Below are 140,000 nucleotides of genomic sequence, written 5' to 3'. Positions count from 1 at the left end.
GGAGGTGCTGCTTCAACCTCATCACTTGCAATGAGGTGTCTCTTAACAGACACATGGAGAAGGTTGGTCTCTGAAGGCACAGGGTTCGGGTTAGTCAAGTCAAGTCAGTTTTATTTCTATAGCACCAAACCCCAACCAAAGTTCTGTCCTGACTCTGTCCAAGTAGAGCAGGTCCAGCACCTCCCTCCTTCAATGAACCTCCACCCAACAATTCTCCATCAGCAAGCACATCCTGCAACAGCAGCCACCAGAACCTTCCTTTACCAGCAGGAAGGTGGAGCAGATCCAGGATCAGTGGGGACGGAGAGAGAGCAGGAGAGCAGGACAGAGACAAAGACAGAGAATGGAGGAAGACAGAGAGACAGAAGGAGAGAGAGGGAGAAAAAGGAGGAGAGACTGATGGACAGAGACAAAGATAGAGAATGGAGGAAGACAGAGAGACAGAAGGAGAGGGACAGAGATAAAGAGGGAGAGAAAGGAGGAGAGACTGATGGACAGAGACAAAGACAGAGAATGGAGGAAGGCAGAGAGACAGAAGGAAAGAGAGGGACAGAGATAAAGAGGGAGAGAAAGGAGGAGAGACTGATGGACAGAGACAAAGACAGAGAATGGAGGAAGACAGAGAGACAGAAGGAAAGAGAGGGACAGAGATAAAGAGGGAGAGAAAGGAGGAGAGACTGATGGACAGAGACAAAGACAGAGAATGGAGGAAGACAGAGAGACAGAAGGAAAGAGAGGGACAGAGATAAAGAGAGAGAGAGAAAGGAGGAGAGACTGATGGACAGATGGGGACGTGAGCAGGTGGAGCTACGGGTGGCAGCTGGAGCCTCTTCAGGTCTGCAGCCTCCTCCAGCAGCACCAGGATCTGGGATGAGGGAAGATGAAGAGGAGTTAGCAACACGTACGAGGACAGGAGGAGGAGAGAGAAGCCCAGTGCATCATGGGAGATCCCCAGCAGCCAAAGCCTATAACAGCAGATCTAAGGGCCAGCCTAAGCAGTCCTGACTATAAGCCTGATCAAAAAGGAAGGTCTTAAGTCTGCCCTTAAAGGTCGAGAGGGTGTCTGCATCCCGGACCGAAACTGGGAGACGGTTCCACAGGAGGGGAGCCTGATAGCTGAAGGCTCTGGCTCCATTCTACTGTTAGAACTCTAGGAACCAGCAGGAACCCTGCATCTTGGGAGTGAAGGGTTCTAGCTGGATCATAGGGGACTAGGAGCTCTGTCAGGGATGAAGGAGCCTGACTGTGGAGGACTTTGACGGTACAAGAAGAATTTTAAATTCTGTTCTGAATTTGACAGGGAGCCATGCAGAGAAGCCAGTCCAGGAGAGACCTGGTCTCTGCTACCAGTTCTAGTCAACACGCGTGCAGCAGCGTTCTGGACCAGCTGGAGAGTCTTTAGGGACTTATTAGTCCAGCCTGGTAGGAGGGAGGTGCAGTAATCCAGCCTGGAAGTGACAAAAGCAGGGACTAGTTTTTCTGCATCTTCTTAAGCCAGGATGTGTCTGATCTCAGCAATGTTTCGTAAATGAAAGAAAACAGTCCTAGAAATTTGCTTTATGTGGGTATTAAAGGACAGTTCCTGATCGAAGAGAACTCCTAGGTTCCTTACGGTGGTGCTGGGACCCAAGGTGGTGCCATCCAGGGTACCTGTCTCATTAGATAGGGTGTCTCTAAGATGTTTTGGGCCCAGAAAATGACTTGGGTTTTATCAGAGTTTAATGAAGGAAATTATGGGTCATCCAAGTTTTTATCTCCTTTAGACAGGCCTCCAGTTTAGTCAGCTGGCTTGTTCCATGTGGATCATTGATAAGTACAGCTGTGTGTCGTCTGCATAGCAGTGAACATTAATGGAGTGTTTCCTGAGCATGTGACCTAGAGGAAGCAGGTACAGGGTGAAGAGGACTGGTCCAAGCACAGAGCCTTGTGGAACACCATACGTGACTACAGTGGCTTCAGAGAGTTTATCATTAGTTTGTTAGATCTGCACACCTTGCTGGTGTAGTGTTTGCTCTTTCCCCTAGATGGCACCACCCTCAGGGGATGCCAGCCTGTGCCTCCACACCTGCTTCTCATCACCGCTGTCACACCTGCTCTCCATCATGATCAACAACCTTTATAAGGATGGCATTGTACCTCCCCTGGCTGTCAGATTGTTGGCCTTCATACCCGGTTTTTGGATCCTTGCGTGCTCATTGTTTCTCGTATAGTGGTATTTTGTCTGTTTGGTTTTTTGGACTTTGTCAGAACGGTTATTCAATTACTAACCTTCGTTTCTGTTTTTTTTCCCCGAGGTTTCCCATCCGTCATTCGTTGATGCGCCCTCTGTTCGCCAGCCAGCCATGGAGTTTCTGGCCTTATAGTCTTTGTTCTTGGGTCCTCCCTGTGGAGAGTTTTTCGTTTTTTATCCTCTTCGTGAGCGCTTTTTGTTCGTCCTGTTTTGCCGAATAAATCCTGTGCAACACTTTCCATTGTCTGTCCGCATTCGGGTTCTCCAACACCATATGTAACAGAACAATCTGACCAGTATGGACCCAGCGGACACACAGCAGTCTCTGTCAAACCAGGGAGCTGCGATTAGTAGACACGAGCAGTCGATCCAGATTGCCCACCAGAATCTTGCAGCCACTTTCCATTCTCTGTCCGCGTTTGGGTTCTCCAACACGATACGTAACGTAGTTAGTACGAACTGAGATGGACCTGGTAAATATGACCTGAACCAGTTTAGTGTGGTTCCTTTAATACCAGTGACAGGTTCCAATCTCTGTAGAAGGATATGGTGGTCAATGGTATCAAAGCTGCACTGAGATCTAATCAGACCAACACAGAGACCAGTCCCTCATCAGGTTCCAGTAGGAGGTCACTGGTAACTTTGACTAGTTCTGTTTCTGTGCTAGGATGAACCTGGAACCTGACTGAATCCTCCAATCAGCTGCTGCTGTGGAGAAGTCACAGAGCTGTTTAGCAACTGCTTTCTCCAGAACCTTGGAGAGAAAAGGAAGATGTGATGTTGGTCTGTAGTTGGTAGAACTTCTGGATCCAGGCTTGTTTTTTTGAGGAGGGTCTAATTCCTGCTACTTTAAAGGACTGAGGGACGGAACCAGATACCAGCGCCACATTGATCATATCTAAGAGGGAGGGGCTAACGAGGGGAGAGAGTCTTGGAGCAGCTTAGTTGGGATGGGGTCTAAGAGACAGGTGGAGGTTTAGAGGAGGACATTATTGAACTGAGCTCATGAAGGCTGATGGGAGAAAAACTATCCAAGTGTGTGTCTGGTCCTCCAGCTGCCTCTAAGGTTCTGGGTTCTAGGGGCCATGTTGTCAGCTGATGGCAGCAGGAGAAGAAGTTTCTCTCTCATCAGGAGAATTTTGTCATTAAAGAAGTCCATGAACTCTTTGCTACCCAGGGAAACAGGACTACTTGGTTCAGTAGAGCTGTGGCTCTTTGTCAGTCTGGCTCCAGGACTGAAGAGGAACCTGGGTGTCAGGAAGGCGGGAAAAATGGGACACAGTCGCGGACCCGGAAGTCCTAAAGTTAACCCAGAGGGTTAACCACTAAGGTTACTAGTGGACTACAAAATGGGAAAAATAAACCACCGCTGCCAAGCAGCTGAAACCCAAACTAGACTCCCAAAACAAAGAGGACTGTAGCTTCCCAGCTACAGCTACTTGCCCAAAGACGACAAAACCAAAAAGACCTACAAGGCCACTCCACAAAAGGCAGAACCAAAACAAAACCCCATAAGACAGTGGAATCACACAGAGAGGTTCAATGTGGAGCTCCTGTGGATTCCCCTGTTTCTAACACCTACAGAAGACTGAACAGTGCTTTCTCCTTCACGCTCAGTGAGACAATGAGTCAGCACTGAGCAGAGGAGCCAAGGGCTAGATATAGGTTGGCCACACCTGGGCCACATCAAGGGCAATTATGTCTCACACCTGACACTGCTCAGGTAATCAGCCAGTGGAGCCCAATGTGTGGCCTGTGTGAGGAAACCCTCACAGAACCCCCCCCCCCCCCCCCCCCTACGGGACGACACCTGACGTCCCCGCCAAGCCGCTGGGGCGGCGCTGGCGAAAATCTTGGATAAGCCCTGGGTCCAAGATGTTTCTGGCTGGGACCCAGGTGCGTTCCTCTGGACCGTACCCCTTCCAGTCCACCAGATATTGAGCCCCGCGTCCCACACGACGACTGTTCAGAATCCGCCTAACCGTGTAGGCCGGTTGCCCCCCAATCAGTCGAGGGGGAGGAGGAGGCTTCTCGGCCGGTGCCAGAGGGCTAGAGACCACAGGTTTCAGGCGTGAAATGTGGAACGTAGGGTGAATCCTCATCGAGCGTGGGAGCTGAAGCCTAACCATGACCGGGTTAATCTTTTGGATGATTCTGAAGGGGCCAACGAAGCGTGGGCTTAACTTGCGAGACTCCACCCGCAAGGGGAGATCGCGAGTGGAGAGCCACACCTTCTGACCGATGCGATGGGGGGGGGGCTGGATGTCGACGACGATCTGCATAAATCTTTTGGCGGGCAGAGGCCCGCTGTAGAGATGTCCGCACCCGGTTCCAGGTGGCACGGCATCTCTGGATAAAGCGAGCAGCTGAAGGTACTGTTGCAGCTCCCTCCTGATCAGGAAATAGTGGTGGCTGATACCCGTACTGACACTGAAATGGGGAGAGGCCAGTTGAAGCATTCTGTAAGGTGTTGTAGGCGTACTCTGCCCAGATAAGTTGATCACTCCAGGTGGTAGGGTTGGAGGAGACCAGACACCGGAGGGTTCTTTCCAGAGTCTGGTTAGTACGTTCTGTCTGGCCATTCGTCTCAGGATGGAACCCTGACGACAGGCTGGCCGATGCGCCCACCAGGGTGCAGAACGCCTTCCAGAAACATGAGGAGAACTGAGGCCCACGGTCCGATACTATGTCCTGGGGTAAACCATGGTGGCAAAATACATGCTGGACCACAAGCCGAGCAGTGTCCAGCGCGGAGGGGAGCTTGGGGAGGGGGACGAAGTGAGCTGCCTTAGAAAAGCGATCCACTACCACCATAATAGCAGTGGATCCATTAGATGGAGGCAGCCCTGTAATAAAATCCAGTGCTACGTGTGACCAGGGGCGATGGGGAATAGGCAGAGGCCGAAGGAGCCCGGCGGGGGGGCTTTGAGAAGTTTTGTTCCGGGCGCAAACACTGCAAGCTGCCACATCATTCTCCATCTTGGGCCACCAGAACGGTCTTTTAAGGAAGTCCAGGGTGCGGTGGACCCCAGGGTGACCTACTAGGCGGGATGAGTGCCCCCACTGAAGCACCTGGGAGCGCACTTCAGTGGGGACAAATTGTTTACCTGGTGGTCCCCCCCCCTGGGTCCGGCTCTCGCTGCTGAGCCCCCCGAACTATTGTCTCTATACCCCACGTGATTGGTGCCAAGATCCGAGCAGGGGGAATGATGGTCTCAGGTGGACCCTCCCTGTCCGATCGATCAAACTGACGGGAAAGTGCATCTGGTTTGAGATTCTTAGACCCTGGGCGGTACGAAAGCGTAAAATTGAACCTATTAAAAAAAGAGAGCCCACCGTGCTAGCTGGGGGTTCAGGCGCTTGGCTTCCTGAATGTACGCCAGGTTTTTGTGGTCCGTCCAGACCACAAACGGATGCTCGGACCCCTCCAACCAATGACGCCACTGTTCTAAGGCTAGCTTCACCGCCAGAAGTTCTTTGTCCCCAACGTCATAATTCTTCTCAGCAGGCAGAAGCCGCCGCGAGAAGAAGGCGCAAGGGTGAAGTTTCTGGTCCCGCCTAGGACGTTGGGACAAGACCGCCCCGACTCCCACGTACGAGGCGTCAACTTCGACAATGAAAGGCAGTGAGGGGTCAGGATGAACGAGGATGGGTGCCATGGTGAACCTTCGTTTCAGCTCCGAGAAGGCCTCCTCAGCTTGCTCCGACCAGCTGAAACGAGAGGTGGTGCCTTTAGTTAGAGCAGTGAGGGGAGCGGCAACGGAGCTGAATCCCCTGATGAACCTTCTGTAAAAGTTTGCAAACCCCAAAAATTGCTGAACCTGTTTGACCGAACCCGGTCGAGGCCAGTCAAGTACAGCCTTGACCTTGCTGGGGTCCATCTTCATACTACCCTGTGAGACAATGTACCCTAAGAAGCTCACTGTGGAGGCGTGAAATACACACTTCTCCGGCTTGACATAAAGCTGGTGTTCCAGCAATCTCCGCAGAACTTCCTTGACGTGGATCACATGCTCCTGATAAGTTTTAGAGAAGATCAGGATGTCGTCTAGGTATACGTAGACGAATATTTCGAGCATGTCCCTGAGCACATCATTAACTAGGGCCTGGAAGACCGCAGGGGAGTTTGAAAGCCCCAATGGCATGACCCGATACTCATAGTGACCCCTAGGGGTGATAAATGCGGTCTTCCACTCATCCCCCTCTCGTATGCGGACCAGGTTGTAGGCGTTTCTAAGATCCAGTTTTGTAAAAACGGATGCGCCCTGCAGGTGCTCAAATGTAGTGGACATAAGGGGGAGAGGGTATCGGTTATTGACTGTGATTTTATTTAGGCCCCGATAGTCAATGCAGGGTCTAAGCCCCCCGTCTTTCTTCCCCACAAAGAAAAACCCTGCCCCTGCAGGGGATGTAGAGGGCTGAATAAAACCTGCGGCCAGAGCCTCATCAATATAGCTTTTCATGGCTGCAGTTTCAGGACCCGACAACGAAAACAACCGGCCACGGGGGGGTGTGGTGCCTGGAGGAGGTCTATGGCACAATCATAGGGTCTATGGGGAGGCAGAACGGAAGCCTTGTGTTTGCTGAACACTTCGCTAAGTTCTCTATATTCCGAAGGGACCCCTAGAGGAGTGGTGCGGCCCACAGAACTAAGGGGAGCAGGAGCGGGGACCCTGAGAGCCGAGGAGCTAACATGAACCGCCTTAAGTCTCCGTGCAGCGAGATGTACATTTGGGGCCCCAACGTAGCACCGTCCCCAGACTCCAATTAATGTGAGGGTTGTGTTTTGCCAGCCATGGGCGTCCCAGAATGAGTGGCAGTTCAGGAGAATCAATAAGGAAGAATTGCATCCTTTCCAGGTGTTTGTCAACACAAACTTTGATTTGTTCCATGATTTGTTTGATCTCTCCCGAACCTAGCGGTCGCCCATCCAATGCTGTGATCTCTAGTGGATAGGAGAGGGAAGACAGCCGCAGCCCAAGATTTCTGGCAAAGGTATGGTCAATAAAGCAACCAGCTGCACCCGAATCAACAAAGGCAGGGAGATCGTGTTTATTGTTACCCCAAGAAAGCTCCACTGAAAGGAAGGTGCAGTTGTTGGTTGCTGAGGAGAGATTGTTCAGACTCGGCAGATCCTCCCCATAATCTGACGAGTCTACAAGTTTCCCTGATCCCTCCTTCCCAGCAAGACTGGACATTTACGGACATAGTGTCCTGCCTTCCCACAGTATAGGCAGGCCCCACTGGTTTTGCGCTTATGTTTTTCTGTTGGGGATAACTGGGTGCGCCCCAATTGCATGGGTTCCTCACAGTCCGACATGGCATGAGGTGAATCTGGCCTCATGTGAGGGATGGCGAGCTCCGCCCCCGAACTGAAGTGAGTTTGTGGGTTTGCTCGCTCTCTGTCGCGTTCGCGAATGCGGTTATCAATGCGAATGGCTAACGATATAAGATCCTCCAGTGAGTCGGGAATGTCACGGGAGGCTAATTCATCCTTGACCCTTTCTGACAAAGCGTGGATAAAAGTGGCCGTCAGAGCCTCCTTATTCCACCCCGACTCCGCAGCTAAAGTTTGGAATTGGATGGAGAATTCCGCCACACTAATAGAACCCTGACGTAACCCGATCAGCCGTTTGGCTGCTTCCTGGCCACTGACATTGTGGTCAAAAACCCTCCTCATTTCAGCTATGAAGAGAGCAGAATCAGAGCAAACTAGGGCCTCTTTTTCCCACAAGGCCGTAGCCCAAGAAAGGGCTTTATCAGAGAGGAGGGATATTATGTATGCTACCCGAGCTCGTTCAGAGGAGAACATGGAGGGCTGTAATTCAAAAACCAAGCAGCATTGGGTAATAAACCCTTTGCACTTTCCTGGATGACCATCATAGCGGATAGGGGTTGGCATTTTGGGTTCCCGGTCAGTGAGTGGGGGAACCGGAGGTGCTTGGTGAACTATTGGAGGACTTGTGTCGGGCTTCTGTAAGTGGGTGAGTAATTGTTTTAACATGGCATCGTGTGAGACCTGTTGGTCCACAATGGCACGGAGCATCTGATCGTGAGAACTTAACAGCTCTCCATGTGCAGAGATGGCCTGCCCATGTGCTGCTAACTGGGCACTGAGCACGGGTGGCTGGCCCGGATCAGCGGAGGGGGCCGCTGCGTCCGATGTTGGCTGACTCATTCTGTCAGGAGGGCGGGAAAAATGGGACACAGTCGCGGACCCGCAAGTCCTAAAGTTAACCCAGAGGGTTAACCACTAAGGTTACTAGTGGACTACAAAATGGGAAAAATAAACCACCGCTGCCAAGCAGCTGAAACCCAAACTAGACTCCCAAAACAAAGAGGACTGTAGCTTCCCAGCTACAGCTACTTGCCCAAAGACGACAAAACCAAAAAGACCTACAAGGCCACTCCACAAAAGGCAGAACCAAAACAAAACCCCATAAGACAGTGGAATCACACAGAGAGGTTCAATGTGGAGCTCCTGTGGCTTCCCCTGTTTCTAACACCTACAGAAGCCTGAACAGTGCTTTCTCCTTCACGCTCAGTGAGACAATGAGTCAGCACTGAGCAGAAGAGCCAAGGGCTAGATATAGGTTGGCCACACCTGGGCCACATCAAGGGCAATTATGTCTCACACCTGACACTGCTCAGGTAATCAGCCAGTGGAGCCCAATGTGTGGCCTGTGTGAGGAAACCCTCACACTAGGTTGTTCTTGTGTTCCTCTGTTAGTGCTGAGTAGTCGGCTGCTCTGGTTCTACCAAGGGCTTTCTTCTAGGTTCTAAGGCCATCTTGCCAGACCACATGTGACTCCTCCAATTTGGAGCAGCACCATCTTCTCTCCAGTTTCTGGGTTTCTTGTTGAAGCTGTCAGGTTCCAGAACCGTACCAAGGTGCTTGTTTCCTTGGATTCATAGTTTTCTGTTTTAGTGGGCCAGTAGAGTCCAGAGTTGTTGCTAAGGTGCTGCTGCTCTATCGATAAAATGATCAGTTTGGGAGGGACTAAGGTGGACAACAGCGTCCTCTGTTACAGTGGGACATGACACTGAATTTAGCACCAATGGAACCACTTCCTTAAATCCAGGTGTGGCCTCATCTGACAAACATCTGGAAACTACAGTTTTCCTGAGTGGAGTGTAGTTGATCAGTCCAAATTCCAAAGTGATTGATTGGTGGTCTGATAAAAGCGTTCTGTGGAAACACAACCAGATGTTCAGCTTCAGTTCCACATGTTAGGAGGAGGTGGAGGTGTGGTTGTGACAGTGAGGGGGTTCATGGACAGACTGATGGACACCAGTTGAGTCTAGAATAGAGAGAAATGCAGTACCAGACTGTGGTTGTCAACATCCTCATGAATATTGAAGTCTCCTCCAATCATGACTTGATCTGATTTAGAACTAAACTGATAGAAACTCTGAGGATTCAGATCAGAATCCAGAGTCAGGACCAGGAGGACGGTCCTCAATCATCAATCAGAGAGGCTGGAGAGTTTCCAGGCTGGAGGAGACAAACTGAGAATCAGGCTTTCAGATGAATAGAAACTTCTTCTGGTTTGGGATTTATTACTAAACTGGTGTCAACAATGACAGCAGCGCCACCTCCTGGGCCAAAGTCTGGAGGAATGTGAGTGTTCCTGTGACTGGAGGAGTGGATTCATTCAGACTAGCATCCTCATCGTCACCAGCCAGGTTTCAGTGAGACTCAGCAGGTCAACACAACTGTCAGATATCACTTCATTCATTGGTTCAGTTTTTGGCATCAGAGGTCTGATATTTAATAGTCCACATATAATTTTTCAGATTTTTTCGAGTTAATTTAGTGGATGTGTTAATTCTGATTAGGTTTTTCTGATTGACTCCTCTACAAGTAGAATTAGTAGGGTTAGGGCACAGCAAGGAAGAAGACCTCCTGTGCCACAGCAGAAAAGTGTTGTTCTTTTGTCTTTCCCAGTGCTGCCCAAGCAGGCTCAGCTCAAGGGTTGCTGACATTGGTGAGGTATGGTAAGCGCTACTACATGCTCTCAAAGGCTGAGTTTGCAAAACATTTAGCTTAAGTACAGTTACCACTACTGATCTATGAGCCAGACACCCATAATCAAGAATTTATCTCATCATTTCTTTGTATATCATCATCTTAGTTTGCCCAGCAGACCCCCAATTGCTTGGTATTTTAATACACTGAAAACTTTCCCCAGTCCTTAGCCACAGTCTGAGTCTTAACAACAAAGCAAACTCATGTTTGATAAACCCAATAAAAAAATAAAAATTCCTTTGTGTACGGCTATCAATAAAGCATTTACTTGTAAGGTTATGGAACCCCTGGTCTCCATTACAATCATCTTCATCATCGCCACCAGAATTCCCAGCTCGCTTCAAGCACCTGAGAGCTGTGGTACAAGCTAGGGGGAGGTTTGTGTTGTCAGATCAAGTTATGAACCTCAGAAACCAACATAGCAAAATAAGCTAAATGAAGAAAGAGGTTTTGATCTTTCTGCTATGTCACATCACAAAATATTCTGGTCTTGAAATTGTCTTGAGCATGGAGTAAAAATTTTCATAAACACTGGTCAGCTGGATTAGTGTGCCCCAGTGTCACGAAGAACTGCTCAGCAGGATGCCACTGAGGACAGATGGTGATCGTGGGGGTCCCACAGGTCCAACATGGCAACATGGCCATTACAGACACACGCAATCTGACAGGAAGTGACTTACTACTAGAACGAATGAACGTCACAGACATCCTGAGGCATAAAATCATCACAAAGCCTCACAAAGAGGATCATTATTTTCATCATTTTTGTTGTAACAACAAAAACAACAACGATAATAATTCAATTATTACTACTACTAGGACTATTACTGCTTTACAAAAATGAAGAAGATAATCATGCAGTTGAAAAGAAAATAGATCATAAATGGGTTTCATAAGGTGAAAATTAAAAAATTACAACAAAAAGACAAAAAATGCATAAACAGATAAAATTACAGAATTACTTAAAAAGTGCAGCAAAGAGCAAAACTAAGTTTAGTCAATAGAAATATGCTGCAAGCTGCTCCCCTGGAAACTGTTACTATGGTATTCCTCAGTTTTGGGGCATAATCGACAAAAACTGTGTCACCATTATTGTTGGTATTGCTATTGCAAGTGCTTATTTTTGTTGTTATTAATGTTATTGGTCAAAGGTCAAAGGTCAAGACCCTTCTCATTACGGGAATCCCAGTGATTCACACTAGTTTGAAACGCCTGAGTCCCTTGTGATCATCATGGTGGTGTCAGATTGTGGTGGAAAAGCCACCACTTGTGCTGATGTGTCACCTGTGTTCAGAGGATTTCATTCCAATGTCTCCGTTGCATCAATCTAAGCAGAAGGAGGGATCATTTCCACCTGGAGGTCACAACTACTGCCATCAGCCACTGCTGCATCACTGCATCAGCCACCACTGCCATCAGCCACTGCTGCATCACTGCATCAGCCACCACTGCCATCAGCCACTGCTGCATCACTGCATCAGCCACCACTGCCATCAGCCACTGCTGCATCACTGCATCAGCCACCACTGCAGTCAGCCACTGCTGCATCACTGCATCAGCCACCACTGCCATCAGCCACTGTTGCTACTGCTGCCGTTAGCCACCACTGCCATCAGCCACTGTTGCTACTGCTGACGTTAGCCACCACTGCCATCAGCCACTGTTGCATCACTGCATTAGCCACCACTGCCATCAGCCACTGCTGCATCACTGCATCAGCCACTGCTGCATCACTGCATTAGACACCACTGCCATCAGCCACTGCTGCATCACTGCATCAGCCACCACTGCCATCAGCCACTGCTGCATCACTGCATTAGCCACCAATGCCATCAGCCACTGCTGCATCCCTGCATTAGCCACCACTGCCATCAGCCACTGCTGCATCACTGCATTAGCCACCACTGCCATCAGCCACTGTTGCTACTGCTGCTGTTAGCCACCACTGCCATCAGCCACTGTTGCTACTGCTGCCGTTAGCCACCACTGCCATCAGCCACTGTTGCTACTGCTGCCGTTAGCCACCACTGCCATCAGCCACTGTTGCTACTGCTGACGTTAGCCACCACTGCCATTATCCACTGCTGCATCACTGCATCAGCCACCACTGCCATCAGCCACTGCTGCATCACTGCATCAGCCACCACTGCCATCAGCCACTGCTGCATCACTGCATTAGCCACCACTGCCATCAGCCACTGCTGCATCCCTGCATTAGCCACCACTGCCATCAGCCACTGCTGCATCACTGCATTAGCCACCACTGCCATCAGCCACTGTTGCTACTGCTGCCGTTAGCCACCTCTGCCATCAGCCACTGTTGCATCACTGCATTAGCCACCACTGCCATCAGCCACTGCTGCATCACTGCATCAGCCACCACTGCCATCAGCCACTGCTGCATCACTGCATTAGCCACCACTGCCATCAGCCACTGTTGCTACTGCTGCCGTTAGCCACCACTGCCATCAGCCACTGTTGCTACTGCTGCCGTTAGCCACCACTGCCATCAGCCACTGCTGCATCACTGCATCAGCCACCACTGCCATCACCCACTGCTGCATCACTGCATCAGCCACCACTGCCATCAGCCACTGCTGCATCAATGCATTAGCCACCACTGCCAGCAGCCATGGCTGCTATCAATTGCTAAGCATCAGTGTGGTGCAAAAGCCAAAGTGAGAGAGAAACTGTTAATCTGATAAAAGGGTCAGATTAGAGGAAACGTTGGAGCTGGAAACTCTTTCGATGGTCAATATGGATTAGTCCATTGTTATCTGACAGGCTGTTGATGATGGGGGATTGGAACAGCGCCACCACCAATAAATAAACAAATAGATAAATGAGTATGGGTGTGTGCGTATATGTGTGTCTGTATATTGCTATATATATATATACACACATATATACATATATGTGTGTGTGTACATATATGTATCCATATATATATATATATATATATATATATATGGATACATATATGTACACACACACACATATATATGTATATATGTGTGTATATTTATTTATTTATTTATATAAAATTCTCCTCCATCCTGCTACTATGTGCTGAACAATCAGGGGGGCATTTTGACCCCGACCCTACCCCTACCCCCCTACCCATCTGGTCCTGGTCCTGTGCTGCCATGAGTGGAGGAATCTCAGGGTGCTGGACTTAGAAACATATGGTCATATTGAAACACACCTCATACTACAACAAAACTGACAGCTCAGAGTCGTGGCACAGATGTGACATCAGTGATGTCATAATCGAGGCACAAGGTGACAGGAAGTCAAATCATTTAGGGCCGAAAGGAGGAGAATATTGTGGCTTTTTCTACACCACAGGAAGACATGCAGACAAGGTCATTAAGCCCATCATTCCTATTTTATTAGTATGTAATGGTATCAGACACCTGCAGACTGGTATTGTGCCTCTGTGATGAAATGATGTGAAACTCATTAGGTCTCAGAGATGCTGGTCTCTGATTGGACCAGAGCACAATGACACCATAATGACTTGCCGAAATGATTCACAGATTCACATCAGTTGATTTTCCTGAGGTCAGAGGTCATCGATAATGTTGGTCATCTGTAACATTCATAATCTCGATTTGATGATGTGAACAGCGTCTCATCAAGTGTCTGAATGAAGATTCCTTCATCTACAGATGGTTCATTATCCTCCGTCGTCGCTGTGGCGACCAACTGTCCTGCTTCCAAATGAACTTTTTCAATCTGAAAAAAATCATGAAGGACAGAAACAAACATCAATGAAATGTAAAGCTGGAATTTATTACTATCATTATTATCTTTATAAATTTATGGGCCTTCAGTCCAGTTACAGTTCTTTCAATTCCAGGTGCAGAAAAACTGTAAGGTTTGGCCTCCAGAACACTAAAACTGGACTCAAGTGTAGGATAAGGCAAAAACTAAAGGGCCTTTACTTCAGCCTAAGGCAGCAATTACAAACGCAGGAGCAAAAGCCAGCAGGTGAAGGACACAACAGGGAAGCCAAGCGACCTAACTTATATATACACAAGAAAAGCTGGTCAGGGAAGTGAAAACAGGCAAACAGAAAATGCAGGGACCAGGACCGCTATAATAAACTCGAAGCAGAGCAGGAGGAGCACAACATACACAAAGCTAGCAGTGCATCCAAACAGTCAATTATGACAATTATGAGGAGGAAGGATCCAGCTAACCTATGTGACCCTGAAGTGTTTTTGTGGCGGCCATGATGAGAGCTGCTGGAACTCTAGAACATCAGGAAGGAGCTCCAGCTTCCTCTGCTCCATAGCATCAATAGAAAGGAGACGATGCCGTCCCACAATTCCTTGCTGCAGCGGCTCTGACAGTGAGGCCCCACTCAGCTGTTCACCACAACAACCAATCAACACCACCAGCAGGTACATTTGAGCCTCCAGGGAAGATTTATTCCTCTAGTTTGGTAGAACAGCTCCCACAAACCTCCATGATTGCTGTTCTAGCAAAGAGGAATCTGGGTTCTGTTCATCAGAGATTGGACCAGAATTGAAGCCAGAACCAGAACCACCATGGTTTCCTCTCCAGCAGCTCCAGGTGGAGCAGAGTTTCCTCTGGAGAGTTGACAACTACAGTTGTAGTTCTGCTGCTCGTGTCCAACAACATCTGCTGCTGCTCACATGGACGCGTGTAGAAGGACATCATCACATCAACAAGAACCAGGAACCAATCGGCTGTCAGGAGGACGGCTGCTGGGTGGCAGAATGTTGGAGGTGTCAATCATCATGAATGCTGCGGCTGCCTGGAGCCCCCAGATCCTCCTGCTGCTTCACATGAAGATCTTTCTGGGTGAGTCTCCATGTTCTCACTGTTCCTGCTGGGTTCTCTCTGGTACTCCAGCTTCCTCCACAGTCCAAAGACATCAAGAGGGACCAGGTTAATCCAGACTCTAAATTGACCGTAGGCGTGGCTGGGAGAGCCAATGGTTGTCTGTCTCTATGCGTTGGCCCTGCCATGGACTGGTGACCTGTCCAGGGGGAAGGCTGCTGGGATAGGCTCCACCCCCACCACCCTCAACAGGAGAAGAGGGGGAACATGGAGGGATGGAGGGATGGATGGAGGGATGGATGGATGATGGATGGATAGGTGGGTGGGTGGATGGATGGGTGGATGGAAGGATGGTTGGATGGATGGATGGATGGATGGATGGATGATGGATGGATTGATGAAGATTGCAGACGTGTTGATCCCTTATCACCTGCTAGCATGCTGCTACACTTCAACCCCGTAGTTCTGTGAGGCGGACACACATCAGTAACATGGCTGTCACTCCAGCAAGCTGTTTCGTAAGAATGTTGTCAGATGCGCTCAGCACCGCTGCCATCTTCTCTTGTCCACTTTGACCCCATGACCTTTCCCATCAGGGTCAAGGAAGAGGAGAGAGGAGGGCCTATTTGGATCCAGCCTCTGATGCACAAAGACATATCTGGGAAATCCAAGGCAGGAAGGAGCTGATAGGACAACAGGAATGGGGCACAGTGGGCAGAGATGATGGACAAATAAGACACAGGTGAGAGCACAAAAAAGGAGGGAAACAAAGACAGGAAGTAAAGCAAACCAGACACAGGAGGACAAAAATGAAAACAGGGACTGGCAAGAAAACAAGGAGCAAAAACCAGCACACAACAGTGGAAGTGAACGTACAAACAGCCGTAATACAACTGGACCGTGACACTGAAGGCGTTCGTCTTTGTTTGGATTTTGGTTTCACTTCAGTTTGTTTATAACCAGATGGGAAGAAATGTGTTGATTAATTTATTTGTTTATTTCTTGGCCCAATCATGACCTCTGACCCCTGGAGTCCAGGGTGCCGGTCAGTGTGACATGCATCTTTGTTGTGTTTGAGTAGATTCAGAGTCACATGACTGCTGGTAACCATGACGACACGTCTCAGTAAATAGACAGCATCCTTCCTCTAAAACAAATGGCGCGGCGGCGCGGATCCAGACAGGAGCATAAAAGCAGCGATGGACGTTTCGAGAGCGTCTCAGCGGGACGGTGGCCAGGCGTCCCCCGGCGGCGGAGAAAGAGCCGGCGTGGCGTCGGCTCACCGCCAGCGCACTGCTACCACACAGGTCACTGTTCTTCCTCCGGACAGAGCGGAGGAAACAAAGCGTCCATTGAGGCGGAGCTCCGTCGGAGCAGGTCCGCTGAAGGGGCCCCTCGGTGTTTGGACGCAGCACCAGGAAACGTTGGTGGAAGTGGAGAATGGAGTGTTTGCGGAGCCCTCGGGAGCGTTTGGTTTGAGGTTTGGCTGCAGGGGCGTGAAGCCGGCGGGGAGGAGACGCTTCGGCACACGGACCGCCGTCGCTTAGCAACAGCGTCCGCGCGAGGAGGAAGAACCGGATCGCGTCGTTCTCTGATGAACCTGGAACCCGTTGATGCTTGGAGCTAATCAATAAGGAGTAATCAGTCATTACGATCAAAATCTCTGATCAGGTGAACGTAACAACCTGATGACGATGTTTGAGGACAACATCTGATTTCACACTGAGTTCATGAACCGAATCATAAAACTAGTGTGGTGGGAAGGCCGTGAATGCGTTCAAGTCCCACAAGAGAATGAATATTGAAAACAACGATGACAGAATTAAAAGAATATTTGACGTCACAAAAATAGCAGAAGACCACACCCTCTTAACGCTGCATTACCAGCCATCCTTAAAATGATGTGGTGTTACCAAGGAAACGGCACCAATGTAAATGTATAAGGATTTTAATTGATGACAGGATGTTTTTTGCAGTTGGCCATTTTGGGATTTCTCTAAAAATCGGTGAACTTGTGAATACAAGCTAACGGCCACCTGACAATCAAAGCTGAGGAGGAGGAGCTTCTCCTTGTTCTCCCCCTGAATCCGCGGTTCTCTCTGTTGAGTCTACTTGCTTGTTCGTTGATGTCATCCCCTGTCATTGATGACAACACCATGTTGGGGACCTCTGATTGGCCGCTGGCACAGTGGCAGTGGTTTGATCAGCATTCAGTGTTGATAAGGGCCTATTTGGCCCCCAAGCGGTCAAAGTAGAGGGCTGTCCCCACTGATCCTGGATCTGCTCCACCTTCCTGCTGGTAAAGGAAGGTTCTGGTGGCTGCTGTTGCAGGATGTGCTGCTGATGGAGAACTGTTGGGTGGAGGTTCGTTGAAGGAGGGAGGTGCTGGACCTGCTCTACTTGGACAGAGTCAGGACAGAACTTTGGTTGGGGTTCGGTGACACAGATAAACCTGACTTGACATAAGGGGGCTGTGGAGGTGGGCAGCAGAAACATCTGAAGATGCAGATGTGGCCATGGTGATGGTGGAAGGTTTCTGGACCATCAGGAGATGTTGTTGAGTCCAAGTCTGATGCCAAGATTCTATTCAGAGTAGAACAGCCGCTTTTCATCTTTCCCTTTCATATGTACCTAAGGTCAAAGGTCAGCAATTCCCTGCTGGTTACAAACCCTTCTGATTTTGATTCTGATGTTTTCACTCATCTGGTTACAAATAAAAAGTTATGCTGTAATGGAGGACATGTGATGTCATGGTGCACACACATTCTCAAATGCTAACTCAAATGTCTCCTGCTCCTCTCCTCACCAGGAGACGGACTCGTGCTCAGCGGGGGTCAAGCCTGGATGCAGGACTAGCATCCTCACTGAGGTCAAATAGGCTATTGTTGCTCCTGCTGGGGGGGTCGGGGCCACAAGTAGGTTTATGTTCCTGTTTATTTGTTCATTTCCTGATGTGCCTGTCTTGTTGAGGTCAACAGGCTAAGGGGCAGCGGCTGGCATGCCCCAGATCTCATCTCCTTGACGACGGCTCCCCCTATAGGACACAAGTGGTCTGCACAGTTGGTCACATATATGACACTCAGAAATGAAGGGAGAGGCGGAGGACAGGGACAGAGAAAAAAACAGAGAAGAAACAGGCAGAAATGAGAGAGACAGAGAGAAAGGATCGAGAGAGAGACGCAGGACAGAGATTAAAATCTAATTTAGGTGGACCGTATCCCCACTGGTGAGGTTGTTTCGTGTGGGTAGAGGGGTGTGGGTCAGGACACCAGGACGGTGGGACTTCTGATTCCAGGCTTACTCATTTATTAACTAAACAGTACACACCTGGCCCTTAACATCTTCTTAATTTGTGTGTCTAAAGAAGGAAATAAAATGAAATTAATTAGGCAGACTTTAGACCAGGGGTCCCCAAACTTTTTTCTGTGAGGGCCAAATAACTTTCCCCTTCTCTGATGGGGGGCCGGGTCAGTTTGTAACAGAAAAAGTGTGACGATCATGGGGTGCCTAAACGTAAAAATGCATTGTTTTCCAGAAAGCCACACTACCTAATAACCCTCTCTGGGTTCGGGTCTAGGGTTTTTTTCTGGGGTTGCCAGATCGGGGCACAGACTGCAGGAGGGTGGACTAGGATGTCACGCTCTGTGCGTGTATGGAATAGTGACTCACTGACTGAGTTCACACCAAACAGCAATGTGAATTTTCACGTCGCTTTATTCGCGAATATAAACACATTGATCAAGCGATCAAATTCGCACCAATAAAGTGACGTGAAAATTCGCGTTGCGTTTGGTGAGCATTCGGGCTGCAACTAACCACTCTTTTAACAGTGGACTAGTCACCGACTATTGAAATGATTAGTCGACGAATCGGATAATAATTAATTTTTTCTTAAATTTAGCATGAAGTTGATTTAATTCTGTGGTAAATGATAATAAACAAGAAAGATGGTACAATGAAAAATACATCTTTTATTGAATTCATTAATTTAAAACACGTTTGTCAGGAGAGTCAGACTCCACTTCGTTCAACTGCCCGACGAGCTTCTTTAAATGTTCCTGCATCATCGCCATGACACCAAGGTCTGCTTAGCAACCTTTGCTAGTAGTCTTTTTATTCGCCGTATCCAGGCTAAATTGCCACCAAACTTTTTGGTGCGCGTACGTGATGTTGACACCGCGTTCCTGAATGTTCCGCTCAGAGACAGAGACGCTACTGCGCATGAGCGACTCTCAGCAGAGATTATAATCAAGTGAGGTGCCTCACTGTTGGAAAAACGCGTGTGCCGACAACAGTCGACAATGGAATTCATTGTCGATTATTTCTATTATCGATTTTTGTCGACAGCGTCGACTAATCGTTGCAGCCCAAGTGAACACACCTTCATAGATAATAATGAAAATAGTTCATAGCTAGTCATCAATTTTATTATCAAATACAAATACACATTTGGAAAATAATCAAAATGCCTCTCTGGTATTGTTCAGGTGGCCGGGCCAAATGTGGAGGCCGGCCGTAGTTTGGGGACCACTGCTTTATCCGAAGCCTATCTAACAACTCAAATTCACCTAAAAAGAGTTGAAGAATTCTTCATGTAACATCATAACAATCTAGGAGTAGCTAACCTCAAAATAGTCCGACTATCAATAGCATGAAGGTGCAATAGACAAATACACATTAGCTTCCTCAAAGTACGAGATCTAGACCCACTGGAAACATAGGTACTGCCAAACCAAGTGACTGTTAAAGATCCCTTACTTTATCGAAGCAAAGTAAAATCTGGTCAACTGGACGTAAGTTTATCTTGAAGACGTTTCACCTCTCATCGGAGAGGCTTCTTCAGTTCTAGTGAAGAGTGTGGAAACTCCAGCTTATAAACCTATGTGGGAGTGGTCAGTGCTATTGTGGTGGAAACGACCCTCCCCAGACTCACCTGGCCTCCCCAAACGACAGTCGTTGTGCGGTGTCAGGGAGTTTCAGGGGTGGTCGTTAGGGAGTTTCACCGACCACTCAGATGCTAATGGGCTGTGCTGGCATCAGCCGTTCCACATGGGTCTTTCAGCTGAGCTCTTTGGGGAAGCTTTGGAAGGACTTGGTTGTAAATAGGTGAAAGGAAATGTCGCAGTCCACCTCCTCTGTTCAAAGATGGTTTCTCTATCCTGACGTGGATGGCTTCTTTAACTCCTCTTTCAAACCATCTGTCCTCTCTGTCGAGGATTTGGACATGGTCGTCCTGGAAGGAGTGGCTTTCCTCCTTGAGGTGGAGGAAAACCGCTGAGTCCTGTCCTCCAGAGTTGGCTCTTCTATGTTGGGCCATGCGCTTGTTGAGGGGCTGTTTGGTTTCCCCTATGTAGAGATCCGTGCAGGCCTCACTGCATCTGACAGCGTATACCAGATTGCTTTTCTGGCTGTGAGGGGTGGGATCTTTGGGGTGAACCAGTCTTTGTCTCAGAGTGTTGTCTGGTTTCAAAGACACAGGGATGCGGTGCTTATTATAGATTCTCCTTAATTTCTCAGAAACCCCTGCCACATAGGGGATCTTCTCCTGCCTTCTTCATCTTCCCTCCTCCTGGAGCTCTCCTCCTTTCTGGACCTGGAAGAGGAAAACTCCCTGACACCGCACAACGACTGTCGTTTGGGGAGGCCAGGTGAGTCTCGGGAGGGTCGTTTCCACCACAATAGCACTGACCACTCCCACATAGGTTTATAAGCTGGAGTTTCCACACTCTTCACTAGAACTGAAGAAGCCTCTCGGATGAGAGGTGAAACGTCTTTAAGATAAACTTACGTCCAGTTGACCAGATTTTACTTCACTTCGATCTACGATGACCTGGATGAATGAGAACCTACACAGACATCCTTTACTTTGTTAATTACACAGGCTAACATGAGGAAACAGCCAAGGCTAAGCTAGCTTCACAGTTACCAGATTAAAGCACTTGCCATGAAACTTCTGGGTCAAATATACAAGAAATGCACACTGGTCACAGGAAGGAGGGACCTGCAGCTAATAAGTATGATGATAAAGAATCACTTTGGATGTATAACTTGTAGAACCATCTCTGTTAGTGAAGTTCTGTGGACAGCTTTGCTTGCATATGCGTTTTCACTCTCAATCACATGTCCGTTGCTTAGCAACCTATCAACTAATGAAACGGTAGTGTAGCAAATTAGCGGTCACTCACTGCAGTTAGAACACAAGCAGGACTAAAACAAAATACTGGAAACAAGTCCTCCTCTAACAGAGACAGAGACAAAGACAGATAATGGGGACGGACATATAGAGAAGGAAAGAGGGAAAGAGACAAAGAGGGAGAGAAAGACGTCACATAACAACAACAACAACTAGCTACCAATGATCGCATCTACAGGTTCAAAACAAGCAATCAGTTCCAGCATAACATGAGCAACTTCATGTTAGCAAACCTAATGCTGACGCTAATGCTAGTGCAGTCGTGAGAATACTGGTATGAATACTACTAGTACTGATACTAATACTGATACTAATACTGATACTAAGGGTGGCAGCTGGAGCCTCTTCAGGTCTGGAGCCTCCTCCAGCAGCACCAGGATCTGGGATGAGGGGAGAAGAAGAGGAGATAGTAACCCGTATGAGGACAGGAGGAGGAGAGAGAAGCCCAGTGCATCATGGGAGATCCCAGCAGTCTGAACCTATAGCAGCAGATCTAAGGGCCAGCCTAAGCAGTCTTGACTATAAGCCTGATCAACAAGGAGGTCTTAAGTCTGCTCTTAAACCTAGAGAGGGGGTCTGGGTCCTGGACTGAAAATGGTTCCACAGTGGAGGTGCCTGATAACGAGGCTCCGCCTCCATTCTATTTTTGGAGCCTCAAGTAACCAGCAGGAGCCCAGCTGCACCCTGGGAGTGAAGGGTTCTAGCTGGGTACTTGGGAACCCGGAGCTCTGTCAGATATGAAGGAGCCTGACTGTTGAGGACTTTGTATGTTAGAGGAGGAATCTAGAGTCCTACTGAGGCTTTGACAGGGATCCAGTGCAGAGAAGCCGGTCCAGGAGAGATCTGGTCTTTTCTACCTTGTCAGTAGTGAGTAATAGTACGTTACAGTTAAGATCAGTGTGGAGGACGCCATCCTCTACCTGCTACACCGAGCCCACTCGCATCTGGACAAGGGAAAAGGCACATTGAGGATCCTCTTCCTGGATTTCTCAAGTGCCTTTAATACGATCCAGCCTCCTGCACTACAGGACAAGCTCCTACAAATGCGAGTGGACCCCGGCCTGATTGCTTGGATCTCCAGTGACCTCACCGACAGGCCACAGTTCGTCAGGCTGAAGGACATCACGTCTGACACTGTGGTCAGCAGCATCGGTGCTCCGCAGGGGACTGGAATGTCCCCTATCCTCTCACCCTGTACACCGCGGACTTCTGCTACAACTCTGAACTGTGTCACATCCAGAAGTTCGCAGATGACACAGCCATCGTGGGGTGTATCAGGGACAGTGAAGAGGAGGAGTACAGGTGCCTGGTGAGGAACTTGGTTGCCTGGTGCCACAACAACAGCCTGTAGCTCAACACCTCCAAAACTAAGGAGCTGAAAACAGGGACAGACCCAGACCTAGACCAGTTCTGATATGAACGGAGGAGGTCGAGGTCGTACAGACCTATAAATATCTTGGGCTGTGGCTGGACAACAGGCTGGACTGGACGAGCAACACGAGGCAGCTGTACAAGAAGGCTCAGAGCAGGATGGACTTCCTGAGGAGGCTGAGAGCCTTCAACATCTGCAGGAGGCTCCTGTGTTCTATCAGTCTGTGGTCTTCAGCGTCCTGTCCTACGCTGTGGTGTGCTGGGGAGGGAGTGTGACGAAGGCAGACCTCTCCAGGCTGGAGAAGCTGATCAGGCGGGCCAGCTCAGTGGTTGGGATGAAGCTGGACCCTCTGGCAACAGTAGCAGAGAGAAGAACTCTGGACAAACTGCTGGACATCCTGGACAATGTCAGCCACCCTCTGCACACTGTCACCACCAGCCAGAGAAGCCTGTTCAGCCAGAGGCTGCTCCTCCCCAAGTGCAGGACCAACAGATTGAAGAACTCCTTCATCCCCCGAGCCATCAAACTGTTAAACTCCTCACTGGAGGGGGGGAGGGGCAACAGAAGGACTGGAGGAGAGGGCTGAGCACCAATAACCTGCCCCGATGACAACCGGACACTCATGCAATATAAGAGACTGCATATTATTATTATTATTATTATTATTATTATTATTATTATTATTATTATCATTATTATTATTATTATCATTATTATTATTATTATTATTATTATTATTATTATTATTATTATTATTATTATTATTATTATTATCATTATGGGCTGCATGGTGGTGCAGTGGTTAGCACTGTGGCCTCACAGCAAGAAGGTTCCGGGTTCGAGTCCCGGCTCGGCCACGGGATCTTTCTGTGTGAAGTTTGCATGTTCTCCCCATGTCTGCGTGGGTTCTCTCCGGGTACTCCGGCTTCCTCCCACAGTCCAAAAACATGCACTTGGGGACGAGGCTGATTGATTCTCTAAATTGACCGTAGGTATGACTGTGAGTGTGAATGGTTGTTCGTCTCTCTATGTTGGCCCTGCAATGGACTGACGACCTGTCCAGGGTGAACCCCGCCTCTCGCCCGTTGACGCTGGGATAGGCTCCACCCCCCTGCGACCCTTAATGTGTAGGAATAAGCGGAAGATGACGATGGATGGATGGATTATTATCATTATTATAATTCTTGTTACTACTGCTGCTACTATTATTATTATTATTATTATTATTATAATTATTGTTATATTTTTTATTATATTATATTATCATCATCGTTATTATTGTTATAATTATTATTGTTATTATAAGAACAATTAAGAACAATTAATATTATGATTATTCCTGTCACTATGCACATATACATAACCATCCAGGTACACACAGGCACACGCACATGTATATGTGTATATATATATATATATATATATATATATATATATATATATATATATAGTCTTTGTTTTCTCTTCTTTGCTATTTTTCACTAAGGTTTCATTTATGTCTATTCGATGGTCACAGTGCTGTGAATGAATGTTGAGGAGAGTGCAATTTCCCTGGCGGAATGTCCAAAAGGGATTAATAAAGTAGTCTGTCTGTCTGTTTCTTCAACGTTTATGAATTTACTTCAGTTCTTCCGTCAGTTGTGGGTGGAGCCTTGAGTCGCGGCAGCGGCTCCAACCCGCCTCTCTCTTTTTCTCTCTCTCTCTCTGGCGGGGGGGAATTGAGCTCCGTCCATCACCCTATTGGTCTTTCCTTCTGTCAGTCACACTGTCAGCGTTGTTGTGACAGGTGATCCCGAAAGGATGATCCCGGAGCGGCGGCCATCTTGGTTTCAGGCAGGAGCGAGTGGAGGCGGGGAACCTGGTCCCTGCTTCCTCTTTCTTCGGAAATCTGCAGCTGTCAAACCAGTTACTCCGCCGCCTCAGAGCAAAGCGAAACGGCTAGCCGGGCAGCAGCGGTCGGTCCCGGCGGACTTTGGGCTGGAACTTTATGTTGGGCTTCAGCACCAGAATCTGGGCCGGAGAAGCGAACCGTCTGCGTGTCTTTGCTCTAAATGTTATGAACTCTTGGACGTCACCGGGAATGCGAACGTCCCTGGGGAGCCTGCGGACCGCCGTGAGGTATCGGCTGCAGCTCGCCGGACGGACGGTGTGGTCGACCCCCCCGGTCTGCTGCTCCATGCAGGACTAAACCGGGTCGAACCACCGACCTACTCGCGCTGCTGTGACGCAGCTCGGCAGGATTACGGTAACCCTGTTTTCATCTCCATGGGATTAATTTCAAATCACTGACTTTGTATTTTTTTGCAACATGATGTGACCAAAGTGTTCTTTAGCGTGTTCCTCAACTCCTGCTGCTCAGGTGAGTCTCCAGTCACCTGGAGGGACGGCAATACCGGATATCCACAGCCACGAGGTGGTTGATGGGAGACACATCGATGCTGAGGTTTGATGTTGTCAAATAATCTTGGTCCAAAACCCTCAAATATTCACGCAGTCAATTAAGACCAGCAGCAAGTGGTGTAATTTTGAATTCAGTTACCCAGAGGACTTGGAGGCTTCACTACTTAGTAACCGAGTCCTGAGCAGTTTTCCTTGGTATGAAATCCTGAAGACTTGTGACAGACATTAGTCACAGTCCGGGACGCGGCACCAGCACCGCTGTTTAATGAGATCTTTCCAACGTACTGTGTAGGTTGGACACTCCGACGCTCAGGATCGACTACAACTACAACCCCTCAGCCCCCTGGTCTTTGTCGGACCGTGGTGGGAATCTCAGCGGTGTGGTCAGCTGCACTGGAGAGAAGGACAAGAGGCTGCACTGCTTTGCCACTTGGAAGAACCAGTCAGGTGTTGTCCAGGTGGTCAAGCAGGGCTGGACGACATCAACTGTTATGACAGGCAGGTGAGGCGGGAATGTCACCCTGCATGCGCCAGCGTTACACTCCATCCTGCAGTGTCGCACGTCACAAAGCACGAGCCGGCTTCACGTCACCCTGCACGAGCCAGCGTCAGCCTGCAAGGGTCCACACGCCATCAAGTCATCACACGTTAACCTGCAGGCACCAGCATCATGAGTTATCACATGTGGCCCTGCACAATGTCCCATCACCCTGCACAGCATCACAGGTTACTCTGCACACGCCAGCGTCATCCTACAGCAAGAGTTAGCATTACATGTCACCCTGCACATCGCAAGGTCACACGTCTCCCTCTAGTGTCACGACTCCCTACACAGCATAACATATCAACCTGTGTGTCCCAGCATGATTCGTTTCTACATGCAAGTGTCGCACACATCACTTCACCGTGCACAGCGTCACACGTCACCCTGCACATGCCAGCATCCCACATGGTCGGCCATCTGCAGATGTTGGGACGCCATGCAGCACTCCAGCCACCAGAGTTCTACACCCGATAAGAATCACCGGGTTTCTTTTTGTTTGTAGAAGGTAATGTGCCTGATCATCGGGACCTGCTGGCTGATGGTCAGAGGCTCTCAGGCTCCTCCATTCGCTCTTTGGCTGCCAGCCCCCACAGCGGCTCTGTTTCAGTTACTGGTTTATTTGCAGTAAACTCCAATGTCTTGTTTGGTTATTATATATGTGGCTCTTGTCTGTTGTTGGTTGTAGTTGATGGAGAGTGTTTTTGCTGGTGTGTTCTGGGTCTTCAGTGAAACTGAACTGGCCTCCATCACCCCGGTTAGTTGGGAAGTAATTAGTTCTAGCTTATGTGTTATCGGCCTTTTTATTCTGAGGTACTGGTGGGTGGACAGGGTTCTCTGGCGGGGGTTAGGGTTTCAGGGTCTTGGTTGTATGGTTCATGGTCAATGAGGTTGGAAGATATTTTGGGTTTTAGGAAAGTCACATTGGATGCTGGCAGGGTTGCATGGTAGGTGTCAAGTGATGACTGTTGCTCTACATTGCAACAATGTAGAAATGGCCAGAACAGGCTTGAATGTCAGAGGTCCTTGAAGTAAAAGAATATCTGATGCGCAAACTTGTGTTGAGTTTACTAAAGAAACAGAATGTAGATGATGTGGCGGGAGAAAAAAATGATCAAGCATAGTCTAGTAGGACTAGCAGAGAGACAAGACAAGACAAGACAAGGATAATATTACAGTACCTACATTACAGTCTGGTAATCAGAACAGACCCAGTTTCTTGAATATTCTTTGTAAAGTCTTGATACTGATGATTGTGTGCTGTTGGTATGCCAAAAAAAAAATACCTTATTTGTGAAGCCAGCACTGAAGAACCATCTCACTAAGCACTCCATCGTCCTCATTTCAAGGCAGGACTGCTCTTTTGAAGTTTTGCCTCAAAAGACAAAACACTAAAATTAGAACTCTGGTCTCATAAATTTTCTTGAAGTCTCCTTATTTTTTTTCTCAATGTGACCCAATAGGAATCAAACTCATGGAATTATTAGGGCCTGAGCCTGAAGTACCTTCAGGCTCAGGCCCTAATATGTTTACTCAGCAGATCAACACATCAGCAGCACTAAAAACACTAAAAACAGCCACTAACCAGTGTCCCAGCCCCACCAACACCCATGAGGCAGCTGGGCCAGAGGGCCTGGAGCTGGTTTTCACATACACACCCATTCAAAACCCTGGTGCTAGTTTTTCCTGTTTTTTTAATAAAGAGGGGAGGAAGGGGAGGATAGGATAGGGGAGGAAAAAGAGTTTCTTCCCCACTGCCATTACTCTACTAAACAGCTGATCTGTTAACCTGCTGCACTGCTGAGTGGTCACTCACTCATGCTCAACTGGATACACACTCATGTTCAACTGGTCACTCACTCATGCTCAACTGGATACACACTCAGGTTCAACTGGTCACTCACTCATGCTCAACTGGATACACACTCAGGTTCAACTGGTCACTCACTCATGTTCAACTGGATACACACTCATGTTCAACTGGACACTCACTCATGTTCAACTGGACACTCACTCATGTTCAACTGGACTCTCACTCATGTTCAACTGGTCACTCACTCATGTTCAACTGGTCACACACTCAGGTTCAACTGGACACTCACTCATGTTCAACTGGACACACTCATGTTCAACTGGACACTCACTCATGTTCAAATGGTCACACACTCATGTTCAACTGGTCACTCACTCATGTTCAACTGGTCACACACTCATGTTCAACTGGTCACACACTCATGTTCAACTGGTCACTCACTCATGTTCAACTGGTCACACACTCAGGTTCAACTGGACACACACTCATGTTCAACTGGTCACTCACTCAGGTTCAACTGGACACACACTCATGTTCAAATGGTCACACACTCATGTTCAACTGGACACACTCATGTTCAACTGGACACTCACTCATGTTCAAATTGTCACACACTCATGTTCAACTGGTCACTCACTCATGTTCAACTGGTCACACACTCATGTTCAACTGGTCACACACTCATGTTCAACTGGTCACTCACTCATGTTCAACTGGTCACACACTCAGGTTCAACTGGACACTCACTCATGTTCAACTGGTCACTCACTCATGTTCAACTGTTCACTCACTCATGTTCAACTGGACACACACTCAGGTTCAACTGGACACTCACTCATGTTCAACTGGTCACACACTCATGTTCAACTGGTCACTTACTCATGTTCAACTGGTCACACACTCATGTTCAACTGGTCACTCACTCATGTTCAACTGGACACACACTCAGGTTCAACTGGACACTCACTCATGTTCAACTGGACACTCACTCATGTTCAACTGGTCACTCACTCAGGTTCAACTGGTCACTCACTCATGTTCAACTGGTCACACACTCATGTTCAACTGGTCACTTACTCATGTTCAACTGGTCACACACTCATGTTCAACTGGTCACTCACTCATGTTCAACTGGACACACACTCAGGTTCAACTGGACACTCACTCATGTTCAACTGGACACTCACTCATGTTCAACTGGTCACTCACTCAGGTTCAACTGGATACACACTCATGTTCAACTGGAAACTCACTCATGTTCAACTGGACACACACTCATGTTCAACTGGTCACACACTCATGTTCAACTGGTCACACACTCAGGTTCAACTGGTCACACACTCATGTTCAACTGGACACTCACTCATGTTCAACTGGTCACTCACTCATGTTCAACTGGACACACACTCAGGTTCAACTGGTCACTCACTCATGTTCAACTGGACACTCACTCATGTTCAACTGGTCACTCACTCAGGTTCAACTGGTCACACACATGTTCAACTGGTCACACACTCATGTTCAACTGGTCACTCACTCATGTTCAACTGGTCACTCACTCAGGTTCAACTGGTCACACACTCAGGTTCAACTGGACACACACTCATGTTCAACTGGTCACACACTCATGTTCAACTGGTCACTCACTCAGGTTCAACTGGACACACACTCATGTTCAACTGGTCACACACTCATGTTCAACTGGACACTCACTCATCTTCAACTTGTCACATACATGTTCAACTGGTCACACACTCATGTTCAACTGGTCACTCACTCAGGTTCAACTGGACACACACTCATGTTCAACTGGTCACTCACTCAGGTTCAACTGGACACACACTCATGTTCAACTGGACACTCACTCAGGTTCAACTGGACACACACTCATGTTCAACTGGTCACACACTCATGTTCAACTGGTCACTCACTCAGGTTCAACTGGACACACACTCATGTTCAACTGGTCACTCACTCATGTTCAACTGGTCACTCACTCAGGTTCAACTGGTCACACACTCAAGTCTGCACTACATTGTGGAACTGGCACCAATTGTGTTTTTGAACTGATCATATTTTGTACATATTATCTTATTTGCACAGATGTATATACTTTCTATTATTCATGTTTATGTTATGTTTATGTTTCCTCTGCTCATTCCATGAGTGACACCAACTGCGGTCAGTCAAACTCCTTGAATGTTGTGAACATAATTGGCCAATAAAACTCATTCTGATTCTGATTCTGATTCTGATAGGACAAAGGGGATTTGCAGTGATGGAAATAAAGTACTCTGGGATGCTACAAACATGAGGGCTCATCTTGCCCACCACCATCCAGAGATGGTTTCAAATCTACAATGAAATCAGCTCCACCCAAAACCCCACCTACACTGGACTCCTCACCTTCAGAGCCAGTGAAGAGGATGAGACCTGCATCATTACAAGCTTGACGAGGGCTTTGGTCACATTCTGAAGACACTGCAACCCGGATGTGTGAGACCTTCTCAGACACATGGTCGCCAGGCTCTACGGAGAGCTGCCGCTTGAGGCTGAGGAATGTTTGAGAGGAGCAGAAGGGATTGCATCACCTCGTGGGGCTGGACGTCACAGATTCATACCTGACGATAACAGCCTATAATCTCACAGAACACTAGCGGCTGGTCTCCAAACAACCGCAGTACACATAAGTTATGCTAGGGTGAACATTGCTGGCCTCTCTGGCAATGCGTCTAACCTGACTGTTTCCATTGAGGACGCAGACTGGCGGTGGCAGCCGGGCCCACGGTGGGGGGAAACAGTTACAGCTCCTGACATACACACTCCAGACCTCTGTCAGCATCAGATGGAACAGTGTTTATGAAATGCTCTTGCAGCTCCTTGAACAGCAGCTTGCAGCACCTATAGCCTCACCTTGAAGGAGATGGTACTGTGAAGCCTGAGGGGACCCACTCTCGTCACTCAGACCTCCACTGGCTGCACAACTGCTGCAGGACACACAATGACACAGCGCTAGTCAGAGACACCCACATGGCATCAGACGAGAGCTTGAGAGAGACATCAGACCTCCCAGCAGGACAGACAGAAACCTACACCTCAGGTAAGTAACATTTAAAAAAATCAAGGTAGAATCTGTTCTAACCTACATAAGAAATGTCACTGCTTAATTAATATTGTTGTCATATTGGTAAAGGTTTATTTCCACATAAAAATCAAATTAACTAATTTCCCAAAGAGCAACAACATATTAACTGCATATTTAATTGAAGATGTATTTAACAATAATTTATTCTCTTTTTCTGTCTGTGTCTATGTGTGCTTGAGTAGTTTTACATGTTTAGTTTTACTTGACTTCAATAAAACAATTGAACAACAGTCACTACAGCAGTCCAGACCTGTTGATGTTTGCATCGAATGAATTTGGACTAAACTATAGTAAAAACAGTCCTGCAGCATCTCCCCTGGCTCCCAGTTAAATACTCTACCTCACAGTTTATGAGATCCTGCTCTTCACCTTCAAGGCCTTCAGCGAGGCTCCCCAGCTCCTCTTGAGCTCCTCCACGCTAACATGCTCACTTGTACTCTCTGGTCTTCCTCCACCACCCAACTCATCCTCCCACCTGCTGGCTTGACCACCAGGGGGTCAAGATCCTTCAACCGTTCTACCCCCTTGAATTTCCTGAAAATTGCCTATAAATGAAATGTATTATTATGATGATAATTATTAATAATAAACAGTTCAGGTGCAACAACTGATGTTGACAAAGTTTTCTTTTAGGGACATAGTTTGCAGCTGAAGAAAACTAATGAAAAACAGTAAATTACAGAATATTACGACATTAAAAATCGCAAAAGTATCTTGACACAATATTGTGATAGTGTTGTATCACAAAGCCTCTGGTGATTTGCACCCCTACTTGATAAGGAATTTTAGCTGGTGTCCACTGTTTTAGCTCTCTTTTTCCTTGTTGGTGAAGGTTCTCATTCATCCAGGTCACAGTAGTCTGTCAGTTAGACAAAGGCAGGTCATGGTAGTCCAAGAGGTGAAATGTCTTTTTCACCTAAAGTAGTCCAGTTGCCTACGCCGAACTCTTAAGACTATCTTGTGCAGCTTCCAGATTCGTTTCTAAGGTTAACAGCTGGTCTGACCGCAGGGCCTCGGCCTGAATCGGGGTGAACCTTTGGTGCCTTTCCAATTCGTAAATCAGTAGTCGGAACACTCAGATAGTGAAGCTGACACTCACGGCGCCAGCGTTGTCATTATGAATAGCTGTGTTTAGACCATGCGAAGGTCGCATCTGTGCAGAAGTTCTAGTTCAGTATTACTGGGTCTTGCCTGACATTACCAGTATAACTGTTTATGGGGGTTGGACTCATGCTCTGGGAGAGCTGACTCAACCTCATCTCACAGTGAACCTTGCACATCTGTTATGGACGTCCAGTAAAGTGTCCCGCAGAAGCATGTCTGAGTCTCCAGCCTGGTTCTGGTGTCTTGACAAATTCCTTCATCTACAAAATTTCTCTACTCTGATAAATGAGTGACAGTTGACACAGTGCTGGTTTGTTTTTTTGTTTATTTTGGGATGAGGGGTCACTTCATGCGATTTCTGTTAAATGTAATGGCTCGTCATCTGACGGCAGCTTTACTGGCCTGTATAGACGCTGATGTCAGCTGCTGGTGTGTTCCCGTAGCAACCAACAAACCAGTGACACCAAATCCTGCAGTGCTGACCATTCTGATGTACTAACTGGTTCCCATCGTGGCGGTCACCACAATTCTTCTGTTCTGCCTCTGGATGTACCGACACCACCAACAGGCTAACCCAGCCCTGCTGGTTCCCACACAGGTGAGACGTGCACAGTCACACACATTTCACTCCAATGGAACTTCTCCTTGCACAGAGGAAGAACCAGCTGTGATTGAGCCAGGGATCATTTGTGTTGCTCTGTGGGTACAGAGCTCTGTGCTTCAACCATTCAGGATTCAAGTTTAGAAATGTCATTGTGTAGATGTATGTAGCTTGATGTTCTTAACAACTTAACCCGTCAGTCACACAGGAGTCCAGTTCTGGCAGACTGGGATTCCTTCATGCTCAACTGTTTGTGACGTCTCACAGCGGCAGCACTCAATGTTGGGAAGCAGCTCCCTGCTGATTGGCTTACTGGTGCCAATACTGAAAGATGTCATTGGTGTCTGATCCAGCTTAGTCCGAGCTTCTTCACACTTCCTTGCAGTTCTTCATTTGCATGGTTCTTCCTCCAGGACCTGGGTCCTGTGCCCTTCTTCCCTGTCCTGGGCCAGAAACCCCTGCAGCTACTTGAGGTCAAAGCTAGGGGGCGCTTTGGTTGTGTGTGGAAAGCTCAGCTGCTCAGTGAACGTGTGGCTGTCAAAATCTTCACCCTCCAGGCTTGTCCCGTCACTGTGACATTGGCTGATTTCCCAGAGAGTTGAACCTTGACCCCTGCCATTAGACAAGACCTTTGACCTCTGTCTGTAGGACTACCTGGCATGGTATGAGATCTACAGCCTTAATGGAATGAGACAAGACAACCTGCTGAGGTTCATTGCTGCAGAGAAGAGAGGAAGCAGCATGGATGTGGAGCTGTGGCTCATCACTGCCTACCATGAGAAGATAGAGTGCCTCCGCTGGGTACTCAACGAACTGCAACACATTCAATCACAAGATGTATCCAACAGAGGAAGCTGTCCTTACCCGTGTCCAGCAGGATGAGCACAATGTTATTGCTATTAGGGCCTGAGCCTGAAGGTACTTCAGGCGAAGACCCTATTATGTTTGCTCGGCAGAGCAACACATCAGCAGCACTAAAAACACTACAAATACAAACTAAACAGTGTCCCAGCCCCCCCAACACCCATGAGGCAACTGGGCCAGACGGCCCGGAGCCGGTTTTCACATACACACCCATTCAAAACCTGGTACTAGACTGTTCTTGCTGTTAATGAGCGCGCGCATCATGGGCATAACGCGCATAATGTAATTTCACCAGCTTCCCTGAGGAGGAAACTCAATTCGGCCGCTTGTATTCGCAATCTTGTTCTTTTGGTCATTACCCAAAGCTCATGACCACAGGTGAGGGTTGGAACGTAGATTGACCAGTAAATCGAGAGCCTCGCCTTTTGGCTGAGCTCCCTCTTTACCACAACGGACTGGTTTAGCACCCGCAGCACTGCGGATGCCGCCCCAATCCGCCTGTCAATCTCCCACTCCATCCTACCCTCACTCGTGAACAAGACCCTGAGATACTTAAAGACGATGCTTGAAGACGATACACGAAAGAGAGAGAGACAAAATCCTCCCACCACCAACTCGACCCCCTCCACCACCCAGCTGCGCCTAGAAATTTTGTCCATAAAGGTTATGAATAGAACCGGTGACAAAGAGCAGCCTTGGCGGAGTCCAACCCTCACCGGGAACAAGTCCGACTTACTGCCGGCAACGTGGACCACACTCTCACTCCTCCAGTGGAAAGACTGAACGGACCTCAGTAAGGGGCCATCCACCTCATACTCCTGGAGTACCCCCCCACAAGGTGCCCCTAGGAACACGGTCAAAAGCCTTCTCCAGATCCACAAAACACATGTGGACTGGTTCGGCAAACTCCCATGCCCCCTCCAGCACCCCAACAACGTTGAAGCGCTGATCCACGATTCCACGGCTGGGATGAAAACCACACTGCTCCTCCTCAATCAGAGGTTCGACTATCGCCCTGACCCTCCTCTACAGTACCCTGGCATAGATCTTCCCAGGGAGGCTGAGGAGTGTGATCCCCGGTAGTTGGAACACACCCTCTGGTCCCCTTTCTTAAAGATGGGGACCACCACCCCGGTCTGCCACTCCAAAGGCACTGCCCCCGATGTCCACGCAATGTTGCAGAGACGTGTCAGCCAAGACAGCCCCACAACATCCAGAGCCTTGAGATACCCAGGGTGGATCTCATCCACCCCTGAGCTCTGCCACCGCAGAGTTGCTTAACTGCCTCTGTGACTTCTGCCCCGGAGATTGGACGACCCCCCCCCCCCCTCCCCCAAGCACTCCCCAAACTCTGTGTAGAACAAATACACCATAAAATGTGATGGAACAAACTCGACCCCTCAAAACACGTTGACTGGTTGGGCAAACTCCTATTTCCCTGCGGATCTCATCCACCCCCAGAGCTCTGCCACTGCAGAGTTGCTCAACTGCCTCAGGTGACTTCTGCCCCAGAGATTGGATGACCCCCCCCCCCAAGCACTCCCCAAACTCTGTCTCCTCCGTGGAGTACGTGTTGGTGGGATTGAGGAGTTCCTCAAAGTATTCCTTCCACCGCCCAATCATCTCCCCAGTTGACGTCAGCAGCCTCCCGTCCCCACTGTAAACAGTGTGGGCAAGTTGTCGCCTTCCACCCTGAGGCGACGGACGGTTTGCCAGAACCTTTTTGGAGCCGACCGATAGTCATTCTCCATGGCCTCACCGAACTCCTCCCACGCCCAAGTCTTTGCCTTGGCGACCGCCATGGCTGCACAGCGCTTGGCCTGCCGGTCGGCTGCCTCTGGAGACCCACAGGCCAACCATGCCCTGTAAGCCTCCTTCTTCAGCCTGACGGCTCCCCTCACCTCTGGTGTCCACCAGTGGGTTCAGGATTACCGCTGGGACCAGCCCCAGAAGCCTTACAGCCACAGCACACAACAGCCACCTTGACAATGGCAGAGCAGAACATGATCCACTCTGACTCAATGTCCCCCACTGCCCCCGGGATGTGGTCAAAGCTCTGCCGGAGGTGGAAGTTGAAGATCATTCTGACTGGTTCTTCCACCAGGCGTTCCCTACAAACCCTCACTACTCGTTTGGGCCTGCCAGGTCTGCGTGGCGTCTACCCCTCCCATCCCCATGGTCACGGGGATGGGGGCGTGGCATCAGTTATGCGACTTCCTTCCCTTTCCAGGTTGGAGCTTTACGGGGCGGAGCTGCTAACTAATTAAGCTGGTTGTGAGAGATCCAACTCATCACCAGATGGTGATCAGTTGACAGCTCAGCTCCTCTCTTTACCCGAGTGTCCAGAACATACGGCTGCAGGTCAGATGATACGACTATAAAATTGATTATAGACCTGCAACCTAGGATGCCCTGGTGCCACGTGCACCTTCATCATTTTCAACAAGCTCGTCCCTCTTTAAAATGAGGAGAGGAGGCTTGTGGTGTTCTGTAGGTAGTGAGGTGGGGATTCGTGGGAGTGAGCTGCCCGCCTCCATTTCCTGGTTCAAACCAGCATGTTTTGCTGCTTCAGTACTGAATGACTAAAGAAAATACATGAACATAGACTGTTCACAAATACACACTAATGAGCCAACTACAAACTTGACCTGCAGTTCTAGTCCAAACAAGGCTCTGGATCTCAGATGGTTCCCGGTTCTGACCTGCGGCTCTGGTTTTTAGTTGGGGTCACTGTCTGAGGCAAACTTTTGCTGAAAGAGGAAGAAATGCTGAAGTGTGTACATGACCACTGGCAGAGGAAGAGGCGGAGCTGGCCTGGTCTGAAGCTGGTTCCTCAGATCAAGCAGGAGAGCAGAGACGAGGCCAACAGTCACGCCTATGTGGTGTTAAGATGCAGACCAGGAAGGTGAGACCTGAATCACTCGACTTTGTCTTGTTCACCACCAGCATTTTTTTTCAACAATATGTTTATTAGTTTTATATAAACATAGACATAACAACACATAACAAACAAAACAAGGTGATCAGGGGTTTTCAACAAAGGCAATAGTTCACGAGAGTCCATTTAAATGTTCCAGATGTTGCAGTACAGTCCAAAATTGAAGAGACTGAGAGTTAGTGGCCGCGGCCATGCAGAGGGCAATTCTTCTGATCCAGGTTCGTTCATCAGATGAGATAAGTCATTGTTCTCTGTGTAGTGAATAAACTGTCCCCACACTTTCTGAAACAACTCCTGTTTGTCCTTAAGAATGTATGTGATCTTTTCTAATGGCAGACATGCAGACAATTCTCCAAACCATCGACCAATCCCAGGCCTGCCCATCGTTTTCCATGTTAAAGCAATCACTCTTTTTGCTTGTAGTAGACACAGGTCAACGAAAATTTGTTGGTAGGGTTTTAAATTGTGCCTAGCTGGATATAGACCCAGCAACACAAATTTAGGCTCTAATTGTAATCTGATTGAGAGAATATCCTGCACAACCTTAATAACTTGCTCCCACAATTCCTTTATTCTTGGGCAGAGCCATATACAGTGAAATAATGTACCCTTATCTTCACCGCATCTAAAGCAAGTGTCTGGTATGTTTGGGTTGAATTTATTTAGTTTTTCTGGTGTGACATACACTCATTAGCCAATTATATTGTAGGAATTTTGATCTTGTATTACTCGTTCTAGATTGGGCTATTTTACACGCCTTGTTCCACTGTTCTACTGTTAGTTCCTCCTGTAAATCTGTTTTCCATGCATTCATTTTAGATAAAGATGAATCAGGGGAAAAGTCCACCAACAAATTATAAAATTCAGAGATTATCCCCTTTCCCAAAGGGTTTTTGTTAAGAACTTTCTCCAGTGGAAATAGGGGAGGGCAAGATAGACAATCGTGTTTTTTCTTAAGAAAACTTTTTAGTTGTAAATATTTAAAGAAATATTTACGAGGAATGTTGTGTATTCTTATTAATTCTTCAAATGTTAGAATATTCCCATCATTTCCAAAAATGTCTTTTATTTGTTTAATCCCTCTATCTGCCCACAGTTTAAAACCAGCATCTGCCCTGCCTGGGACAAAGTAGTTATTACCCCAAAATGGGGCAAGGCTGGAAAGAGGGGGTGAATCCTTCAAATGTCTCCTAACTTCTTGCAATACTCCGATCATGTACTTCAGAATGGGTTTGTCAGAAAGCTTTTTTAGGTTTTTAGGTTCATTTGAATATAGATAAGAGGGCAGAGTAACTTTTAGTGAGTGTGACTCAATATCTCTCCATGATAGGGGTGCGTCAGAAGTGTAGTAAAACATTAGCGTTCTCAATTGGGATGCCCAGTAATACCAGCGCAGATTTGGGCATTGTAGCCCTCCCCTATCGTAAGGCAAATATAGGAGGGACAAACGTAGCCTGGGGCGCTTGTTGTTCCATAAAAAATTATTAAATACTTTTTTCATTCTGGGGAAGAAATAAGGTGGAGGTGGCAGGGGGATGCTTTGAAAAAGATATAGGAGTTTCGGGAGAATGCTCATTTTAAGTATATTATTCCTACCTATCAAAGAAATTCATAGATTCGACCATCTGTCAATTGTCTCATTAATATCTGAGATAATTGGAGTATAATTGACCTCTGCAATATTTTGTAAATCAGGGACAATATGAATGCCCAAATATGTGAAATTATCAGCAATTCTGAAATGACTAGTGGATGTTGGTGGAGTTACCCTCTCATTCATGTTGAGTAGCATTATGGAGGATTTTGTATTGTTGACTTTATAACCAGAAATATTACCAAATTTATCAATTAATTCCAAAAGAGTTGGGATAGAATTTTCTAATTTTTTGAGGAAAAGGATGATATCATCAGCGTAAAGAGCTATTTTGTGGTCTATGCCCCCTATGCTTATACCTGTGATTGAGTCATGCTCTCTCACAGCAATGGCAAATGGTTCAATAGCTATAATGAACAAGAGGGGAGATAGTGGGCATCCCTGTCTACAGCCTCGACTAATTTTTATCGGTTTGGAGATGTTATTATTTGTGATTATTTCAGCATATGGATCATTGTATAGAAGATTAACCCAGTTGCAAAACCCCTCACCTAGTCCGAAATGGCTAAGAACCTCAAATAAGTAGACCCATTCCCCCCTGTCAAAGGCCTTTTCCGCATCTAAAGCTAAGAAAGCTGTGTCCGAAGCATTGCGCTGGTCGTGTAGAATGTTCAAGACTCTTCTCACATTATGGAAGCCCTGTAGGCCCATCATAAATCCATTTTGATCATTTTTTATTATTTTAGGAAGTAGAGGTTCAAGTCTTTTTGCCAGTATTTTACTAAGTATCTTCAAGTCAGAATTTAGCAGACTAATTGGCCTTAAGTTTTCACATTTATCATTTGATTTACCAGGTTTAGGGAGTAATGTTATTAGAGCCCCTCTAAGGGAGGGGGGGGGGGGGGAGAATTCCATTTTGAATTGATTCAGTGAACATATTCAGAAGGGGTGTCCTTAGTTTTGATTCCAATTTTTTATAAAGATCAATGGGCAGGCCATCTGGCCCTGCTGCTTTACCAGATTTCATACATTTTATTGCTTCAGAAATCTCTTCTATAGTCAAGTTTGCTCCCAGCATAGAGCTCTCAGTATCTAATATTTTGGGGATAATAAGATTGTTTAGGAATGTGTGGCTTAGTCTCCCATCAGCTTCAGAACTATATAACCTTTCATAGTAGTCTCTAAAATTTCTTTTGATTATAACTGGGTCAGTGATAGATTCTCCTTTGTGATTTTTTAAGTACTGTAATAGATCTTTCAATTTGGAGTTGCTTTATGCGCCATGCAAGGATTTTACCTGGCTTTTCCCCTTGGTCGAAAAAACATTGTTTGAGTTTTAAGAGGTTAGCTGCAGCTTTCCCTGCTGATATTTCATTGTATTGTGCTCTAAGTAGTAACAGATTTCGATGAATCCTAGGACATGGGCTCTTAAAATATACATTTTCAATGTTTTTAATTCTTGTCTCCAATAAAAGTGTTTTTTGCTTGATTTTTCTTGTTTTGGAACTTCAAAATGAGACGTTCGGTCCTTTGTAGGGTCAAGAGTACAATTAAAATCACCAGCAATAATGTATTTGCCATTGAGTATTGACAGGGTGAGAAATAAGTTACTAAAAAAGATTGGATCATCATTATTGGGTGCATATATGTTGACCAGATTTAGGCATTCATCGTACAGGATGCCTTGAATAATAAGGTATCTACCCCATTTGTCTGCTATTACTTTTATGACATTTAGCGGGATGGAGCTGTGAATAAGTGTCATAACCCCTCTTGCCTGAGTAGTGAAAGGCGCTGAGAGAACCTGCCCCCGCCACCTCCTCCTGATCTTAGAGTCCTCATCTATAGCTAAGTGTGTTTCTTGTAGGAAAATGATTTGAGAGTGAATATCTTTTAACCTTCCCATTACTTGTTTTACTTTTTTAAGTTTTTGCAGCCCTCTGCAGTTCCAAGATGTAAATTTAATTTCTAATCCGTTGGCCATAGAGTCTGATTTCTAATGAAGTACTCATGAAAACGTTTGGAGTGGTACCCTTACATCGCACAAACAACAACGCACATAAACGGTGCAAACCTGAACAAAACACCGTGTTCTAAAACCCCTGGTATCCCATTCCCTCCCACTTCTATACTCCAGTTGACCGAAGGGCCATTCCACACCTAGTGAGGAGAGGCCCTGTATTTCTAATCCTCCTATCTCTAACATGATCTTACCTCCTTAAATTAAATTAAACTAAACTCTTACATTTCTGCAAGCCTTCATATAAGGTAAATTAAGAATTCAAGAAAAAGAAAGAGAGAGAAAAAAAAACAGTAAAATAAATAAATTTACAGAAAAACTGGCAGAACAGAAAAAATGTTAGCTGAGCTTGGAAGCAAGTGATAAGGCTAAATAAAACAGGGCGTGATTCCAACCCACTGTAAATTACTTTTTTCTTTCTTTAGTTCAGCAGTGACCACATGTAAAAAATAAACAGAAAAAGCCTTCAGCTACCTGCTGGGAAGTTAGCAGTTAGTTATAATCAAGCCCTGCTCCTCAGCCCGTCTGGCTGTCAGCTTTGAGGGTTCATCACTGCCCTTTTTTCAACAAGACCTCTCAAGCGACTTTTAACTCTAACACAAATAAAGGTATGTGTTTTCCATTTACAGATTAAGGCATGTTGCGTGGTACACATTGTTAATACTGCAGATTATTAGCTCATAGACGTTACTCATCTCTCCCTTCCCCCTCCTGGATTCGCTGAATGAAAGCCTCCACGTCCGCCGGCTTATCAAAGGAGCGTACTCTATCCTTGTGGGTCACCATCAGTTTGGCAGGGAACCGTATGCCGATTCTTATCCCCATGTTGCGCAGTTGCGCCCTCACGGAGTCGAAAGCCTTTTGCTTCTTATGTATTCCTGCTGCCAGGTCGGGGTAGAACCGCACCGCTCTTTCTTTGTAGAAAACCTGTTTTTTAATCTTAATCGCTGCCAACACCGCCGACTTGTCTCGGTCACTCAGGAACTTCATAATTAGTGTTCTTGGAGTTGAACTTGAATCGCCTCTCGGCCCGACCCGGTGCGCTCTCTCCAGCGTCTGCTTTGGGTGCGAGGATGGCCAGCTCAGCGCCTCTGGGATCCAAGCCTCCAGAAAGGCGCACACGTCGTCTCCCTCCACTCCCTCCGGGAGGTTTACCAGCCTCAGGTTGGATCTTCTGGATCTTGCTTGGAGGTCGACGATCTTATTTTTCATTTCCTTATTTTTATTTTCGAGCCACGTCACTTTAGCTTCTAAAGTAGCAACAGTGTCTTCAGCGGCGGAGATCCGCGTCTCAGAACTTTCCAAACGTTCAATGCATTCACCAGTCTCCCTTCTCATCCCTTCAATTGCTGCCAAAACGCCGTCGAATCTGCCTGAGGAGCCGTCGAGTCTGCCCGAGAAGTTGTTTTTAAGCTCTATGATGGCTTGGAGAATTGGCTGGGAGTTTGTAGTTGCAGCCGCGGTCTCCTCTGACATTACGCTAGCATTGGCTTTAGCCTCTCCGCTCGGTTTGGCCGGAGTAAATTCTGTTTTAGACTGTGAAGCTTTGCTGCGGCTCTTACTCTGTTGTGTTGACGGCATTAGCGAACTTCGGACGCACCGACGTCTCTTTTTGAGTCACAGAGTTTAGTTTTTTATAGTTATTTCGATAGAGTTTTACGGAGGAGCGATAAACACGTCTGCCTAGTTTGCCGTCATACCGGAAGTCACTACCAGCATTTTTAAGGGTTATGAAGATGAACTGGGACTTTAATCTGCTTCTCTTCTGGTGGGTTTTTGTTTTTGTTTTATTTTTTGAATGTCGACATGTTGATTTTCCTCAAGAGAAACCTGAAAATGCCAAGCTGCACAGGCAAGCCTTAGTTTATTTGAAGAGATTTTATGTTTTTGTATGTAATTAGTTTGATGAGGCTGGGATTCGTTTTTAAAGATCCAGATATTCTTTATCATTAAAATGGATAACTATTTCAGTCCCACCTTTTTTAAGAGGACCCAAAGAATGTGTATTACAGTGTTTCTGTAAAGATAGGACTTTTTGGGGTTAAGATGTATATTTGTCATTTCAGATGTTCACAGTTAACAAGGTAAATAATTTACTCCTAATAAGAAAAGATAAATGGTGATTTGCAGTGTTTCTGTAAACAAAGAATCTTCAGATTTTATGTAGGGTTATGTTTTTAAAAATCCACTCATTCTTTAAGTGGATAACTATTTCAGTTGCACTTTTTTAAGAGGACACAAATAGTGTTTTAGAGTGTTTCTGTGAAGAAAGGACCTTTTTTGAGTTTTTGTTATTTCAGATGTTGAATGACATCAGTTAAATAATTTTCCTGTGATGAAAGGAGATAAATGATGATGTGCAGTATTTCTGTAAAGAAAATAGACCTTTATTTAAGATGATCATTTCAATTGCACTATTTCCTATGAATAAAATTTCATTTTATTTGTTCAAAATTTGTCTGTATCTCATTTTGATTGAAAAAAAATCGTGAGTGAATTGTTTCGTGAACAAAATAATCGTGAAGCGTACCGTATCGTGAGTTGAGCGAATCGTTACATCCCTAATTGAGATAGTGGACTCATTCAAGTACCTGGGTGTTCACATGAACAATAAACTGGACTGGACTGACAACACCAATGCCCTCGACCAGAAGGACCAGAGTCGCCGCCACCTGCTGAGGAGACTGAGGTCCTTCAGGGTTAGCAGGGCCCTACTACAGACTTTCTATGATGCTGTGGGGGCCTCTGCAGTGCTACAGCTTCGTGTACTGGGGTAGTGTTTATGAAAATATTTTGTTCATTGTATAAATACTTTTTACTTAGAAATATAAATGTGTGGAATGTAGAAAAACATAGAAATAATAACTAAAGTGAATCAGCTGAGTTCGTCCTGATGCTTTGTGTGTCAGACTTTGTTCCGTCTCTGGCAACAGAGACGAGTGTCTCTAAATGGCTTGGATCCATCAGATCCGCTGTCAGCTTCATCGTCTCCTCAGTCTCAGCACAGGAGACACTTACATGTATGTTGGGCTCTGCTGGCTTCCTACATGTGGTGGGCCTTTGTTTATGAGATGATGTTTGGGGAGCCAGGACTGTAGCTGTCAAAACATAGAATCTGCTTGTTTTATGCTAACTGCCTCTGCTAACAATGCTTCCCATCTCCAAAACATCTTGTGTTTTAATCTCTTTGCCCTAGCTAGCATGTAGATGTGACTTCCAGATTGCCCGGTAAACCACACATAATCACAACGGAGGTGCACATCTGCTGCAGCTTTAACTGAACAGCTGAACAGTGTGTTGCTCTCCATGTGAACAGTTGAGAATTGTGTGTATCTACCAGCAGGGGGCATCACTGAGGAGCAGTACCACAGGCATCAGCAGTAGCTGTTGCAGATGCAGAAGTTGCGGCTGGAACAGCTTCATACCATAGCACTTCTATCCACACAGACAGTACCTCCCATGTCTGCTGGAACACAGGTAACCCATGTAACCCCTGGAAGACGTCGGTATGCAGAGCACATTTGCCCTATACTGATCTGGTCTATCCAGGTCTCATCTGATCTGTGCACACAACTTGCTCTCACAGCTCTCAATGGCTTCCTTTTTTTAAAAATCCCAGAATAAAGACAACACAATGACACAGAGATGTCACTGATGTGCAACTGCAAGCATTCGGGTCTCCAGCTCAGAAGTTCCTTTTGTTCTATACATGTCAAAACAAAACAAATGTGATAGTGTAGTGGAAACATTTTCTGTACGGCACTGGTGTGAGAGCTATTTTCTGTCACATTTCAACAATACATAAAACCAACATTTAATGAAGCCCACCTGGTATAAAGACAAGCATTCAGGTCTGTGTAACAGAGTATAAAAGTTATCCCCCAAATAATAACTAGAAATCATCGTAGTTGGGGATGAGCTAACTAGCTAGCTTATATTAGCTTGGCATGCCACCAGGCACACCCTCATAAAGTGACATTGTCTGAACAGAAACATCTGCAACTTTCTACATGCATGCCAGAAATGCTTACTGTCAAAATGCACGCCACTGATAGTTTCTACATCAACCAAGAAGCATTAAACATAGAAATAAGGTTCGCAACGTGGCTCCTGTGGACTCACCACCAGCTCAATGATGATGTATGGTGTGCCAAAAGGAACTCTAAACTGGCAGTTGCACTATTATCCCACCAGGTGGCTCTAAAACTGTATACATTTAGACCAGCACATAAATTTTGCAGGAATTCTTAATAGAGGTTCTTTCTAACCCTGTTACGTGTACACACCGTAGAAGGCGAACACCACCCTACACGAACTGTGGGATTTATAGAAAACAGCTTGACAGTTAAATGTTGCTCCTCCACAGAAGCTCTGAGTCACACGCACCAACTTGATGGCGATGAGAGGAACTGACAGTGAACTGACGACGTGTAATCAGCCTCACACTTTCAACGTCATGCTGTATCTTATGTTTCCAGACGTGTCAGATGCGCTCTTCATCACACACTTACAGTCACACAGTCTTTCCCACAAACTCTTCATCACACACACGTCACGCAGGTATTGTCACCTTTGAAGTTTTGCAGCTCTTCATCATCATCTTATCACGGTGCAGCAAATTTCACCACATGAAGCTTCAGTTTAAAAATCAATCACCTTCAAACTTCCATGCTGAAATATCAGCATTGATGACTTCATGTTGTTACAGTGTGATGTCATCAGTCATTTTGTTATCACAAAAAAAAAATCCTGAATGTGGGCGTGTCCAGGGCAGGATGTGTGGGGGATTTCTGGTGCGCACCTTTCCAGGTCAACTGATTTATCAAGGCAATCAGGTGTAGGATGTGAGTGCACACGGTTTTATTCATCAGGATGTTTTTGTGCTTCTGCAACTTCTGTGTTTCACCATCTGTAATCAGTTCCCCTTGGACCAGTTTTTTAAATGAGCCCCTGATCTATCCTGCTCTGACCTCTAGGCCGTGATGCCCAGGGAGTCCGTGTTGAAGGCTCTTGACTTGGAGAGCGCTCACTTTGCAGCCTGGGCTGTGATTAGTGGTCACACACACACCATCAACTCAACAGTGAGAACAAACCCCACAGCAGTGCCATTGGAGTTGTCAACCATACAGGTCAGTCCTTCATCTGTCTCCACCCGTTAGCCCCTCCCACTGGGATATGGCGGTGTTGTAGCACATACAACTAAGCGTCCAAAGCAATAGGCAAGTAATCCTGTACACTGAAGGATACTAGAACTACGGCCGTACTGTAAAAATGAAAAATGTTATATGTTGCACTCACACCAAACAGGAAGTGACATCACAGCAAAGACGATGCAAAATTGTGACATAAATACATGCCACTCACATGTTGAAAATGTTTACATCTGGTGAGAAAGGATCTTGCATGGAGGGAAGCTCGTCCCTCTTTCCTAGTTGAGAGAACCAACTTGCCACAGGCTTATTTTGTATCCTGCAAGTAAGGAACTGTTTTATTGGTTTCTAGGGACTGAACAGGACATGTGACTCTGCCCAGGTTGGAGTCTTCTGGTGCCAACAGGTAAACCAGCATTCCTGATGACACTAACACACACTTGGCTGTAATTGGCTGCTTCCAAACCTTGTGTCAGATATCCACTAATGCTTAATTTTCTCCTCAAAGTTCAATATTTTCAACATGCGTGAACATGCCAAGAGGTCAGTACACGCCCTCTTGCTGCAATGTGAGAGGCAGTTGTTTTGTGTGGAGGAGGAGCAGAGCCTAAAGGACCCTTGTGTACTGTAAAGTTGTAGCTGTAATTTTTCTGACTAAATATTCTTTTTCCCTGAAGTTGGGCTGTCAGGTTTTGATTTGAATATGCCAGTTGTCACGTGACCTTCGGTAAAGAACTCGTCTTCCTCAGATCCCTTCAGGCCTCCAAACTCTTCCTTGTCTGCCAGCAAGTTGTGTCTTTCAGCTCGAGGGTCTTTTTCAGAGCCTGGAGACCCATCACTGCCTAGCCAGTGGACCCATGTAGGAGCAGCGTCCCCCACCCACCCCCTCATGGGTCGTCCCTCTGCCCCCCAAAATCTGCCTCAAAACTGGCTGTTGGTCTCGAGCAAGGAGCGGCTGACCCAGGTAAAGGTTCACCTGTCAAACTCATCTGGAGGAGGAAGTGATGTCACCACTGATGATTCCTGTTTCCTTAAAAATACTCGTGAGCCGGAGAGGCTGCTGCATGGATTGTCAGAGACCACGGTGGCCATGGAGGTCACGTAGCAGCATATCCATCACCCCCTGCTTCCTCTGCTGGACGTGATGTGCCAAAACCTCTGGAAGATTATTTTTTTATCAGATAATGATGATTGCACAGTTTGAAATATAGTTGGTTTGATCATGTTTTTGAGGAATCCACTCTGATCGGTGCAGGGTGTGGCCTGTGTCCTCCCTGCGATTGGTTATTTATTTCTCATTCAAATTTCGTAGTTTCTCTCCAAAGATGGCAGAGTGTAAAGTGAAACATGGACAGTTTTCATGGTTTTTCCTCTTGTATTTTTTTTTCAAGAAAAACTGTAAAGTCCAAAAGCGCTATATTTTTTAGAGTGTTACATCAGCTGATGAGATGCTTTGGATTAAATGCTGACAGGTAAAATCCAGGGTCCGGGGCACCGCTTATCTGTATTTGGTGTCTGCAGCGCCACCATCAGGGCAACAGTGACAGATGGCTGAAAACAGGCTGCTGTCTGAAGAACCTCAGAAATTATCAATAGCTTTTGGTTCCAGTCTTGTTACTGTAGCTTCTGTACACTCCTTAGAGTGTAGTGTAAAGACTACAGAGACCATAGGTGCTGAACTGGGGCATGTCAGACCCACGCTGCCTCTGGCTGGAACGCACTCAACATCCCCAAACTAGGGAGCAAAAAGGAGCCAACAGGAAGCAGAAGAGGGCTGTCAGCAATTGTAGTTGGCACCACCTACCCCATCTGCTGCAAGACTGCCAGAGCTAGCATGAGGGTGAGCAGTGCTAATGGCAACAGATGGGCTTCATGTCAGCTTTTGAGGAAATATGAGAATGAATAAAGAAACAGTGTGTTCATTCTTAATGCTTGTTACTTCCTGTTTGCTGCAGCTTAGAAAGCTGTGAGGGAGACCACAGCAGAGGTTTTCAGGGACTACTGGTTTAAACCAGTGTGGAACCACAGTTCTACAGTAATTGTCCTGTAAACATTCCTACCACATGCTGAATGTTCCCTCGTTGCTTCACCAAATAATATCTCTAACCTACGTAGAACTCTGGATCTTGGAAATTGTACATTCTGGAAATGCATTTGCATCTGTGGAGCAATTTTGTCTGACTTGTAAGGAACCCTAAGGGAACCTTCCTCACCTTGAGAGAATGTTTCTAGTGGTCCCCATTTTGTCACTTCATCACAAGCACCAAGTCATAGACTGGCCCTGAAATCCTAAAGGTAGCTGATTAACGAGCTTCAGTCACTCTGATGAGTAAGAATGACATCAGTCTTATCCACGATCATTCGTCCAGAGTAGTGACATCAGCATGAAATGCATTTTTGTCCTGTTACCTGTTGACGTATGTTACCAAGCAAATTTTCTCCCAGATACTGGAATACTTTCTTGTTTCCCCTGAAAAAACAAGTTAGAAAAGAGAAACTCCTCATCGGCTCATTTCAGTTCCACAAATATTCATAGCCAACAGACAGAATTCAACTTTAGTACACCCTATTGATAAAGAGAATTGTTTTTAAAATTAATTTTTCATTAAATTAATTTCTGCAAAGGAAATTGTAGAAAGATTAACTCTACGGAAGCGTCTTGACTTGGAGACTCCATATCCCAGAGTTCCTTGCGGTTCCCTTGAGGCTTCCAGGTGGGCGTGTCCCGCCAACATCCTCCGAGGTTCCGCGTCCTGAGCATCAGTCGGAGCAGAGAAGCTTGTGTTTTCGCCCTTCTGTCGTAACTGACGTCGGTGCCGGACGTTGTCGGGATGGCGGCGGCGGCGGAGAGCGGCCTCTGCGGGGTGAAGGTGATGTGCCGCTTCAGGCCGCTGAACGACTCCGAGCGGAGCCGTGGAGACAAATTCATCCCCAAATTCAACGGCGAGGACACGGTGGTGGTATCGGTGAGTCCATCTGTGTTCCAGTCTGAAACAGTAGACGCGGTCACACCCTCCGCCTGGAACAAAGGATCAACTGGGTTCCTGTTTATCACCTGTAGAAGATCAGGTGGGACGATTGCTCTTCGCTGATTGGTCGTTTTGATCCGGTCAGATTGATGTCCGGTTGATCCGCCCACGCTAGCAGCTCCCTCCTGCCGCTGCGAGTGTTTTGAATGGACGGTGAGGTGCGTGGGCACCTGCTGCTCTCCTGAGGAAGCAGTAAACGGAGTCAACCAGCGTGACGTGTCCGTCGCACACTTATTTGTTTCATGTAAATGTTTGTCTGACTGTTGTTGAAGAAGATCCTGTACCTGGAGACGTAGTAGTGGTGGTAGTAGTTCGTGTAAATCAGCTCATTCAATGACAGTGTCAGAAAAGTTCAGTGTTGGGATGAAGACTCCTGCAGACGCCCTGCCCCCTCACATGTGACTGGACTTTACTCCTGTGGGGATGCAGTCTTTGTTCTGGTCATGTGACCATCATTTAAATGAAGTCCTCCATCGTGTTTGTCCTGAGACTTACTCGAGGTCCCGTCCTCACGGAGGTTACGTGGCTCTGGCTCAGTTTCCTTGAGGCAGATCAATAATTGACATAATGAGACAGACGGTTGGGTTTGGAGAAGTCGTTAGTAAGTCTCTTTCTTTAACGAGCAGAAACAAAGAACCTCTAGAATCCACATTGGATTTATCCTGAAACCATGACAACCACAGACCCTTTGGCCAAGTTTGCAGCAGATTCCCCTCCAACAAATTGCTGCCATAATCGTCTCTCCCTTTCTGGCTTTAAATTGAGATCTGGGTGTGGCAGTAGTGTGATCACGGTGACCTCTGACCTGGCGCAGATGCTGAAGAGGAGGGGCAGCTGCCACCAGGCCTCTGTTTCTATGGCAACAGGGGCTGCAGGCCTGTGACAATTATATAATGTGATTGACAGCCTCAGACATCTGGTTCATCATCCCCCCATCCATCATTCATCAATCATCCATCCATCCACCCATCCAGCCATCATCCCTCCATCCATCATCCATCCATCCACCCATCCAGCCATCATCCCTCCATCCATCATCCATCCATCCACCCATCCAGCCATCATCCCTCCATCCATCATCCACCCATCCAGCCATCATCCCTCCATCATCCCTCCATCCATCCATCCACCCACCCACCCATCCATCCATCCATCATCTATCATCCATCCATCCACCCATCCAGCCATCATCCCTCCATCCATCCATCCACCCATCCATCCATCCATCCATCCATCATCTATCATCCATCCATCCCTCCATCCATCCATCCACCCATCCATCCATCCATCATCTATCATCCATCCATCCAGCCATCATCCCTCCATCCATCCATCCATCCACCCACCCATCCATCCATCCATCCATCCATCCATCCACCCACCCATCCATGCATCCATCATCCTTGCATCCATCCCTCCATCCATCCATCCATCCACCCACCCATCCATCCATCATCCTTGCATCCATCCTTCCATCCACCCATCCATCCACCCACCCACCTATCCATCCATCATCCATCATCCACCCCTCCATCATCCCTCCATCATCCATCCATGTTCCCCCTCTTCTCCTGTTCAGGGTGGTGGGGGTGGAGCCTATCCCAGCAGCCTTCCCCCTGGACAGGTCACCAGTCCATGGCAGGGCCAACACATAGAGACAGACAACCATTGGCTCTCCCAGCCACGCCTACGGTCAATTTAGAGTCTGGATTAACCTGGTCCCTCTTGATGTCTTTGGACTGTGGAGGAAGCTGGAGTACCAGAGAGAACCCAGCAGGAACAGGGAGAACATGGAGACTCACCCAGAAAGACCCCGTGCTGCAGCCGGGGCTCCACCCACAACCTTCTTGCTGGGGGCCACAGGTTCATTAAATTTACAATATAATACTTCTAAGTTAGTTTTCAGTTGATTATTCACTTTTTAAATGTTTTCCCTTTCAGATATTTTCAGACAATTTCTTCATTCCAGCAGATCAAACTTTCAAGAATTAATATGAGAAGGAAATTTTCTTAGCGTGTGTGTATTCTTTGTGTGTGTGAGTGCGTGTATTTGTTGTGTGAGTGTGTGCCAATTTGTTGTGTGTGTGTGTATTTGTTGTGTGTGTGTGTATGTTCGTTGTGTGTGAGTGTGTATCCGTTGTGTGTGTGAGTGTGTATGTATTTGTTGTGTGTGAGCGTGTGTATTCGTTGTGTGTGAGCATGTCTATCCGTTGTGTGTGTGTGAGTGTATGTGTGTGTGTATTTGTTGTGTGTGTGAGTATGTGTGTATTAGTTGTGTGTGTGTGTATTCATTGTGTGTGAGCGTGTGTGTATTCGTTGTGTGTGAGCATGTCTATCCGTTGTGTGTATGTGAGTGTATGTGTGTGTGTATTTGTTGTGTGTGTGAGTATGTGTGTATTGGTTGTGAGTGTGTGTGTATTCATTGTGTGTGAGCGTGTGTGTATCTGTTGTGTGTGAGCGTGTGTATCCGTTGTGTGTGAGCGTGTGTGTATCCGTTGTGTGTGTGAGTGTGTGTTTATGGGTGTCCGCTGGTCATCAGCAATCATTCTTTTTCCATCTTATTAATTCAGTGCAGACTCCCATTGGGATGTGGTTGCTATGGCAACAATGTGAGACGGTCTCAGTTTTCTCTGAATGTCTGTCAGACCTGAAACTGATAATGAGAACGGGAACAAACACGGAACGTTTCAGAACAAAATCCTCATCGAACCTTACAAAGATGTTCCTTGATCATCCTTCTTCTCACCCCCGTCCTCACCCTAGGTCCTCCTTGCCCTCCTCCTCACCCTCATCCTCCTCGTTCTCATCCTCACCCTCTTTCTTGTCCTTACCCTATTCCTCGCCCTTGTCCTCCCCCTCGTCCTTCTCCTTGTTCATGTCCTCACCCTCCCTCTCATCCTCCCCCTCGTCCTTCTTCTTGTCCTCCTTCTTAACCTTGTCCTTGCCCTCCCTCGGCCTTACCCTCCTCCTTTTTTTCAGTCTTGTCCTCGTCCTCACCCTTGTCTTCGCCATCTTCATTGTTCTCATCCTTTTCCTTGTCCTCATCCTCCTCATCCTCGTCCTCATCCTCCTTCATCATAGCCCTTCTTCTTGCCCTCGTTATTGCCCTCTCCCTCCTCCTTGCCCTCCTCCTCCTCCTTCTCCACCTCTCCCTTGTTCTCACCCTCCTCCAGATGTTCATCCTCCTCCTCGCCCTTGTCCTCCTTGTCCTTGCCCTTGTCCTCCTCTGCTGACCCAGAGCTGCAGCAGGCAGTCAAATGGTGTTCAATAGCGCCCCTCTACTGCATGGCAGTGACAACACTGGTGACTATAAGATTTCGTCAGTGGCAGGGAAAGAGTTAATCAGCGCAGAAGATAACAATGTGTTTGTGCTCGAGTGAAGACTTGAAGTTGGGGTGTCACCTTGACCAAGATGGCTGTGAAAGTTAGTGGGAGTGTGCATTCGGCCTGAGCTCCCTCAGGTGTTGTCAGGAGACAATGAAGTCACATGATGCTTACAGTTGTGAGATTATCTGTGGAGTTAAGAGAACCTTTTCAGAGCCATTGTTTGTGCTCCACCAGACTCACACTGGGATCCAACTGCATCTCTGGATTATGGATGAAAGGGTTGTGAATGTATGCTCAAGTCTCCTGCTGTCAGTCACAGCTTTGACTTCACACACGTGTGTTTGCTAGTTTCCTGGAACATTTTTTGATTGACATGCGGATATTCAGTGATTCTCTGTCTATCTGTGTGGACACTGATAAAACCATCAAACAGACCTCAGATCAGTTTGATGTCAAATTTCCTCTCTGACAGTCATAGTCATCCATCCACTGAGGAACACTACCGCTCAAACAAAATGCTCTTAGCCACTGCTGACGTCACCTAGAGGAAGTATATTTTAACTTTAGTTATTTAATCCTTGTTCTATTCTGCCATGCTCTCAAGCAGAATTATAAAACAGAACAATAAAATAAAGATCTGTTCTTCCCTGTGGCACAAAAGCTGAAAACAATTTACAAATAAGACGATAGAAACTATAAGAAAAGATTTTTCTCAAAAATGATCAAACTAGGCAACTGGACTTTAGTAAGTTGAGTTAGTTTGATCATTTTTGAGAATTACGATGACATGGATGACTGAGAATATTCACAAGTACATAAAAAAAGATTCAATTCCACATACAGTATAAAGAGTATACCACCCTGTTGTAAATATTTAGCTGCATGTGATATTGTATTGCTTCCTTTTTGCGAATGATGAGGTCCTGACAACATCACCGATCTGCGACCTTCAGTTCTCACTGGATCAGTTTGCGGTCAAGTGTGATAGAGCTGGGATGAGGATCAGCTCCTCTGTATCTCAGGTTGTGTCCACTTCAGGAAGGGAACAAGTCCTGACCCAGAGTGGAGAAGTTTAGGCATCTTGGCGTTCTGTTCTCCAGTGAGGGAACTATGGAGCGTGAAGTTGGCTGAAGAGTCAGAGCAGCCAAGCGTTCACTTCATCGCACCGCTGTTATGAAAAGAGATCTGGGTTTGTGGATGCAAGCAGCAGAAATGTGTATCCCTAGAAGGGGGCTGGTGTCTCCTTCAGGGAAAAAGTGACAAGTTCATCGATCCATGAGGGGATCAGACCAGAGACACTGCTCCTTTGCATTGAAAGGAGCCAGTTGAGGTGGTCTGGCCATCTGATCAGGATGCCAGCTGGATGCCCCCCTTGGGAGGGGATCCAGGCATGTCCAGTTAGGAAGAGACTGACCAAGCACCAGGTGGAGGGGCCACATCTCCACGCTGGCCTGGGAACACCTCGGGATCCCCCGGTCAAATCTCGTCCATGTGGCCAGGGAAAAGGCGGTTTGGGGTTAACTGCTGAAGCTGCTACCTCCACGACCTGATCTGGAGAAGCATTTGAAGATGGATGGAGAATATTGCACTTGAATATCAACGGGCACGATGCTGCGTAACCTCGGGGTCGGGTGCCATTAAATGAGTTGTAGATCACCACGTCATTGCCACGTAGGCTCCATCCAGCTCAGCCATGCCTTGGTGCTGGAAATGGTTCAGCCTGAGCAGCTGCCGCAGGCAGAACTGCGAGACAACAATGAACTCAACTTCATCATGGTTAAATCCCAACCACACCAAGGAGACATGAGCAAAGTCATCGTGTAGAAAGCTGTTACTTCGCAGGGTTAAGAAGGCAGCACCAACTACTGATATTCGAATGATGATATTTTAGTTTTTGACATTTTTTAAAGTAAGACAAATTGACAAGTTCACTTAAGGAGACATTTAATTTAATGTCCATCATTAAGTCACTTCCATTATTGACTGTATTAAACATTCTGCTATTTAATTCTCTTAAATGTGAATGATCTATTTTTTTTGGCTGAATTTATGCAAAAAAAAATATCTTTCAGAATATAAATAGATTTTTGACAACCACCACAAATATGTCTGACTGAAAACGGCCCACAGGAAAAATCTTTCAAAAAAAACTACCTGATATTCACTGTTTCCTTTTGCAGGGGAAGCCATATGTGTTTGACAGAGTTCTGCCACCAAACACAGAGCAGCTTCAGGTGTACGATACCTGTGCCAAACAGATCGTCAAAGGTGAGTTCACCTGCTGGATGACCCTCGATACTCATCCACAGCAAGCAGGTAGAGGGGAGCAGTTCGAGGGATGTAGGAGGAGGGAGCGGGGGAGCCAGTGACATCTCAGATGAAATTTGTGGAGACGAGGCTTCAGTCTATGTGTTGTGCTCTCCAGATGTGTTAGGAGGGTACAACGGCACCATCTTCGCTTACGGTCAGACGTCATCAGGGAAGACGCACACAATGGAGGTCAGTAACTCAAGTTCAGAATTTGATGGCTTTCGCTTCAGTGGAATTAAAAGTTTTCCATTTAACAGTTTAATACTGCAAAAAATAGTTCTCAAATCAAAGTGTATCATGTCTCACGAGATTGTTCTCTTTCATCAGCTCCTCCCAAACAGACTTGAGGTCACGGCATCGCCATACACAACGACCCTTGACCCCAGTGCATCTGGCGCGTAGACCTGGAATATTTGGATTATTTTTCATGTAAATACTGTTGCTTATGTTTTTATTTTAGGGGAAGCTCCATGATTCTCAGCTGATGGGAATCATTCCTCGCATTGCCAGCGATATCTTTGACCACATCTACTCCATGGACGAGAACCTGGAGTTTCATATCAAGGTGCTGATGTCATTTTATGAGTGACATTTCTGCCTAAGATTTCTGTCAAGTGGAAATTAGCTCATCTAAGTTTGTCTTCATCTTTACTGCCTGTCATTTCATTTGAGATGGAGGCAGGGCCAAGTTATGGAGCTTATCAGTAACCTCCTTTTAGTTACTGGTGTTTGTGCGACTCTGAATAAGTGCTTCTCAAATATTTAAACTAAAACACAGAAATCTGGTGTCATAAGATTTCCAGGATGAACTGGTGTGTTGATATATTTGATCTGGTTTTTCTGCAGGTGTCTTATTTTGAAATCTATCTGGATAAAATTAGAGATTTGCTGGATGGTAAGAAAATATATGCTGTTACATTTTTTCATGAAATACATCAGTGACAGATATCATCAGTTGTAAAGCAGAAGACAAAAGTACTTGTGGTGTGATTCATGTTTTAAGTGTCCAAGACCAACCTAGCAGTTCACGAGGACAAAAACAGGGTTCCCTTTGTGAAGGTATTTATTCACTTCACATAGCAGCTATAAAAAGTATCAATGCAGCAGTTTTGGTATTGTTACCTTGCAAACACTCTGTTTTGGCCAGGGATGTACGGAGAGATTTGTTTCCAGTCCTGAGGAAGTTATGGATGTTATCGATGAGGGAAAAGCAAACCGCCATGTGGCTGTTACGAGTGAGTCTGTCTGTACTACAATTACTACCTAAAACACCAGTGCCCATCATAAAAATACTGACATTATTGAGATCTTTGTGACTGATTCTTCACCACACTTGAAGTGTTGTAATAGTCGAGTGAACTTTGGATCAATTTTGTGGTTCTGCAACTGAGATATTTTCTCTCTGAAGATGAAATACATCTTTGCAGCTTTAAGGGTACCATGGCTGGGTGCTGGGGCAGAACCCTAAGGAACAGCTTTAATACCATCAGTTCCTTTTAAAGTTTAAAAAAGATACATATATGTACCTTAAATAATCGGCCCTTGGCAGTACAGGAGATAAAAATCATACCTGCTACCCTCTTCTCATCAGATAATACTTCAGATCAAAGTGGCAGCAGTGTCTTTGACAGTTAGACATGAAGGACACGCATGTGTCCACAAACCCAGCGCAGCCGGACGCCTGGTTTCCCCGGCACAAATACACACCGCATCAGGGTAGGCAGGCGTTTCCCCTGCTGGTGCACACGGGCATACTACTGACTACTGCTACCACTACTACTGATACCACTGACACTACAACTGACGACTATTACTACTACTCAGTCTATTACTATTACTGATACCACTGACACTACTATCACTACTACTACAAAACTAATACTACTGACAGTACTACTGATACAACTTACAGTACTACTACTGGCAGTGTAAATACTACCATTACGACTACTACAGATGATACCACTAACTACTATTGACTGGCTACTACTAATAGTACTGACACTACTTCTACCAACACTAATACCACTAACACTGCTGCTACTACTGACAGTACTGCTTCTAATACCTTTACCACTGACACAGCTACTACTGTTTCAACCAACACTACCACTACTAATACTACAGACACCACTAATGGCACTAGTTAAGCTTGTACCCTGTGTTAAATATGTTTAGCATATTTTGATGAACAAACTAAACATGTTTGGACTTGAGTGCTGATAAAAGTGAGACATCGGGACGCCCTTGTGCTTCCTGTGGTGACTCTCCACGTTAACGTGTGTTATACCTCCCACAGACATGAACGAGCACAGTTCTCGCAGCCACAGTATTTTCCTGATCAACATTAAGCAGGAGAACATGGAGACAGAGATGAAACTGTCGGGGAAACTGTACCTGGTCGACCTGGCGGGTAGCGAGAAGGTCATATTGCTGCTCCTCACTCGCTTTGTTATCCTATTTTTCACCTGTCAAATGTCTGTGTCCTGATGATGTCGATATGGCTCCTCAGGTGAGTAAGACTGGAGCGGAGGGTGCCGTTTTAGATGAAGCCAAGAACATCAACAAGTCACTGTCTGCTCTTGGCAATGTCATCGCTGCTCTGAGTGAAGGAACGGTGAGTCTTCGCATCACTTCTCCAAGTGATTCTGTTTGTTCTGTGTGGTAAGTAGTGAAACTAACAAGTTCATGTGATGTCAGATCTTTCCAATGTCCATCGACGGGCCTCTCACATTTATTCAGATTTTAGGATTTTTTTTTCCAGACAGAAATGAACTTATATTGCTAATGAAATACATACTCCAAAGCTGCCTGCATGTTTTAAGGTTCTGATTGGAGTCAGATGGGTTAATAAGTTGGTCATATGGTGTTATGACATCTCATTTTGTAGAAGAGTCACGTTCCCTACCGGGACAGTAAGATGACCCGAATCCTGCAGGACTCACTTGGAGGAAACTGTCGCACCACCATTATAATCTGCTGCTCACCGTCTATTTACAATGAGGCTGAAACCAAGTCCACACTCATGTTTGGACAGAGGTACTGTACAGGAAACCTGGCAACTTCATAAAAAAAGACGTTAATCACAGATACTTACCAAAATAAAACACATGACTCACTTCCTGTGTTTCAGGGCAAAGACCATTAAGAACACGGTATGTGTGAACCTGGAGCTGACTGCCGAGGAGTGGAAGAAAAAGTATGAGAAGGAGAAGGAGAGGAACAGGAGTCTGAACATTGTGATCCAGAAGCTGGAGAATGAGCTGAAACGCTGGAGGAAAGGTGAGGGAAGGGTTAATGATTATTTCCATCCATGTTCTCCCTCTCCTCCTGTTGAGGGTGGTGGGGGTGGAGCCTATCCCAGCAGCCTTCCCCCTGGACAGGTCACCAGTCCATAGCAGGGCCAACACATAGAGACAGACAACCATTGGCTCTCCCAGCCACGCCTACGGTCAATTTAGAGTCTGGATTAACCTGGTCCCTCTTGATGTCTTTGGACTGTGGAGGAAGCTGGAGTACCAGAGAGAACCCAGCAGGAACAGGGAGAACATGGAGACTCACCCAGAAAGACCCCGTGCTGCAGCCGGGGCTCCACCCACAACCTTCTTGCTGGGGGGGCCACGGTGATGACCACTGCTCCACCCACAACCTTCTTGCTGGGGGGGCCACGGTGATGACCACTACTCCACCGTGTCGCCGGTTAATGATTATTATTTAAGTTAAATTACCTTTTAAATGTGAGTTAATGTACCATCAGTCTATTGAATAGCAATTTATGTCAGGACTTTTGATGAAATGGTTGTGAAATGAATTCAAGAGAAAAGTTTCTTCCGGAGTCATGGCACCTGAGCTTTTAGCAACCAACCGAAAGGGTTGCGTGAAAGGCAAAAGCCAGGCCTTAAAAAGCCCAAATAAGCCTAAAGGTTCTGTAGGTGATGAAGAGGCAATTTCATCCAGACTCAGGTGAGTTGAAGAAAGGAGGATTAACACAAGTGTTCCTGTTGGAAGGAGGTATGCGCTTTCTATCCGATAGAGCGATGGCTGCTTGACCCCCTGATTCATCCGATCCACATTAATATTTTCATCTCTACTGGGGAGCCGACGTCTTGGCAGGTCCTGCTTTATTTCCAGGCCTTTGTGAAAACACTTTGTTTTTAATATGTTTATCTCAGAGTTACACTGACTCGCTTGCGTGTGGGGGTGCGGTGCAGTGGAAGGGCTTCTGTTCCAGGCATGTAGAGGTTTTCAGACTTGGGCTGACAGTTCTGACTTCACCCCCCCCCCCCTTCCCTCCTTGCCCTGTCAGTTTGATGAGTATTTCAGAGTACTCTTCTTGTGAAATAGCCTCATAAATCCCATAACTTTGGCCAAATCTTACATTAGAATTCTCATTTTAGTTGAAAAATTTGTTCCAAATCCAGTGATGCAGGTTGGAAAGTGGTCAGATTTATAATTTAGATGTCAGAAGCCTCAGTTTGACACAAAGTCTCCGTCCAGAGATTTCCTCCCCATTGGTTTACATTGTAAGGTGCAACTTTTAGGGCTTACAGAATCTAAATTGTTTGACTTATTACAAAGTTTTAACAACTTTTGTTCAACACAATGTTTCAAGTCATGTATTAAAGTTTGAAGGTGATACATTTATGCCCAAGGAGGAGATAGCGTTGGTTTGGGGTGCAAAATTGACACAAAGTCGTACTTTCATGTCCATATTGTGGACTTCCTGTTGGATTTAGGTCAGAGGTGTTAGCATATGACTTGTTGGTCTTGATGAGACAAATAATTGAGGTTGAGTTCCATGGCTCTATAACATTCCTATGGGCCGTGGCGGCCCTTTTTAGATACCTAGGTGGTGCTGCGGAGCACATTTTATCACATTTTTCACCAGACCTGATGTGCGTACCAAATTGGTGAGTTTTTGAGCAGATTTAGGGGGTCAAATTGAGGTCTTAAGTGGTGGAATAATAAAGAAAGAAAGAAACAGAACAGATACAACAGGGTCTTCACACCCTTTGGGACTCAGGCCTACTCAGTACCCACCCCCCATCACTGTGCTCTCCTTAACATGGTCTCTTATTTATTTATATCATTGTAATTGCTGCAGCTTGACACATTCAGTGTATGATTATAGCAAAGAGGGGTTTTAATACCTCTGATCTTGTTATTGAGACCATGACTCCATGGAAACATGTTGCCATTTTTACTTGATATGCAGCCACCTTCTAAGGAGGGCTGTTTGTCTTATTTGTCCTTTTCCTGATTTTGTTGGGCCTGCATAAGATTATCTTAAGCCCAAGAACACAACTTTATTACTCAGTATTTTTTTCATGTATCACCTTGTCCAGGTGAGTCTGTACCTGTGGAGGAACAGCTTAGCAATCGAGGCAAAAAAAGCAGCTATGAAATGACGGCCGGAATTGACACCTTGATCCCGCCCCCCATCCCTCTGTCCGATGAGGAGAAGATGCAATACGAGACACTCATCACTGACTTGTACCATCAGCTGGATGACAAAGTCAGTCTCACCTGTAGTAACAGCTGCAGACCAGGTCAGTCTCACCTGTACCATCAGCTGTGAAACATGAACTGGCTCGGACTTGTGTTTCAGGATGACGAGATCAACCAGCACAGTCAAATGGCAGAGACACTGAAGCAGCAGCTCCTCGATCAGGACGATGTGAGTCTCACCTGGTTTGAATTTGCAGTCTCCACAGACACCTGCCAGCCCCTTAAATTCAGCTGTGTTTTCCATTTGTTCCTACAGCTGTTGTCATCCAACCGACAGGACTACGAGCGCCTGCAGGAAGAGCTTTTGCGGCTGCAGGGGGATAATGACTCAGCCAAAGAGGAGGTGAAGGAGGTTCTGCAGGCATTGGAGGAGCTTGCTGTCAATTATGACCACAAAAGCCAAGAGGTGGAGAACAAGAGCCGCTGCAATGAGCAGCTGAATGAGGAGCTGGCACACAAAACTGTGAGTCCAGCACCAAAAGTGCAGGCATTGATGCATTTTCATTCCTGGACCCTAATTACCAAAACCTTTTACAGATCAAAACGAATAAAAGTCAAAAATCTAGTTGCATGTCCTCTGAATAGATGTCCTATCTTCAGAACTGGGTTCAGACCCTCAGAGAGCAGACCTGCTACCGTATGGACAAAACAGACTCAGCTTGACTTGACTTTTTTAAGCTCCTTATGGTCTTGTCCTCATAGTTGTTGTAATTCTGGTGTCTGTAAAACTCTATGGTCAACACTGGTTGCTGGTAAATAAATACTGCTTTATTCAGGTGAGTCTGGAAGCACTGCAGAGAGAACTGTCCTCCCTCCAGGAGCTCAGCTCTCATCTTAAGAGAAGGTCAGCAGAGATCCTCAGCCTTCTGCTCCGAGATCTCAGTGACATCGGCAGTGTCCTTGGAACCACTGAGCTCAAAGCGGTAAGACTCAAACGCCTCAATTACTGCTGCATTTCAAAACATGTAAGAAGCACAAGATGTGAGGTGTAGCTGTCACTCATATGTGTTATCAGTGGGCTGTGTGGGGCTTTCATCCCTCTACTTTGTCAATCAGGCTGGTTTTTCAGATCCCTTCTTATTCTTTGCAGGCAGTGGTGGTTTCTTCATGAAGTTGCATTTTCTCTGCCTTGTGACCATAGGGGATTACCACTGAAAGAATGGGCCTCGTGCAAGAACGTGTTTGGTATTTCCGTAAATTTCCTGAATGCAAGAATCACCCGACATTTGTATCACCTGGGAATTCTCAGAAATGAGTTGTGTAAACGTTATTAATCCCACCTGTCCTAAAGGAATGCTCCTTCACCAAGAGAGCATATTAGCATCTTCGTGGTCACAGTTAGAGAGAAGCTCCATTTATTCATTGGCTCAGAAAAGAACTGAAACTGAGATCCTGCTCTCAGAAATAGATACCAACAACATATATTATTTAGAAACCATTGATTGAGGAATGAGACCTGAACTGCCACCACATGTGTGGGACTGCTGTGAGGACACACATAGAGAAGATACATCTTTATCCTCTCTGCTGTAATGCAGCTGTAAGCTGGTAGAATTGCACTTGTTCTACACACACACACACAGACACACACACACACACACACATATATATATATATATATATATATATATATATATATATATATGTGTATATATATATATACACACACACACACACACACATATATACACATACACACATATATATACACACACATACATTATATATACAAACACACACATATATATGTGAGAGAATATATATACCGTAAATTCTGGACTATAAGCCGCGACTTTTTTTCGACGCTTCATGCCCCGCGGCTTATACTCCGCGTCTACTCTGCGTCTTATACAAGGATTTTACCTTCACCCTGGGGTGTGGCGGGCAGCGGCAGCGGGCAGTAATTCCCTATTGTTCCTGATGGCAGCTCCAAGTACCGTATTTAGGGAAATTCCTAGTCAAATGTTATGGTAATTTCTCTAAGTACTGTACTTGGAGCGTCCAGTCCATGCCGCAGTGCAGTGTAAAAAGAGCATCACACGATATTTTCAGTCATTTGTACTCACCCTCAAGATGGAGAGCAGAAGAAGGAATGCTTATGATGCAGCTTTCAAGTTAAAGGCAATCAATCTGGCGGTTAAAGATGGAAATAGAGCTGCAGCACGTAAGTTTGGCATAAACGAATCGATGGTGAGACGCTGGAGGCGGCAACATGACGAACTGACCCAATGCAAAAAGACGACAAAAGCTTTCAGAGGTCATAATAGCAGATGGCCCGGACTTGAAAACGCTCTGGAAGACTGGGTCAAAACACGAGAACGGGCGGCCGAGGTGTTTCCACCGTGCACCGCGGCTTATTTACCGGTGCGGCTTATACGTGTACAAAGTTGATTTTTTCCCTAAAATAAGCATCTACGGCTTACATAACGGTGCGCTCTATCGTCAATTTGGCAATTTACGGTATCCACTATATTGCCAAAAGTATTTGCTCACCCATCCTAATTATCAGAATCAGGTGTTCCAATCACTTCCATGGCCACAGGTGTATAAATGAAGCACCAAGGCCTGCAGACTGTCTTTACAAACATTTGTGAAAGGATGGTCGCTCTCAGGAGCTCAGTGAATTCCAGCGTGGAACTGTGATAGGATGCCACCTGTGCAACAAATCCAGTCGTGACATTTCCTCGCTCCTAAATATTCCACAGTCAACTGTCGGCTGTATTATGATGAAATGGAAGTGTTTGGGAATGACAGCAACTCAGCCACGAAGTGGTAGGCCACCTAAACTGACGGAGCGGGGTCAGCGGATGCTGAAGCGCATAGTGCGAAGAGGTCGCCAACTTTCTGCAGAGTCCATCACTGCAGACCTCCAAACTCCATGTGGCCTTCAGATTAGCTCAACAGCAGTGCGCAGAGAGCTTCATGGAATGGGTTTCCATGGTAGAGCAGCTGCATCCAAGCCATACATCACCAGGTGCAATGCAAAGCGTCAGATGCAGTGGTGTAAAGCACGCCGCCACTGGACTCGAGAGCAGTGAAGGCGCGTTCTCTGGAGTGACGAATCACACCTCTCCATCTGGCAATCTGATGGAAGAGTCTGGGTTTGGCGGTTGCCAGGAGAACGGTACTTGTCTGACTGCATTGTGCCAAGTGCAAAGTTTGGTGGAGGGGGGATTATGGTGTGGGGTTGTTTTTCAGGAGCTGGGCTTGGCCCCTTGGTTCCAGTGGAAGGAACTCTGAATGCTTCAGCATACCAAGACATTTTGGACAATTCCATGCTCCCAACTTTGTGGGAACAGTTTGGAGCCGGCCCCTTCCTCTTCCAACATGACTGTGCACCAGTGCACAAAGCAAGGTCCATAAAGACGTGGATGGCAGATTCTGGTGTGGATGACCTTGACTGGCCTGCACAGAGTCCTGACCTCAACCCGGTAGAACACCTTTGGGATGAATTAGAGCGGAGACTGAGAGCCAGGCCTTGTCGGCCAACATCAGTGTGTGACCTCACAAATGCGCTTCTGGAAGAGTGTTCAAAAATCCCCACAAACACACTCCTAAACCTTGTGGACAGCCTTCCCAGAAGAGTTGAAGCTGTTCTAGCTGCCAAGGGTGGACCCACGTCATATTGACTAGGAATGGGACGTCACTAAAGCTCATATGTGAGTCAAGGCAGGTGAGCGAATACTTTTGGCAATATAGTGTATATACAGAATATTCTCTGTAACACTCACTGACCTGCTGTGCATTCATACAACATAGGTGACTTACGCTGAGTGCGAGTGGTGTGTGATACCCCAAAATAGACTGGTATCAATCAATAATACAGGGCAGTATCACTGATAAGGTTGCTTTTTACTAATTAAAGCAGTGTATGTACTTTAATGTGGGGTGGAGCAATATGTCATGATTTATGAGGTGAAATATACTAAATCTCCATACAGATTTGCGTGCAGCCTGTTGCAGTCACTCCTGCTTCACCTTCTAAACTTTCTGTTTGTTTAGTTTAATGTTATATTTCTCTTCTCTTTTTCTTCACATCTTTATTTTGCCTATTTATTTTCCCACCAAACACGTTAGTTTGGAGAATTTATGCCATTTTGTTCCCTGTGGGACTGCTGTTTTCTGAAACCACAACACAACTATTCCACATTACTATTACTATTACTATTACTCCAGAGATCAGCTGATTGGCCTGAGGCCGGCCAGCTTTGAGGTAAAAAAAATGATATCCCAGCAGAAATCTGGAGGAAAACACACCGGGGATACCGAGGGGTTAAAAATCAATGGAGGAAGAAGGAAGGGATGAGACAGAAGAGACTTGCGGAGAAGAGGAGGTTTAAGCCATGTCTCCCCTCTATCATCACGGGGAACGTGAGGTCCCTGGCGAATAAGATGGACGAGCTAACAGCACTAGCCCAGGCTGCACCAGGATGTTCCCAACGCCAACGTCTCCGTCAAGGGCTTCCAAACGGTACGGGCTAACTGAGATTGCACCAAGAGCAGTAAGCACAAAGGTGGGGTGCTTGCTGTTCTAGTTAACAACAGATGCTGCAATCCTGCTCACATCACTATTAAGGAGCTTATTTGTGGCCCGGATGTTGAACTGTGCGCTGTTGGACTCCGTCCGTATCATCTGCCCAGGGAGTTCTCGCACGTTGAAATTGTGGCAGTTTATGTTCCCCCCTCGGCCAACCCGACATCGGCGACCGACATCATTCACTCTGCAATAGCCCAGATTCAGACTCAACACCCGAGTGCATTCATTGTCATCTCGGGGTGACTTCAACCACATCACCATGGACACAGCATTCCCCACATTTACAGTTTGTGAGCTGCCCCACCAGAGAGGAGAGAACCATTGACTCTCCTCTCCCCTCCCCTCACTTGGAAGGTCAGATCAGAACTTGTTCGCCTCGGCCCCTGTTATGTGCCCTTGGTGAAGAGGCATTCTGTGATCACGAGGACCCTAAGGAGATGGTCCACTGAAGCTAGCGAAGCACTGCAGGGCTTCTTTGAGGTGTCAGACTGGCAGACACTCTGTGAGGCGCATGGTGAGGACACTGATGGGCTCACAGAGCAGATCACTCACTACATCAACTTCTGCGTTGACACCATCGTCCAACCAGGGACCGTCCTTTGCTACCCAAACAACAGGCCGTGGGTAACAAGTGACATCAAGGACACACTGAATAAAAAGAATTGGGCTTTCAGAGCTGGCAACAGACAGGAGGTGCAAAAGAAACAGAGGGAGCTGAAAACGAGGAGGCCAAAGAGAGGTAGAGGAAGAAGCTGGAGTGGAAACTCCAGGCAAGGCAAGGCAAGGCAATTTTATTTGTAAAGCCCGTTTTCACAAACAGTTTGTCTCAAAGGGCTCCAGCAGAACAACATGAGAGAGGTCTGGAGAGGCATGAGGACCGTCACTGGTTTCAGACCAACCAGCCGAGGAGTTGAAGGCAGTGTGGACTGGGCGAATGAACTGAATCTGTTTTTTGACATATGATACGGTGACCCAGGCTCACCCCCCCCCCCCACAGACTCCTCTACCGCTGGCCTGCAACAAGCACCCACTCCACTCTCTCTCCCTTACCCCTCTCACAGTTCCTCATCTGCCTCATCTGCCTGTGATGACCCTCCTCCCACCTCCTCCCTGTGCCCCCATACTGACTGCTCCCTCCAAAATCACACCTCCACCCCTCCCCACCTATCACCTCCACACTCAGCATCACGCCTGATCATGTAAGAAGACAGGTGAAGAAACTCCACTCCGGCAAGTCTGCAGGTCCGGATGGGGTGGCCCCCATGGTCTTCAAAGCCTGTGCCCCCTAGCTATGTGGAGTGCTTCACCATGTCTTAAGCCTGAGCCTTAGTCTTCAGGGGGTCCCCGTGCTGTGGACAACGTCATGCCTCGTTCCTGTGCCGAAGACGCTGCATCCCAGTGGCTCCAAGGATTACAGACCTGTGGCACTGACATCGTACATCATGAAGACTCTGGAGAGACTCATTCTAGATCAGCTCTGGCCCATGGTCAGACAGCAATTGGACCCCCTACAGTTCACAGAGCAGCCCAGACTTGGAGTTGAGGATACCATCATCCATCTGCTCCACCATGTCTATGCACACCTGGACAAGCCTGCGAGCACTGTGAGATCATGTTTTTTTATTTCTCCAGTGCGTTCAACACCATCAGGCCGGCTCTACTGGGTGGGAAACTGACAGCGATGCAGATGGATACCCTCCCCCCCCCCCCCCATGTCCTGGATTGTGTATTACCTGACAGGCAGACCTCAGCATGTGCGCCTGCAGCACTGTAGGTCAGACAGGCTAATCTGCAACACTGAGGCTCCCCAGGAGACCATCCTCTGTCCCTTCCTCTTCACCTTGTACACCACGGACTTCAGGCACTGCACCGAGACGTGCCACCTTCAGAAATTTTCTGATGACTGCAGTAGTTGGATGTATCAACAAGGGCGAAGAGACTGAGTACAGGGCTGTGGTGGACAACTTGGTCAGTTGGTGCGAGCAGAACCATCTGCAGCTCAGCGTGGCAAAGACCAAGGAGCTGGTGGTGGACATGAGGAGAACTAGGGCTCCGGTGTCCCGTTTCCATTGTAGAGATGGTGGAGGATTACAAGCACTTAAGGGTGTACTTGGACAATAAACTGGACTAAAAACACTTACGGCCTCTATAGGAAGGGCCAAAGTCGCCTCTGTTTTCTGAGGCAGCTGAGGTCCTACAACATCTGTCAGACAATGCTGCAGGTACTTTCTGAGTCTGTGGCGGCCAGCGCCATCCTCTATGCTGTTGTGTGCTGGGGCAGCAGACGAAAGGTGATGGATGCTGTGGTGGAAATTTTATGCTCACTGCTGGTGAATGAGGAAATAGAGACCTCTGCCGGCCAACAAGGTTTTATTTTCTTTGCAAAGAAAAGGTCTGATCAACACATGAGCGGTTAAGGTGAAGAAAAGACCCCGAGTATGGGGAGACATGAACATTTATACTTGAGGAACACCCCCAGGTGAGTTTCACATCCTTGCTGCGGAGGTCGGCACCTCCACAGTTTTTTCTCACCATTCTGTCTGCAGTAGTGTTGATACCGACCCCCTGGATGTGTCTCACACCTGGAGTAAACAGTGGGAATTTGCATTTATTGTAAAGACAAAGGGACTTGGTAGCTGGGTGAAACTGTGATTGGCATGAAAATGTAATTACAAGGTCTGGGTCTTTGCATTTTTAACACATACACAGAGGCTTGATATATTTAAAAGCATGAGTTGAGGTATTTCAAGTGTTTGAACACAAGGAAAATGAAACAGTTACAGACACTGACAGGCTTAATAAACTTATCCACAAAGCAGCAATGTTGTAGGAGGGGAGCTGGACTCAGGACGGGAGCAGTGTCAGAGAGGAGAATGTTGTCCAGGATTAGAACCATTTTGGACAACACTTCACATCCTCTCTATTACATGCTAGGTAGGAGGAAAAGTATTTTCAGCCAGAGATTCAAACTCCCATGTTCCACCACTGAGCGCCACAGGAAATCATTCCTGCCAGTGGCTATCAAACTGTTAACTCCTCCCTCTAAGATGCAGCCCATCTTATGGAGTTGTTTTCTCTGTTAAAATTGTGCAATAAAACAAATATCCCATTCATGAGTGTAAAAATGTAAATATGTACAAAGATACCTCCTTATCTTCTTGATTTTCTATTCTTTCTTTCTTATACATTGTTTGTATTAGTATTTTTAAGATTGTGTTTCATTTCTATTGATCTTATTTTATCTGTATCTTCGATAGGTTACTTCCTCCTTGTTTATCTTTACTGTGAAATGGAACCCTGCAATCCAACAATTTCCGGAAGGGATTAATAAAGGATTTCTGATATCTGACTTTCATGACCACTAAACAATTTTGTGGTTTCCACTGTTTAACAGTTAATTGCCATCATGATTATGTCATGTCCATGCATGTAGTGGTGGTTTTTGTTTGCCTTGTGTCTACCTTGTCTCGTGGCTTCCTTTTTTATTTTGAAATTTAAATCTCCTCTCATTTCAGGTAACTTCCCTTCCCCGCTCTGATTGTATCCACCTGTTTCCCATCACTTTGTGTGTGTTTGTGTAGTCTGCGTTTCCCTTTTGTCCAACTGTACCACACCGTTGATCCTTGCCACGTCATGTTTGTATTTTGTCTATGCTTGTCTGAGTTTGTATTCCTTTGATGCTTTGTCTTAGTTTGTTTTGTTTTGATACTTTGTCTAGCCAGGTTTAGATCAGTGTTTTTGAGTTTAGTAGTTTAGCCTTTTTCCTCTCCGTGAGTGACTTTTATTTGTACTTTTTATATAAACTTTGTCAATATTGCTCCTTGCCTCGGGTCTTGTGTTTGGGTTCTTGCCCTTGCTCAAGTCATACTTCTAAAGTGGATTGCAAACTCTTCACATATGGAGATGGATGCAATGTTCATGGAATTGTTAAACTGGGTTAATTAAATGGTCCATAGTTAAAAACTGGAGTTTGGGATTATTAAGGGTGTCAGTACTTAGTTTTGAGCAACATTGTTGTTGACAATAACAACATGCAGAGTGGACATGTGCTTGTGGATTTCAGGAAAAACAGCACTGAGCCCACAGAGCTGAAGGGCATTGGCCAATGTTCCACAGTGTTAGTGAGCTGCAGCAGTCTGAAATCAAACTCATACTTTCCAAGGATTTGTTATGACATACAAAGGCAAGAAGGAAGAGCTTTTGCTCAAACATCGCTTCAGTGTGTTTTTTGTGGATATCACATCATGTGACTTTTTCATCTGGTCTTTGGTTTTATTCCTAACAATAATGTTGGTAGGTCCAGTCCTACTTATAAGCCCATTTGCTTCATGTTTCCAGATGACAGAGGCAAGTGGTGCAATGGAGGATGAGTTCACCACAGCTCGTCTCTACATCACCAAGATGAAGTCGGAGGTAAAATCTCTGGTGAGCCGCAGCAAACAGCTGGAGACTGACCTGACGGAGAACCTGTGCAAGATGGAGGCCAACGAGAATGAGCTGGTTTCCTGTCAACTCCTCATCTCACAGGTAAAACTTTGAAGTAGGAATTTCAAAGTTCAATTGTATGCAAGATGAAGCTGCTGATATATTTATTTTAAATCACAAAGCCTATATCAAACTGGCCATTGTTCGATCGCAGCAGGCCTCCTCTGTTGTTCCAGCATGGATGAGTGTGGGTGGGGTTACAGCAGCATGTCCACAACCCCTATCAATTTCAGCATCCATTTTCTCACCAGTGGTTGCTCATCTTCATTGGAGGGGGCCAGCAGAAAGAGGTTAAGCACATGTGTTGTCACACTTTATTTCCTTTCACTTTCCCAGGGACTGCAGACGGAAATGAGCAACTAGCTGAATGTGGTTTAAGGAGATTAATGTATTTTGTTTTTGGTCCCTGATGTAAAAAACTTATTAAACTGAACATGAATTGGAACGCCTCTCCCCATGAAACCTCCTCGGCCAACATTACAATCGCCGTAACCAACAGTTTTCTTTGGCATGCAGGTGGATTGTTGTCAGCTCTTAGTATGGTTGGTAGGGACAGCTCAGCTGGATGCCATTTCAAAGAAACAGCCCAAATGAACATGTGGCTGCTCAGCTGGTCATGACAGTTGAACTTCCTTGGTAGCTCATAGTGCCTCCCTTCTATCCCTGGGGATTTTCCTCATTGCACAGACTATATCTCGCGCAAGCTTCCCCATCTTCTGCAACATCCAAACAGTTAGCAAACCATCATTTGAGCAGCCCATTGCTCCACTTAGGATGCCCTAGATTATTTTTTTGTTTACCCCACGTCTTGATCGTGATCTGCTTGTCCAGACTGTTCATGAGAGGCTTCCTGATCTCGTACTTTTATTTCAGGCTTTCTCTTCCTCTTTAGGCTTGCCAAGTCATTGAGCATCCTTTGACAGAGCCGCAGGTTTAAATTTCATATGGTGGTTTGGTTCTTGTTCGAACGGACTGTGAAATCCATTCTAACAAAATGAAAATGACACAATTATGGTAAAAATCTTAAGTGGGCAGCATGGTGGAGCAGTGGTCAGCATTGTCACCTCGCAGCAAGAAGGTTCCGGGTTTTAGTCCTGGCTCGGGCACGGGATCTTTCTTCCCACCGTCCAAAGACATGCAATTTGGGACTAGGCTAATTGATACTCTTAATTGACCATAGGTATGACTGTGAGAGCCAGTGGCTGTCTGTCTATATGTGTTGGCCCTGCCATGGACTGGTGATCCATCCAGGGTGAACCCTGCCTTTCGCCCGAAAGCTGTTGGGATAGGCTGTAGCCCCCCGCGACCCTTAAGAAGAATAAGCTGAAGAAAATGGATGGGTGGATGGATCTTTCTTAAGTGTCATCTTGACTTGTTTTACAACAGAATATCCACCTGTTAACCAATGCCACTGCTAACAGCTAAGACATTTCATCCTGTTACCCGCTCAAGTACATCAAGGCCACCAGTGCTTCTCACCCCCCACCTGTAGAGGCAAATATTCACCAAGCCTCAGTCTGCTTTTTTGGGGGGTTAACTTTTCCTTGCCCTTGCCAGCAAGGAGAAATAGATTGAAACCTATGAGAAATGTATTGATCTAGATGTGCTGTCTGGGAAAAGAGGCCAGGATATGAACTGCTTTTCTTGTGTGTAGCACCAGGTGAGGATCGCCTCTTTGACTGATGACCTGCAGAAGATGGAGCAGAACAAGAGGCAGCTGGAGGAGAGTCAGGATGCTCTGATGGAGGAAGTTGCTAAACTACATGCTCAAGGTCAGCAGGATCACCAGGTTATCATACACTAATACTTTGGGAATGCTTGGTAACTCTGTTAACAGTTCTGTTTGTGTCTAGGTCAAATGCATGAGGTCACAGTGATGGACAAAGAGAAAGAACACATGAGCAGGCTGAAGGACGCTGTGGAGATGAAGGTACCCTCCATTCAAAAAATCAATGCCTCCTATTGAAGATGTACTTTCAAACCTTATAAGCAAATGTTCCTCAGATGGGAGGAACTTATGTGTTTTGGGAGAAAAATTGAGGAAATGTTGACCCTCATTCATGAAATGCTTAATAACATTCAATTTTAGTTTTGCTGACAAGAAGCAAGACAGGCTTTGTAACTCCTTGGTGAAACTCCATTTATGGTCTAATGTTGCCAGGGGCTCACAATAGATGTGCGGGGGGGGGGGGGGGGGAGGAGAAGAGGTGAATCAGTTGTGTTGCAGTCAATATGACCAGTGATTATTTTTTTGGAGAAAAGTTGCCAGCACTGTGTGAAATATATGGCCTTTGCAGTATTTATGAACTCTGGTTTATATCAGAGTGGCACATGACAAAATAAGTGACTCATGTGCACCTGGATGCTGTAGCACCACACCTGAAATCTATGGAAGCTGAAAGCACTTGTGTCAAGCAGTTAGATAGAAATTGACTGCAACATCAGATAAACGCTTCAAATTGAGTTCTTGTTGTGTTGTAAGCATGAAAAGAAAGCCAGCCAGCAAGCAACTTCAGAGGAACAGTCTTTACTTTGCTTGAATCAGAACAACAACTACAGAGTATATGCAGAATGCATGAGTTGCATGGATGACACTGCTACCTACTGGCATGATTTATGTGTGCAGGCACAAACATCTATATCATATATCTCTCTTTTCTTTAAGAATTATTCCTCTCATGAAAATACAACACACAGTGAACGTTTAGCTGTGTCAACACCTCTATAGTAAACAACCCTGCATAGTAAGTAATTATGAAATAAAAGAAACTGAAATTAGCTTCTGAAGATCTCAGTATTCCTTAGAATCTGTAAGCTACTTTTCAGTGAAAAAATAATACATCAACAGTGACACATTTGTACCGTGATAAATTTTCAATTTTCTGTAATCTTGTGCTGATTGGAAAGAGCTTTATGTGGAAAAATGTTAATTGGAATTTTCCATAACATCATAAATTGTGGGGCAGCCCGGTGGAGCAGTGGTCCTCACCGTGGCCCCCCAGCAAGAAGGTTGTGGGTGGAGCCCCGGCTGGAGCACGGGGTCTTTCTGGGTGAGTCTCCATGTTCTCCCTGTGCCTGCGTGGGTTCTCTGTGGTACTCCAGCTTCCTCCACAGTCCAAAGACATCAAGAGGGGACCAGGTTAATCCAGACTCTAAATTGACCGTAGGCGTGGCTGGGAGAGCCAATGGTTGTCTGTCTCTATGTGTTGGCCCTGCCATGGACTGGTGACCTGTCCAGGGTGAACCCCGTCTCTCACCTGAAGGCTGCTGGGATAGGCTCCAGCCCCCCGCAACCTTTGACAGGATAAGAGGTAGAAAATGGATGGATAGATGGATGGATGGATGGATCATAAATTGTGAACGTGTAACAGTCCATAAATCACACCACATTCTGCCTCTTTTTTAAAAAGATAGCAGTCAGGTGGCAAAATCTCCCAGCCATGCAGCTGGCTGAATCTGCCTGCAACCCCATTGGGGCCTAAGAGGTGGGTCAGCAGGTGGGGCTGTCTGAGAAGGCACATAAACATATTCTGGCTGTACACAGGTACTGGTTGTGTACACCTCAGGGGAGGGGAACTTGCAGGGGACAGGTGTATGGTGTTCCATACTTCATCAGAAAGTTCGTAGGTTGCCTGGCCTTTCTGAGCAACAACCCAGAGGGGCTTGGTGTCCTTTCTGTATGATTCCTGGCTTCCTGATCCGAACACAGAAACCACACTGAAACTTTGGAGACTGTGCACCTCAATGTTCATCCACATAGTGCTTTACTTTGGCTTGTTTCAGAGTCACAGTATGTCTCACCCAGTGAGGATACCACTGAATACCACCCAGTGAGGCCCAGGAAGGATTGTAGGGCCGTGGTATCACGAGGGGGAGGAGCCTCTGTTATAGCAGTAACATGGTCTGGGTTGGGACGGATGCCTGAAGCAGAAATAACGTGGCCCAAAAATGGAAGTTCATTTTTCCTGAATAGGCACTTCTCCACATTTAATTTCTGTCCACTGTTGTTCAGTCGATACATTACAGCTTTGAGTCGTGTCTCATGCAGCATAGGAGAATCGGCACACACAATATCATCTAAGTAACACTGTACACCATTCAAACCTGCCAGAATCTGTGATGTCATCCTTTGTAATGCACTCACGGCTGACACGAGACCGAAGGGGACCTTAATGAACCAAAAAAATCCATCATGAGTGATAAAACCAGTAAGGTCTGGGCTCTCAGGGTGCAGAGGTACCTGATGATATGCATTTTTGCAGGTCAATAGAGGAGAATACCTGTGCCCTTGTAGCTCATGAAACTCCTTCTCAGTGTATGGCAGTGGATGGCTGTCAACAACCACAGCCTTGTTGGGTTCACGTAGATCTGGATATAGCCTGAGCTGACCCAACTTGTGGTACTCCTATGGGAGAAACCCATGTGAGGAGTCAATGCGTTCAATGACACCATCCTTTTCTAGTCTCGGGAGCTCCTGGGACACTGCGTAACGGATGGCAAAAGGCAGATGATGTAGCTTTTGCTGCACAGGCTTTTGTCATGTATGTCGCCGTCAGTTCCAGACAACCTAGCATGGGCACAGGTTTCTTTGTGTACATGGTCAGTGTTTGTCTGGGCTTCAGGAGAGGGGTGTGGTTGAAGTGGCTCTTTTACATGTGCTCTGGGAGAATAGATACACCAGACCCTGTATCCATCATCAGATCAGCAGTAATTGTATTGCCACGTGAAGCCCTCATTGACATGAATTTACTGCTCAGTGTAGTATATACTCAGTGTGGTAGCATCATCTTCTTCAACTAATAGCACTGTGACAGAGCCACTGGAAACTTCTCCCACATTGCATGAACCAGTTCTGTTCCTGCACAATCTGGCAAAATGTCCAGGCTTATTTTTATGTCGGCATGAGACTGATTTGGCTGGGCACTTGTAGTAATTTGCCACGTGTGTTGAAGAGCCACATCAGTAGTGTGTCTTACCAGCAACCGTTGAGGCGATCAAGACAGCAGTCTTTGGGGGTGGTCTGGGAAAGTTGGAGGGTTTTTTATTTTTGCTTCCCACCACAAAAAGTAGTCCCATTGTCAAAGTCTTTGAGTGTAAGTTTATCCTCAAGCAGCAAGTGCTCTCTTATCTGTGCATGGGATGTTTTCTCCACAATTTGGTCCCTTATCATGTCCTCAGATAATGTTCCAAACTCACATGTAACAGTTAGGTCCCGCAGGGGAGCTGCATACTGAGCTGTGGACTCACCAGCTTGTTGAGCTCTCTGGTGAAACTTATTTCTCTCCGCGACGACATTCAATTTGGTTACAAATAATGTCTTTAAAGCCTTTAGTGCATCTTATTTGAAATCACAAATCGCTGGCAGTGTGTAGAAGATCCACTGGGCCTCCATGCCGACCGCATGTATTAGCAAAGCACGCTTACAATTATCCTCCACTTTTTCGGCCAGAGCAAGCATGTAGCTATCAAACATGCGAAATCCATGCTTCGAAAGGCACCATAGGCTCACCTGGGCTTGGAAAAAATGCAGGAGGTCCCAAGCAGAGCCATCCTTGTCACCAATATGTTGTGTTGTAAGCATGAAAAGGAAGCCAGACAGTGAGCAAATTCAGAGGAACTGTCTTTACTTCGCAGGAGTCAGAAGAACAACTACAGCGTATATGCAGAATGCATGCAATACATGGATGAAACTGCCATCTACTGGCATGATTTATGTATGCAGGCACACGTATATACCGCAGTTCTTTGTCGAACCAAATCTGAGCTGTGACTACTCTTTTGAGAGCCATGGCAATCAAACACAATAAAGCCCGGTCTCAGACTGCAACTCTATACTCACTCATCATCCTCGAGGACGGCAGAGAAGACTAGAAGACAGTTATGATGTGCAAATATCATGCAAGGTAGGCCTTAAACACTTTCACACAGTTCACTGGCAACTTGGTAAGTACTTGGTTCAGTTGAGGCAGCTGGAACAATGTCCAGCATTCTCCAACTACCCTTGACAACCTAGAACTTATGGTGGGATTACTACTGATTGATATAGCAGGCTTTTGAGACACTTGCAATATTTCTACATCAAATTTAATGTAAATTAGTTTAAGATTTCTAGACACACACTGAAGATCACAAGGCCTCCTTGGCAGGGGTAATGACATTTATATTTGACTCCTGTCTACTGGGTGTGGAAATAGGCAGCTGGTCACTAAAATTTTAGCTATATGTCTTGAGGAAAGTTAAGTTAAATGAAGCAGTATAGAAATGGATGTGTTGTGTGTTCTATAGAGAACTCTAGAGGAACAGATGGAGAACCACAGAGAGGTTCATCACAAACAGCTGTCCCGCCTCCGAGATGAGATTGAGCAGAAGCAGAGGATCAACGACCAACTCAGAGAGTACGTGAACATTTACTGAGTCTAAATTCATTAATTTGGTGTATGGTATGGTTCTCTGGATGCGTGTTGCTTTGTATCCTGAGTCATACTTGTCAGGCAAATAATATCTATGGCCAGCACGATCTCCTCAAACTTGGAGTTTGCCACCAGCAGCGGACTGTTACAGCGAGTTCATCCACCTAAACAAAATACCGGAGGACATTGCACAGTGCCCGGGCACCCCATGGATTACTATCAACACTGGGTGGAGATGAAGGCGGCGCAGGGAGAGGAAGCAAAAGCAGGGTTGCAGGGCTGGCGCACTGATGAAGCTACGGAGGCAGCCATTCAAACCTCCGCTTCCCAGTCTGTTCCTCACAAACGCCAGATCCCTCGTCAACAAGATGGATGAGCTGAGGTTACTAATCACAGCGAACAACACCGTGAAGAACAGCTGCATTCTCCTGATCACGGAAACCTGGCTTCACCCACGATACCGGACATCGCCATTGAGCTAACTGGCTACACAGCACAGTGACACAACAGGATGGAGAACTCCGGTAAGAGCAGAGGAGGGGGGCTGTGTGTGTACATGAATAACAGCTGGTGCACTAACACAGTGAGTGTAGATAGCCACTGCTCCCTGAACCTGGAGTTTGTGACTGTTAAATGCCGGCCACACTACCTCCCCAAGAGTTCACTTTTGTCATGGTAACGGCTGTTTACATACGGCCCGACGCAGATGCTAAAGCAGCTAACAGCCAACTGCACAGCAGCATTAGCAATAAACAGAGCAAAAATCCTGAGGCAGTACACATCATTGCTGGGGACTTCAATCATGCAGACCTCAAAGCAGTATTCCCCAAATTTCACCAGCACGTTAAGTGTGCCACGAGAAGAGATAACACACTGGACAAGGTGGACTCCAACATTAAGCTGGGTAACAGGGCTAAACAATCACCCCACCTGGCTCTGTCTGACCAAATGTCCCTGCTATTGGTCCCTGCATATACCCCCCTCCGGAAAACTGCTCCCACAACCATTAAAACTGTACGGACTTGGCCTGACAGAGCCTCTCAGCAGCTGCAGGACTGCTTCGACAAAACAAACTGGGAAGTTTTTGCACAGCAAGACATTGAGGTGTTCACTGACAGTGTACTGTGTTACATCAAACACTGCACAGACACTTTGACTGTGGACAAACAATTCCGTGTCCACCCAAACAGGAAGCCCTGGATGACGGGTGAGGTCTGGCGACTGCCAAAACAGAGGAACTCCGCGTTCAAGTCTGGGGATCAGGCCCTGTACTGCGCGGCACAGGCCAACCTCAGGAAAGGCATCCGGGTAGCCAAGACAGCATACAGGAAGAGGATCGAGCAACATCTGGAGAGTCACAATGGCAGGCAGGTGTGGCATGGAGTTAAACAACTTGCCAACTACAGTGCCAACTTGGGTGTTGCTGAGGGTGATGCCTTGCTGGCAGAGGAGCTCAACATTTTCTTTGCCCGCTTCGAGATGGAACCACCTGAGGCAACCACACCACAAACCACAGTCCACAGCAGCTTCTCCCCCACAGAGCATGAGGTGAGAAACACACTGCGGGCTGTGAACCCAAGGAAGGCAGTGGGGTTTGATGGCGTCTCTGGATGTGTGCTGAGGGAATGCGCGGACCAGCTGCCTGGAATCTTCACAAGGATTTTCAACCAGTCCCTGGCCCAGTCAGCTGTCCCACCCTGCCTAAAGGCCTCCATCAACATCCCCCTGCCCAAGAAACCTCACATCTCGAGCATCAATGACGACCGGCTAGTTGCTCTCACCCAGGTGATGATGAAATGCTTTGAAAAGCTGGTCTGTGGTCACATCTAAGCACTCCTGCCAAAAAGCTTGGACCCCCACCAGTTTGCTTACAGGGCTAATAGATCAACAGAGGATGTTGTGACCATAGTCCTACATGCTGCACTTTCCCACCTGGAGCAGCAGGGAAGCTATGCGCGCATGCTCTTTGTTGACTATAGCTCTGCCTTGAATGCCATCCTCCCCCACAAACTGTTCAACAAACTGCTGGTCCTGGGCATTCCACATCCCACCTGCATGTGGATTAACAGCTTTCTGACTGGTCGCTCACAGAGGGTGAGAGTGGGCCATCATACATCTACGGCCATCAGCATCAACACCGGCTCCCCCCTCAGGGATGCGTGCTGAGTCCCCTGCTCTACACCCTCTATACACACGACTGCACCCCTGTTCAACACAGCAACATCTATGTGAAGTTTGCAGATGACACCACGATGGTGGGGCTCATCTCCGGGGGGGATGAGTCTTCCTACAGAGAAGAGGTGGAACATCTAGCAGCGTGGTGCAGTCAGAACAACCTGCTCCTCAACACGTCCAAGACCAAAGAACTAGTGGTCGACTGCAGGAGAAAGGAAACTGACGTTCCTCCACTCATCATCAATGGGGGCAGAGTGGAGCGGGTGTCACACTTCCATTTCCTGGGGGTCCACACTGAGGAGGGGCTAACCTGGAGCATGAACAGCAAAGAGGTGTCAAAAAAGGCGCAGCAAAGACTTCACTTCCTGAAAGGACCCAGGAAGAATAACACTGGACAGAAACTGCTCGTGTCCTTTTTACAGGTGCTGCATCGAATCAGTACTGACATACTGTGTGTGTGCGGTTCACCAACTGCACAGCAGCCCAGAGAACTGCTCTCCAGAGGGTGATTGACACAGCCCAGAAAATCCTGGGCTGCCCCCTCCCCTCACTGGACAAACTGCACAGTGCTCACTATTTTAATAGAGCTCAGAAAATTGTAAAGGACACTTTTCACCCAGGCCACTCCATGTTTGAACTGCTGCCATCAGGCAGACAGTAAAGGACAATCAAAACAAGAACACACAGATTAAAAAAAAGTTTTTATCCAACAGCAATAACCACCCTCAATGCCGAAAACCCTAACGTTAACAGCACTTTACACAATCACGGGGTCATGCAATGGCAGAATGTATGAATGACTTTTGTATTATTGTTTTATATTTATCACTGCAGGGTTGCGTTGCTCTTGTTTTACTGTTGTGCTTGTGTTTATGTTGTAGTTTTAATGTCGCACCAACTGTATGGCACTTTTTAATTTCGTTGTGCATTTTACGTGTCACAATGACAATAAATTCTATCTATCCATCTCTCTATCTACTTTCACAATTAAACAGAGCCCTGAGTTCTACCGTTGTTTTTCTTCGATTTGATTTCACCAAACATTTAAGTGATTGTCGATCATGATCAATCAAGATTTTTTTCCGGCCACATTTCTTCCACAAAGACGATGGGTCCCCACTATCCTTCCAGTTTTTAATAATGCGCTGGACAGTTCTTAACCATATTTTAGTACTTTCTGCAATCTCCTTAGATGTTTTCTCTGCTTGATGCTTGCCAATTATTTGACCCTCCTCAAACAGACTAATACCTTTCACACAACCACAGGATGTGTCTTTCGACATGGTTGTCTGTGTAGGTTCTCATTCATCCAGGTCATCGTAGATCGAAGCGAAGTAAAATCTGGTCAACTGGACGTAAGTTTATCTTGAAGACGTTTCACCTCTCATCCGAGAGGCTTCTTCAGTTCTCGTGAAGAGTGTGGAAACTCCAGCTTATAAACCTATGTGGGAGTGGTCAGTGCTATTGTGGTGGAAACGGCCCAAGCAGTAATTATCAAATAGGAGGCTCGTACCTATTTAGTTAGTTTAATCCAGGTGGCGACTTTTTTGTGGCCAGGCTGTGTATAACGACTGTTCTCTAATGTTCTTATGTTATCTGCAAATCAACTGTAATCTCTTCTTTGATCTGCGTGATGGACAAAAGTGCTGATCAAATATTTAGGTGACTTCTTATTAGGTTATATATTGATGTTGTACTCCTATCATTTCAAATTCAAAGGTGTTTATGGGGCAATTTTGACTCACGTCAAACACAAACACATTTGTATTGGATGCTAATCAAAACATTAAGAAAATCTGGAGTTAATTGTCCATGTTTATGTGACGGTATCCACATTCTCCTGTCAGACCTGTTTTGATAAATCACAACTGTTACTTGGCAAGTGGCATGTGCCAGTTCCAAGCACCATTTTGTGTGGAGTCACCCTTTGTAGATAATAAGCTGGGAGTTACACTCAAGAACCACATATAGACAAAAATTTAAGCTGCAAGCAGCGTTGTGAGGGCCTGAGCCCCCGTCGTTGACGCCGGCCCCAATCCAAGGGTGTCTTGGTCCAGTGTGGAGGCCTTGTAGTTGAGGAGTTAGAAGCCTGAGTCTGATCAGAGAGTTAGAGCAGAGCTGAGAGCTGGCCCTTTAAGAACCCCCTCCCCCACTGCTCTGTCTCTGATCTGTGCTAGAGTGAGAGCAGAGCTGAGAGCTGGCCCTTTAAGAACCCCTCCCCACTGCTCTGTCTCTGATCTGTGCTAGAGTGAGAGCAGAGCTGAGAGCTGGCCCTTTAAGAACCCCTCCCCCACTGCTCTGTCTCTGATCTGTGCTAGAGTGAGAGCAGAGCTGAGAGCTGGCCCTTTAAGAACCCCTCCCCCACTGCTCTGTCTTTGATCTGTGCTAGAGTGAGAGCAGAGCTGAGAGCTGGCCCTTTAAGAACCCCTCCCCCACTGCTCTGTCTCTGATCTGTGCTAGAGTGAGAGCAGAGCTGAGAGCTGGCCCTTTAAGAACCCCTCCCCACTGCTCTGTCTCTGATCAGAGAGAGAGAGCAGAGCTGAGAGCTGGCCCTTTAAGAACCCCTCCCTCACTGCTCTGTCTCTGATCTGTGCTAGAGTGGAGAGAGAGGAGGAGCACCAGGACTGGAGTGAGGACAAGAGGAAGAAGTCGGCATACGCTGGTCAAGAGGGACACAGAACACCATGTTTTTGGAGGGGTTTTTGTCAGGAATGCAGTGGTGTGGTTGTTAAAGCTATGGGATGGATGGTGTAGACGTGAGAAGGGTTTGTTTGACAGTATGTACCTGAGAGGACACCGTCTCCCCATAGGCTTCCATTGTAAGGTGAAACGTGTCTCCCCCACTTTGAAGGCTTGTAAAATGGACACCGAGTGAGTTATTACAAAGTTTTTAAAGATTTTTGAAGAGCACAGTTGGGAGATTGATGTGTGAAAGTTTGGAAGTGATACCATTAATGCCCTAGGAGGAGATAGATTTTGTTGGGGGAGTAAAAAAAGGCCTGATTTTGACAGTTTTGTCCAATTTGTGGACATTCTGGTGTAGATAGGTGAGAGGTCAGAGTGTAGGAATTTTGCGTCTTGATGAGACAAGTCCAACAGCGTTGGTCCCATGTCTGTGGAACATTCGTGGGAGGAGTTATAGTGCTCCAAATTATAAAAAAATTATCTTTTAGTTGCGTGGCTCCTTAGGTGGCGCTAAAGACTTTTGTGGTGTTTTTTTTTTTATAAGTTCATGTTTAGCCAGACCGGAAAAGTGTGCAGAATTTCAGCGAATATCATGCATGTTCAGGGGGTGAAATTAGATTATGCTCATATTGCGCGCGCTCATTGACAGCAAGAACAGTCCAGTACCAGGTTTTGAATGGGTGTGTATGTGAAAACCGGCTCCAGGCTGTCTGGCCCAGCTGCCTCATGGGTGTTGGTGGGGGGGGGGGGCTGGTACACTGTTTAGTGTGTGTTTTTAGTGCTGCTAAGAGGCCCAGAGGGTGACGGCAGCCCCGCCCTGGAGCCAGGCCCAGGGTAGGGGCTTGATGGTGAGTGCCTGGTATCTGAGCCTTGATTCATGGGGTCCAGTTGGGCCTAACCCGAAAAGGTTACATGAACACATCCTCCCGTGGACCCACCATCTGTAGGAGGAACTGGAAGGGTCCGATGCATTGTGGTTTGGGCAGCAGTCAAAGTTGGGGGCCTTGGCTGATCCCCAGGTGTGGAAGCTGGCTTTTGGGACATGGAATGTTACCTCTCTGGTGGGGAAGGAGCTGGAGCTGGTGGAAGAGGTTGAGCGTTATCAGCTAGATATAGTCAGCCTCACCTTTTTGATAGCCCCCAGACTCTCTGCCTGAATGTTGGGGTTTACCCCAGTGGATGAAAGGGTTGCTTTCCTGCGCCTTCGGATTGGGGAGTGAGTCCTGACTGTTGTCTGTGCTCATGTGCCAAACACCAGTTCAGAGTACCCACCCTTTTTGGAGTGTTTGGGAAGGATGCTGGATGGTGCCCCGACTGGGAATTCCATTGTCCTACTGGGGGACTTCAGTGCTCACGTGGGCAATGACAACATGACCTGGAAGGGTGTGATTGGGAGGAACGGCAGGCCTTACCTGAACCAGAGTGGTGTGCAGTTATTGGACTTCTGTGCAAGTCGCAGTTTGTCCATAAATAACACCATGTTCGAACATAAGGATGCCCAGTGATGCATGTGGCACCAGGACATCTTAGGTTCCAGGTCTATGATCAGTTTTATAGACGTATCATTTGACCTGCGGCCATATGTTCTGGACACTTGGGTGAAGAGAGGAGCTGAGCTGTCAACTGATCACCATCTGGTGATTAGTTGGATCAGGTGGTAGGGGAAGACGCCACGCAGACCTGGCAGGCCCAAACGAGTAGAACCTGTCAGAATGATCTTCAACTTCCAGAGCTTTGACCACATCCAGTGGGGGACATTGAGTCCGAGTGGATCATGTTCTGCTCTGCCATTGTTGAGGCGGCTGTTGTGAGCTGTGGCTGTAAGGCTGCTGGGGCCGGTCCCAGCAGTAATCCCTGAACCCACTGGTGGACACCAGAGGTGAGGGGAGCCGTCAGGCTGAAGAAGGAGGCTTACAGGGCATGGTTGGCCTGTGGGTCTCCAGAGGCAGCCGACCGGTGTGCAGCCATGGCAGTCGCCAAGGCAAAGACTTGGGCATAGGAGGAGCTCGGTGAGGCCATGGAGAATGACCATTGGTCGGCTCCAGAAAGGCTCTGGCAAACCATCCGTCGCCTCAGGGTGGAAGGCGACAACTTGCCCACACTGTTTACAGTGGGGATAGTAGGCTGCTGATGTCAACTGGGGAGATAATTGGGCGGTGGAAGGAATACTTTGAGGAACTCCTCAATCCCACCAACACATACTCCATGGAGGAGAAAGAGTTAGGGGAGTGCTTGGGGGGGGGGGGTGTCGTTCAATCTCTGGGGCAGAAGTCGCCTGAGGCAGTTAAGTAACTGTGCAGTGGCAGAGCTCTGGGGGTGGATGAGATCCGCAGGGGACATAGAAGTTTGCCCTACCAGTCCACATGTGTTTTGTGGATCTGGAGAAGGCTTATGACCGTGTTCCCAGGAGAACCCTGTGGGGGGTACTCCTGGAGTATGGGGTGGATGGCCCCTTACAAAGGGCCGTTTAGTCTTTGTACCGGAGGAGTGAGAGTCTGGTCCGTGTTGCAGACAGTAAGTCAGACTTGTTCCCGGTGAGGGTTGGACTCCGCCAAGGCTGCACTTTGTCACCAGTTCTGTTCATAACTTTTATGGACAGAATTTCTAGGTGCAGCTGGGTGGTGGAGGGGGTCGAGGTTGGTGGCAGGAGGATGTCATCCCTGCTTTTTGAGGATGACGTGGTCCTCTTAGCTCCATCAGGCCACGACCTCCAGCTCTTGCTGGGACAGTTTGCAGCGGATTGTGAAGCGGCTGGGATCCTGGCATGGTCTTCAGGCAGAAAAGGGTTGTTTGCCCAATTCAGGTCGGGGGGGAGATCCTACCTCAGGTGGAGGAGGTTAAGTATCTCAGGGTCTTGTTCATGAGTGAGGGTAGGATGGAGCAGGAGATCGACAGGCGGATTTGGGTGGCATCCGCAGTGATGCGGGTGCTAAACCAGTCTGTTTTGGTGAAGAGGGAGCTCAGCCAAAAGGCGAGGCTCTCGATTTACCTGTCAATCTACGTTCCAACCCTCACCTGTGGTCATGAGCTCTGGGTAATGACTGAAAGAACAAGATCCTGAATACAAGCGGCCAAAATGAGTTTCCTCCTCAGGGAGGCTGGGCTCTCCCTTAGAGACAGGGGGAGAAGCTCAGTCATTCGGGAGGTGCTCAGAGTAGAGCTGCTGCTCCTCCAGGTAGAGGAGTCAGTGGAGGTGGTTCAGGCATCTGGTTAGGATGCTTCCTGGACGCCTCCCTCGGGAGGAGGCCTTGGGGCCGACCCAGGATGGTCGGCTGGCCTGGGAACGCTTGGGGATTCCCCCAGAAGAGCTGGTGGATGTGACTGGGGAAAGGACCGTCTGGGCTTCCTTGCTGAGGCTGCTGCCCCCACGACCTGGATCAACAGGATAAAGCGGAGGACAACGAGGACAACTACAAGTTACACTCAAGAACCAAATATACATAAAAACTATGTAATTTTACAAAAAAATAGGAGAATGAAATATGGTTAATTGGACCACCACCATTTAAAGCAGTTTTTTGGAGGGAACATTTTCACTCAGCTCTGAAGACTTATGGAATATTTTGTGCTGTGATTAGGAAAAATTAAACATATTAGAAGAGAGATGACGGTCTATATCATCATTTAAAAGAACCTTTCCAGTGAAGTTCATCTGTTCAGCTATCAGTTTTTTATAAACACTTGAATGGGAGCTGATTTCATCAAAAAGTAATTATGAGGTAAAAAAGCAGAGAAAAAAACATTTTTTTTTTAAAAGTTGACTTTAAAGCATAAGTTTGTTTTGATATTTGACTCCATTTATTTCGTTTTTTTGTTCATTCTGATAGAGTTTAGTTTGATTGTATGATTATAAGAATAACCAACAGTAATACTGCTGGTCCCTAGACTGCCAGAGCATCCATCCATCCTCCTCTGGCACACTAAAGTGCTCCTCAGTATACCTGTTGCAGCACCACAGGCCCCCTGGAGAACCACAACATGATCCATCTGCTGTGTATTCGCTTCTTGTCGGACCTAGACATGCAGTATTTTGTCACACGATGCTTAATATTGTCCTGTACCACATGGTAGTGATGACATGGATTAACTCAAAATCTTGTCAATGGCAGGGAAATGTCAAATAATACAAAAGCCTTGAGTGCTGAAAGTTGGTCACCACCATGAAAATATTAGCCTACATAAATCTGGCTAGTCAGGTCTGCAGTGTTCTTCCTAGGGTTTGGGGGCGAGGATCTCTCCCTTCTACTCTGACACGCACTAACAGGCTCCTAGAGGTTGTTTCAAACCATGTGGGTCCTTTAAGGGTCTTGATAGATTGAGTTATTGTGGGTGTTTAATCTGGAGTATAACTGAACTCAGGAGGGTTACAATGGTGACGTCTGGCAGATGATCAATATTAAAGGCTCTGGTTCATTTCAGTGTGAATGAGACTCTGCACCTGGATGTGAGGAAGCTTCAGGCCGACTTTGACAAGCTGAAAGCTGAAGAGCAGAAGAAGGAACAGAAGCTCCAGAAGCTGCAGTAAGTTTTATCCCTCCTTGCTTGCTGGATTTGGGGTTAGTATTAGGAGATTCAGGGTTTAGGGGTATGAGTACACTGTAGATGCAACATTTTGTCCTTATTGACATGTTCATGCTGACCAACTTTTGTGCATTTCAGGTTCCTGAATGAGAGGAGAGAACAAGCCCGAGATGACCTGAAAGGTCTGGAGGAAACAGTGGTGAGGAGATCATTTTCGTCATTATTATTTGACCCTCTGACCCCTTACAATGTGACCTCTGACATTTACTGTACTTCCATGAGATGACTGACTGTTGTTATCAACAGGCCAAAGAGTTGCAGATGCTGAACAACCTGCGTAAACTCTTCATCCAGGATATCAGCACTCGAGTCAACAATGTGAGTCAGAAATGATCAATAACTACTCAATCAATTGAACGATTGATCAATCACCGCGTGCACACTTGACTGAAAAGTTGGGTAATGGTATTAAATGGCTTTCTTCCCTCAAAACAGAACCTAGTTTACACATTACTGAGACAATAGTGGATCTTCCTCTGGTTGCCAAGGTCGAATGAATTGAAAATGATAGGCGACTGGCTGTTTGGCTCTGATTTTTATTCAGCTGTCCATGGGTAAAGGCCTGCCCACCAGGCGCTCACCCACAGGCCCCTGCCCTGAGCCTGGCTCCTGGGCGGGGCACTGGTAAATCTCTGGGCTGGGTACACAGTCTCTTAGTCTTGCTTTCCATAAAGGGTCTTTTGAGCCATTCTTTGTCTGGCCCTTCACCTAGGACCACTCTTTCTTGGGTGACCCTACCAGGGGCAAAATGTCCCCGACAGCATAGCTCCTAGGGTCATTAGGGCACTCAAACTCCTCCATCACGACAAGGTGACGGTTCCAGGAGGAGAGTTGGCAAAATGGTACTTGAAAATATGTATGGAATTTAAATGTATGAATCCAATGACCTCACCTCATAACAGGAGTTTAGCTGGAATTGCTCTTTAGATATTGCCATGTTTCAGTTTCAGTTTTAGTTAACCCGATGGAAAACATGGTGTGCATTCAGAGATAGTTGTTGTGATTGTGTGCATCAAGTTTTGTTTTGTTACGACCATTAAATCAAAAGACGCTGGATGAAGAATGGTTAGGAGCCTCAAGTGTGAAGCTTTGTTGGCATGGACAGGCAAATTCAGCCAGCCTCAAACACTTTGTTTTACTAAGATTTTTTGGGGGGTTTAAAAAATGGCATCAAAAGTAGCAGGAAGAATTTTGGGGAATGAGTGAGTTAGATTTGGGAGAAATTTTTCATGTAACCTTAAGAGTTTCATATGCATCTTCATAGTTTCCCCCCTAAAGTTTTCTTTTTATTAAGTATTTTCAAGAGTTGGTGCCTGTATGAGTCACATTGGTAATGTAATGTGTAATCTAATGTTCCCACTTTATTTTTCATCGTTTTTTTGCTTAAGAAGAAAATAGGAAAAATTACTGCAGCAGGCTTGGTTGTTGAGAGCACGATGGATGCTGAAGGTATCCAGGCTGAAGACCAGCATCAGCAGGAGAGAGGAGGCCAGTGCATGATGGGTTATCCTCAGCAGTCTAGTTCAGTCAAGCCTGAGCCAGTTCTAACTAAACTCCTCAAAGATTCGGAAACATTATCTTGTCTGTTATTTAACCCCTTAAATATTACCAGTTGGCATTGTATTTTAGATCACTGGAAAGCCTGATTAGTCTTCTTTACAACGATGTAAAACTTGTAAGGATTGTGCATTTGTGGAATGGGCAACCCAGCTAAATGTGTGGGTAGTACTTCCAAAACATTTGCTAAAATCCCCTTCAGTTTCCCTTATTCACCCAAAGGCCATTTCAAGAACCCAAACGAGGCTCAAAAGTACAATTCTGGGAGGAGCTCCCTCACTGGTGGCTTTATTTCTTCTCCGACATGTACTGACTGAAGCCCAGCTCTATAACCCACCCTACTCTGCCTCTGATTGGCTAACAATAAGAGGGAATAATCCTTCGATACTCCAAGCCATGTTTTTGTTTCAGTTTGTGATGAGGTGAAAAAGGCAAATTGCAGGGAACTTTGACAAATTTTTGGGGGGCACTACCCACACATTTAGCTGGGTTGCTCATTGCACGAATGCACGATCCTAACAAGTTGTACCTTGTTGTAAAGGTGATGAATCAGGCTTTCCACTATTATAATAAACAATACCAATTGGTATCATTGAAGGGGAAAACTAATCAACTGAAATAATGTTTCTGAACTTTCTTTGAGGAGTATAGAAGCTCTATCAAAAAGTAAAGCCCAGTCTTAACTTAGAAAGGACCTTGTCCACTCAGAACCCAATTAAAGCAGGTGTGTGTGTGTGTGTGTGTGTGTGTGTGTGTGTGTGTGTGTGTGTGCACTTAGATTTCAGACAGCGATGGTGATGAGGCTGGTGGCAGTCTGGCTCAGAGGCAAAGGATTGTCTTCTTAGAAAACAACTTGGAGCAGCTCGGTAAAGTCCACAAACAGGTGATTAATTCACCCTTTACACCTGCTCATGCAGCCTCACAACCTCATTCTGACATGATTACACTTGATTTTCCCTGAAACAACAGATGAATGAGGTGAAAGTCATACTGTGTCTCAAATCGCTTACTGGTGGGGTGGGTGGAGCCTATCCCAGCAGCCTTCCCCCTGGACAGGTCACCAGTCCATGGCAGGGCCAACACATAGAGACAGACAACCATTGGCTCTCCCAGCCACGCCTACTGTCAGTTTAGAGTCTGGATTAACCTGGTCCCCTCTTGATGTCTTTGGACTGTGGAGGAAGCTGGAGTACCAGAGAGAACCCAGCAGGAACAGGGAGAACATGGAGACTCACACAGAAAGACCCCGTGCTGCAGCCGGGGCTCCACCCTCAACCTTCTTGCTGGGGGCCACAGTGATGACCACTGCACCACCATGTCATCTATATCAGAATTCATACTACAGAATGTGATCAGCAGACTGAAACCAGCTCATAGGATTTTACAGGACGGTTCCTATTTCCTGTTCAGGATGTGGACTTCACTGTCCAGGCTGCACGACACAGACAGAAGATTACCATCCACAAGATGTCTGTGTAGGTTCTCATTCATCCAGGTCATCGTAGATCGAAGCGAAGTAAAATCTGGTCAACTGGACGTAAGTTTATCTTGAAAAGATAAGAGATAAACTTACGTCCATCCACAAGGCGATCCAGCTCTGAAATGCACTTCACACTGACTCACTTATAGGCACAGAAGCAGCCACACAAATTTACAAATTTTAACAATTGTAAGATTTAAATTTAAAAAAAAAAAACACTTTATAAAGTATTTACAAATTATTTGTTTCATTTGGGAATATTGTATGTTGTGTGCTGATTTTAAATCTTGTTTTGTCAATAGATGGTGATTTAACGTATTTTAACAACCCGGTCAGTCTTTCTTTTCAACACTACAACACAGCATTAATCTGGGTTTGGTAACTGTAGCAGAAATTAGCTGCAAACTGAAAGTAGTTATATGTCTAGAAATTAAACCTGCTTAATAATTGAACACCAGGATAATTTCTTGATCTGTAGCTCTGACCCAGGGCTGTCTAGACTACAGTATGTCTCCGCCTGTCCTCCCTGGTCTCTCTTTTTCTGTTCCTCAGCCATTGTTTGTTAATAGGGTGTTCTTAATGTTCTCCAGCTGGTGCGTGACAATGCAGACCTTCGCTGTGAGCTGCCTAAACTTGAGAAGCGCCTGAGAGCCACAGCTGAGAGAGTGAAAGCCCTGGAAGCTGCCTTGAGGGATGCCAGGGAGTCAGCAGTGAGAGACCGCAAACGCTACCAACAGGAAGTGGACCGCATTAAACAGGCTGTGCGTTCCAAGAATGTGGTGAGAAGAGGATACTCAGCACAAATTGGTGAGGACATCACATTTCTTTGTATAGATTCAATATATATTTCCAGTTAACTGCAAGTATTACATTTGGCCTGATGGTGGCACTAGAGGAGAATCTGCAGCTTACATGTCAACTGTATCCATGTAGCTAAACCCATCAGAGCTGGACATCAGCATCAGCAGCATCCATCCTCCACTGCTTCCATCAGAGCCACCATCCGTGGAGGCGGAGCTGCATTAAGTCCACGTCACCAGTCCCTGCAACCCAAAGCCCCCCAAGTCCTGCAGACCCGCAGCAAGTAGACTCCAGGTGGGTCCTCAGGTAGCCTCCCAGGTCCATTTACTTAATTTGGAAACTTTTTTTTAACCAGTGATTTCTCTTTCTGTGTGTATGAAGAGGTTATCTGTCTTTCAAGGCGGCAGATTATCTCTGGTTCTGGTTGTCTCCCTCATCTTCATTCGGTTGTTGTAGAAGAAGGCTGTAGCATTTTGCTAGGTCAATCATAGTTTTTGAGAATGGTGCTAAGCCCAAGATTTAGCAAAGGTGTCCCTGCAAATTCTGTCTGCGCTCTAGACTAACTTTTCTTCTGGTAGCACAGATCCCACTAACTTTTTAAGTTGTTCACACAAGCACATGATTTGGTTGCACCCTTTTTTGGCTAACAGCAGCATGATATTGATCAATGACCTTGATAATAAACTGTTGTCTTAATTTACGTTCCTCTGTGAAACATTGACAGTGCCTCGAAACTTGATATTTACAAAATATTTTACTGTATGACCATATGTGCCCTGCACACTGTATGATGCACATGACGTAGAGGTGGTGGTGTAGCATATGTGCGCGCACAGAGGTGTCGCTTATTGGCTGCACCACGGCAGCCAGATCTGACCACCACCATTCTAGTCAAAGCCGCAGGTTTCACCCAAAATGGTTTGGTGCACCACTTCACAGGGAATACGTGGCAAGTCAATTTTTGGTGGACGGCGGCTTATTCTGTGCAGTACAGATTGAACTGCACAGGAAGTGACCACATGAATGGCGTAGTGAATCCAATCAATTTTCAAAGTAGAACACATGTGCAAACTCCCAACTGCAAAAAACAGACAGAAAAAGGACACAATATGACTCTAATTCTCTTTGTACACATAATACAAACACATAAACCAAGAGACAATGACCAAATCAGCAGAATCTGAGCAAGTCAAAACAAACTAAAGCAAAACACAAATTATGCTATGTCTGAAATTCTGCCTGTGGAAACTGCAGCTGGGAGGAGGATGGACATAATTGGCATTGCAGCTGTGTCTGGTTACACAGGTTATGAGGTGGAGGAGTGGGAGAGAGGCTGAGCTAGAGAAAGAAATAAGGACTGCTTTTATTTGAAATGTGTAATGTTCTTCTCATGTTACTAAAGGGTTGATGGTTATTCCCTTGCATGAATGTGACTGAGTAAAAATTTAACGTGCACCTTCCCAAAAAAAGGTCACATAGGCACCATTTGAGTCACAGTCTAGATGCCTGGTCAGGGTATTAACCACATTCACTGCAGGTAACTTGCCTCAGTATGAGCTGTTACACAATAAGCAAGAAATTTGTCTGGTTTACTTGTTGGGATATGTGCCCTGGCTGGCCCTCTTTACCACATGATCTAAATCCTCAATAAAACTTGCCTGTAGGGTGCTCTCTGCTTGCTAGTTTAGAGGTTGTTGTTGTTGTTTTCATGTAGCTTAAGGTGTGGAGAATGCTGACTGGTAACCCTGCCGTGCTGTTCAGGAAAGCGGGACTATTTTCATGGTGACAGTGTCTTCACCACTACACAAAAACCCCTTCACAGAGTGGCTTCATTTACAGCGTCAGGCTGAAGGACGCTTTGACATGTCTCTTGGCGTCAAACCAGTAACCTTCAGATTATTAGATGAATCAACCATATTCCACTTCGGTGTCCGGCAAACAGTGAGTTTATGAAAGACAATTAATATGTAATTATGACAACAAAGGAGTAAAAACCATACATCCTCCATTTTATCACTAACATGTTGTAATTTTAACCTCCAGCCTCATTTAAAACTTTACATAGAAACATGACAGTGTCAAATTGTTACCAAGTCTTGTAATATCACAAATAAATAATATTATGTCTGAGTTTTCAGATGCACAGAAACAGATTTTCTTTGGGAAAATCAACATTGTTGTAAGGAAATTACAATTTTGAGGTTTTCAGCATCATTTCTAGAAAAGTTGAACCATTTAAATCCATTGAAGTAAAGCAGTTGTGATGCTATGCTGTAATTATACAAGAACAGACTTAAATTCAGAAAATTGAAGTTTTTCACAGAAATAAGTTAGGACAAAAAAAATGTAATTCCATCAATGACTACAATAAAAAGATGCATTCAAAATTAACTTAATGTAACGATTAGGTCATTATCTATTTTGGATAAAAATTAGTCAAAAACTTTAAATAGCTTTGTAATTGACTTCATTCTCAAAATATAACACCGCTACCAAATTACTTCTTTGTTGTGATGTGTATTAAGTGTAATCGTGTTGCTGTTAAATGTAATGTGACAGGTGTTAAGTTTTACCTTATAAACCATACTTCTGATCAGGGGTTCTTGAAATTCCCTATATTATTGTAAAGTATGTATGTATTATTATTTGCTAAGTGAAACTAAATCAAAGTCATTAACTTGACTTGATGAGGTGATTAATAATTTGATGGAAAAAATGTACCAGTTCATGTTTTCATGTGGAACTAATCATTCATTTTTAATGACTTCTCATGAATTTTTCTCCTGTAGGAAATATTCATTCATACTGAGATGAATGTTTTTTTCCGTTTTGTTTTTTTTAGAAACCAAATGTATTTTTTTTAACAGATTTTATATCTTTAACACACAAAGTATTTTTTACTTTGTTATACCTGGACCAGTATTTATTTATTTATTTATTGATTGATTTACCAGCTCTGGAAGTGTTTTGCCTTGTTCAGTGTTATAAGTGATGTTAAAAAGTGACATGCAGTGAATGTCAGAGAGCAGAGACCTCATTTATCAATGCAAAAGTTTCTCAGTTCATGTTTTGTACACCTTTATTTAAATGAAATTTGAGTCCTAAAACATCATTAATCATAATGTAATCCCTACAGATTGTAAGGGACAAACATTTTCCTGAATCAATGGAAAACCTGATTGTTCAGCACTTTGATTATGGAACGCAGTGATGTCAGGGTTTTAGCACCAAGCCAATGGCAAAATCACAAATTCAATAAATCTACCATCAGCAACCCTTATGGTCTGGGACAAGAAAGTAAGGGTAATAATACTAGAGGACACTTGGAAATCGAAGCGAAGTAAAATCTGGTCAACTGGACGTAAGTTTATCTTGAAGACGTTTCACCTCTCATCCGAGAGGCTTCTTCAGTTCTAGTGAAGAGTGTGGAAACTCCAGCTTATAAAACTATGTGGGAGTGGTCAGTGCTATTGTGGTGGAAACGACCCTCCCGAGACTCACCTGGCCTCTCCAAACGACAGTCGTTGTGAGGTGTCAGGGAGTTTCAGGGGTGGTCGTTAGGGAGTTTCACCGACCACTCAGATGCTAATGGGCTGTGCTGGCAGCAGCCGTTCCACATGGGTCTTTCAGCTGAACTCTTTGGGGAAGCTTTGAAAGGACTTGGTTGTAAATAGGAGAAAGGAAATGTCGCAGTCCACCTCCTCTGTTCAAAGATGGTTTCTCTATCCTGACGTGGATGGCTTCTTTAACTCCTCTTTCAAACCATCCGTCCTCTCTGTCCAGGATTTGGACATGGTCGTCCTGGAAGGAGTGGCTTTCCTCCTTGAGGTGGAGGAAAACCGCTGAGTCCTGTCCTCCAGAGTTGGCTCTTCTATGGTGGCTCTTCTATGTTGGGCCATGCGCTTGTTGAGGGGCTGTTTGGTTTCCCCTATGTAGAGATCCGTGCAGGTTTCCCCTATGTAGAGATCCGTGCAGGCCTCACTATGTTTCAGAATGTTAGCATTACGGATCTCTACATAGGGGAAACCTGCACGGATCTCTACATAGGGGAAACCAAACAGCCCCTCAACAAGCGCATGGCCCAACATAGAAGAGCCAACTCTGGAGGACAGGACTCAGCGGTTTTCCTCCACCTCAAGGAGGAAAGCCACTCCTTCCAGGACGACCATGTCCAAATCCTGGACAGAGAGGACGGATGGTTTGAAAGAGGAGTTAAAGAAGCCATCCACGTCAGGATAGAGAAACCATCTTTGAACAGAGGAGGTGGACTGCGACATTTCCTTTCTCCTATTTACAACCAAGTCCTTTCAAAGCTTCCCCAAAGAGTTCAGCTGAAAGACCCATGTGGAACGGCTGCTGCCAGCACAGCCCATTAGCATCTGAGTGGTCGGTGAAACTCCCTAACGACCACCCCTGAAACTCCCTGACACCTCACAACGACTGTCGTTTGGGGAGGCCAGGTGAGTCTCGGGAGGGTCGTTTCCACCACAATAGCACTGACCACTCCCACATAGGTTTATAAGCTGGAGTTTCCACACTCTTCACTAGAACTGAAGAAGCCTCTCGGATGAGAGGTGAAACGTCTTCAAGATAAACTTACGTCCAGTTGACCAGATTTTACTTCGCTTCGATCTACGATGACCTGGATGAATGAGAACCTACACAGACACTTGGAAAATACATTCCTCCACCAAGGCATCAGATCTGGATCAATTCCAAAATCGAATTGATTGTTCTTCATCCTTCACTAAAATCTATCCACGACTTTTGAGTTAACCTGCAAACAAAATCTGCTGCCAGTATCACAAACTGAATAACTCAGTGGTAACTGCTTGCAACACAGCATCCTCCAAAGATGACTGGTAAGTAGCTCATAAATGAGGCCTCTGGTTTGAGAATTCTTGTTGAACCGTGTTTTCATTTGTTATGTACATGAGAAGCAGTTTTGGGGTTTTGTGCAGTTTGTTATGTGTGACATTCTGAATAGCAAGATGTCACCTGGCTCAATGAAAAAGATCAAGTTGAATAAAACAGAACCTCTGAGTTCAGATGTCTCTTTCTTCACTGACCTTCACCACACACATTTGTGATGTTCAACCACTCCGGGATGCACATGGATCCGAGCAAATTGTATCAGCTTTCTTTAGTGTTCTCGTTATTATCACATAAGAAATGCTTTTGTACAGAATGTTACTGGAGATCGTTAAAGGATCATGTGAAAAAATGTTTGGCAGGTGACATCTGCAATAAATATATTTTTTCTGTTAATCACAACATAGAAACTTTTGGTTGGATATCTTCAGCACGAGATGAAATGTCTGTCTTTTTGATTTGCCTTATTTCCTGAGCTTACAGACAAGATTGCACACTTACTTAAGAATTTAACCTTGAGTGAGGTAACGCAGCTCATTCATTTACTATTGCACATTAATTTAGTGTAATGTCTTGTAAAGTTATTTATATGGTGTTTGTACAGAGACACACCTGTCAGCTAGTAAGTAATATTAACAAATAAACTATTTGCATATGACATTTTTGTAGTGTAATATTAATGTTAGATACATTTTTTGATTTTGATTGTGTTTGTGTGCTTGTGTGTGTGTGTTTAACTCTTAGGGGTGTGCATAGGTATGTGAGCTAGCTCTATTTAGGGAAGTGTTTACCAAATATGTTGTTCTCTGACCTTTTCTCGATTTTTGATGGTCCTGTCTGGACTGTGAGGACTTTCAGTTTTGGCTAGTTATTTCCTATTTTTGTGTACTTAGCTGTGATATTTTTAGTGATCAGTGTATTCTGTAGTTCTCCCATCTTGTAGTTAGTTCTTTTTTTATTTTGTAATTCACTCCCTTCTGTGCCTAGTTTGCTGTATATCCCATCTTTATCTGTTTTCTTACAATTTTGTGTGATCCCTGAGTCCGGTTAGTTATCTGTCCTTATTAGCTATGTGTGTGTGTGTTCAAGTAGATCATTTTATCAGTCACACAACGCAGACACACCTTCTCATTTAATGTTTTTTTCTTTATTTTCATGACTGTTTACATTGTAGATTCTCACTGAAGGCATCAAAACTAAGAATGAACACCTTTGGAATTATGTAGTTAACAAATGTGTGAAATAACTTGAAAAGTTTTGTATTTTAGGTTCTTCTAAACAGCCTCCCTCTGACTCCTGCTCTGCTCACTCTTGGCGTTCTCTCCTTGAGCTTCATGAGGTCATCACCTGAAACGGTTCTCCAACAGTCTTGAAGGAGTTCCAGAGAAGCTGAGCACTTGTTGGTCCTTTGGCCTTCAGTTTGTGCCCCATCTCATCCCAAACTTCTGGATTGGGTTCAGGTCCGGTGACTGTGAATATACAATGGGGGGAATAAGTATTGAATGCATTAACTTTTTTGTCATTACATTTATTTCCAAAGATGCAATTCATGTGACATTTCTTGCAGACACTGGTATTAACTCAAATAATCCACACATGAAAAGAAATCACAACATTCAAATCCATAAATAATTATGTGCAATAACACAGGAAAAAACTATTGAACACACCATCTGAGACTGGTTTAAGACTTTGTGGAGAAGCCTTTGTTTGCAATGACAGCTTCCAGACGCTTCTTGTATGTATTAACTAATCTCCCACACTGCTCAGGTGTGATTTTTGCCCATTCCTCCGCACAGATTGTCTTTAAATCTTGAATATTCTTTGGTGCCCTCTGGTGAACCTTTTTCTTGAGTTCTTTCCACAAATGTTCAATCGGATTTAAGTCAGGTGATCGACTGGGCCATTCTAACACATTGATTTTCTTATTTTTAAACCATTCGAGAGTCAACTTTGCCATGTGCTTCAGATCGTTGTCCTGTTGAAAGGTCCAGCCACGTCTCATCTTCATCATCCTGGTGGATGGCAGCAGGTTCATCTCAAGAATTTGCCGATAGAGGTTTCCATTCATTGCTCCTTCAATTATATGAAGTCTGCCAGTACCAGGAGATGAGAAACAACCCCATGCCATGATGTTTCCACCACCAAACTTCACTGTTGGTATAGTGTTATTTGGGGGATGTGCAGTGCCATCTCTCCTCCAAACATGGTGTGTAGTATGACAGCCAAAAAGTTCAATGTTGGTCTGGTCTGACCAGACAACGTTCTCCCAGTATTCCACAGGCTTATCCAGATGCTGTTTAGCAAACTTTAAACGAGCTTCAACATGCCTTTTTTTGAGGAATGGAGTCTTGCGGGCTGAGCGTCCATAGAGGCCATGGCGGTGGAGTGCATTGCCTATCGTTTTCTCTGTAACACTTGTACCTGCTGCCTCCATGTCTTTCTGGAGCGCTTTCCGGGTGGTCCTTGGCTCTTTGAGAACTCTTCTGACCATCTTTCTGACCCCCTGGTCAGAAATCTTGCGAGGAGCTCCTGTGCGTGGCCTGTTGATGATAAGGTGATGCTTCTTCCGCTTGCGGATAATAGCCCCAACGGTGCTTACTGGAATACTCAGATGCTTGGAGATAAGTCTGGAACCAGTTCCATTCTGATGCTGAGCAACAATCAGGTTGCGAAGGTCTTGAGAGAGCTCCTTGCTTTTACCCATCATGAGATGTGTCTTGTTTGACTACTTGGAGAAAAAACAACCTGTTTATAGGGCCATCAATTAGCACTCACCCAGCTGATGTTGGTCTGCACTTATAGGAAGTACAAAGACTAATTACTTTCAGATTTGAGATGGTACGGTGCCTTTCCTTGCCAAACTATGCAGCTTTCCCATGGTGTGTTCAATACTTTTTTCCTGTGTTATTGCACATGATTCCACATAATCATTCTTTATGGATTTGAATGTTGTGATTTCTTTTCATGTGTTGATTATTTGAGTTAATACCAGTGTCTGGAAGAAATGTCACATGAATTGCATCTTTGGAAATAAATGTAATGACAAAAAGTTAATGTGTTCAATACTTATTTCCCCCATTGTATGTGTGATGAATATATCAATGCGTCCATTAACCTAAACTTCTTCCCCGTAGGTGTCTGTGCTCTCTCGCCCTACAGGTCACCTGGAGCTGTAGATGTTGGGTCTGTGTTTCTCTTTTTTTCTACTCCTCCATGTCTCTCTCCTCTTATCCCCCTGCCCCCTGTCTCTTCTCCACCCCCAGCCCCATCTCTCTCCTCTCCCTCTCAACTCCAACCAATTGAGGAAGATGGCTGCCCACTCAGCCCAGTTCTGCCTGAGGTTTCTTCCTGATAAGGGAGTTTTTTCTTGCCACCATTGCAGAGTGTTTGCTCATGTGGGAATATTGGGTCTCTTTCATTTGAATTTAAGAGTGAGGTTCTAGACCTGCTCTTTGTGTAAAGCGCCTTGAGATGGCTGTTGTGATTTGGCGCAATATGAATAAAGGCTGACTGATCGATTGTAGAGGCCAGGTCACCTGGCGAAGCCCTTCATCACTCTCCTTTTTGGTCAAATAGCTCAGAGGTGTGTTTGATCAACAGGACAAGGACCCCAATCAATGATGGTCCAACTAAACACAAACCGGATGGGATGGTGTGTCGCTGCAGGATGCTGTGGTAGCCATGCTGGTTCAGTGTGCCTTCAATTTGGAATAAATTCCCACCATTGTGGGCAAAACACCTCCACACAATCACACCTCGTCCTCCATGCTTCACGGTGGGAACCATGCATGTGGAGACCATCCCTGGGTATCTGCACATGCTGTCTGCGCATGCTTTAATGACATCATAAAACATCCCACGTGTGGAGGCACTTACGTGATTGGCTGTAAAGAAGTGAGACATCTGATTGACCACAGACGATCTCCTTTTAGAAAAAAACACATCTGTGGATCAGAGTCACGTCAGGGGAGTCTCAAAGGTCTCACACAAATGCAGCGAGGTTTACAGATTAAAAGCCATTTGTAAATGCAGGTCCAACAGTTTTCATATGAATGTCACAAGCTACAAATATGTATCTAATGAAGATTGCAAATACTTTGAATTTTTTTCTATTTGTGTGTGCATCAGAAATGTTTATGAATCTCATTTTTTTGTATGTGAATATTTTTTACTTATATATGGAATGACACATATTTGTGTGTATTGAAAATACATTTGTGAGTCTTTTTTGTCCATTTATTCCTTTCTGTATGCATTTATTACTTAGGAGACTCTTGATCTTTCTTTCGTGAGCCGGTTTTGTCGTAGCGCTTGATGGTTTGTGCGACTTCATTTGGGGACACATTTAAAGTTTTTGCAGTTTTTTTGGACTGATTGACGTTTAGTCTTTAAAGTAATTATGGACTGTCGTTGGCGGATGGTGCTATACGTTCAGGGCATGTTCAGCTTCATCTAGTATTTAGAAGCATGGAATCAGAGCACAAACTAGGGCACTAAGGGGGTGTCATGAGACACCTGAGTATTCACAGGTGCATTCTAGGTGTGACATTGCTTCGACCGATCAGAGAGCCTTGTGTCGTTCCCTTGAAAGTCTGGGTTGTTCCAGGACTTGGAGCGTTGCTCACACTTCACTGTAGGAGAAGAGCGTGCTCTTCACCTGGAGAACCAGACCTCCTCCTGCTCCAGGTGAGGGAGCACTTGTATGTCTAATGGTTAGATACACAAGCAGCGAAAGGTGGAGAAGGTCCAGGAGGACATGTAGCAGGTCTGGGAGAAGGTGGCACAGGGAGGAAGAGTGGCAGGTCTGGAGGAGGTGGAGCAGGTCCGGAGAAGGTGGGGCTCCATGTCTTCAGGTTCTCAGGGTTAGTCTCCAATATCATGTCCTTCATAACCCCACTGACCAATGAGCAACCTCTTGTACGTCTATGGAGCAAACATCTTCTGTTGCTCCTCTAAATCAAGGCACCATAGAGGGACCAGACCAGCCTCAGTAACATGCTGGAGCACCTGGTGCAGGTGAAGCAGGTTCATTAGCTAGTTAAGGGCAGTGACTCTTGGCATGGAGACACTATTTGTGCAAGCTTGAAACTAGCAATGAGTCTTGACGTTGACGGTGCACCAGCTTGCCTCGTGCTCATGAATTGTTAAAATAGGGCCCGTTATCGAAAAACTAATCACTAAAGTGAAAATACAAATTTTGTCTGATGAATGGTAGAGACAAGCTTTTCAGGGGGCTGCATGTCTTACAGTATATGTTGAGACCTATGTTTGTGAAGGGCTTTGAGACAACATCTGTCACATACAACTAAGCTGACCTTTAACCCTAACAGGAAAAATGTTTATCCTTGCAAACTGAATTGAATAATTTGCCATCTTTGTTTTGGTAGGTGAAAATTTATTTTTAGCAATCCTTTTTGATCTTCAAACAATAACATCTTTGTCATCTGTGTCAGGATCCAGGCTGTATGCCCATGTTACTTCCTGTCAAGGTTGAAGATATCTTGGCACTTGATGAGGATGAACTCCACGATGTGGTTCTGGTAGAGCATGTTGATAGCCATGTTTCCTGTGTCCAGCTCAGGCCACATCAGCGTGGGGCCAAAAATGATTCCGATGCTCTGAGTGGACATTAGGTTCTTCTTGGAACACGCTAGAACTCTGAAACATGCCAGAAAAAACAGATGATCATATCGTTGCTTATAGTCCATTAAAGCCCAGTAGTTCAAATTTGGACATGTGCTAATCCTGGTTGATATCAGAGGTAAATATACTCTAAAAATGTAACAAATTTTTTTTGGAAAGAGAGCTTATATAATGGTGACACTCCCTGCAAATCCCTATAAATCATCAATCTGGAAAAACCTACAAAACTAAATGTATAACGCGATTTGATTGAGATCCATTCAGAGTAATAGCTTTGTGTGTCAGTCATGTCATCTGCAATATAACTGGTGTAGGTTGAAAGCTGTGTTCGCTTACAATATTGGGTTGTGAGGAACTCATGGGATGTTGTCCCCTGTCAAATCTTGACCAATTAAGGGGAAAGAATGCCAGTGACAGAAAGTCTGAGTTTTGTATCTAACCTCTAAGGACCCCCCTACACACACACACACAATATTTAAATAGAGGAAAACAAGGAACTTGTAACCATGTTAAGTGATGTAAATGTATATTGTCACCACTTCAGTATGTGCCACATGTTTGTGATTAGGAAAGTATTAAATGTGTTGTTAATATACTGGAGGTAGATTATCTGCAAGCTGCCTTCAGTTTTTGTGATTCACAGGATCATATTTCCTTGATAATATCCCATGTTTTTTTTTTACTCCAAAGGCATTTAAGCAGGCTGTGATCCTCAGCTTCATTCACCCACATATGTAACTGACAAGTGGCAAGTACAGCTAGCATGGCAAGTAGCCAAGTGCATGTGCATGAGTATGTTGGTTGAAGCTTTACATAGGTTTACTCTGAACTACTTCATGATGGACACAACTCTGTGTTATGTGTGTTGAGTTGATTGGATCAGATCTGTCAGTCATACCTTTGCAGGTGACTGAAGAGCAGCTTCATGGTGTCCTGATTGGCTTTGGGCAGCTGCTCGATCAGCTTCTTCATTGCTTGAACTTTCAGTTTGGGATCTTTGATCTCTGCTTAGACAAACAAAGGTAGTGACTATGTTATTAAGCTGATACTCACGAGTTTTTACCCTCAAAACATCTGGATGGGTTATGTAATAACAGATGCTGTACCAATGTATTTATGGAACATTAATTTTAACTTAGCACTAACCACTACTACTACTTTTAATGGATGGTGTAGACGTGAGAAGCGTTTGTTTGACAGTATGTACCCTGAGAGGACACCGTCTCCCCATAGACTTCCATTGGAAGGTGAAACGTGTCTCCCCCACTTTGACGGCTTATAAAATCCAAACCGAGTAATTCATTTAAAAACCTTTTGCATCTTTTAATCAGCAGAGTTGGGAGCGTAATGTGTGAAAGTTTGGAAGCGATAGCATTAATGCCCCAGGAGGAGATAGATTTTGTTGGGGGAGTAAAAAAAGGCCTGATTTTGACAGTTTTGTCCAATTTGTGGACATTCTGTTGTAGATAGGTGAGGGGTCAGAGTGTAGGAATTCTGCGTCTTCATGAGACGAGTCCAACAGTGTTGGTCCCATGTTTGTGGGACATTCGTGGGAGGAGTTATAGCGCTCCAAATTATCCCCAATGATCTTTTAGTTGTGTGGCTCCCTAGGTGGCGCTATAGACTTTTGTGTTGTTGTTTTTTTTGTGATTAGTGAATGTTTAGCCAGACTGGACAAGTGTGCCAAATTTCAGTGAATTTCATGCATGTTCAGGGGGTGAAATTAGATGATGCTCATATTGGGCGCTCATTGACAGCAAGAACAGTCCAGGACCAGGTTTTGAATGGTGTGGATGTGAAAACCGGCTCCAGGCCGTCTGGCCCAGCTGCCTCATGGGTGTTGGGGGGCTGGGACACTGGTTAGTGTGTGTCTGTAGTGTTTTTAGTGCTGCTAATGTGTTGCTCTGCCTAGCAAACAGAATAGGGTCTTCGCCTGAAGTACCTTCAGGCTCAGGCCCTAATAATATATGGCAATATGAAGTTATTCAGCTTGTACTAACTGATTGCGTCCACAAACTGCTGGAAGAAGCGGAAAGGGAACAGTGGTTCTGGCAGCTCACGAAAAAACATCTTCAAGGCCCCAGTGATGACATGGATGTCCTCCCACTGAGGATGGTCCAGGTCCAGGTCTTCCTCTGAGATGACACATAACATAACAGGATGATCAGCAGCATTATCATCTCTGATTATAATATATTTAATGGTAGAAAGATTATTAGTGTGTTATGTTTATTGAAATTGTTAGGAAATTATTTCTGTAAGATAAAGACTGTATTTTCGTTGTTAGTTCGTACCACAAAATTTCCCAACACACAAGATAAAATTCTCAGACATCTCAATTAAAGTTTTACTTGCAGCAAGGAGTCCAGGCAAAGTTCTACATCTGCACTGAACTGTCTCAGTGTCTTCCAAACATATATGCAAGGTTCCTCCTCTCAGTAGCTTCCCACCATGCCTTGTTCTTCTTCTTTCAAGGACAGTTCCGGGGGGAGCGTGTGGACGCTGGCTCCTCACTGTCCAAGGCCTTTCCCAAACTCTCCTTATCTCAGGAGTGAAAGCACAGCCTGATACATCCTGCACACACTTCATTTCTTGGTCTCTATAAGGGTCACAACACTATCATACAGTTCTACATCAGGCTAGAACTTCATGATAATAGAAACATAAATGTGTCTACATATTTTCGAACAGAAATCCATTCATGTCATTCCTACATTCTGTGTTATAAACTGTTTTCTTCTCTGTAGCAACATCTCCTGCACGTCTGTCCCTCCTGGTGAGGGATCCTCCTCCCCTCCTCACCCTGAGGTTTCTCCCATTTCTCCCTGTTAAAGGTTTTCTATGGAGTTTCTCCTCAGTCGATGTGAGGCTCTGAGGCCAGAGGATGTTGTTATGATGCCATGAAGCCTGGAGACAAACTAGTGGGGAAAACGGGCTCTACAAATAAAATTGCCTTGCCTTCATATCATTGAGTCAACTTTAATTTGTCTCATGGATATAAATGTCTGTTGCTTTATGACATGGGACTTGAGGACATACATGGATCTTTTATTGATGAGTGATGCTTTACTCAGTACAGAAACTGCTATCAGATACATGGTTGTCTTTCTAGCAAAGAGGGTGAGAAGCAAGTGTCACAATATGACCATTGGATTTCTCTCAACCACCAACATGAAACTTCCAACATTTAGTTTCACCTATCCCTTAAATTCCACCATTACAAAACCCATCAGGACAAGGTCAAGTTTAGATACTGACTTCATGTTTTGGACTCTTTGTATTATTGACTGTTTAGGATTGTAGTTCACATGTGTTACTTGTTTTTCACGTTCTAGTTTGTGTCTCTAATTATGTTTTAGTTCACTCTCTTCATTTCCTGTTTAATGTTGGATTCTCTTACTTCCTGTCTTTGTCAGTTGTCCACCTTTTATGAGTGTTTCACTTGGATCTTGTAAGCTGATCAGTCTTTGTCTGTCTCTGTCCTGCTCCAGGTGTCTCTCACCCTATCAGCTCCTTCTTCCCCTCTAATTTTCGTCAGCTGCTTCTTGTTAGGTCATCAAATGAGTGTATTTTAGTTTGGTTGTCAGAGTTGTTGTTTTTTTTGTCAGATATACATGGCACTCCACATGTGTCACCTTGTTCCAAATGTTGCTTTTTTTTTTAGCCTTCCATGTATTTTTCTTAGTTAAGGAAGTTTATTTTGGTTTACTAAAGTTTTTCTTTTTAGTTCTATATATGCTGCTTCATGTCCATTCTCTGCATTTGGGTCTTCCCATCACTGTCACCACAATTCTGTTGATCAAACTAGCAGCCCTGCAGCAATTCCCAGCTGACCTTGATTTAATAGGTATTTTAACAATGTCGCCTTTTAGTTATTACCTGAACAATGCTGACAGCTTGTAGGTGCCAACCACTGATTTTTCTTGTACTGGACTCACAAAATGTCTGAGAAAGTTACTGGAATAGAATTAAAGGAACCCTGCATCCCTATCGGTACACCTTCATCTTTATTGATCAAGTTCAAGCACCTTATTCTTATTGTGTAGCAAAACAAAATCACAGTGTGTCAACCTTGTTAAAAAAAAAGCATTGACCTCAGAAATGATAGCCATCCGTGTGACATGTGCTAGAAACAGAACCAGCATTTCCTTGACTGTAGACATAATGACAGTCACATTTACCTTTCCACAAAGCATTACATAATCTTGCTCTTTCTTCAACCCTATGAAGAATTCTGAGGTCTTTGCATGCTGGTCTCTTATGTCCCCAAACTGTCCTATAACAAATCTGGTAAAGCTGCTTTCTGTTACTCAAGCCCCTAAATAGAATAACAGCCTTCCATGGATGAACAGCATTATACTCTGCTCAAATATTATGAGTCTGCTTTGGTTGATAATATCACAATGGCATCAGCTAATTTAATGAGCCTCAGAGAGGAGAGCTGCTTGTGTGAGTGATCTGAGGGTCATCACCATTATTTATAGAATATTATTGAAGTCTTTCCTTTAACCATGTCAAGTAGAAAAGCATGCTTTTTGTATGATTGAAGAAAATAGATCAACACAACACATTACCACTGACAGTTTAATTCTTGATGACTGACCTTGATCTACAATGTAGCGAAGTTTCTGGACTGTGGCTAGATTTCCACTGACTCTGTAAATCCCGTCAACCTCCAAACCTGAAACACACAGCAAATCTAAACAAATTTCAAGTATACTGAAAGGCTTTCAATGACACGTGAGTTGCAGAAAGTGCGTTTAGAACGTTAGCGAGTTAACTTCACTTAATCATTCAGTGGAATAAATCACTTCAGTAATAGATGCTACAGACCTAACAGGCCCTGGAGCAGGCTCCAAGGTCAGATACAAGACCAGCACACAGGCCAGTCTCATCTCATGGACAATGTCATCCTCAGTCATCCACTAGTTATTTGACATTGATGGAAGGGTCTCTCAAGAGTTTGGTCTCATCTGATGAGGACCTCTATGAAGAGCCACGGGGAATGATTGACAGCCATCAGGAAGTGGAACCAGACATTACCAGAGAGCTGAACCACCATCTCAGACCTCCAGACTCTGTCTCCACTTTGTAAATAAATGTTCCAGTAGCGGAGACAAAGAGGCCACTGCAGCTGAATGAATGGTGCCAATTTTGATTTTAATGCTGTCATTGACCCGTGACCTGGCAATCTTTAATATTGTTTTTCATTTTTAACAGTGAGATTAAAGTGTGTTGATTATTGTTGCAGCTCTTCTATCTGCTTTAGTGGAAGCAACTGTGGATTATGAATTTTATATTTCTAATTTGTGAAGGATTAGTTTGCTCCCCTTGAGTAAAAACACACAACTCTCCTCCATGTTAGTGATTGGTCCTCCTGTGATCGCTCCACCTCTTTCATGTGAATGTGCTGACTAATGGGTGGAAAATCTGGTTAGAAGTCATAGGTTATAAACCACCATCATGGTACTGCTCTTTCCTGATTGCAGTAGTTAGGCTTCGTCAACTTCATCTGGATCTAGATAAGTTATCTGACTGCCAGTATTGAAATGTGACATCTAGTGGGCGTCTGACTTCCATTGCAATAGGACCTTACGTGAGTAAACACAATTAATACAACATACTCACATCTGCACCATTAACAGTTTCATTCCATACTGTAATGATGCACAGATCACCTCTGAATGACATTGACCCAATGTGTATGTTCAGAGGAAATCATTTTCTCAGATCTGTAATATCTTAAGAAAAGATATTGAAGACAAAGGACAGTTCAAGATTTCTTCGATCATTTTTCAGCATCTTTGATTCCCATGCTCAGATCTGCTCTGGATTAATAAATTGGGCCAAAATTTCAGGTCAGTTTACAGCCAGACACACCACACCAGTCACAGCATATGACTGCTGATAAATGTGGCAGTTTAAAACAATTGTCATTTAAATGTCACACCCCTATATAGTTTAGTTTTTGATACTCTGCCATGAAGAAGAACTCCTCCAACCTGGAGATAAAGAATCAGACTACTTTATACATCCCTGAGGGAAATTCCGTAAAGCAAGAATATGTGGCTGCATGTTCATAGATGATCACAATGGTCCTTGAGATTGTGCATATATGATCTTAGACTTGATGTGAGATTTGAGCACAGTCTAACCTCATGTCCATGTCAATAAATGTGGCAATTTGTGTGGAAATGATTCAGTGGCCACCATTTGCCCATTTCCTGTGGTACTTTTGATAAAATAAATCAGCTTTGCTTTACAGCAGTAGCTAGTGTCTGACTGCTTCATCAGATGCTGTAAAAGTACCTCGCTTGTTGACTGTGTTGACACAGATCTGAATGAATCTTGGCACTGTGGTTCTTTCACGCTGGCAGAGAGTCAACAGATGGCAGCCGAACACTCGATCTAGAGCACAAGAATTAATTATGACTCAAGAGGTTTGAAGTTGTAATAATGTGAGGTGTGAGTTAAAATTGGAACTACATCAGTATTGTAATTTCAGTAACATCCAATTCAGTGATGCAAAACAATGTACAAATATTTAGGCACACTTTGCAACAAGTCTCAATAGCAAGAATAAAGGGTCAAATCAATCAGCTTCCCCAAGATAAAGATAAATCATTGAGGGTTAGGCAACATGAAGACACATCCCTTCTGTGGAATTGTTAACTATCTTTAAAACTTGAATGCTGGTATGGGTAAGAGCCCCAACCCCCCCCCCCCCCCCCCGAAATTTTCCAAAGTCAACAACTGTTGGATCTATCATCACCAAACGTGACGCATATATGCATAAATACTGTTTATCCAAATAAGCACCTGAACACAATCTGAATGTTTCAATTAAATTAATCTCATTAATGGTCCCATCATTACAAAACTCTGTCTTGATAGTCACATCAAGTCAGTTTTATTTCTATAGCGCCAAATCACAACAAAAGTTATCTCATGACACTTTACAGGTAGAGCAGGTCTAGAACCAGGTTCCTTCAATGAATTTACACCCAACAATTCTCCATCAGCAACACATCCTGCAACAGCGGCGACGAAAACCTTCCTTTTTACAGGCAGGAACGTCGAGCAGACCCAGGCTCAATGGGGACGGCGAGAGAGCAGGAGAGCAGGACAGAGACAAAGACAGAGAATGGAGGAAGATAGAGAGACAGAAGGAAAGAGAGGGACAGAGATAAAGAGAGAGAGACAGGAAGAGACTGATGGACAGAGACAAACAGATAATGATTGATACATGTGTGTAAAGCTAGTTGGAAATCAATAATTAGAGGCCACCATCCCAAACATGTGCATGGGCCAATGTCCATCCATCCATTTTCTTCCACTTATCTTGTTAAGGGTGGCGGAGCCTATTCCAGCTTCCTTCGGGTGAGAGGCAGGGTTCACCCCGGACGGGTCACCAGTCCATGGCAGGGCCAACACATAGAGACAGACAACCATTGGCTCTCCCAGCCACGCCTACGGTCAATTTAGAGTCTGGATTAACCTGGTCCCTCTTGATGTCTTTGGACTGTGGGAGGAAGCTGGAGTACCACAGAGAACCCAGCAGGAACAGGGAGAACATGGAGACTCACCCAAAAAGACCCCGTGCTGCAGCTGGGGCTCCACCCACAACCTTCTTGCTGGGCTCTGGACTGCACCACTCTGCTATCCATGGGCCTATGTGTCCACTGAAATCATTGATGGCCTTTGCAAGTTATTATCAATATTAGTGGATAATTGGAGTTGATGTACGCCCTCAACCTTCTTCAGAAATGAACAAATAGGGGATTAGTCCAATTGATTCCTGCTAATTATATAGATATTGATATTAATGAGGACAATAATAATAAAAGTGCCATATTTCCTCCAATTTTCTATGATTCCCAACTTCTCCCAGCTGCTATAGCGATGCTATTTGTCAAAGCCTCTGTCAAAAAACTTAATTTTTACTGGCCATCTCAACGTACATTTCAAATCTGTCAAATTAGTTGTGGTAAAGTGTGTGTAATTGATGAAAACTTACAGAAAACGTGGGGTCTGCAACCGAAGGGTCAGTGGTTTGATCCCCACTTCCCCTGGTGACCATGTTGAAGTATCCTTGAACAAGATACTGAGCCCCTTAATTGCTCCTGATGGCCCTGCAATGGACTGGTGACTCTGCCTCTCGTCCAATGTCAGCTGGGATAGGCTACAGCACCCCCCCCCCCCCCCCCGTGACCCTTAACAAATAAGTAGTACAGAAAACAAATGGATGGATGGAACATGGAGTCTTTTAAATAATGTTGCTAAACCTTTAATAAGGCCTTTATCCTGCAGCGTCTGCATAGATGGACGTCTGCTGATGAATTTCCTCAGTCGGTCCTTCACACTGCTCTTGTCAGAACCATCTGAAGTGCTGTGTTTCAGCTTTGAGCTGCCAAACATGTCTGCAAGCAAAGATTCATTTTGATGGTGATCTTTGTCCATAAATTAACAAATCTCAACAATTTCAAAAGGAACTAGTCATTTGAATCCCCATGAAGGAAGGAGCTACTGCTGTACAATTGTTGAAATAGCTACTGTATTCATTGGGTCTCATAAACCAGGCCCTCCTCTTAGATAAAGTTTGCAATACCCCCCCCCCCCCTTACTGACAGAAGATCTCCCATAATGCACTTGGCTCCTTAGCATCTCTCATGAATTCTACAACCTGTGAGAATGTTTTTTCCTATCAACTCTGTTACTCACTCATGGAGCGTCTGTGGAGTGGGTTGCGTTGCTTGGTAATAGGTGATGCAGAGGTATATCCAGGTAGGGAGCTGTGTCTGGGCAGGTTCTCCGTACTGTTGGCCCTTCGCAGAACCAGACCTTCTCCTGCTTTAGTCTGAAAAATAAAGAGTTAACAGCCATTAAATGGGAATTTCGCTTTCCCTTCAGGGTGGCATGGTGGAGCAGCGGTCAGCACTGTGGCCCCCCAGCAAGAAGGTTGTGGGTGGAGCCCCGGCTGCAGCACGGGGTCTTTCTGGGTGAGTCTCCATGTTCTCCCTGTTCCTGCTGGGTTCTCTCCGGTACTCCAGCTTCCTCCCACAGTCCAAAGACATCAAGAGGGGACCAGGTTAATCCAGACTCTAAATTGACCGTAGGCGTGGCTGGGAGAGCCAATGGTTGTCTGTCTCTATGTGTTGGCCCTGCCATGGACTGGTGACCTGTCCAGGGGGAAGGCTGCTGGGATAGGCTCCACCCCCACCCCCACCCTTAACAGGAGAAGAGGGAGAAAATGGAGGGATAGATGGACTTTCCCTTCATTTCCTTTTATTTTTACACACGGCATCTTTCTGTCTATGTGTGTGTTAATTTGCGAATATTCTTTTTTGACTGACTAATGGTTAGGAAATGCCATCATTCACAATTTGAATAGATTTGTGGTATCCAATGAAGAAAAAAAATGTTATTCTCCCAGGGGTTTTAACAGATGTTTAAGATACACATTTTATTTTACTGTGACTTTATTCTAGTCCTTGTCATTCTTTATAAAATGGTTGCTCTTGAGGGGAAGTAGATGCCATGTCAATGGGGTCTATCAATTTTTGACCTGAGTGTATGTTGATCAATTCCCAGCCCACTGGGGAGTCCTGACCCCAATTTGGGAATTCCTGGATTAAAGATATGTTGGAATTAAAACCAGAACTCAATAATAAAGTTTGTTCTTACCAAAGAGTCAATGGTCTGTCTGATGGCGTTATACCATAAACTGGCGGTGGAGTAACTGTCAGCCTGGAAGAGGTACTGATTTCCTGTGTATGTTGTAATCTTGAAGAAGCAAAACAGAAGACTCTGGTAAGTTACCATTTCATGCATTACTACTTACAAGAGATCTCAGCTGCCACAGAAACATTTTTACCCTTGCTTGAGGTGTTTTCAGACCTTTCTGAAACAGATTTAATGGTAACAGCTTTTATGAATATGTTGTCATGTAGCAAACATAACTAACTTTCCAGTCATAAACACAATGAGAATTCTAAACATCAGAACACAATAGTACTTCAGTAATTAAAGAAATGACCTTTGTTTATCTCAGTGATAACTTAAGATAGCCCTAACATTTTAAACCCAATCAGGATTTTGATTTTGGCATTAAAACCCTGAGGATTGATTTACTTAAAATCTTTATGAACCGAATGAATGATACATGAACCAGAGAGACACATGAACCTTGAATATATAATTTTCTGAAAACGTAGTGAGAACATAGTCTAGATTATAAGCAAGGTAGCAGCAAGGGGGCTTGCCCGGGGTCCTTGTGGGGACATTTGGAGTCAGTCACAAATTCATTTTGAGGCCTCAGACTGTGTTTGAAATTGCATTTAGTTGTCATGTTCCAAGTGTGGCAATGGCCATTTCATGTAATCAAAAAGACAAAAGTATAAAGGTGTGTCTTTTAATTTAAAAAAAAAAAGAGATCTACACGACGCGTCTTTCGACTGAACCATAAACAGAGCATGAACAGGTGACTGTGTTACCTGAAAGACATTTTTCCTGCTGGATTTCTCTGTCGTCCACTCAATGATGGCACCACACAGCTGTACTACATCTGCTTTACCTCCTGCTTTCTGAGTGGGATGGGCACAAGGTCAGGGGTCACATAGGCCAAAACAGTGACAAGATATACAAACTGAAGGTTTACATGCCAAAGTCAAAGAATAACATGCACATAAATGAGAGCAGAAACTCAGCAGATGCTTTCATACGCTAAGGCATTCAGTCACCATGTCTTGATGAACATCTCAACAACCTCATGAGATGTGTAGTGATGTGTTGGGTTCTGCTCAAGAGCTAAACATTGACTAATTTCATGAAAGAACCTCTTGCTCTGTATGCCCTGTACCTGCTAATCATGCTTAAAACTAAAGGCAACCTTTGGATTTATGTTGGACTTTCATCAGGTCAATTGAAGTGATGTGTTGCCTGTGTTGGAGGAAAAGGAGTCCTTGTGGAACATTGGTGAGGGTCTGAAAGTGAAGAATATCCCCAAACTTTAAACAACATAGGGAGCCTTTTTGTTTGTTGAATAAATCAGACACTGCTGGCGCAGGGTTGTGTTTGACCATGAGAGTGGCTGGCTGAAAAATGTTTAAATGGGGCAAAATTGTTGGGAAAGGTTTGATAACTGCTGCATCCAAGTGTAGGGGCGTGAACAGGACAACACATAGGATGTTCTAAGAATGTTTAGGGTAACAATGTGGACATGGTTTATAGAACTTTACACCATGTTTCATTAAACTGTGGAGTTCTGTTAAGTTTAGAAAAACCTTCTTTCAAATGTTTAGGGAGGATGAAGGATACTCTGGTATGGTTTAGGGAATAGGTGTCATGGTTTGCAATTTGCACCACTGGGTTCTCCATGTCACCCGGAACGCACCACCACTCACTCCCTCCCTCCCTCCCTCAGCCAACCTCTTCTGCCATTCAACCTCAATCACCTGCACCTGTCCCCACACTATATAGGTCTCCCTCTCCCTTTGTTCTGTGCCAGATTGTGACGTATTCATTCTAAACTCTCCAGTGATATCTCTCGGACAGACTTCCTGGCTTTGACCCTGCTTGATTTGACCATTCCCCTTTGCCTCAGCTCTGGTAACCACTTCGGCCTTTGTAAACCGCAAGTCTACCTCTGTTTTTCCCCAATTTATTTGCCAGTTCTGTTTCTTTGGAAGACGTCTTCAGTTATCTGTTGGCCCTGGAGCTTTTCCCATACTCCTCTTGCCATCTTAATGACTCCAAATTACCTATTTATTCTTCACCCCCAACGCTCACCAATTAGTTATTCAGAGAAGGAACACTGCTTACGATTACCTGTTTTTTCAGTTGAGCTGCATTTCTGGCACAATCATAAAAAAGGTCATTTCCAATTCCACTCCTATTTCAAGTGTGTTTGCATTTGGGTCCATACTCTCCTCCGTTTCAATTTTTTTTGCAAAACATATATAGATGTTCCTTAGATGTACAGGTCTAAACATTGGTTCCCAGAATGTCTGAACCTACTGTGACAAACACCAAACAAAAGGAATATCTTTTGGAAGAATGGTTGTTATCCTTCCAGTACATTTCAGAAATTTGTAGAACAGACTGTCCCTTATTTTCATATATATATATATATATATATATATATATATATATATATATATATATATATATATATATATATATATATATATATATTTGTGCAGCTCAACTGAAAAAAAAAAAACAGGTCATCATAAGCAGTGTTCCTTCTCCGAATAACTAATCAGTTGGGGAATGAACAGGCAGTTTGGAGTTGTTAAGATGCCAAGAGGAGTATGGGAAAAGTTATGTGTGTGTGTGTGTGTGTGTATATAACATTGTGATCTAAAAAAATCAGTATCAAATAGAGAGAATAGATGCAGAGATGAGGCTTCTGCTTTACCGAACCAGTTTCTCTGGGTTTCTCTTTATAAAATTGCAGCTGTTCTGATGTCAGCACGGTCCAGATGAGAGTCCAGTTCTTCCGTTGCTTTTTCCCTCCTTCTGAGATTTTAGCCATGTTCAGGTATTCACTTTTCAAATCCAACTGAAAACACCCACACACACACCATGGATTGATTCATTACACAGTGGCTAGTTGTCAACCATGTTAATTCATCCGTGTCTGTCTGTAATACTGCGGTGCAAATCTAACCCTAATCCAAACACTGGGTATTACCTGAGATATTATAGAACACGTTGATTCAGATACTCACCGATAACTCAAATGCAGAGGCTCCTCCTCCACTGACAGAGTGCTGAGACTGATTCCTTCGGTGCCGCAATATCTGACGGAGAAGCAAAAAAAGTTACAATAAAACTTTGTTCCACTCGCAGATTCTGGTTGATCAGTCATCCAGAAATATCAAGATTCAAGACAAACCCTAAGCAACTGTTTCACTGTTGAACACACCTGATGAAAGATTTCATGTTTTTTATTCTCTTGATGTACCATCTTGTTCAACATTTACATTTTTTTCAATTGCTTACATGCAGTGGTCATAACGTTGACATCTGTTCTGTTACGTGTGGAGGGACGGGGAAGTACACCCATGAGCAGACAGAGAGGAACGGTGCACAAAAGAGGTTTATTGATAACAGAGGCTTGAGATGGGGACACTGGAGGCTAGAGGCAGGGAAACTTGAGACGGGGAGGCTCTGGTGACTTGAGGCTGATGACTGGAGACTGACGGCTTGAGAGCGTAGGACGGAGACTGACGACTGGTGACTTGAGACTCGTGGAATACAGTTAGTGACATACACTTGCCCAACAACATGTATGACGACAACGCATATAAAACATGTAATGGACCAGCACCGAACAGGGGAAACACAGAGGTTAAACACATGAGGGAAAACAAGACACAGGTGGTGCAATCACCCAGGTGAGACACAAGGTAATCACAGGAGGGAAGTCAGGAAGACAAGACATGACTACAAAATAAAAAAGGAAACATGAGACAGGGATCGGGACAGTCCCCCTCCCCCCCCCCCCCCCCTAAAAGGGCTGGCTCCCAGACAGCCCAACAAAAAAACAAGCCACCCTCCACCCACCAGGGTGGGTGGAGGGTGGCCAGGAGGTTGGAAAGGGTGAGAAAAACCAATAAATGAAGCAACAAAAAACACTCACTCGTCATGCCCGGGAGCTGAGCCATGAAACAGAGTCAGGGGGGCGGCCAAGGGGCCACGCAGACCATGGAAAGTCAGGGGTTTGGCCAGGGGGCCACACCAAGAGGCACAGAGAACCCGGGGGGAGGCCCAGGGTGCTGTGAAGAGCCGCAGGAGTGAGAGAGGCGTCCGCCGGGACCCCCTGAGCGGGAACGAGAGAGGCGTCCGCCGGGACCCTCTGAGCGGGAACGAGAGAGGCGTCCGCCGGGACCCTCTGAGCGGGGACGAGAGAGGTGTCCGCCTGGACCCTTTGCGGCGGAGCCAGAGTGGCATCTGCTGGGACAGGGATGGTGCCCGCCAGAACCCTCTGCGCCGGGACAGGAGTGGTGCCTGTAAGGACCCTCGGCGAAGCAGGAGTTGCGCCAGCCAGAACCCCCGATGCCGAGACAGGAGTGGCGTTTGTGGGTGGCAGTTGTGTGGCTTGGGTGAGGGCTGGATCTGACCACCTAGGAGCACGAAGGCGGCCAGCCTTTTTATTGCCCTTAGGCTGGGAGCTCCTTGGTTTCCCGGATGGGGGCCGAGCTGACCCGAGGGCTCGCTTCACAGAGTGGGGACCCCCCAAGACCAGCTGGGTGCCCGAAAAGTCCTCCTCCCTTTGTGACTCTCTCTCTTCCGTCAATCGAGCCATGTAGGCAAAGTATTGAAGGAAGTTCATCTTATGTGGGAGGGGAGCAGTCCGCTGGGTCCTTTCTGGCTGGTCCATTCTGTTACATGTGGAGGGGGGAAGTAGCAGACCCACGAACATACAGAGAGGGACGGTGCACAAAAGAGGTTTATTGATAACAGAGGCTTGAGATGTGGACACTGGAGGCTTGAGACGGGGAGGCTCTGGTGACTTGAGGCTGATGACTGGAGACTGTAGACTTGAGACTGTGGAGTGTAGACTTGAGGCCGTAGGACGGAGACTGACGACTGGTGACTTGAGAACCGTGGAATACAGTTAGTGACATACACTTGCCCAACAACATGTATGACGACAACGCATACAAAACGCATAAAACACGTAATGGACCAGCACCGAACAGGGGAAACACAGAGGTTAAACACATGAGGGAAAACAAGACACAGGTGGTGCAATCACCCAGGTGAGACACATAAGGTAATCACAGGAGGGAAGTCAGGAAGACAAGACATGACTACAAAATAAAACAGGAAATGCGAGACAGGGATCGTGACATTTTCAAAACCCTTCATGAAGTCTGCACTACAAAAATGTGTCTGAGCCAAACAATAAGTCTCCCCTCCAAAACATATCATCTACATATGTGTCACAAACTAACCTCAGTGGACCATAAAACTCACAAAAATTATCAGCCCGAAAGCAGATATCATCTATTTTATTTTAGCATTCTGATTTTAACAAAAGACATGGAGCATTACATAAATGATGAAATTGTATTTTTGAAAATCATCTGATTTTTCAGATAGACCCAGATTTAATTATGCACTTTTTCATCACATTGATTGCACTACATGTAACATGAATGAAGATGCTGCAATGATCCTCAACTACAATTTACAGCACTGAACTTATGAACAGGAGCAGGAGCATCGTCTGCGGTTTGATGCCTGACACAGCTGATATTTAGGGCCTGAGCCTGATTATGTTTGCTAGGCAGAGCAACACATCAGCAGCACTAAAAACACTACAAACACACACTAACCAGTGTCCCAGCCCCCCCCCCCCCAAACCCATGAGGCAACTGGGCCAGACGGCCTGGAGCCGGTTTTCACATCCACACCATTCAAAACCTGGTCCTGGACTGTTCTTGCTGTCAATGAGCGCCCAATATGAGCATTATGAGCATTACGTGCATAATCTAATTTCACCCCCCGAACATGCATGAAATTCGCTGAAATTCGGCACAATTGTCCGGTCTGGCTAAACATTCACTAATCAAAAAGAAAAACACCACAAAAGTCTATAGCGCCACCTAGGGAGCCACACAACTACAAGATAATTTTTAATAATTTAGAGCGCTATAACTCCTCCCACGAATGTCCCACAAACATGGGACCAACACCGTTGGACTCGTCTCATCAAGACGAACAATTCATACACACTGACCCCTCACCTGTCTACAACAGAATGTCCACAAATTGGACAAAACTGTCAAAATCAGGACTTTTTTTACTCCCCCAACAAAATCTATCTCCTCCTAGGGCATTAATGCTATCGCTTCCAAACTTTCACACGTTAATCTCCCAACTGTGCTCTTCAAAAATCTTTAAAAACTTTGTAATAACTCACTCGGTGTCCATTTTATAAGCCGCCAAAGTGGGGGAGACACGTTTCAGCTTCCAATGGAAGCCTATGGGGAGACGGTGTCCTCTCAGGTTCATACTGTCAAACAAACGCTTCTCACGTCTACACCATCCATCCCACAGCTCTACCAACCACACCACTGCATTCCTGACAAAAACCCCTCCAAGAACATGGTGTTCTGTGTCCCTCTGGACCAGCGTATGCAGACTTCTTCCTCTTGTCCCACTCCAGTCCTGGTGCTCCTCCTCTCTCTCCACTCTAGCACAGATCAGAGACAGAGCAGTGGGGGAGGGGTTCTTAAAGGGCCAGCTCTCAGCTCTGCTCTCACTCTAGCACAGATCAGAGACAGAGCAGTGAGGGAGGGGTTCTTAAAGGGCCAGCTCTCAGCTCTGCTCTCACTCTAGCACAGATCAGAGACAGAGCAGTGAGGGAGGGGTTCTTAAAGGGCCAGCTCTCAGCTCTGCTCTCCACTCTAGCACAGATCAAAGACAGAGCAGTGGAGGAGGGGTTCTTAAAGGGCCAGCTCTCAGCTCTGCTCTCACTCTAGCACAGATCAAAGACAGAGCAGTGGGGGAGGGGTTCTTAAAGGGCCAGCTCTCAGCTCTGCTCTCACTCTAGCACAGATCAAAGACAGAGCAGTGGGGGAGGGGTTCTTAAAGGGCCAGCTCTCAGCTCTGCTCTCACTCTAGCACAGATCAGAGACAGAGCAGTGGGGAGGGGTTCTTAAAGGGCCAGCTCTCAGCTCTGCTCTCACTCTAGCACAGATCAAAGACAGAGCAGTGGGGGAGGGGTTCTTAAAGGGCCAGCTCTCAGCTCTGCTCTCACTCTAGCACAGATCAGAGACAGAGCAGTGGGGGAGGGGTTCTTAAAGGGCCAGCTCTCAGCTCTGCTCTCACTCTAGCACAGATCAGAGACAGAGCAGTGAGGGAGGGGTTCTTAAAGGGCCAGCTCTCAGCTCTGCTCTCACTCTAGCACAGATCAAAGACAGAGCAGTGGGGGAGGGGTTCTTAAAGGGCCAGCTCTCAGCTCTGCTCTCACTCTAGCACAGATCAAAGACAGAGCAGTGGGGAGGGGTTCTTAAAGGGCCAGCTCTCAGCTCTGCTCTCACTCTAGCACAGATCAGAGACAGAGCAGTGAGGGAGGGGTTCTTAAAGGGCCAGCTCTCAGCTCTGCTCTCACTCTAGCACAGATCAAAGACAGAGCAGTGGGGAGGGGTTCTTAAAGGGCCAGCTCTCAGCTCTGCTCTCACTCTAGCACAGATCAGAGACAGAGCAGTGGGGGAGGGGTTCTTAAAGGGCCAGCTCTCAGCTCTGCTCTCCACTCTAGCACAGATCAGAGACAGAGCAGTGGGGGAGGGGTTCTTAAAGGGCCAGCTCTCAGCTCTGCTCTCACTCTAGCACAGAGCAGTGGGGGAGGGGGTTCTTAAAGGGCCAGCTCTCAGCTCTGCTCTCACTCTAGCACAGATCAGAGACAGAGCAGTGGGGGAGGGGTTCTTAAAGGGCCAGCTCTCAGCTCTGCTCTCTCTCTCTGATCAGAGACAGAGCAGTGGGGGAGGGGTTCTTAAAGGGCCAGCTCTCAGCTCTGCTCTCACTCTAGCACAGATCAAAGACAGAGCAGTGGGGAGGGGTTCTTAAAGGGCCAGCTCTCAGCTCTGCTCTCACTCTAGCACAGATCAGAGACAGAGCAGTGAGGGAGGGGTTCTTAAAGGGCCAGCTCTCAGCTCTGCTCTCACTCTAGCACAGATCAGAGACAGAGCAGTGAGGGAGGGGTTCTTAAAGGGCCAGCTCTCAGCTCTGCTCTCACTCTAGCACAGATCAAAGACAGAGCAGTGGGGGAGGGGTTCTTAAAGGGCCAGCTCTCAGCTCTGCTCTCACTCTAGCACAGATCAGAGACAGAGCAGTGGGGGAGGGGTTCTTAAAGGGCCAGCTCTCAGCTCTGCTCTCACTCTAGCACAGATCAGAGACAGAGCAGTGAGGGAGGGGTTCTTAAAGGGCCAGCTCTCAGCTCTGCTCTCACTCTAGCACAGATCAAAGACAGAGCAGTGGGGGAGGGGTTCTTAAAGGGCCAGCTCTCAGCTCTGCTCTCACTCTAGCACAGATCAAAGACAGAGCAGTGGGGAGGGGTTCTTAAAGGGCCAGCTCTCAGCTCTGCTCTCACTCTAGCACAGATCAGAGACAGAGCAGTGAGGGAGGGGTTCTTAAAGGGCCAGCTCTCAGCTCTGCTCTCACTCTAGCACAGATCAAAGACAGAGCAGTGGGGAGGGGTTCTTAAAGGGCCAGCTCTCAGCTCTGCTCTCACTCTAGCACAGATCAGAGACAGAGCAGTGGGGGAGGGGTTCTTAAAGGGCCAGCTCTCAGCTCTGCTCTCCACTCTAGCACAGATCAGAGACAGAGCAGTGGGGGAGGGGTTCTTAAAGGGCCAGCTCTCAGCTCTGCTCTCACTCTAGCACAGAGCAGTGGGGGAGGGGGTTCTTAAAGGGCCAGCTCTCAGCTCTGCTCTCACTCTAGCACAGATCAGAGACAGAGCAGTGGGGGAGGGGTTCTTAAAGGGCCAGCTCTCAGCTCTGCTCTCTCTCTCTGATCAGAGACAGAGCAGTGGGGGAGGGGTTCTTAAAGGGCCAGCTCTCAGCTCTGCTCTCACTCTAGCACAGATCAAAGACAGAGCAGTGGGGAGGGGTTCTTAAAGGGCCAGCTCTCAGCTCTGCTCTCACTCTAGCACAGATCAGAGACAGAGCAGTGAGGGAGGGGTTCTTAAAGGGCCAGCTCTCAGCTCTGCTCTCACTCTAGCACAGATCAGAGACAGAGCAGTGAGGGAGGGGTTCTTAAAGGGCCAGCTCTCAGCTCTGCTCTCACTCTAGCACAGATCAAAGACAGAGCAGTGGGGGAGGGGTTCTTAAAGGGCCAGCTCTCAGCTCTGCTCTCACTCTAGCACAGATCAAAGACAGAGCAGTGGGGAGGGGTTCTTAAAGGGCCAGCTCTCAGCTCTGCTCTCACTCTAGCACAGATCAGAGACAGAGCAGTGAGGGAGGGGTTCTTAAAGGGCCAGCTCTCAGCTCTGCTCTCACTCTAGCACAGATCAAAGACAGAGCAGTGGGGAGGGGTTCTTAAAGGGCCAGCTCTCAGCTCTGCTCTCACTCTAGCACAGATCAGAGACAGAGCAGTGGGGGAGGGGTTCTTAAAGGGCCAGCTCTCAGCTCTGCTCTCCACTCTAGCACAGATCAGAGACAGAGCAGTGGGGGAGGGGTTCTTAAAGGGCCAGCTCTCAGCTCTGCTCTCACTCTAGCACAGAGCAGTGGGGGAGGGGGTTCTTAAAGGGCCAGCTCTCAGCTCTGCTCTCACTCTAGCACAGATCAGAGACAGAGCAGTGGGGGAGGGGTTCTTAAAGGGCCAGCTCTCAGCTCTGCTCTCTCTCTCTGATCAGAGACAGAGCAGTGGGGGAGGGGTTCTTAAAGGGCCAGCTCTCAGCTCTGCTCTCACTCTCTGATCAGACTCAGGCTTCTAACTCCTCAACTACAAGGCCTCCACACTGGCCCAGGACACCCTTGGATTCAGGCCAGGGCTCAGGCCCTCACAACGCTGCTTGCAGCTTTAATTTGTAATTATTGTTGCTGCTATGTTTCTTAGTCTGCAGCTGTTTGATGTCACATGAGATTTTATTTCGACGGTGATGTATTGACCTGGTCCTTTCTGGTGGGAGTATCCTCAGGTGTGACTACAGACCAGAGTGAGATTGAAGTCTGCTGTGGTGAACTTACAGGTATCTGAAAGAAATCCGACTCCTGGAGCACCATGGACTTGGACTGGCTGTGACGGTCTCCTGAGCTTTGTGAGTTCTTGACACGCATCATCACCACACTGTTCTGCTGAGAGGGAATCAGTGGTTGCTGTTTTACTGCATCTGCAACATTTGTGATTCTGTGGATTAAGAAAATAAAAGGATGGTATGTCAACTGTTTTACATCATTTATTCTTTCACTTCATTAATTTGTAAGTCACAAACATATAAATCCTTCAAAGAGTATTAGTATATCCTCTATAAACTACATTGTTGTTTAATTGTGGACAGTAACATCAACGGCTTAGGTTGAAAATGTTTTCAATCCAGTCAATCCAACTAGAAGGACTTTGTTCCGGTCTAAATTCCTGTTTGCAGATCTGCTCGCTCTACTTTGATTTCACAACATTTCTCTCTTTCTTACTCTGTCTGCCCAATGTGAGAAAATTCCTTGTTAAGACTATTAAACCTGAGCTGCCAAATAATCATATAAGTATTCAGATCAGAGGGCCAACAAACATTAATCTAAAAAGTGCTGTTGTTTTATATTATTGGAAATATTGAACAGTAATTTACACACGATGACACCAATCCTATTTATTTATTTATTTATTTTGTCATGAGCAGCTATGGTGGTGTTGTTTGTTTATGATTGTTGGTCTTTTTGTGTTGGGAGTATATAAAAAAGAGACACAGGAAGTAAGAAAAGCTAGTACTGGTACTACGGTACTGAGTAGAAAAGATGTAGGAATTATTAAGCCGATGCTTCTTCCTACTCCTTTTCAAATGTGCAAAATATCAACTTAAGTGCTAAAGTGTGATTTATATCATTCACGTGTCTGAAAAAACCCTTCATTCATTCATCCATCCATCCTATCCAGATGCAAGTTTGAATTAAACTTTAATGTTGTAAGAGAACTGATCTCTGTCAAACTAAACCTTGAAACTACCAACACTATCAGAGATTTATATTTGGTTGCCCTGTGAGCAGCCTTCAATGTCAGGACAGTGTCCAACACTGAACACAATTGATGGATGCAGCTGACTGTGATGCATTAAGTTTAAATATGACACTCATAGTACTACAGACATTCTATCCATCAATCTTTTAATGGCTGTGTACCTGATGAATAATTATACTCAGCAGGTGCTCCTTTAATCAAGGAATCTAAACATTTGACAGAGATATGACGATTACACCTGCTGCAGAGTTGAGAGTGACATTTGCTTGAGCCTCAAGGTTCCAAAGTGCATTAAATGTGTTAATGTGGCACTTCTGCATTTGAATATGAAACCACATTCTTAACCAGAGCAGCGTCAGCTGCTTCCTTTTGTGCAGACAGCAAGTGAAACAATGACAGTTTATGGAAACAAAATTTAAGAAAACTACAACCGAAAACAGTCATGGACATGTAGATTGTATTTTAGTAACCACTGAAAACTGTGAAACTATAAAATATTAGGTCCTTAACTTTAACTGCACAACTAGTCGGCAGCTGAATTAAATTCAGCTTGTGAATTTTAAGAAATTTATGATTCATGTACTCAATTTCCTCCATGAGCAACTCAACAGTTTGTCTGTCCTTCACAACCACAACTAAATGTGTTCTGGTTTGTAATGATAAACTGATGCGTACAAACATGCAGATTCACTAGCACAAAGACATGATTAAGAGTGAGGGCTGAGTAAATGGGAACTCACCTCATACCCGCCATTATCACAAGAGGAGTCGAGGCTGACTGATAGAGGAAGTAGGATTTGTCATGTGGTGTTTTCATGCCTCACTCTGCTGCGACCATTTCCTGCCACTTCCGCCAGTTGATGTACAAATGTCTGCAGGCAGCAACTTTTTTTGTTATTGACAGACCCACTGATGGAAGTAAAAGTTGACACTGTATTGCACATTATGCCATTACTATTATAAGAGTCAGTTATTTTACTGTCATGACATGCCAAATTTAAAATACATTATCTTAGGCTTGTCTCAAGAGACCATTTCTTTTCAGTTTGAGTGGTTTGCTGTTGATGACTATACATGCATTTTCAGATTCCTTACTGACCAGTATATTGATAATCAAGGCAACTTTTAAATAATTAAGTAAATTGAAATTGAATTTAAAACATAACGTTTCCTCGCATGTCAAGTTATGAGTTTTTAGGTATCCTATGTGACAACCATGTACAGTCATCTTCGACAGTGCTTTGTTAAATTTAGGGCAAGTGAGACAGAAATAAAGGCAGGAGAGTGAGAGGGCCAAACCAAAAACATTCTTCTTATAAATAAGCTAACCTATGCTGGACTGTGATAGTGGGCTGTTCAGTTGTGTGCGTACATACCACATTATTTTCAGACACAATGTACTTCAAATTTTAAAAACCCAAACATATATTTTAAAGTTGTTAAACATCATTAAGTAATTTTCCCATGTTTTTTTTTTAAAGAAAGTTCCCAGCCATCACTTGCATTTTGGAACTTTTTCACCTGTTTTTTTTTTTCTTTTAATTTGTGCTTTTATGATGTGATTTAAATAAATGTGTAACGAATATTCATTAGTGTAGGTTTAGTGCTTTGTTTTTTAGAATAGGTTTTGAAAGTAGACTATAAAAATGGATAAAATGTGCAAGCATTATGTAATGGCAGTTACATTGTGTGAAAGGAGACATTTTTTCCCATTTTAGCACAAAACAATGTATTTAGTGTCAAATTTGTTGCTATGAAGAAACGTTGATTTTAACACCCTTTCCTACTATGGATGGGGCAACACACAGTCTTACCAAAACAGTCCAACAGTTCAACTCCCAATCTCACGATGTCAGAGTGTCAAAAACATAATCTATTTTAATTTATTCATTTATTTATTTTTTTATGTTTAATTTTATTAGGAATGGTATTGGTTAATTGATAAAGCTACCGGACTGAGGCTCAGGAGTGTATAGAAAGAGAGAACAGGGACAGGATAGGGAAGACAAGGGGGAGGGGGGAGACAAAAACAACAACAGCAATAGCAGAAAAACAAACAAACAAAGAAAAAGTAACAACAACAGAGAGGAGAAAAGAAAAAAAAAAGGAAAAAACATTGGTTACAGAATTTCCGGTGCAGGCTTACCATTTGGTTTAATATAATTTTTAGATAAATGTCTTGAGTGTGTGTTTATGGGTCAGTTGTGCACCGCATGCGTGTTTGTGTGTGTGTGTGTGTGTGCTACGGTTTGTCTTGGATGGTGTGTGTAGCTGGCTGTAGCTGATGTGGGGGGGCCAGGACATCACACCCCCAGTCCAGGATAGCAGGTAGGTCAGGACCAGGCCACCAGAGCACCCAGAAACCCCCAGGACATGGGGAGCCCCAGGCCACCCCTCCCCCAAGGAAACAGCCACAGGCCCAACCCATGCCAGGACCCATAGGTGCTCATGCTCACAGCATGAGCAGAGCCCAGGGGCATAGAGCCCCGTCTGGCCTGAGATCTGACCAGAGCCCCCCAAGAGGTCCGCCAGCGGTTAGGGGTTAGGGTTAGGGTTAGGGGAAGGGGAAAAACTCCTCTCCAACCAGGAGAGGAAAAGCACGGGCCCGTATAATCAAAAATTGTCCACCAATAGATTTTTATTAAAAAAGATGAAATTTAAAAACACATTAAAAGGGAATAAAATAACATAGGTCTCCCAAGAACAGGTAGGGTAATCCTAAATGGGTAAAGGGCCACGCCTGGTTTTGAACCCCTAACGTTGAGCATCGGAGTACAGAGACGACTCCATTGAACCATCTGTAAGTTTTAAAAGGAATGCGTGTAGATTATATGTTTAGGCGAGTCTAAAAAACATTAAAAAAGAGTTTTCCTTCTAAAAATAATGTCTTTTTTATAAAAACTACAAATCCAAGCACTCGTTCAAACCCAGAGGATGAATTGTATTTAATTTCTGAATAGAAGTCGATTCAAGAGTTCTCCGTCTTCGGGCCGAAAAAGAAAAGAGATGGACAGTGCCCCCATGAGGGTCAAGTTGGTAACACCATATTCTCTGAAGTGACGGTGTACGAGCGCTGTTTCTGTCGGTTATTTAATACAATAGACATGTTGTTGTAGTCTCTTTTAATTTGTTTTTTGTTTGTCCTACGTAAATCTTGTTACAGTGGCTACACTGGATGACGTAAACCAAATTGGATGACTCAGGACTCAACGTGTGGTCCAATGGGGCACCCCTTTTGCTATGTTCATTATAAATGAACTTAGCCCTCCTGAAGAAGGGGTGTGTAGATCTCGGGGTTTCCGCGAATTCCGCATGGACAAGGAGATCCTTGAGGTTTTTGTTCCTTTTATGTGCTAAAATCAAAGATGAAGAGGAGAAAAAAGGCAAGGTGTTCTGTAATTGAATAAAATGTTGTTTCATCCTGTAGGTGAGGTGTCGGGTCGGAGAGGAGAATGTGGATGCCAGAGGGATGATTTTCCTGGTGGTGGACTGAGGCAAAGAGGCCGTTGTTTTGTTCCACACCTCCTTCTTGATGTCTCTTAAGAAGGTCCCACTGTATCCTCTCTTCCTTAGAGCTCCAAAGAGGATCGAGGTGGCCCTTTCTGCATCCACTAATTCCGAGCAAAGGCGGCGATATCGTATAAGCTGTGACTTTACGATGCCTTTAAAGTTGTGTTTAGGATGAAAGCTCTCTTTGTGTAATAGAGCATGAGTGTCAGTGTCTTTAAAATAGACTCGTGTCCTCAACTTCCAATAATCCATGTTTTTTTTTATAAAAGACTGATGTGTCAAAAAATTCAAGTTCCTCCTCCTGTATATTGGCTTTCAAATTTATGGTCGTATGATGATCGTTCAGGATGTTAAAAAATTCCCAGAAGTCCTCCCGAGAATAACTCCAGATCCCGAAGATGTCATCCAAATACCTGATATATGCGGTGGGTAGTTTATCACTTTTGACAAAAACGGTACTCTCCCATTCTGCCATGTATATATCGGCATAAGCTGGGGCAAATTTTTTGCCAATGGCAGTGCCATGAATCTGGAGATAATGCGAGGACCCGAACTGAAAATCATTCCTCCTCAGGCTGAGCTCCAACAGCGCAAGAAGAGCCTCATCAGGTCGAGTGGGCTCTGGGAATCTGTTAAAGATCGTCCTTACTGCTTGTAAGCCAAGTGTGGTGTCAATATTCGTATAAAGAGAATCCACATCGATGGAAAAGAGGAGGGATTCTGGTGGAATCTGGACTGGATGGATCTTGTTAATGAAATTGTAAGTATCTTTAACGTAACTATCGTGTTTGTGGGAGAGTGGATTTATAAACGAGTCAATGAATTCAGAGACTCGATATGATTCGCTCCCACAGTCAGATACAATGGGTCTCCCTGGAGGAATCTGAAAGGGGACAGTCCAAGTAGTTGGATTCTTGTGAATTTTGGGAAGAAGATAAAACTTACGTGGGCGCGGGAGATCTGGTCCCGCCAGGTAGGTACGCTGTTTATGTGTAATAAATTTTTGCGTGTACATCCTGTCTATGACCTCACGTAAAAGTGTTAGTGTTTGTAATTAAAATGATTGAGTCAAGGGTTTGTAATGCTGTGAATTGGAGAGATGACGTTGAGCTTAAATCAGGTATTGTGTTTTATCTAATAAAACAATTTTAGAACTTTTATCCACAGGTTTAATAATGAGATCAATGTTATTTTTCAATTTTTTCAAGGCATCCCTTTCCAGGGAGGTCAAATTTGATCTTCCATTATTTTTCGTAGGGAGATCCTCAACCATACGATTATCCCAGTCGATGAGTTGGGATATCTCCGCGGGAATATTCTTCGGGGGAGGTTCCCATGAAGAAGGTTCAACGAAGCGTCTCTTCAAATAAACAGCCGAGTCCTTAAAATACCATGCCAGTTTGAGTCTCCTGTGGTAATTAAAAACATCTCTCCTCAGGTCGTCTTTTTCGATCCTAGAGGGAGTAGGGATAAAAAAAGAGGCCCTTTTCTAAGAGGCTTTGTTCTGCCGCACTTAAAACATAAGAAAGGGAGAGGTTAAGGATATTACTATCCTTCTGGTCAGGAATTCCTGTATCCTCCCTACTCAGTTTAACTGAGACAACCATGAGGTTAAAATGGAACTTGCTGTAGAAGCTGTCCAATGGACCGTATCCGACTCTGTAATAAAAAGATCATTATTGACGCCTTTGAGAGTTCTGTATTTTATTGTTAAAAATTGATTAATTTGGGTTGCCAAATTGTGATATTGTATTGCTTTTTTTTGGGAGATCTGTAGAAGAGAGAAGAAGATGGATGCATTAGGAAATGTCTTCTTCAATATTGAGTTGAGTTGTTGATATTGTTTTTTAAGGGTTTCCGGTAAGTGATTTTGCAATATGTTGTTCAGGCCCACCGATACGATGACTTTCTGTGTGGTTAGACAGGGTGATAGTTATTTCAGGATGCCTGTTAAGTGGTGAATCTGTGCTCCCGGGAAACTGTCAATTTGTAATTGTGGATGGTCAAAATGGGGGATACAGGCCAAGTTAAAATCCCCCATGATGATGAATGGTGAGTTCACTTCCAAATTCCATTTTGCGATTTTGTGGTATTCTTTTTTGTGGTAGGTAGGTCTCCTTTTATGTATTGGCATGTGAGGATACGTAGATGAAGATGTATCAATATTGTCCGATGCTGTCGCCGTGTCCCTGAATGTATCATCATGTGGAATGAAAGAATGTGATACAGTAGGGTCTCCCTGCTCATCGCGAGAGTGTACCTCCGTTGAATAATTAGAGGTAATTAGTAACTCGTGCGTTTGTGGGTGCATTGCATCGAATGAGACCCCATTTTCGTGGGTATTTTCGGTCATAGGCAGCACGGTTGGATCCCCCAAAGGAGGCGAAGTAACCACTGGAGGAATATCTGCGGAATAAGGAGGTAAGTGTACGGATAAATGATTGAAGATAGGTAGAGGCTTTGGGGGAACAGGTAAGTCCACCGTGTTCGCACTTATCAAAGATCCATTCCGTTCGGAGCGGACAAGGTTGTCCCTGCTCTCCACAGTTGAAAAAGGTGATGATTGCAGGTGGTCAGAAACTGGTGAAGGGTTACCCAGTGTAGCGGCATCCGAGAGCGAAGCAGATAGGCGATCCTCCATCAGAACCGCTAGATTCGTTAGCGGTGTGGTAAGTATATTAGAAGTTAAATGATTTGCTTGAAAAAACATATCGGTACTGATGGCCTCTTCTGGTCTCCCAATTTGCTCGGGTGTTGAAGGAATCCCGAGACGATCTGAATGGACCTCCACCGTCGTAAGTACTCGTTCTCTTATGTGGTCAGTACCATGATTTGAGGGAGGAAGATGTTTAGCATTGTCACTGTATAAACCCCCCAGGTTCAGAGAGGGGATACGTAGTGAACTTCCTTGCCATGAGGTATGCTTCGATGGACGAGGGATCCTTTGGGGTCTTGGAAGGGGAGTAATCCCAGGAGAAGAGACCAGTTCCAGAGGAGGGGGGAGGTTAGGTTTAGGGATAAGAGGAGGGGATGGGTTAGGGTTAAGGTTACGGTTAGGAAAAGGAGATTGGTTAGGGTTAGGGATGGGGAAAGGAGGTTGGTTAGGGTTAGGGTGAGGGATGGGAGAAGGGTTCGGGTTTAGGGTTAGGGTTCGGGTTAGGTATAAGGTAAGAGTACCACCCCACCCAAAGTGGTGCACTTTGGAACCGTACGATGTAGGAGGCTGAAAGTTGGTGCATAGGGTTGTGATGGTCGGCGGAGTGATTGGTGAAAGTTTCAAGTTGATTGGAGTAAAGGGGGCGGAGTTATTGGCGAATAAGCTCCTATTTTGAGCTTGATTGGCGGTGCACTTTTGAGCTGTAGGGGGCAGAGTGCTGAGACTCTGGCTACCCCCCCCCCCCCCAATGTGGTCATGGGCTTTCCAACGAGCCTAGTCCTGAGTCTGTAGGATGTTCCTAGCCTGAGTAATGTGGATTTTAAATTCCCCCATTCAAGTGAATGGGAGTGAGTGAAAATTTGACAGTGTTTTGTGTGAAAAGTGTCCTGTGGAAAGTGTCTAGGAGCATGTTTGGGGTGATTTGGAGTGTATTGGTAGTACTTTGTTGGGTATGAATTTTGCAAGTTAGTATGGGGTGGATAGCACTTGCTGTGTGCTGAAGTGTGTGGGTGTGTGTTTGTGTGCCTGTGCGTGCGTGTGCGGTTAGGGTTAGGGGGTTAGGTTAGGGTAAAATCTCCTCTCCATCCAGGAGAGGAAAAGCACGGGCACGTATAATCGGATAGATGTCCTCCAATAGAATTTTATTAAAAAAGATAAAATTTAAAGTCATATTAAAAGGGAATAAAATAACCTATGTCTCCCAAAGACAGGTAGGGTGATCCTAAATGGGCAAAGGGCCCATTTGATGGATTTGAACCCCGGGTGTTGGACATCAGAGGCAAGAGGCAACACCACTCAACCATCTGTAAGTCTAAAAAGAAAGTGTATAGATTCTATTTGTAGGGAAATCTAAAGCCAATTAAAAAAAAAATAAGGTTTTCTTCTAAAAATGTCTTTTTAAAAAAAACTACAAATCCCAGCGTTCGTTAAGACCCAAAGGGTGGATTGTGTTCAATTTCTGAATGAGAGCCTATTCAAAAGCTCTCCTCCTTCGGGCTGAAAAGGAAGAGGTGGACAGTGCCCCCATGAAGGTCAAATTAGTCACACCATGTTCCCTAAAATGACAGTGAATGAGCGCTGTCTCTGTAGGCCTCTTAATGCGATAGACATGTAATCTATCCTTCAATTTGTTTTGTTTGCCCTACATAAATTTTTTTACAGTGGCTGCACTGGATCACATATACCAAATTGGAGGACTCGGGACTCAACGTGTGGTCCAGTGGGGCTCCCCTTTTGCTGTGTTCATTATAAATGAACTTTGCCTTCCTAAAGAAGGGATGTGTAGATCTTGGGGTTTCCGAGAATGCCGCATGGACAAGGAGATCCTTGAGGTTTTTATTTCTCTTATGTGCTAAAATCAGCGATGAACAGGAGAAAAAGGGCAAGGTGTCTTGTAATTGAACGAAATGTTGTTTCATCCTATAGGTAAGGTGTCGAGTCGGAGAAGAGAATGTGGATGCCAGAGGGATGATTTTCCTGGTGGTGGACTGAGGCAAAGAGGCCACTGTTTTATTCCAAACTTCCCTCTTGATGTCTCTTAGGAAGGTCCTGCTGTATCCTCTCTTCCTCAAAGCTCCAAAGAGGATAGAGGTGGCCCTTTCAGCATCCGCCAACTCAGAGCAAAGACGGCGATACCGTATAAGCTGGGACTTAACGATGCCCTTAAAGGTGTGTTGAGGATGATAACTGGTTTTGTGTAAAAGTGCGTGGGTGCGTGGGTATCGGTGTCTTTAAAATACTCGTGTCCTCAACTTCCAATGGTCTATGTCCTTTTTATAAAAGACTGATGTGTCCAAAAATTCTAACTCATCCTCTTGTACGTTGGCCTTAAGGTTGATGGTGATATGATGGTCATTAAGGATCTTAAAAAATTTCCAGAAATCCTCGCGAGAGTAACTCCAGACCCTGAAGATGTCGTCCAGGTACCTGACATATACAATGGGCAGTTTATCACATTTTACAAAAACGGTCTTCTCCCATTCTGCCATGTATATGTCGGCATAGGCTGGGGCAAATTTTTTGCCCATGGCTGTACCATGGACCTGGAGATAGTATGAGGTCCCGAACTGGAAATCATTTCTCGTCAGGCTGATCTCCAACAGCTCAAGAAGAGCCTCATCGTGTCGAGTGGGATCTGGGAACCTACTGAAGATCGCCCTCATCGCTTGTAGGCCAAGAGTGGTATTGATGTTTGTATAAAGAGAATCCACATCGATGGAAAAGAGGAGAGATCCTGGTGGAATCTGGACTGAATGAATGTTCTTGATAAAATCGTAGGTATCCTTGACATAGCTATCGTGTTTGTGGGAGAGTGGGTTTATAAAAGAGTCAATAAATTCAGAGACCCTATATGACTCACTCCCACAGTCGGATACAATGGGTCTCCCTGGAGGAATCTGGAAGGGGACTGTCACAGTATTTGGATCCTTAGGAATTTTGGGAAGTAGATAAAATTTACGCGGGCGTGGCAGATCTGGTCTCGCCAGGTAGGTACGCTGTTTGTGTGAAATGAATTTTTGTGCGTACATGCGGTCTATGATCCCACGTAACTGTATTTGGGTTTGTGTTTGTAGTGGCTGGGTCAGAAGTTTATAGTGCTGTGAGTTTTAGAGGTGACGTTGAGCTTCAATCAGGTATTGTGTTTTATCTAATAAAACAATTTTAGATCCCTTATCTGCCGGTTTAATGATGAGATCAATGTTGTCTCAGTTTCTTCAAGGCGTCCCTTTCCAGGGAAGTCAAATTTGATCTTCTGACATTGCTTGAGGTGAGATCCTAAACCATGAGATTATCTTGGTCAATAAGTTGGGATATCTCGGCAGGAATGTTCTTTTGGGGGGGTTCCCAAAAAGAAGGTTCAACGAATCGTCTCTTCAAAGTAACAGCGGAATCCTTAAAATACCATGCAAGTTTAAGTCTCCTGTGATAATTAAAAACATCTCTCCTCAGGTCGTTTTTATCAATCCTAGAGGGAGTGGGGATAAAAAAAGAGGCCCTTTTCCAAAAGGCTGTGTTCTGCAGCACTTAAAACATAAGAGAGGGAGAGGTTAAGGATATTACTATCCTTCTGGTCAGGAGTTCCTGTGCCCTCCCTACTCAGTTTAACTGAGACAACCATGAGGCTAAGATGGAACCTGCTGTGGAAGCTGTCCAGTGAACCAGGTCTGACTCCGTAATAAAGAGGTCGTTGTCAATGCCTTTGAGAACTCTGTATTTTATTGTTAGAAATTGATTGACTTGTGTTGCCAAATTGTGATATTGAATTCCTTTTCTTTGTGAGACCTGTAGAAGAGCAAAGAAAATGGATGCATTAGGAAATGTTTTCTTCAGTATTGAATTGAGTTGTTGGTATTGTTTTGTAAGGGTTTCCAGGAAGTGATTTTGGAGTATATTATTGATGCCCACCAATAAGATGACTGTGTGTTTGGACAAGGTGATAGTTTTTTTTTTAGGATGCCTGTTATGTGATGAATCTGTGCCCCCCGGAAACTGTCAATTTGTAATTGTGAGTGTTCAAAATGAGGGGTGCGGGCTAAGTTGGAATCCCCCATGATGATAAATGGTGAGTGTACTTCCAAAATTCCATTTTGCGATTTTGTGATATTCTCTTTTGTGGTAAGTAGGTCTCCTTTTGTATATTGGCTTGTGAGGATCCATAGACGAAGATGTATCTGTCAGGAAGACGGGAAAAATGGGACACAGTCGCCGACCCGGAAGTCCTAAAGTTAACCCAGAGGGTTAACCACTAAGGTCACTAGTGGACTACCAAATGGGAAAAAAACCACCGCTGCCAAGCAGCTGAAACCCCAACTAGACTCCCAAAACAAAGAGGACTGTAGCTTCCCAGCTACAGCTACTTGCCCAAAGACGACAAAACCCAAAAAGACCTACAAGGCCACTCCACAAAAGGCAGAACCAAAACCAAACCCCATAAGACAGTGAAATCACACAGAGAGGTTCAATGTGGAGCTCCTGTGGATTCCCCTGTTTCTAACACCTATAGAAGACTGAACAGTGCTTTCTCCTTCGCTCTCAGTGAGACAATGAGTCAGCACCGAGCAGAGGAGCCAAGGGCTAGATATAGGTTAGCCACACCTGGGCCACATCAAGGGCAATTATGTCTCACACCTGACACTGCTCAGGTAATCAGCCAGTGGAGCCCAGTGTGTGGCCTGTGTGAGGAAACCCTCACAGTATCTGTTTTATCCGATGCTGCCGCCACGTCCATGAACGTATCATCATATGGAGTGGGAGAATTTGGTACAGTAAGACCTCCCTGCTCCTTGCGAGAGTGTAAATCCATCGTATAATTAGACGTAATTAACGACTCGTGTGTTTGTGGGTGCATCACGTCAAGTGGGACCCCATTTTCATGGTTGTTTTCAGTCGGAGGCAGCATGGTTGGATCCCCAAAAGGAGGCGAAGTAGCCACAGGAGAAAGCTCAGTGGAGTAAGGAGGTAAGTGTACGGATAAATGATTGAAGATGGGTAGAGGCTCCGGGGGTACAGGTGAATCCACCGTGTTCGCACTTATCCAAGGTGCGGTCTGTTCGGAGCGGACGAGGTCGTCCCTGTGCTCCACAGTCAACAAGGGTAATGGTTGCAGGTGGTCAAGAGATGATGAGGGACTGTCCGGTGTAGCGGCATCCGAGAGTGAAGCGGATAGACGGTCCTCCATCAGCACCGCTACATTTGTTAACGGTGTGGTAAGTATATTAGAGTTTAAGTTATTTGATTGTAAATCAGTATCGGTAATAGTGTCCTCTTCTGGTCTCCCAATTTGTTCGGGTGTCAAGGGAATCCCGAGACGATCCAAATGGACCTCCACTGTGGTAAGTACCAGTCCTTTTTTGTGATCAGTATCATGACTTGAGGGAGGAGGATGTTTAACGTTGTCATTGTATAAACCCCCCAGGTTCAGGGAGGGGATACGTAGTGAACTTCCTTGCCATGAGGTATCTTTCGATGGACGAGGGATTCTTTGGGGTCTTGGAAGGGGAGTAATCCCAGGAGAGGAAATTAGTTCCAGAGGAGGGGAAAGGTTAGGTTTAGGGATGGGAGGAGGGGATGGGTTAGGGTAAGGGTTGGGATTAGGGTTAGGGATGGGGTTAGGGTTAGGGTTAGGATTAGGGTTAGGGTTAGGGATGGGGTTAGGATTAGGGTTAGAAGTAGGAGGTAGGTTAGGGTTAGGGATGGAGGTAGGAGATTGGTTAGGGTTAGGGATTAGGGTTAGGTTGGGTTAGGGATTAGGGTTAGGTTAGGTTAGGGTTAGGGTTAAGTTTAGGTTAGGGTTCGGGGTGGGTTAGGGTTAGGGACAGAAAAAGGGTTTCCTCCCCTGATGGGGAAGGAAGGAGCACGGTCCATCCACCCTGTGGGCCGTCCGTACCACTGGCCTTGTCGAGGTGGACGATTGCGGCGGCACCGGCCGTAGCGCACCTCCGTCCAGCCATCATCAAAGTACCCCATATTGAGTAGGTATTCAGGTAAGTACCTGTTGTTTTGTCTGTACATGTATTTAAGTTTGTTTTTGTGTGTCTGCTTTGTTATGAAATAATAATCTTTTTTATGATATAAATTAAATGTGTGTTTTTAAATTTTTAAAGTTATGATTTAAAATGAAATAAAATGAAATATTCCCCTTTTTCTTTAAAAAAAATGAAATATTTATTTTTATAAAAATGAACTCAAAGAGGTGTGCCAAGGCAACGTTTCAACTCTAGTCTTCTTCAGGCCAGGCACACTATTTCCAATAAAAAATGTTTCCGTATGAATCAAAGGCAATGCAAAAGACTGATGTGCACTCCTGAAAAGGTAAACAAGAAAGAACCTCCTGTGGGCTTCCCTGTATATATAGGCTTCTGTGAAAACCAAAATAACTTTCTCCAAAAAAATTTTTTATATCCAAAAGAAAAAGCCCCTGCAAACCCCTGATCATCAATGTCATTCCATTAAATCATATGTTACCCATACAATCCCATGTAAATTAACCAATAAAATGTAATAAATAAAACCCAAACATACATCTTTACAATATTACTATGAATTATATAAACTTTGATGTTATCTCACTTTGTTTTTAATAACTTTTAATAATCATGAATTTGAATAATAACAAGCAGCGTTGTGAGGGCCTGAGCCCCCGCGCGGCCTATGGCCACGTCCTTGACACCGGCCCCAATCCAACGGTGTAATCGGCAAATCCCTAGGCCTTGTAGTTTAGGAGATACGAGCCTCAGTGCGCTGCACAGTGTGACTGCAGAGCTGCCAGCTGGCCCTTTAAGATCCCCTCCCTTCTCTGCTCGCTCTCTGCCATCTCTGTCAGAGCTGAGAGCAGAGCTGCCAGCTGGCCCTTTAAGAACCCCTCCCCCGCTGCACTGTGTCTGATCTGTGCTGGAGTGGAGAGAGTGGAGGATTCAGAGAAATGTAGTGTGTAAAAGCTGAATAAGTCGGCATACGTTGGTCAAAAGTCACACAAAATACCATATTTTTGTAGGGATTTTTGTCAGGAATACAGTGGTGTGTTTTTAAAAGCTGTGGAATGTATGGTGTAGACGTGAGAAGCATTTGTTTGAGAGTATGTACCCTGAGAGGACACGCTCTCCCCATAGACTACCATTGTAAGGCGAAAAGTGTCTCCCCCACTTTGACGGCTCATAAAATCCAAACCGAGCGCGTAGTATATTAACCTTGAACAACTTTTAATCAGCACAGTTGGGAGAGTAATGTGTGAAAGTTTGGAAGCCCTGGCATTTACGGTTTAGGAGGAGATAGATTTTGTTCGGGGCGCAAAATTGTCCAAAATTAGACATTCGTGTCCAAATTGTGGACATCCTGTTACAGTTAGGTCAGGGGTGTGAGTGTATGATTTATCCGTCTTGATGAGACGAGTTCAATGGTGTTTGTCCCATGTCTGTAGGACATTCCTACAGTCTGTGGCGTGGTTTTTTGTGTGTGTAGGTGGCGCTATTGAGTAGAGCGCCTGTTTTTTTTTAATTATCGAATTTTTCGCCGCACCCGATGTGCTTACCAAATTTGGTGAGTTTTCATGCATGTTTAGGGGGTCAAATTTACTTTTGAAGTGGCGAGTGTGACTTTGAAACATAATAGGGTCTTCGCCAGGGACTGGCTCAGGCCCTAATTATAAGGAAATCAAATCCTGGTTCACCTCAAACTTCCTCAAACTTAACAGTGATAAAACAGAAGTAGTCCTCATTTCCTCCAAATCCACACTCAACAAGCATCCCAGTTTCACCCTCACCATTGACAACCCCTCTGTTTCCCCTTCCCCTCAGGTTAAGAGTCTGGGTGTCGTCCTCGACTCCACCTTATCATTCCATACCCACATCAACAACACCATCCGGTCCGCCTACTTCCACCTCCGGAATATCAACCGTCTCCGCCCATCTCTCACTCCCAACAGCGCTGCAATCCTGGTCCACTCTCTCGTCACCTCCCGTCTGGATTATTGTAACTCACTTCTTTTTGGTCTCCCACACAAACTCCTCCATAAGCTTCAGGTGGTCCAGAACGCAGCTGCCGAATCATCACCAGAACCCCTGTCATCAGTCACATCACCCCCGTTCTACATCAACTCCACTGGCTTCCCATAAAACACCGCATTGACTACAAGATCCTCCTCCATACATTCAAAACCATCCATAACCTCGCGCCTTCATACCTGTCAGACCTTCTCCACACCAACATTCCCACCCGGTCTCTCAGGTCTTCCTCCTCCATCAGCCTCAATGTCCCCTCCTTCCGTCTAACCTCCATGGGGGCTAGAGCCTTCAGTTGCTCTGCCCCTCGCCTCTGGAACTCCCTCCCTCCTGACATCAGAAACATTGACTCCATTGACACCTTAAAAAATCATCTCAAAACTCACCTTTCTAGACAGGCATATGGCTGAATGCCCTCTCTTGTGCTCTCCTAGGGACCTCTGTTGTTGTTCTTTTAAATCGTGCATGTTTTGTTTTTATTTATTTATCTATTTTAAACCGTTGTACGACGACCTTGAGTGCCTTGAAAGGCGCCTTATAAATAAAATGTTTTATTATTATAATGATCTGTATTATGTTTATTGGTCTATTTGTTATTAATATATTTATTTATTTTAGGAATAAAATAGTTGGGTTAGGTTAGGGTTATAAAATTTGGAGCGTCGTTCGAGGACGACACTCAAGGCACAGGCCATTCTCCCCCCTCTGATCCCAACTCCTCTGGCTATAATACCTCGACTTGGTTCCAACTAGGGTTAGGTTTAGGCAAGGAGGTTGATTCGCTTAGGGTTAAGGGTTCAAATTCGGTTAGGTTTAGGCAAGAAGGTTGATCTGGTTAGATTCAGGGTTAAGGCAAATGAGTCATCGAATCAGAATTAACGTTTTAGGGTCAGATTTATTATGACTTGGGGTCAAAAGGTTAGGTTTAGGCATAGAGTTCAGTGAGGTTAGGGTTAGGATATGGGGTTGGGTTCAGGCTAGATTATATTATTAATCTATAGCAGAAGCAATCAGAGAGAGACACAGTAAGAATGAATAAGAGGTCAAAGGTCAATTCCACTCCTGAGGGTCAGACATGAAAAAAAAGGAGAAAAGAAAAGGGAATCTATATCTTAATGATTTCACTAATTAAGCATTATGAATCATACATATATACATGTAATATTATTCTTTCCAATATTTATTTATTATATATTATAATATCTTTTTATTATTATTTATCGTTTAGACCCAATGGCTGAAGAGTATCCAGGAGGCTGATCCACTTTCTCTCTGCTCTCCTACGTTGTGGTGTGGACCAGTGTGGGTTCCCTTCCAGAATGGTGGTCTTCAGTGCGGTCCATCCATGTTGTATGAAATGTTGTATGAGTGGAATGTGTGTGTTTTGCTTTTTATAAATGTTATGTTTGTGTTGATAAAATCTGGTCCGAATCATGTAACCTGTCTCTCCCGCATATTGTGTGTCACACACCGTGCAAAAAATTAAATATACACAATTTCTAGAATCAATACTGGTTCCTGATTGTGTCTTAAAAACATTATTATTGTGTCTATTGCACACCCAAAGATGGTGCTGAAAAAATTGTCTGTGCTCTAAGGACTTAGGATTCCTCATAGGTTTGAGTTTGGCCTTTACTAAATAATCCTGTAAGTTTTTGTTTTTCTTATAGGCAGCAATAAGTCTATGATTCTGGAGCAGTGTGGAGTCCTCAATCCCCTGTTGGAAGTGTTTCCTAATCGCTCTGACTAAGTTAACAGCGGACGTAGAATAATTGATAACTATAGGGAGAAGAGAAGAGATCACAATAGGTCTGATCTCTTTAAATGTCTTGAGGGATTTCCTCAAAAAGGAGCGAGAGTACCCTCTAGTGGCCAATGTGGAGAATAGTATTTTGGTGGCCACTTTAAAATCCTTCTCTTGTGCAGACTCTGTGGAATCTAAGAAGCTGAGATTTAACAATTCCTGCATAGGTATGTTTGGGATGGTAACTAAATTTATACAATAAGGAGTGAGTATCTGTTTTTTTTTTAAATATTTTAGTGTCCACTTTATGTGTGAGTAAAAAATTAGGTCCTTTATATGTAGTTGTGTCTAGAAAATCAACAGAGGTCGAATCAATTACAGCTTTCAATTTAATAGATGCGTTATGATTATTGAGGGTGTTTAGGAAGATCTCAAAATCCTCCCTCGTGTGCTGCCAGATTCCCCAAATGTCATCCAAGTATCGGAAGTAATAAAGAGGTTTTTTCGGGCAAGTTAGAATAGCTGTTTGTTCCCATTGAGCCATAAATATGTTCGCGTAGGCAGGGGCGAATTTCTTTCCCATAGCCGTACCTTTAATTTGTAAGAAATATTTGTTGTTAAATTCAAAATCATTCCGAGTTAAGTTAATTTGGAGTAGTTCTAATAATTCTTTTTCTGGTCTTTTAGAATCAGGATATTTGGCAAAGATATTTTTTACGGCCTGAATACCCTCCGAGATCACAATATTAGTATAGAGGCTGTCGATATCGGCAGTGAAGAGGAAGGAATCTGGAGGGATAGAGAGCTGCTTGATCTTGTGGACAAAATCATAAGTATCCTTCATGTAGCTCTGGTGTCTTACAGAGAGAGGGTTGAGGTAAAAATCGAGATACTCAGCTGTATAGTAGGTTTCGCTGTTGCAGTCAGACACGATAGGTCTACCAGGGGGGATTTGATGAGGTCTGCTCCATTTCTCAGGCTCCTTATGAATTTTAGGTAACATGTAGAAGCGTCTAGGTCTAGGTTCCTCCTGTCCAATTAAGTACTTCTTCTGTTTAGCGTTAATACATTTTTTCTCATATAATTTCTGTGTAATTTTTTGTATCATCGGGATAGCTTTTAAATATATAGGTTCTTCTAGTGGGGTATAATAATTTGTATCTAATAATTGTCTATTTCCCTCCCAAATATATTGGTCCCTATCCATAATTACGACCGCAGTCCCTTTATCCGCTGGTTTAATCACTATGGATTGGTTACTTTGTAAAGTTTTTAATGCGTCTGCTTCTGCTGGGGATAAATTAGGTTTTGTTCTACTGATTTTAAATTTAGTATCAAAATATTGAATATCTCTATGAATTATATTTTAAATATTTTCAGGTATTTGGGTTAATGGAGGGGTCCAATTGGATTTTGGGGGAAAAGGTGGGGGTTCCGAATAATTTTTGTCTTCAAAATAAGCTGCGATTTTTAGTTTCCTGTGATATTGTTGGAGCTCAAACCTTGCGCTATATAACATATTCCTATTGCTGCCTTTAGAAGGGATGAATGAAAGCCCCTTGCTCAATAGAGAGCGCTGTGCCGGGGAAAGAGTGAAATTTTTACTCAAATTAATCACACTTTAATCCCCCTCCTGAGCAATCAGGTTCATGGGGGCATTTAGTTTAGGAACTGGTTCCAATGATAGAGGATACGTGATGCTGTGGTATGAGTCCAGTGAATGCCATCCCGTTCAGTAGAGAACTGGCTCCTACAGAGCTCAGGGATGTGTTGGTAGTGGGAACGTATGTGTTTGTTAAGTGTGTGAAGGTGGACCTGTTCACGCTGAGGGAGAACTCTGGAAAAGTTGATGATGGGGATCCAAACCGCGGCCTGTGGAAATTTAATTTTGGACATCCTGAAAAGTCTCTGCAGTTCTTTTATAGATGTCTGGGTCATTTGAGCTCTGTTATTGAGGCCCAGTGATAAGATTACTGTTTCCACAAACGAGGCTGGTTCCATTTTAGCCAAAACACTTTGAATGTGTCTGAACGTAGCACCTGGGAAGCTGTCCACCTGTAGGTCCGGAAGTTTAAAAGGTGGAATTCTGGCAATATTGGAATCTCCCAGAATTAAAAGTTTTTCCCTCACTGCTAGGCTCCAGTTTTTCATCTTAGAGGGGGTGTTGATATGTCTAGTAGGCCTGCGTGTGGGTGTGTGTGGTGGTGTTGAGTTATTGATTGTGGTGTTTATGATATTACCACCAGATTTGTTAAAATCAATACAAGGTTGACCAGTGTTTTTACTCAGGGGGGACATTGTGGTATTCCCCCTGGGAGTGGTCACCTGTGAGTTACCTTGGAGATCCTCAAGCTCGTCGGAGCTTAAGTCCAGGAGCACCATCTGGTCCGGGACAGGAGCTGTAGGTGGCGCTGTTAACGGAGTCGATGTTCCCAGTACCTCGGACTGCGGATGTCGGTGTTGCTGTTTATTCGACGAGGGATCCTCTTCCAGCGAAGGTGAGTGGGGTTGAGAGGTAAGGATGGGCACATCTTCATGTATGTTGGTGCGAGAGGCACGTCTAGGTCTCTGCTGCCTGGGTTCGGTGTCCATTGTTTCAATCTCCGATGGTGGGGGACATGTTGTGGAGGGCATCTTTGAACCCGGTTTGAGCATCTAACCGTATCTTGATCATCAGATTGTGAGGAGAATGACCAGTCTCCCCTTATATCCGTTCTTACCAGTGTGGTTTGTGTTTCCACTGATGTGAGGACTTTGGGAGTGAGATGGGGAGGGCGAGGGGGAGGAGGGGGAGGGAGAGAGGGAGGAGGTAAAGTTGGCTGTGTAGCTAGTCTCCCATGTACTTGTGCGGTGACGATAATTTGCTGTCGTTTACGAGGGGGAGGAGGAGGAGGAGGAGCAGGAGGAGGTATCGATGTCAGCTGATGCACCTGTAATAGTGGCGTCTCCTCCATATCATCAGATGCGGCCTCGACAGGATCTGGGTTCCCCCTGTCCGCTTGCCTGGTGATGAGGAGCGCCTCTGTGCGCTCCACCGTTTCTGGGAGAAGACGTCTCCCGAGGTTGCGTCTAGCCCAGTTAGCCACTATATCAAAGGGCTGCTTCCAGTTTGGATCGGGTAGAAATAGCAGATTTTCAGTTTCTTGTTCAATTATGTCTGAGTGATGATCCTTTAAGATCAACATCGTAGTCACTGAAGAAACACACTCCTCGATGTCAATTTAATTATTTAAACTAGGGGAGGCGAGTTTTGATGGGCAAGTCCGTGATTTGTCAGCAGAGCAATGGCGAGGGCCTCAGACACATCTTCAGTTCTGAAATCGCAGCCAGGAACAGAGCATCCAACGACAACCATGGCTTTTTCATGAAGAAACACACAGCTCGATGTCAATTTAATTATTTAATGACAAAGATGAAGAAGCCCTGCAGTGACACAAAACAGCAACATAAGCTTGAGCTAAAAAGTCTAACATGTATATATAACACTTATTTTAAAAGGTAACAGTAACAATTATCAACAATAACGATAGAGTGAGCAGACTTATATAAATTAAGTCGACCAGCTTAATACTTTCTCCTCGACACAAACATACCTCATGCAACTGGCTCACTGACTCCTAACTGAGGCGGTTCTAACCCCAACCTAACCCCTAGCAGCCCCTAGTGGCCGGCGGTGAACTCTGCATCCCCCCCAGTCCGGAAAGCTATAAACTGAGATAGGTTAACGGACTCAGTCTTGCACCCAACGGCCTGTCTCAGGTTCATATCGTCTGGGTGGCCTCCTCGTGCGGCCCGGCTGTGGGGCCTGGGGCAGCGAAGGTGGCGACCGTGGCGTAGAGGGTGACATGTCTGGAGTGGTGTTTGCAGGAACAGGGCCACCATGAGTGTCGGGGCCAGAGGCCACCCCATCACCAGGTGCCGGCTGGGAGGCGTCCAAATCCTCGTCCCGGGGTCCATCTGCACGTTGACTGATCTCAGGGGGCGCCACCTGGCCCAGGTGGACGGGTTGGGGTGCTCGTTCCAGTGACGAAGGCGGCAGCAACATCGCAGTTGGCCGCTCTTGGGCAAAGGGGGTGGGTGGCGTAAAGGCGCGGAGAAATCGCCGATTGCGCAGAGTCAGACGCCCTGAACCGTCGACCTTAATCCGATACTGATCGTGACCTAGGGACTCCACCACCACCCCTGACCTGTCCCACTTGCGTGGGCTCGGTCCCTGGTGATTCTGGAGGAAAACCCTCTCACCAAGTGCCAACGGGCGAAGTGGCCTTGAGTGAGTCCTCAGAGACTCAGTGGTGCGGGATAGCCGGGTCTGGAGGGCATCCTCCTTCGCCGCCCATGCCTGGCGCCAGAGCGGTTGGTTTGAGAATTTCTCCAGTCTGTTTGTGAAAGAGAGCGAATCACGAAGAGGGCGACCAAAGATGATCTGCGCCGGTGAGAGGTAGGGTTAGGGTTAGAGTTAGGGTTAGGGTTTAGGGTTAGGGGGGTTGGGGTTGGGGTTAGGGTTAGGGTTGGGGTTGGGGTTAGGGTTAGGGTTAGGGTTGGTTTGTGTAAGTGAGGTTAGGGTTAGGTTAGGGTTAGGATTAGGGTTAGGTATAAAGTAAGAGTATCATCCCACTCAAAAGGTTAGGGTTCGGGTTTAGGGTTAGGTTTAAGGTTAGGGTTAGAGTTTAGTGTTAGGGTTAGGGGAGTTAGGGTTCGGGTCCGGGTTCGGGTTCGGGTTAGGGTTCGGGTTCGGGTTCGGGGGATTCGGGGTTCGGGTTCGGGTTCGGGTTTAGGGTTTGGGTTTAGGGTTCAGGTTCGGGGTTAGGGTTTGGGGTTAGGGTTCGGGGTTCGGGTTAGGGTTAGGGGTTTCAGGTTAGGTTCGGGTTCGGGGTTCGGGTTCGGGTTCGGAGGATTCGGGGTTCGGGGTTCGGGTTCGGGGTTCGGGTTCGGGTTCGGGTTTGGGTTTAGGGTTTGGGTTTAGGGTTCAGGTTCGGGGTTAGGGTTCGGGGTTCGGGTTAGGGTTAGGGGGGTTTGCGTTCGGGTTTGGGTTTGGGTTCGGGTTCGGGTTTAGGGTTCGGGTTCAGGTTTGGGTTTGGGTTCGGGTTCGGTTTCGGGTTTAGGGTTCGGGTTCGGGTTCAGGTTCGGGGATAGAGTTCGGGTTCGGGTTTAGGGTTCGGGTTAGGGTTCGGGTTCGGGTTTCGGGTTCGGGTTCAAGGT

General features: G+C 45.5%; 3 protein-coding genes and 1 long non-coding RNA gene across 12 annotated transcripts; 2 read left to right on the top strand and 2 right to left on the bottom strand.

Annotated features, from left to right (window-relative positions):
• The first annotated feature begins 47,525 nt into the window (after positions 1 to 47,525).
• LOC147251631 (kinesin heavy chain-like) lies at positions 47,526 to 107,431 on the top strand. 4 transcript variants are annotated; one of them, XM_086219450.1, is made up of 26 exons: positions 47,526 to 47,772; positions 53,343 to 53,430; positions 53,588 to 53,661; positions 53,933 to 54,037; positions 54,319 to 54,367; positions 54,476 to 54,531; positions 54,620 to 54,707; positions 55,772 to 55,896; positions 55,985 to 56,089; positions 56,363 to 56,511; positions 56,606 to 56,754; positions 58,818 to 58,987; positions 59,081 to 59,149; positions 59,237 to 59,443; positions 59,757 to 59,903; positions 67,856 to 68,044; positions 69,657 to 69,774; positions 69,856 to 69,932; positions 74,288 to 74,397; positions 83,692 to 83,793; positions 83,932 to 83,992; positions 84,100 to 84,171; positions 86,189 to 86,293; positions 87,481 to 87,697; positions 87,824 to 87,985; positions 107,120 to 107,431. In XM_086219450.1, the coding sequence occupies exons 1-25, from the start codon at positions 47,638 to 47,640 to the stop codon at positions 87,976 to 87,978; spliced, it is 2,922 nt and encodes a 973-aa protein (XP_086075576.1). In that variant the 5' UTR covers positions 47,526 to 47,637; the 3' UTR covers positions 87,979 to 87,985; positions 107,120 to 107,431. The 4 variants fall into 4 exon arrangements, with proteins under 4 accessions (XP_086075576.1, XP_086075577.1, XP_086075575.1 ...); XM_086219451.1 differs by lacking the exon at positions 107,120 to 107,431 and adding an exon at positions 89,406 to 91,047; XM_086219449.1 differs by lacking the exon at positions 107,120 to 107,431 and having other exon boundaries at positions 87,824 to 91,047.
• LOC147251633 (uncharacterized) lies at positions 74,413 to 77,354 on the top strand. Its single transcript, XM_086219459.1, has 2 exons — positions 74,413 to 74,936; positions 75,603 to 77,354. Exon 2 carries the CDS (start codon positions 75,613 to 75,615, stop codon positions 76,240 to 76,242), a length of 630 nt encoding a protein of 209 aa, XP_086075585.1. The 5' UTR covers positions 74,413 to 74,936; positions 75,603 to 75,612; the 3' UTR covers positions 76,243 to 77,354.
• On the bottom strand, positions 97,927 to 119,663 carry arhgap15 (Rho GTPase activating protein 15). Of its 6 annotated transcripts, none has more exons than XM_086219453.1 (13): positions 119,635 to 119,663; positions 117,913 to 118,072; positions 110,941 to 111,012; positions 110,628 to 110,771; positions 108,703 to 108,792; positions 107,894 to 107,992; positions 106,931 to 107,066; positions 106,495 to 106,629; positions 104,519 to 104,617; positions 102,813 to 102,908; positions 100,210 to 100,344; positions 99,108 to 99,216; positions 97,927 to 98,224 (listed from the first exon to the last, which is right to left on the bottom strand). In XM_086219453.1, exons 1-13 carry the CDS (start codon positions 119,646 to 119,648, stop codon positions 98,041 to 98,043), a joined length of 1,473 nt encoding a protein of 490 aa, XP_086075579.1. In that variant the 5' UTR covers positions 119,649 to 119,663; the 3' UTR covers positions 97,927 to 98,040. The 6 variants fall into 6 exon arrangements, with proteins under 6 accessions (XP_086075579.1, XP_086075580.1, XP_086075581.1 ...); XM_086219454.1 differs by having other exon boundaries at positions 99,108 to 99,213; XM_086219455.1 differs by having other exon boundaries at positions 102,813 to 102,890.
• Positions 104,946 to 106,370, bottom strand: LOC147251632 (uncharacterized). Its single transcript, XR_015118640.1, has 3 exons — positions 106,227 to 106,370; positions 105,796 to 105,891; positions 104,946 to 105,679 (listed from the first exon to the last, which is right to left on the bottom strand). It is a non-coding gene; the product is annotated as an uncharacterized LOC147251632 (long non-coding RNA).
• Positions 119,664 to 140,000: the final 20,337 nt, after the last annotated feature.

This window comes from Aulostomus chinensis, chromosome 12 (assembly GCF_037954235.1).
Source record: "Aulostomus chinensis isolate RoL2024-O1b breed Wild chromosome 12, RoL_Achi_v1.0, whole genome shotgun sequence".
Lineage (NCBI taxonomy): Eukaryota > Metazoa > Chordata > Actinopteri > Syngnathiformes > Aulostomidae > Aulostomus > Aulostomus chinensis.
Note: the sequence above shows the minus strand (reverse complement) of the source record. Positions and strands in the feature narration are given on the sequence as shown.

Coding starts and splice junctions, on each gene's coding strand:
- LOC147251631 (XM_086219450.1), top strand. CDS start 47,638: ATGGCGGCGGCGGCGGAGAGCGGCCTCTGCGGGGTGAAGGTGATGTGC. Junction 55,897..55,984: donor ACCTGGCGGGTAGCGAGAAG/GTCATATTGCTG, acceptor ATGGCTCCTCAG/GTGAGTAAGACTGGAGCGGA. Junction 86,294..87,480: donor TCGGTAAAGTCCACAAACAG/GTGATTAATTCA, acceptor AATGTTCTCCAG/CTGGTGCGTGACAATGCAGA.
- LOC147251633 (XM_086219459.1), top strand. CDS start 75,613: ATGACGGGTGAGGTCTGGCGACTGCCAAAACAGAGGAACTCCGCGTTC.
- arhgap15 (XM_086219453.1), bottom strand. Junction 106,630..106,930: donor ACTCCACAGACGCTCCATGA/GTGAGTAACAGA, acceptor CTTTGCTTGCAG/ACATGTTTGGCAGCTCAAAG. Junction 104,618..106,494: donor GGATAAAGGCCTTATTAAAG/GTTTAGCAACAT, acceptor CTTGTGCTCTAG/ATCGAGTGTTCGGCTGCCAT.